The sequence below is a fragment of the Triplophysa rosa genome, linkage group LG21 (genome assembly GCF_024868665.1).
Source record: "Triplophysa rosa linkage group LG21, Trosa_1v2, whole genome shotgun sequence".
NCBI classification, from domain to species: Eukaryota; Metazoa; Chordata; class Actinopteri; order Cypriniformes; family Nemacheilidae; genus Triplophysa; species Triplophysa rosa.
In genome coordinates, this window is record NC_079910.1 from 12,002,169 (window position 1) to 12,140,417 (window position 138,249).

A 138,249-nucleotide genomic window follows, 5' to 3' on the forward strand; every position below is an offset into this window, starting at 1 on the left:
CATTTGCAAAATGAGGGGGTGTTCAAACCCTCTGTAGACGCATGAACCCTCTTAGCGTCCTAAAACATGTTTTTCTTTTTTATATGAACATACTAAGTTAAACATTTTAAATATTTGTGTGAGAAATGCAGACATATTTGAATGATTATATCCTACTTTTTCTCACAGTAGTTTTAAACCCTCAAATATAATGAACTCATTGTGGTATATTCCCCGCAGAAATTAAACTTGCCCACTGTGCTGCGTGTTCCATGAAAACGTACCTTCACTCAGTTTTTCTCAGAGATAAGCAAATGAAATAAAGCTGTACGCTATAATAATAATAACATCAACTTAATTTAATTTTTGCCTTGGAAATGCTGCACGTTTGTGGAGGTGAGTGTTAAAACATGTTAAAACATGAATTAATTATTGCGACGTAAATCATGACAGCTTGAGTCATTAAATCAACGCTTTAAAACGGCAGTGAATATTTCTCAATGTTTAAGAAGTACTGTTAATAACTATTAACTTTATATTATGGGGGCATTATTATTACTGGAGGATGATGCGGTAAAGGTGTTTGAAATGAATTTGCGGTCTTGTTAAAAGTGTCGCCCAAGGGCGAGGCCTCGTGTGAAGGTCTACAGCACTGCACACGTTCTCTATAGAGTGTAGTGTCCTTGACTACAGCTCTGCTCCCTGAAGTAACAAAATATCTAAACAAGTATGACGTGACAGGTGCTTCCTATCCATTTCACATTTGTGTGTCTTTTGCACTATTTTGTAAATATGGGACCGATGTGTGTGGGTAGAGCATGTTTTGTAAAGGTCACATGAACTTCCTTTATTAATATGCTTTGTGTTGTCTTTTTGACCTTTCATCTTGATTGCGGTCACTCTTCCATATTATGTTCTTTGATATTAGATTTTCATTATGTAATTTATGCGTATCAGTTTGTGTAGAAATGCTGAAACTCACTGAAGCATATTTTTGTCATGGCTTTCATCATTTGGAGAGTGTGTATGAATGCCTGCACATATGGTCTATCTCTAGTATGCCATGTGAAACAGATGTCACTCACACCTGATTGCAGCATTTGTAAAGGGATGCATTAGGGCTCAGAATATGTTTTTCAGTTTACTGATATTCAGGATGAGCATGTTTTGTGTGCTGTCTGGGAGAAAATTTTTTCATATTACATTAATATCTAGGATAAAGACTTTGGGTATTTCCAGAATTTAACCTTAACAGTGGTTTTATGTAACTTTTTCTTGAATGTTTTTTTGTTTTTACAACTCAGGTTTTACTTCAAGTGTCATGTTTGTAATTGTTTTAAAGTTAATATCTCCTTTTCCAGCCTAATAAGCAGAGACTATCAGTGAGCCCATAAGAGGTTGTTTCCCCCCCAAAACTATCAACACTCACTGTGTCCTTGTGACAGAATGAAATCATCAGGAGCTTTCTGACTTCTGACATACCATCATTCAAAACGCAGAATGTCGGTTATGTTGCTGTCTATGGGCTTAATTTGTGTTCCGAAGAAGAACTTATTTTACGACTTTAGGGTGAGTAATGCATGACAGAATTTTCATTATATGGCAGTGTATCCTTTTATTGTCCCTTTAGATTCTTGCTCAGTGGGCACGAGTACATAATGCACATAATACTTGTTCATAAGGGTTTACAAAAGTCTAAAAGTAACAGCATAGTAAAATAGCGGTCTAAAGCCCTATTCGCACGGGATTAGTATTACCTGGGGACCTCTAGTCATTTGTAATAATTGCAGAGGTCGTCTGTGATCTTGATCCCGTGCAAATCGGCCATTTCTGTAATTTGTAAAGTAAAAAGTCCACCACATATTACCTACCATATTTTGACTAACACAAAGGTCCTGTGATAATATTAGTCCCATGCAAATTGGCATCTGTGTGATTTGGCGGGCTCATATCCTTTTTCAAGGTTTTATCCACCGTTTGCAAATAATGGATGCTGTGTTGAAGTGTTTTGATATTATTTTGGGTGCTGGGTCATATCCATACCTGCCAACACTGCCTTTTGGCTGGGAGTCTCCCGTTTTGTTATTTTTCATGGAAACTCCCCTAATGCGATTGCGAAGCGGACAGAGGAAGATCCTCGAACGCGATCGCGGGTCTCAAATGCTGACAGGTATGGTCATATATCATTATACACCATAACTATATATACATATACAAACTATACACAAACCTTTGCCATCATATCCGGGAAATAAGTCCGTAAATTTGAGTAAAATCACAGGCTTCACTTAATCACTTGTCCCGTGCGAATGCGTCACATGCATACAGATGTGGGGAGGTAATTTCTAAATCACACAAGGTCCCCAGATAATACTAATCCCGTGCGAATAGGGCTTAAACTAATGTTTTAGGGCGGAGTAATAGAAATGACCATTATTTCGTTCTGCATATGTGACCCTGGACAACAAAACCAGTCTTATGGGTAAATTTTTCGAATCTGAAAGCTGAATAAATAAACTTTCTATAGATATATGAGTTGTTAAAATAGGACAATATCTGGCTTGAGATACAACCGTTTAAAACTCAGGAATCTGAGAGCGCAAAAAAATCAAAATATTGAGAAAATTGCCTTTGAAGTTGTTAATCAGGGGCACTGTGGCAGACCATCTACTCACAAAAATAAAGTTTTTTTATATTTAAGTTAGGAAATTTACAAAATATCTTCATGGAACATGATCTTTACTTAATATCCTAATGATTTTTGGCATAAAAGAAAAATCGATAATTTTGACCCACACAATGTATTTTTGTCTTTTACTAAAAATGTTCCTGTGCTACTTAAGACTGGTTTTGTGATTGTGTCCAGGGTCACATATGGTGGATATTACTTGTCCACTCTGTTGTTCTTGAGTATTACTTCTGATGTCAGTGTTGTGGAAATCATCCTTACTCCCACAATGTTGTGAAATGTGGACTCTTTCTGGATGTCATAACAGAGTCTGATGCCATTACTAGTGGTCTCTCCTCATCAGCACATGGCTGTGTTTTGTGGATTTCCATGATGACTGTTTATCTTTGCTGCAGGCCAATTTTCCATTTGTAAGTGGAAATCTGTCAGTATGGGGGGATTGTAAGATTAGTAAATAGTCTGCTGTGTTCTCCTATTTTTCTCAAACTAACCATGCACTGCTGGTAAAAGCAAACACTTTAGGACTAGCCATGTGAAGCCCTAAATGCCATAATCTTTCTCATTGATAGTTGACGGTTGACTGCCTAAAGGCTCCGGGAGTGTTTTCTTAAACTTGCCTAAGGCAGGTGTCATCATTTTTTTTGTTATTATATCATGATATTTATTAAATCAGCAACATTGTCAGTTGGTATCAATGTATATAAGGTCTAAGGCATAGTGGTTTGTTAATAGCCGAGGGGTTATTAACAGGATGTATATATATGCACACAGACCTCTCAGAATATGATGCTGGCTATTCCCTATGACCCACATAATGTTTTCATATAGTTTGCTCAATCTGTGGCCTAACTGAGGGCAGAAAGAATTTCACTATATTGCAATTCTGCATTATAAATGCTATACACTTATGCTTTATATAAGTACATCTACTGTAAGATAGTAACAATGTGACGATGTGAAATATATTCAATATAATTTAATATAAGCAGTGACATTTTAGTGTAGGCTGTTGTTTATTGCATGTACCGTGAAACCATTAAACCATTATTTTTTTTCCTTATGGAATTTTTTTTATCTGTAAAAAGCATGCCACATAAGCCACCCGTATGCAATATGACTAAATACAGATTCCTCCAGTGTAACTTCCAAACGTGACCAATCTTTTCCTTTCTCCTCGCATGCTCGTGTTGTGCTCTTATAAATCTCTAGATTTTTTTGTAAGGAATGTGAGTTGGCTCTTTCATGCCTCTCCCTTGAAATGCCCGCCCACAGCTCTAGTCCAGCCAGCCCTCCACCCTTCCCAGAGGTGCTTCCCTACTGCACATGAGTGAGAGCTGCTGGCTGCCACCTCTGTATGGCAGGCCCGCAGCCGCTCTGCTCTGACTATCTGTCCATTAACCTCTGATTGGTCTCTCTTTACATATGTGCTTTTATTTTTGTGTAACCTACCAAATTATGTGACTCGGTTGAAGCAAGTGTTTTGTTTTATAAAATCCTATTTTTGTAATGTATTACTGCACCCTTGAAGTGAGCAGGAATTGGACAGATAGCTGTCTCTATGTATTTCTCTGATGAGGACTGTAAACCTTATGCAAATGTGCACCGTTTATTCAAACACCAGTGTTAAATATGTAAACGACTTTCATTCTGATATGTGACCTCACAATAGTTTGTTATTGACTCTTTGACCCACTTTACCCCCTTTGCATTAACATGTGATTGGATTGCCCTCCATTCTGCTGTGTTTCCACTTTGATTGGCACTTACTGGCACAACATGGAAAATGCAGGAAAACGCAGTATAGTCACAATGCGTCTTGGGTGTGTAATGTGGTTGAGGGCTGTACAGTTCCATATATTGTACATATGCTAATGGAACATGTTAATGCGATCTTTGAATGGTCAATTGATCAAGTATGTGTATGGCTAATGATACAGTGCTGTGAAAGCCTGTTTGGGCATGTCTGCATGTAATGCGAGTTGTAAAAGGAGATGTCTGTATAGGAGCTTGGCTGTGTGTGTGAGTCTTTCTACAGAGCCTGCAGCGTGGTCTGTGATCTTCAGAATGAAAGATGGACTGCAGCCGTAATCCTGCACTCCTTCATAATCCTCTCTTTCAAAAGCACTGCCATTCTTCAGCAGCTCAGATGAGCGCCTTACAGATCCATGCTGACAGCTTTACCAATGTGCCAAACAGGGCAGTCAGGCTCTTTAACATTAGTGTTGCTCTTGCGTTGTAAGCAGCTCCACCGGACATATCAAGAACTTGTTCAGGGATGAAGTTACGACATGAAGGTGAGAGATCAGAGGTCTTTGAGAGGATCCAGCTTCATGTCTGCTTCATGCTATCGACAGAAATAGAAAAGAATGTGATGACAGACAAGAGTAGAACTTAAGCGCCACATTCAGGTCTGTTATTTTAACATGCAACACTAGCATGTAGTCTTTGTTGTCAATTCCGACATGTTTCATACTTCCAAACCAACTTGTTGAAAATTGACAGCACCTCCAAACAGGCAGAGCCTGTTACAGCCATTCCCATAGAGATCTGTTACTATAGCCACAGGCGCTGATTCTGTGGGTATTGTGGTGACGCTATGACGCAGGTATGCCCCCTTGGCATGAGGGTGTGCGTTTCAAAGGCAGCCAAGTGTATGGATAAGAATCCACACCTGGACCTGACAGAATGAATAGACCCGGTGCTGTGAGGAGGAGGAGGTGTTTGGGTTAAGACTTATTTGTTTGTTGTGCATCTGCTTGGCAGATGTTATCTGTTTTGAGAAGGACACTTGCCCTTACTTCTTCCTCTTTATACCGCACAAAGGTCCAGACTTCATCCTACCACTCCTTGAATAATCTGGTTGATCCTATTTTAATCCTGGTAAATGGAGAGGTGGAGTCTTGACAAGTTGCGTGCAGGGCACTGTGGTTTTAAGGTCTCCGATACTGTTGGGTCGGTAAAAATACAAGGTAGTTTTATGACTTGTATTCTTTTCCGCTTCTGTGAGCTGGATCCAGTCCAATCCATCCGGGAGTACTTTACGGGATGTCCATCTTGTGTCAGCGCCGTAAAACCCAGACTCATATTCTGAGAGCCGAGACATTACGAGTACTCAATGGGCTGCTTCCAAGAACAGAAACAGTCATACTGGATGATTCTTTTGCAGGTAATTCCTTGGAGATCTCCCTGAAATTGTCTAGCCTAATGACAGGATATCCTTATGACCACCATTGCTTGTCTTTTTGTTTTCTGCAGCACTGTTTATACTTTGATAAAGCCGACCGACGCTTCACAATCACATCCTCTACAGTAATACAGACTTCAGGTTGCATGTGGGAAAAGATTATTGAGATGTGTTTTGGGAAATGACTACCACAAATAGCTAGGAACTGAATCTGGAAGTCTTGGATTAGAAGCAATCGGATATCACTCATCGCCAAAAATAAGTAAAGGAATATAAAGCTGGTCGTGCAAATAAAACAAAAGCTGTGGCACTTGAATTAATCTGAATGAATGTTGATGTGTCTGTGGGGAAGTGTTGTTCTTCCTGCTTCTCCAGCACAGCACTTCCTGAAGGGGTGGTGTGGGAGGAGTTATGTAGGAAAGAGGGAGGAGGAGGAGTATTTGAGTACTGTCTCGCTCGCACACAGACACACAGACTCTCACACATTTACTGAAGCACCGATTTTCAGCTGAGCTCTGTCCTTCAAGAGGCTCCTCATCTTAAATCTGCTTTCACAAAACAAAGATTTCTTACATATCTGGTAAGTTAATCAAAGAGACGCTTCCATGTATCTGTAAAACTAGTTGCATTACCCCTACAGTTAGTTGACTGTGTGAGATAATGGTTAAGGCATGTAAGCTGTTCTAGCTTGTGTAGTTGTGTTCTGTATAACTCTTGTTAAGATGCTTTCTGGTAATGATAGTGTTTAAGTATTTTTCTGTCATTTCATCATTCATTTATAGGGGACGTGAGTCTCTAGTGAGTCTAATTTGAGCATGTTGAGGCTGGACTGATTATCTAGTTGAGCGTAATGAATGTTTATAAGAGATCGGTGTGATGGGAACTGTGTGAATGTATGATGCATTTGATTTTTGTAATTGTCAGGTTTTGCTCAGTTAAATACATCTAAATACCAGTTATTCCAATGTCCTTTATTCTTGTATTGTGTGTGTTGCTTTGCATTTACAAACACGTTCTTAGTTGTTATAGGCTGTGTTGTTAGATTTTGGCTCCTGTGTGCTGTTTTGTGGGTCAACAGTGTGTAAAAAAACAATGACTTAAAATTGAGGAACTGAGTCACAGTGTGTTTGTGTAAAAACTATCATGAGCTAACGTTTGTGATGGTAGGTCGGCATATTCATACGGGAAAAGATTACTCTTTCTCTCTCTTATCTCTCTGAGATCCATTAACTCATTCCAGCTTAGTTACTGGTCAAACTGGGTTAATAGGTGACCTCTGCTTGTGTGTGTTCGGATAATTGTTTGCGCTTTGCTCTTGTTTTTGTTCAACTTTGTTACTTTTTGTTTGTTGTCCTTTTGTTTTGGTGCGTGTGTTGTGTGTGCGTGGTTGTGGGAAAGTGGAATTGGTAGTAGCAGTGGAGTAGGGTAAAAACAACACGCTGGGCAGCAGAGGCCGCGCTGACGCTAAAACCACCTCATCTTTGTGATTATACGCTGTGTACACACGTATGCTTTTACATCAGTTAGCACTCCTGTTTGTGTAGCATGTACCACACATAATATAATAATGAAATTGTATGCTGGTGTGCATCTCTGTGAGACTTCAGTGTACAGGACTTGAGTGACCATCCTTATTGTTGCTGTGGAAGGCCAGCAGGGTCAGAATTCATTTAAAAGACCCAGGGGTCAGTGAGCGTCTTTTTTTTTACCAATGACAAAATGGTGTGGATGTTGCCAAGGCGATTGAACACTGATTGAAAGTGGGTGCCGTTTTAGGTTTAAATTGCCCTTTGCCCCAACAGTGCCCTTGCTCAAGTGTACAGCTGGTATTACATAGCTTCATTCAGGGGAAACGGTACATCAGTAATAATCGTGTAAGTGACAGATCGCCTCTAGGGTCAGATACATCTGTCTAAATGCTATTGTTCTGGAAGAGCGTCCTGATCTACTGTGACTGTGTCTATTTTAACCTGATCTGAAAACTCCAGGGATCTGATTTGGTCTAATCTGGAGAGCATAAGGGAGTAAAATGTAGAGAATCTGAGGTCATAGTGTGTGGCCTGCCTGTGAAAGACAGATGGACTGTTTTCTTTCATCTGATTAACTTATTTAAGTCAAAATGAGAGATGAAGAACAGACCAATCACATTCTCTCATCTTTTCATCTCTAACACACCTCTATGAGGCTACATTTTCGAACGCTTGTTTTTGAAATGTCTTTTTTTCTGAGGTAATCATTGCTTTTTAAAGATCCATACATCCCATGTTTTAGACAGACTGTTTGCTTAGATCATAGTGGCTTTGTTACTGTTAAAACAGATGACAAACAAACTGAGAAGTGAGAACAGAACATTGTTTTGTGTATGTGATAAATGCCAAAGATAGCTGTATTCACACCTCTTTAGCGATCCATTGTATTTACAAATGGCAGATGATAATATGTATAGCTGACAGTATCCTGAGGGTAAGCCAACCGTTCAGCGTTGTATTCAGATCTAGTCGTGTGGCATACAATACAATACCAACTCTGTCACACTAATGAAATTGTGTTGAGAGCTCATCCTGGCCTTCTGTGAAGGGAGGGGAAACAGCTGTGCTGTGCTTTGGCACACATTGAAAAGAGAAGGCTGTTTATAACCCATATTAACCAGATGTCTGTCACTGATAGAGCCGTGCAGGAGTTATGTATGGAGTTGGTGTAAGAGGTTATCAGGCTATAGGGTTAAATCCTCCAGGGCGTCTTTATTGCAGTGGCTGAGCTAGGTGGAGTGAGAGGTGTGACTCTGTCTGTCAATGCAATGAAAACCCTTGGGAATGATGTAGTTAGCTTCTTACACCTAACACCTTTTACGGTGTAGTGCAAGAGGTCAGATTCAGCTTGCGGTCAGGGAAATGAGATTCGCCAGTAGGGCACTGCTACTTTGATTTACTCTAAATATAGTTGAAGCAATCAATTATCAATGAATCAATTGAGAACCGTCACAAAAAGTTAGTAATATGGAGCTTCTTGTTGCGAGACAGTAGTTCATGGGATGCAGCTGTTGTGGTGTAAATTGTGTATCATCTTATCCTAAAATCCTTATCAGCTTTCCATATGTTGGCAGCTAAACTATCAGTGCAGGAAAGGGTGGACAAACTGAAAATTCCCTCACCATATCTCTACGAGAGGTCATAGTACCTTGGTCCTTTTGTTTTACTCATTTCTTTGCATAACTTCAGCTTTGTCAGCAGAATGGCTCATATTGGGCGAGATTCCTAGATTTCCTCTTTGCTCATGATGACGTGAGCCAGATCTTCTTTGCTATGCCCTTGCTTAATACCTAACAAAGTTTACACAAGCTTCCTGGATATAGACGTATGAGAAGATAAAATCATTTAGCCTGAGGATGATAACAGTAACTGTAACATGAGCAGACAGGTGACTCAGGGTTGATCTTTCTGGGCTGGTGGGAGCAGGAAGGGTGTTTTTTTACCTATGGAAAGAAGGGAAGCTTCTGTGTTTATTTTCCCATCTCACGTGTATCTCTCTTGTCTGCCCTGTAGTCCCAGCAGTTATTGATAGATGGTCTAAAAGCAGCAGACGGCTACTAGTCACACACAACTCCCCTTTAATTACATTGTGGGATTTCTTTTAGCCAAAATTAGTGAAGTCATTTTTTACTTTCTCTCTGCAGCTTCAGACCCGACTTGTCGTTTTCTGATGCATTAGCTCTGTGGTTTTTAAGACTGCGTCACATTTTCCACCTATCAAGCATTGCTCAAATCATTAAATGCTAATTAAACGAATACATCCACTTATAAAAGACACAAAAACATCACTGTTAGATGGCGTGCTCACGCTGTTAACAAATATTTTCCATTCACGTTTTTTATGGCTCGACCAACAGTCCAGTTTACCACTAAACACTGTGGAACATTACATCAGTAGCTCCCAGAAATCAAGACCAGATCTTTATTTTGTGCTCAACAAGGTTTACATTGGAGACGTCTGTGTGCTTCTGTGGTTGTGGCAGTCTAACGTGATGTGTGTGTATATTTCTGACTCGTTCTGGGTCCAGCTGGCTAAGCATTGAAAGCCTTCTGTTATCTCAGTCAGTTGACACTCGTGCCCAAAGCTCAGTCTGTTTATGCCATGTACATTACTGTGGCCTTTAATTCCATTTATGTGTGGTTTTGGGATCACTGTCTGTAAGGTGAGCATGATTTTGACTATTGCTTTAAAGTGAATCGGACCTTGTGTTGGACCTTTTTTATAATGCCAGATCAAGTTTTTTTGTAATGATGTCCACAGGCTTGTGTGAGGGTCTGGTTTAGGGGGTAGAAAGTATCATTTGCCTGGTATGAAAACGTGCTTATCTCACTGCTGCCCAAGGCAGTTAAATTCTTTTGATAGAGGACTGAAAAAATGTGTTGGATGTGGTCCTGTCCTGATGACTCAACAGGAACAGAATTTCTGCTATTTCTCTGCAGCCCGTATATGCTTGTAGCTTCGGTCCCTCTGGAAGATGTTTACTCTGTGTTGATGCTTGGTAAAGGCCAGTGGAGCGCTAGGGAATACAAAGATGTTGAGGGGAAGGAATGATCCATTTTGGATCTTGGACACTAGATCTGCCTCACCCCTAGCATCATGGCAGGATCCTGAACAACTGCGGCTTCTATTAAAAGAGTGGCCATTGAGAGACAGCTGTGTGCGTACGCGCATGCAACGCATCAAAGAATTTGACCTGGATATGCATTTATTGCATTACTCATCCATAAGCCTCTTAAAAGCCGACAGATCCATGACAAGCATGTTTAAATGGTTCTCTTTTCACAGTATTGACTCACTAAAAAAATATATTTTTAATGCCAGTCTTAACCTACTCTTAAATTACCTGTTTCTCTGCTTATTGAGTCTGCTGAGTCTGTCACATATTGTATATAGTTATATGTGAAAGATCTGGTTTTTCAGTCACTGCCAACATCATCAGCAAAACAGAATATCGAAATAATTATGCTTACAAAAACTCTCCTCATTTTTATGTTTAGTATAGTGTCTACATACTGTGTAAAAGGGATTGTTTACACGAGAATAAACTTATAAACGTATCATTTTGCCCTCGCCTTGTATCATTACAAACCTATGAATTTCTTCTGCAGAACACAAAAGAAGATATTTTGAAGAACGTTGGTAACCAAACAACACTGCCCCCCATTGTATGGACACAAAACCACAAAGACATTTCTCAAAATACCTTCTTTTGTGTTATACAGAAAAAAGACGTTCAGTTTTTGAACAACATGACAACATCTTAAATTATTGTAGCACAACAATCTATTTTTCAGTCTTTCACGTGATGTTATGAAATTTGTTTTGCAGGCAGTTCTTTCTTTTCTTTAATAAGAGTTTGAGGCTATATTTAGGTTTTTACATTGATTGTTGATTGATTAGAGAAAACTTCTTTCTTTTGAATCCCTTGCATCTTTGTGAAGTAAGAAAGGGAGGGTGTCATAACAGGGGGAAGGGCCCAGACACAGATTCTGACTGTGAATAAATGTAATTGGGTATTTGAATATATATGATTATAAGAGGCAAGGAATAAACCTTTCAGCACTTGATGATGTCATCCAAACTTGAATACCGTAACAGATGAAAATATAGATGGGAATGAAAGCCAAACTGCTCTCACTCCCCCGACACTGAGGATCAAAAGAATATGAAAGCATTAGAAGAGAATAAGAGAAGAGTCTAATTAAAGGCTGCACTGATTATTTGAGCGCAATGCTTTCTCTTTTTATAGAGGGTTTACGGCATTTCATAAAACCTGCTTTCAAGAGGAGTCAAGAGGAGTGAATGCTCATGAGTGTTTCAGAAGGATTTAAATGAGCTTTGGTTTAGATCTAGTCTGGGACCAGAATATAAAACATAATAATCTGCCCATATTGTACTCTGTAAAGACAGTGCACAAGGCGCTTTTGTGTTCATACAAACACAGAACAAGTGGAACGGGCGAGAGGATATTTAAATATTTTCATACAACGGCACTGTTTGATGCAACTGAATGTACAAGATTGCAGCTGTTCTCTAGCGCAGCCTTTTCTTTTTTGTGCCTTTTGAAAGAAACACATTTGAATGAAAATAAAGTAGGACTGTTTGTTGTGAGTGGGGGGGGAAGGGTGCAATTGGTCAAAATCCCAGCCGTCGGCCAATAAGACCCCAGCTGCCGGTTTACTCCTTTCTCCTCCCCTCTTGTTCAGAATTTGTTTCACCGTTCTGATTGGTTGCTCGCACATGCAGCATCTGGAGCCTCTAAGAGTGTAGTGGGAGGGGCCAGACGGCGTATTAAAACCAAACGTCTGTCCCCATTCGCTCTTGAGTGTTCCAGTATCTTTTATGTATGTGGAGCAGAGGGAGCTGGAGGAGGTTCTGTCTTTGCCTATCCATGTTTGACAGTATCTTTCTCTCTCCCTTCTTTCACCAGGAAACCTATCCAGGATTACAAGAACAAGATCCTCAGGTTTATAAGGAGTGTTTTACAAGTCTGAAACACCCAGAGAGTGAGAAGAAAAGACTGAGTCAACATTGCTCTTCAAACCCTCTCGGCATCAGCGCTTGCTTCAGGATCTGCCCTGTCCTGGTGGGTCACTCCGTCGGACTGAAGTGGAATGTGACCCTTTTTGACCCCTTCCCACAAGCCTCTATTCAATCAGCTGGACTGGGGAGAGAGCAGATAATAGAGGCAAGAGGCCGGCATACACAAAAAGAGTATAAGCAACAGCAGCAGAAGTGTACGGATTGGTAAGAAAGTTAAAGGAGCCCTTGACGGTGGGGTAAAAGAGCTTAAAACACAATGGATAAGGAATAAAGAAAGGTGTGAATACAAAAGACTTTCTTGGGATTCTTGAACGCAAGGAAAACTTCGACCCTTAGCCTTTATTTCATCTTTAATCTCGGCCTCACCCATCATGCCTGTGGAGACCCTTCGTCCCACAGATGGCCGCCTTGCTGGGGGGCCCTTCACCTCCGCCATGCCTTTCCGCATCCTCAACAAGGGACCTGACTACTTCCGCAGGGCTCCCGAGCCGGGAGCACGAAAGTTAAGTGCAGTAGAACGTCTGGAAGCAGACAAGGCCAAGTACGTGAAGAGTCAGCAAGTGGCTCTCAATAAACAAGAGCCCGTAAAACCGCCAATCATCCGCAAACCGCTGTTATCACAGAGCATGATTATGCAGTGCCGGATAAACACTCCACCAGCACGGAAAATAACTTGCCGGCTACCCGATGCAGAGAACGGAGGACCGGAACATGGCATGTGCAGAGGACCTCAACTCAATTTGGACATCCTAAATAACCTAATTAATGTTTGCGATGGGCAACTCTTTTCCTCCACAACTGCTTCCTCCCCGTCTCCCTCTGCTTCCTCGCCCTCCTCTGGAGGTCACAGTGTTGGAAGTGGACAGTCTGCGGAACCCCAGCAGTGCATCAACTTCAAAGCACACCTTACCTCCTCTCGCACCTCCTCTCCTCTTAACAACCAGACAATATCTGCAGAACCCAATCGAAGACCACCTCCAGTTCCTGCCAGGGCTCCCAGACTCGTGCCACAAGCAAGTTATGTACCCCCAAACTCTGTAACGGTGAGACGGGTGGATGTGCGACCCCAGGCGGAGATTAGAAAACCGCGGTTGCCTCTACAACCTAAACCCAGACAGACCCAAACAGCTCAACCACAGATAGCCCAGCCACAGGCACCCCCTCCTCCCACACATCCAGCTCAGCACCAGCCCGTGTCTGCTCACCCTCCATCCCCCGGCCTACCCCCCAGCCCACTGCTTCTGCGCTCTGGGGTTTTACCCCCAGCCTCCCCCGCCTTCACCCGTCTCTCAGCCAGCTCACGAGGATCACGCCCCGGATCGACCCGGAAACACCCCACCCTCCACCGCTCCAAGTCTGATTTGAGTGACCGCTATTCTCGGGCCACAGCCGACCTGGAGCGCTTCTTCAATTACTGTGGCTTGGACCCCGAGGAGGTAGAAGGTATGGGTGGTGTGGAACGTTTTGCACGAGCCAGCTCAGACATTGTTTCCGTCTCCAAGCTTCGAAGTGTTAGTACCCCAAGCTCAGAGTATGGAGATGGATGGAGAGTAGAGGAAGAGGAGGACGATGATGACAAAGATGACGGGGCTGTCAGGCCTGGTGAGCGTGTTCCTTATGGCATCTCTGTCATAGAGAGGAATGCCCGTGTTATTAAGTGGCTTTATGGAATCAGACAAGCACGGGATACCTCGCAAAACATCTCCAACGTCTAGCTTTATACATACAGTATGAGTACCAGACAGAGACCATTTAAATGAGACTTGCTGTAGCATTCTTGAAGTCGTTCACACACACAATATTTATTAAACTTTTAAGATGTTTGAAGGCTCTTAAAAATATTTGTTTTGGTTGTATTTAGATAATGTTCATGATGTTTTTTTTTTTACAAAGAATATACATCTTTTGGGGTGAACTGCAAGGATGATGTATCTCCATCAGAAAACAGACTTTTAGCACTGTGACTTGGATACGTTTGGATATAAGCAATAATATGCTAAAAGCATTATATGTGTGACTGAATGGATGATGATGATTATGGCGATAATGAAGGCAGCAGTCGATCTGTTGTGCTGGCTCTGTTCAGGTACAAAGTCTTTATTAAACAGCAGTGCTGTGGAACCCGTGGCCTAAGCTAATTTCTGTAGAAACCATAGTAATGGAACAAAGCAGGTACTTATAGAAATATTGAATTTGTTGAAGATTGATTGACAGCTACTTAGAATGCTTGAGTAATGAGGTCATAGTGTCTGTGATAGGCCTCAGGGATGTGTTTTATAAGCCACAACCAGACCACAGATACAGCTTGCAAATACCAATACACACTAACATAAAGCATGTGCACACACAAACCCCTGCACACACTTGTGCTCCATAGGTGTCAAATTCACAAGTTTGTCAGACGGTTGAGACGTTTTTGAAGGCGAGACTGAGATACTGTGAAGAATTCAGAGCTTCCTGGAGGCACTGCTCTAAAAACATGGCTGGTCGACTGTTAATATTGAAAATTTGTTTAAAGTTTAAAAACGGCAGCATGTGAGAGCCTCTTGTCAGCATGCACACATTTACAGCTGTATTACGTGGCACAAGCACAGTTGCACGATGTGCACTCTCAAACCATGCATTCCAAACATATGGGCATACATTCCATCCAGCATAATGCTTGTGTATGATTTGTGTGGGTTTGTTGTTTGTGACTGTTCCTTCTGCTTGTTTCTGTTGGTTAATATGTTTTAGAGAGGAGGTTATGTCATGGCTGGTAGGGAGTGACAGATCAGAAAGAATTGAGAGACTGAATTCTGAGAGTTTGCCTCCATACTCTCAGGGTAATCAAAGCCGTTAAATCTATTTGCTGTGGAGTTTTCACACTTGAAGTGAAAAGAATGGCCTTACAAAGAGACAGAAAGGTTATTTTAACAGAAGTTGATCGAGTCTTTGCACAAAGACAAGTCATGAGGCCGTAGGTCATGAGGCTTTGGCTTTTTTAAAGTTTTACATTGTTAAAGGCGCAATAATCAAAATGTTTTTTGACTGTGCAATCCATCTATAGCCATAAATGCATATTTGCTCTGCCAGCACAGAAAGAATGCATACAAAGGTACAGACCCTTAAACAGTTCAGTGCAGTAGTTTTCTTGAAGTATACCTGGATGTTCTGCTTGTTCTCTGAAGTTTACCATTGACACAATTGCAAAAGTAAAATGCAAAATTGTTAAAAATGCAAAAAATGTCAATAAAGATATGTTTTTGAAGGTAACTTTCTCATTCTCGTTATTATTAATATGAACAAACTTATTTTACATTACTACAAATTAGGGCTGCACAATGTACAGACATTTTTGAAATATCGCAAATGTGCATATTGCAATGGTTTGAAATAACTAAACATACAGTAACTCATTTTTAAAAATATGTAATCAAAATTTTCAAATTGATGCAAGTTGATTTCTTGATCCTGTGTCAGACTGGATACTTTCACTCTGTGAATATTGCATGAGACATAGCATATTAAATTTAAAAGTAACTGTTACATCCCAGCTTGAGACAAGACCCAAACTTTAATTGAACAGATCCAAGATATATTGACTTGTATTTTTATAAAGGGGTTGTTTAGTGTGAATGTTATTTTATAAGGCTTATGAGAGTCTAAAAGGATTTGTTTTCGTTTTGCTTACTGACACATCAGATTTTGTAGTCGTCACCTAGAATGTAGAGTAATTTAGAATTCATTTTATTATGAATTATTTGTTTTACTTCTGCAAATAGTTTTAATGCGTATGTTTTAGTGTCATGCATTATTAAACATGTACAACCAACACAGATTAAGAAAACAAATATTTTGCAATAAATGCTGTACTCTAAATAAGATATATATTATCAACAAATCTATGTCTTGGGTAACGCATCTTACAAACCTACATTTGAATACTGAATATTTACAATGCTATATCATCATGACCTTAAACAGTTTTTATTCAATGTGATACCCTGCTTGTGAATCTGTGCTATACCAGTGGCCTGTTGGCTTGTTTATATGTATTAGGACCGACTTCAAAGTGCTGTCTTTCCTGTGAGAGGTAATCAAGTAAATATGGTGCCCTGAGGACGAGGCTAAGACTTGGTGTCTCACCGGCAGCCTGTTGCCCCAATCACCAGTGAATTATGACCAACCTTCAGCAGACAAACAGAGAATTATGGCCAGAGTGAGGGAGGGGGATGGGGGAGAGCTGTGTGACAGTGAGGAGAGAAATGAGATAGAGATGCTGCAGCTGAGGGGGAAGTGATTGCTGACCATCAGAAGAGGAAGACGAAGAGAGGAGAGGTGTGATGAACTGCATGCCAATTAGCTTTGAAGCTCCTACTACAAGGAAAATGAAACCTGTGGATGAGTAAGAAAGGAGAGAGAGGTTATAATTAAAGTAATAGTTTAACTACACATGAAACTATTTCTGGTTGAACTGTATCTGTAATATATGTCCTGGTCTCCAGAGATCTCCAGTAGGGTGAATTGAGGTGAGGTGTGTTTATAGTTTTCTCCTGTGTGCAGTGAACTCATAAACAGAGAGAGGGGATGCTGTGGGAGAGACAAACGCTCATATTTGCTCGCACACCAGCTGCTTCATACAAAAGATACACAAAGTACAGTGCATACCTTATGCACCTCTGAGAATATATTTTAATATTCATTCCTGAACAATGAGAAATTGTTTGTTTTTACATTCAAAAAATGTATGGCGTAACTGCATTATGCACTAGTAATCTTCTCTAGTGTTTTGTTTTTAAAGTTCCTTCCTTTCCCCAGACTAGCTGTTTTTTTGGAAGACCCACCAGAGAGATACTGTGTAGAAATCAATTACATTTTATTAACCAATGAGGGCTTTTTAAATTGTACTTTAATTAACAAAAACTAAAAAGACTACAATGAAAATTCCCCAAATTTAATATTGAACAATGTTGCTGATTTGCAAACTCCCAGCATGCATTGCGACAAAATCAAATTGAAAGGTTAATAGTCTATGCTTATTGTTTTTGATGACATTATTTATGCTGCTGTCACCATTTATGTTTATCACTGTTTGTTATTTGCGTGGAGAAACGTATCTTTTTACCTAACGGTGTTTGTTAAAGGGATAGTTCACCCAAAAAATAAAAATTCATCATTTGTTCTCCCTCATGTCATTCAAAACCTGTATGTGACTCATATTTTGAAAAATGTATCTGTGGTTTTGTGTCGATAGTGATGTCAATGGGTTTCCGACTTGTTTGGTTACCAACATACAAAATATGTTTTTTGTGTTCTGCAGAAAAAAGTCATACATGTTTGGATTGACAAGGGAAAGTAAATGATAAAAGAATTTCATTTTTGGGTAAACTGTCCCTTTACTCACCCTTAAGTTGTTTCAAATCTGTATAAATTTCTTTGTTCTGATTTTGCATTTGCAGGTTTACATAAATTTTTTTTCGTTGTTCTTTTGAACACAAAATTTAGATATTTTGAAGAATTTAGGAAAGCAAACCGTTTTGGGGCACTTTTGACTACCATTGTATTTTTTTCTACTATGGTAGTCAATGATATCCCAGAAATCTCAGTTGCTAACTTTTTCAAAATATCTTTCTTAGTGTTCAACAGAACAATGAAATTTATACAGGTTTGAAACAACTTGGGTGGACCCAGCAGATCGATTTTATTCATTTTAAATGCAGTAAATTGTGTGTTTGTGTTTATATAAACCACAGAGCACAGCAGCTGCTAATGTATGTCACTCGTTGAGCCATCAGGGGATGTGTGAAGCTATAAGCTGATTAGATGCACAGGGCAGATGGGTCTGTGTATGTGTATCAGACTGAATGTGGTATCTTGCTGCATTGAGTGTTGGCTTGTCTGCTCTCACCAACCTCATTCTGAAATGGTCTGAAACCACTTAACCCACACCACTCATCTGCTTAAAGATCAGACGGCTGCTGAAGAGATGAGCTACACCAATCCATGACAGTTACTGTATGACCAATCGTAAGCATCAAAATGTTTTGGGAGATGGAATGTGAGCTTTATCCTATTAAGCATTTAGCCGTAGCAATATAAGGAGGGAGCAGTTCATTCACTTAAAATGAATGGGGTAATCTGTAATGCTCAACTGAGGATGCGAGGTCTTTCAATATTCAGCAATTGCCATTTCACTCACTGTTATTTTTACTTGAGAACATGCATGCTCATTAGTTGGATCAGTTCAATAACACTGGTGGTGTTAATGAAGAAGACACACACACTTACTGAGACCTGCTCAATATTTGATCACCCACAGAGATCTGAGCAAGACACAATGAACAGTCTCATCAATCATCAGCCATGCATTCTGGGCTAAAAATATTTAAACATTCTCAGTCAACACACGTTTAATATTCTCAATATAGAAGTTTTAAAGACAAACTTCAGACTACTTGGATGAGAAAAGTTGTTTATTTATTGTTAGAGATAAATGGCCTGTGTTTGAGACATTTGTACTGCAACTGATTCTGTCTTGGGAAAGTTTCTCAGGAAATTTAATGATGTCTGTCTGGTTTGGGCTTAAACTCATGAGATAAAGGAGTTTAGCCAATGAGATGAAGGCTCTGTTTATCTGGACTTTGGCTTAACTGCTATGCTATTCCCTTGTAAAAACGTGCCTTGAAATGTACATTTCCACATGCACTCGTTGTACTGCAAGAACCTTGACCCTACAGTTATTTACTCTCTCAGATTAACAAAATGAGAAGAGTGAGCTCATGCGGTCCTTAACCAGATAGATAAACCAACAGCACTTAACAATGTTTTAATGTCTCTTCTGTAAACAAAGCAGTGTTTTATCAAAGTCCCATAATGATGATTTACAGAAGCAAAACGGACAATCCTAGCGCTAAATCTTTGTTGAATTAATCCATTTTTGAGTCCTAGCTGTCACATACGGTACTAGCTGTCACATACTAGCTGTATGTTTAGCTTTAGGAAGGTCAGCTTTTTGTCAGTGAGTCCTTCAGCCATCTCTTTAACAACCAGACTCAACAGATCAATGTCTGATGGCCTTGATGGAAGAGTGGTGCTTGAGTAGGCATGAACTCTTACTATTAAACCAGACCATGTGTGTCATTCTCTTCAAGGCCAGCTGTTCAGTTAGATTTGTCAGTGTGGAGCATTTCAGAGGAAATTAAGCACTGATGTGTTTTGTAATTGAAAACATTATTTTATGTGTATTGCTAAAGCAATGGAAATATTTTTTGCAAAGCAGCAATTAACAGTTTCTGAAACAGATCATTGCTCTCTGATGGAAACCTCATATCGTATCTCCATTTCTCATGGTAATTTTTTTCATAAATCGTTAATGTTAGTCGCCCCTCGTGTTTGTCTGTGGGTTCTGCAAATATTTCACCAAAAGAAGTAATAAAAAAGAGCTTGTCGACTTTGACAACACAATGTATTTTGTGTTTTTTTAAAACACAGTGTTTGCGTTTCCGGTAAAGTGGCAGTTTCGGAGATACAAGGTTTTATTCCGACAGCTACGAAATCGCTCTGATTTGAATAATTTAGTAAAAAGGCTCACGATTCAACACAATAATTTTGTTCCTTGTTTTGCACAATCATCACTATCATGTTATTTTTTGTGGTTGGTTAATTTGTCTTTAGATATCAATTTCCAGATGTGTCTGCTTCATAAACCACACACACTTACTCAAACACAAATGTACAGACTCGGCCTTTCAGTCGTTTTCCTTTACCCAACTGACAGCAGGTGTTTTTTTAGATAAGGACCAGACTGTCTAGTTCCTGTTTGTCTTTGAGTCCCCATGTGTCTAAAATCTTTTATCACTTTGGATAGCAATCTTCTTTTATTTGTCTCTACATAAAGTCTCTACAGTGTAAAAAAATATTTTTTTTGAGTTTGCAAATAAAGCTAGCATTACTTGGGTATGTTTTACAAGCAAGTTGTATTTTGTCTTTCTACTTTAAAATGTCGCATTTTGAATGTGTTACTTGAGGTTCCTTTTTAATTATGTGTGCTCTAATACATAAGTAAATTTAAATGAAAATGCCAAGTAATATTTACTTGGTGTTTTGTCATTAAATTAAGAGATGTATAAAACTGATGAACGTAAGTAGAATATACTCCACAGAGCCATATAATAGCTGCGCATGCGCAATTCGGACATTACTACTGGCGCGCAGAGCCTAAGGAAAGCTTGCCAATCGGAACATTTTTTTCTGCGCCTGAGGGGTTTAAACTATGGAAAGTCATTAAATGTTTTCTTTTTAATTCATGTAGTAACGTTTGCAGCATAGGTTTTCGCTGGTTTGTTTGAGTTCGAGTTATTGAGTCTCGGTATTGCTAACATTTCTGGACAACGTTTGCAACGCGGTTGTTTTTTATTATGCACATGGATAATACAACGTGATGCTAAGTTAAGATATTAATATGTTGACACTGTTCAGTTTTCTAAACGTAGTGCCAAGTCTGGTATGTCTAACATTACGTAACTTAGACAAATAACTTAACCATGTAATGCATATTAATATTCATCAAGTTAAATCAAGTTTATGCTCCGTATATAACCAATATGATATTGATAAACTTGCAGTAGCCTGCTGTATGTGAGTGTTAACTTACCCTTAGCTAACTCTGCCTTAGCTGGCTCTGAACTGGCCTTGTTGTTACAGATAGAATGGTGGATCTTGAACTAATTTGTTCTAACATTTAAAAATTGGTATAACGTTAACCCATGTTCAATGCATTAAGGTCAATCAATTCATTTGAATTATTAATGACAAATAATCTAATTGTGGCATTAACAACCATGTTCATCTGTTCCACAGGTATTGGACTCACCATTCTCACCAATAAAACATTTTTAACTGATGCCAGAGGAAATGTGAAGGTGGTTTAATGGATCTGAATTGTTTTATATGATTACCTTTTTTATTTGTTTCTCTGTTTTTTAAATAAACTGTTAAATATTTGAATTCATTTCAAACATTGAATAAAAGTATTTGTGTGAAATGCCTGTCAGCGTTTTTGGTGTTCAGATACATTTTATTTAACACATATTAATACCTCATATATGATTTCAAGTAATATTTACAAAAAACAAACAAAGACTACTGAGGAAAAGATAACTAGGACTCTTGTAAAGAAATATTAAGTATATTTAGAAGCATTACTTAAAGTTTTACAGTTCACAAAGATGAGTAAAATTGACTTGACCCCGTACTTGGGAATTTCTAGTAAAAACTACTTATAGATGGGTTTAGCCTTTACTTGGACAGTTCTGATAAATTTACTAATATTTCCTGAGTGAAAAACGTGTCCTAGCTTTTTTCAAGTAAACTTCACTCCAAATTGTTTTCCGTGTACTTGGCATAAATAGTTAAAAGGAAGCAGCTTCCCCAGAGCAGGAAGTGCTGATACCTTTTTGGAGTAGAAGCCGTTTGGTGTGGGTTGGTCAAGTAGGGAACTTTTTTCAAGACCCTTTGATAAGGAAAGACCCCTAAACACATCTTTTCAAAGACACACTAATGTTATTGGGCCTGTGGTGCTCTTTGTTGCTTCATCTAAAATGTATTATACAGTTCAATACTGTGTCCTTTAAAACCATTATCCAACTCCGTCCTTCACAACTGCTTCTTGAATGGTTAGACTGAGTATACTTTTACTGATGTTCAGTCTTGTGTTTCTGTTTAGGACAATTTTGTGTTTTGTTCTTTTTCAACAGTGTAGCACTGGCTACAGTTCAGCTCGGTTGAAGTCTGACACCAACAGCTGTGTGGTTCAGTATGTCCTTCCATTTTAGAGTTTATCTGCTGTGTGGGAACCTTAGGAACGTGCCAAGGGCAGAACCATTAAGTCATGTACGGACTGTGAGATAAGTCAGCAGAAATGAGGAAACAGAGGAAGAAACATTTTGGGGAGACATCTAGAGATGCAGTATTCAGGGCACACAAACAACAGCATCATCAGCAAAACTTCTTTCTCTGGTTCTCTCATCTCCTGATCACTGGAGCGGGGGATTCTTACAGCTACAAGTAAATCCCTTCTCTAATTAAAAATGCAAAATCTAGCCCACTTTCCACTCTCGCTAATGTGCGTAAAGAGAGCTGTGATGCGCCTGCCACAGCAACTTTCAGAATCTGCTTCTCCCTCTCCATCCCTCTCTGTTTAGATCTCAGTAATGTAAACCTCTCTCGCCCTCTCTCACTCACTCACTCACACATTTGAGCCTGAGGTTTGGGTGAAGATATTCAGACAAAAAAATCCAAATCACTTCCTTCAAGTCAGCAAGCAGTGATTCATACGCAATGATTCAGCACGTGTATATGTACTGAAATATATATATGTTTAATTTATTACATATATACATATTTTCCATATGCAATGTTGCAGATGTTGAAACCATAACAGTTACATTAGAATAATCTCAGAATGTACAGGCAGATTAGGTTGTTTATTTACATTTTAAGCAACATCCCATACTGAACATTGAATTATCATTTTGTTTCTCTTTTTTATTATTTATCCGTCTCTTTCTCGCTCTAATGGGGATGTCATGCTGTGCAGCTCAAGCTGCCTTCAAAAGGAAACAGTAATGTCTCAAAGGCAATGTCTCCAAACTGGGTCGTTTGAGTAGGCATGAGATCTTACAGACGCAAGAAAACTGCAGCTGAGGCTGAGAACAACGGCTCAGGGAAAGGCTGTTTTATGCTTTACAGATTTCATCTGTGTGAACTGCAGGTGGGCTGCCCTCACTATTAATACCGCCTAATATTCTATTTTAATTTGAATTGTATAACATTTGTGCTTTAATTTGCAGCTGTGGCAGCCATGGAGGCATATTATTGTTCTATGCCCTTTAACATAAATGCCACAGTTATACGGCTGTATAAATATATGCCTAGTAACATTTGTTTCTTTGTTCCTTACCCATCATGCACCGAACGTTCATGTGCAATAGTGTCAGTAAAATTTGTTTTGGACATACTTTTTTAATGCGTGTGAGTTTGTCTGATGTTTTCAGTAGCCTTTGTAAAAGCTCAACACAGTTCTTTTGAAAACTTTGACCTGACAGTGGTTCCCCTGATAATTCTCCTCCGTCTCTCATTCATGTGCAGTACTTATGAAAAATAAAAAACTCCTCGCACGGTTACAAACTGACTACAACACACGCACACTGACTCCATTGGCAGTAGAGGAAGCATGTGAGCTGGACTAAAAGATGAAAACGTGATTAGGACTAGGAAAAATGATTTCATTCTCTGTAGAAAAACACACTGAGCTAAATAGCCAGCAGTAACGTAATACAGCCGTGGAAAAATTAAGAGACCATTCCAAATTCATGCAGCATTTCTAGACGTATTATGGTTATTCCAGTCCAGTGTCTGTTGAATTTTAACAAAATCATCAATAAATGATCATTTAAACTAAACACTAGAAATAGTAAATTCAGAAAAACGGAAAATAATTTTGAAATGGTCTCTTAATTTTTACGCAGATGTATATACATTTTTGAACAAATTTTTGTCAATATTGAATGACATTTTTTATATTAGTATTTATTGGTGACATTCAATGAAAACATTTCTCTTATCTCCTCCACCATCTTTCTATTTTTCCACTTTTGCAACGAGCCTGTGTTGGTTCTGGATGTGGATACATGTGATGATGCGTCATGCTAAAGCTTTGACTAATGTTGGGATTTAGCATAATTAAGATGACTTCTCTTTCCTAAGTGTTTCCTAAACTCAGATTTCAAACAAGAGAATTTAAAACTATTTGAAAACACATTCATAACGTATAGAGATATGAGTAAACTGAGTTGATCTGAGAGTGTATTTGGGTGAGATTTGAGGAAACCAAGACCTTTCCTACAGCTGCCTGTTTGCCCTACCAGTCAGACTAGCTTGACTTCCATATGGTTAAAAGCCTCTTATTTTACCTGAACGATACATACTCCTACAGCTGCCTTCTGCAGGTCGGGGGGAATCTCCTCCTGGTTCACAGAGGGCGGTAAGACTGACTGAGACTAAAGAGTTCTTAGGGATAGTTTACTCAAAAAATGAAAATTCTGTCATCATTTACTCACCTTCATGTTATTTCAAACCTGTATGGCTTTCTTTCTTCTGCAGAACACGAAAGAAGGTATTTTGAAGAAAATCGGTAACAAAATCAGTGAGACATTTCTCAAAATACAACATGAGGGTGAGTGATGATGAGTTTTATTTTGGGTGAACTATCCCTTTAAGAAAAGCATTATGGGATATCATGATGTCCAAAGCTGCACATTTCATTGGAGGCACTATGTCATCCGGGTATTTTTCCATTAAATATTACAAGAATACCGTATAGCAGGGAAGTGCGCAAATTTGGACACATTCTGTCACTAGACAGGTCGTAACGGGTCAGAGGTCATGTGAGCAGAGTAACAGGAAGGGTCTGAAATAATAATAATCGTGTGTTGTGGTTCAGGCCATCAGCTGTGCTAGTATCTGAATGTGTGTGTTAAAGGTCTTGTCTTTCATTTGCTTTACTCCCTCCACCCCGGTTACTGACGTATGATCATACATCATGTTGAGTCTGCAGTGTCTTAAGGTCACTTGCAGCTCCATACTATTTTTTATCACTTATTTCAGCGGAGAAGGTTGGAGGATCTTATGTTTGGGTTTTTCCTTGTTTCTTCAATACATCTCTGACGTCCTGTAGTGTATCTGTCAACAAGTATAATAATAGCGCTCAAAATAGTCTGACTCACGTCTGCTGAGAGATGGAGGCAGGTTTGAATTTTTGCCTGCTGCTCCTGCTGGTGTTGTTGTTGTTAGAAGTTTAACATGCAGAGAGCACATATTAGAAAGCCTTGTAACCTGAGGCAGAAACAGATGAGAGGTGTGGAATTTCACCAGAGCAAACCACTCTAATGTGTCCTTGCTTGTCGCATTACTCACCGTGTGCGTGCAGCGCTGGATAATATCACGTGGGGTCTTTTTATACCTTTTCTTTGCGGCATCAAATTAATTACTCACCTCTGGCAGCTGCGGGGCACCTTGCGCACATTCTGCCCAATCTCGACGAAGATGAACCAACCGTCCTCTGACTCACCTGAAGACCTGTGACGCAGGCTCCTTCAGTGAATGTCATCACCTCCAGATCAACTTACAGACCCAACTTTTGTTTTGGAGCAGCAAAGTTTGGCTCACGGCAGCCTCTGCCCTCTCCACATCCCTGCCGCCCATGCTGCGTTCACCCCACTGTGGGTGCTGTGTTTCTGGGGTCCTGATAATGAAGCTCCATCGCTCTTTCCTCTGACTGAACGAACGCAGTTTCAATCTTGCTGTGAGCTTATCTTAGCCACCAAACACATGCAATAATGGTGCAACTGTTGTAACAGGGCTGGTTTTGTTCAGTCAGCTCCTCAAGTTCAATCCTGTGGGGTTTTTTGCGTACAGTTATTCTGGTTCTGTCATGTCAGTGTGAAAGCATGCTATTGGAATGTTTGTTTTTATTTGTGTGGATGGATATCTCGAAGCTAGATTTCCCTGCATGTTTTTGTCAAACATAATGACTGCTAGGAATCGTACAAGGAATTTTGGTTTGGTAGAGCTTGTATGTATGTGGTCGGTCACAGCTGCATATCTGTCGTGCCTGTGACTGTCCCGCTCAGACAGTGATGTTTTGGAGGAAAGATTGTGGTGATACAGGGAATTTAAATGACAAGATGCAATTTCTTACACAAAGCAGCAGAGACAAGCTGAACGACGTTTCTGCTGAGACTCCACAGCAGCTTTTGTGGACCACTAGAAGTACACACAGACGTAAAGACCCATTAAACGTTATAAAAAATTTAAGGTGCGTTCTGTGGTGTGCTGGCCACATCTGCTGAATATTTCAAACGTTCTCTCCTTCTTTTCTTTCATTCTTGTATATAGGACAGGATGTCACTCACTGCAACTTCCTGTCTGATAACATTAACCAAAGGGGAGGGTTAGAGTGACAGCTAGTGATATTGTAAGGGTGACGCGTATAGAATGACATTAGGACAAGGACATTGAATAGTTTTAGGCTGTACTCGATTTAAATTAAATCATCCCAGAACACATGGAATTGTCATGGAAGTTTCCTTTCGGAATAGTTTTGATATGCCCTGTAAACAAAATAACCTCTTTATACACAACCAGAAGTTTCTCTGTTTTACTGCACTGTGATTTATCGAGCGAGGCTGATTTGATTCTGAGATGCAGACCTGCTTTTCCAATGGTCACTTGGATTGTGTTTGAGTTTCCCGTTACAGCAGCTGGCCAACAACAGCTGCATATGTGTGTGTGCGTGTGTGTGTTGTTTAAAATCTTAAAATGTATATTTCCATCTTTCTCTCTCTCTTGTTTTCCAAGAAATCCTGAGGTCTGCAATGGAGTGCTCACATTTCTTCCAGTTCTTGTGCACCTGTTGTTCCCTCGATGTTCCCAAGTCAAGTTAGTAGTGTGAGTATTACAGAGCTGTTCCTTAGCAGATGTGCAGCTATGTTTCTTTCTCTGTCTCTGAACTGAGTGATTTCATCAAGTTTCTAAAACACAGACACACATTTTTGACTCTTAAAATTGAATCCATTGTAATAAGTACAGTTGCATATCATGACATATCAGCTCATACAGCACTCTGAAATTATTGTAAGGAGTTTACAAAAAACATGAGACATAATTTGCACATCACACTTTGAGCGAGCTTTACACCAGTTTGGACATCAGCAAAATTTGAATTAATGGATTTTTTTGTGTGTCCTGATGTTACATTTTTGTGGACCATTTTTGTTACAGAGAAAGCAGCCTGGCATATGTGTATACATTTAAATAATTTTGTTTTCCACAGAAGAAAGAAGAATCATACTGGTTTGAAACAACCTTTTGAATGTCCCTTTCAAACAAAAATATATGTCAATATAATGCAATTTATTAAATAATACTTTTCCATATTTGGGAAGCAAGTGCTCATATTTTTCAATATATGAAAGCTGCAACTCCTGTTGTATTATTAAATATATTGTAATATATTAACTGTATTATTTTATATTTTTTCAAATATACAGTTATATATATATATATATATATATATATTAAATGATTTAATATATTGACAGGAATATATATTTTCTTTGCATAAGGGGAGCGTAAACATAAGGCTTTATTTAGTTTGGAGATGTAGTATCTCATTAATGCTTTATTTCAAAACAACAACACAGACACAGTACAGATTAATCCCATCAGGGCCATTAAATACTCTACCCCTCACCACACCTCACTTCCCCTAAATGCCCATGCATCCACAAGGGTCACAAAGCAGCCAAATGTTAGCTGACGCCCTCGCCGTTTATTTACTGGCCCAGTCCAGACATCTAACCACATGAGGTTCTTCTTGGTTGCCAAGGCGACTCCTCTCCTCTATATGTTACTGAGCAAAGGAGGCTATTGTCTGGATGTCTGCAGGAGGAACATTCTGGTCCAGGAGTCCTAGCGTCTGAGAGAAGAGCTGATGACGTGTAATAGGCAATACGGAGACGTAAAGACCTATAGGCTACCTGCATACGCTTTGGGTTTTTCAGTGTCTTGTGTTGTGTGATACCCAAACGCTTGCATTGTCTGACCACAAAGGTTCATTGCACTAATGATGTCATAAACAACATTCACAGACACTGACTAATTGTTGATTGCCCAATCCAAAAATACAGGTTGGACTGTTGTGTCACTTTTATACCCTAAAAGGGATGGGTGATGTCTGTTTGTCTTTTCCTTGATCTAAAATGAGACCCCTTAATAAAATATCAATTATTTTAGGCAACAATGAATGCATTGAATTGAATGCTTGCTTAAGTCTCCTGCTACTTAGATATTTCTCCAATCTCAAGAGTTTGATTTCATTTTTATTTCATTTATTTAAAATTGCAAAAAAAAAACTGAAATTTTCAGGCTGCTGGGGTAAAATTCTGCTAAATGAATTATAGTTTTTTACATTAGACATGGAAAATCTGTAAAGAAATAACAGTAAAATATTTTTAAATGACAGTTTTTTACAGTGAAATTCAGACCCAAGTGCTGTTACAATAACCATACAAGCACATTAAATGCGATTAAGCATACAATAAAATGCACCATCTATCACTTAAAAAACATACACACACTCACCCGACTCCTTAACAGCTAATAAAAACAAATGTTTTTCGATGATCCTCTAAAACTCTCTATACATATATATTTCAAATGAGATTTTAACAATAAAACTGTTATCTTTACAGATTTAAAGTATTTTAATTTTTTTGTCTATTATTTTAAGCATGTCAGGATACATATGTAATCTCGCCGTACTTTAATTTAGTTTAATTAAAATTTAGACAGTGGAAGGTTGTTAAAAGAAATGGCTTTGTGCAGTTTTGAGAGCACACTAAAGTAGACTCACACTGCTCCTGTGCTCACTGTTGTAAATTTACTAGTTACACTGTCAAGAAGGCCATCAATCTACTCTCTCTGTTTTATAGCCTGTGTGCCTTTCTGTTCTCTGGTGCTGTTAAACACTGCAGGTTTTCTGTAATAACTGTAGGTGCGGCTTATGTTGTGATGAGGTTTAAAAAGTGTTCTCGTAATGATATAATGTGATACTGGCAGATTTCCATACAGGTCTGAGAAATGTCACCATTTCATGACTCGACATTTAGGAGTAAAACCTGTTCTGGCTTTATTTCCTTGCAAACAAACAGGTTTGCCAGGTGACAGAGAGACGGAAGGTGATTAATAGAAGGAGGTGGGACATAGTAGGACAGATAGAAGAATTATGGAATAGACGGTGGGGTGGGGGGGAGATCAGGAGAGATGAACAGTGTGTAGTTCAACTCTCTGATTAAAGTGTCAAGAGTGAAAAACAACGGGTGATAGCGAGGGGCGTCAAAGACCGCACACACACACGCACGCACGCACGCACACACACACACAGACAGACAGACAGAAAGACGCAACATAGAAAAGCTGATAAGATGGAAGCATAGACAGACATTTTAGGCATATTGAGTTATGTTTAGTGTCTCTGAATACAGATCTTTTATTTACTGTATGCATTTTTTGTATGATATCTTGTTTAGAACATTGTATGATATCTTGTTTTAAACAACTTTTTTTGTTGCATTGAGGATTTTGTTTTTTTATTAATTAATTCACTTTAAGTATTGACAACACAAATTGTATTTGACATGGTTAGTGGAAAAAAAACAATAGGTCCAAATGCCCCTAGAAATCATAGAGGCCAATTTGATTTTACTTTAAAAAAACATAAGAAACCTTTTGAACTAATGTTTTAATTTTGAAATAGGTGGAAATGTTTTACAGTTTGGGTTAAAGGAGATCAGAGGAGTGACAAGCAGTGAGGATGTATAAGGAGACAGCCTAACCCTAAATATTTTATTACAATGATTATGTATAAATATGTCAGAAATGAACAATTCACAATAAAGAAGATAGTAAAAGGCTAAATGACATGGAATACGAAGCTAATCCCACAGCTCTCTGGTCTACGAGCAGCTCCCTTCCTGTTGAACCAAACTTTATCGCTACATCTAACCCCCATGAAGAGCCATAGAGCTCCACATAAACAGAGTTAATCCCATAAGAGGAAGAGAATGCACGGAAAAGTGGCTTTGCTAAACATCAACGTCCATAGATACAAATGACGATCATTGAAGGTACTTCTATTATTTGTATATCGGTATAATTTCTTATCTTTGCAATTATGGAACCATTTCCTCTTGTCTTTGGTGTCCAAACATTAAGTTGTGAAATTGAGACTGTACTCCAGGTTAATTCATGAAACAGATTGTGACTCTGGAAACTGATTAGTAAATGTGACCATCATTACAGAGGAAATGAAAGTGAGTTCTGATTGGAAGTGATAAGCCCTGATAGAGCCACGGGTCATAGGTCAATCATGTAGATTCATGTAAAGTGACAGTGGCCTGGATGCTAGGATGTTGCTATGGTTACACCATCAATCATCACAAATGCAGGAGTGACTCCTGTTACACACATGGAAAGATCATTTAGGAGATTCACTCCCACATTTAAGTTGTCATTCCTGAAACTGCTGTTATGCGTATGTGACTCAAGAGATGCTATCTGCACAACTGGTGCAATTATTCCTCAAAATACTTTTAGGAAATTGTATAGTATTAATCCAGGTTGCTTATTAAATGCCGCCCAAAAGAGAGATGTGTTATGGGCTTATCAGCAGAGAAATGGATGCAATTTCATTTAATGATGCCCATTTGCTATACTGCAGCCTTTTACCTCTTTCTTAACGAATAGTTCCACCTTAATAGGTCCTAGAAAATAAACAATCTATATGGGCACTCAAAGGATATACAAAACTGATATTTGTCTCTTAGAAGAATGAGTCTCAATAACTAAATAAGGTCACGGAGATAAAATTGCTCATTTTAAAAAATTGCTCAAATTTAATTTGATAAATTAAATTTTTGTTTGTCCTTTAGAGTCTGCATTCAGAACATGTATATTAATGTGTAAATGTCATTGGAGTATGTACAGTATGTTTATTTTGTAATAGAAGGGTTTGGTCATATTCTCTCACAGGTGCAGCCTGTAACCCAGGACTTCCTGTTCCACACCTCAGTCTTCCTCTCTGCTGTTCTTCCTGATCTGTGTCAATGTGAGAGTGTGTGTTAATTCGAGCACAAATAATTGCATGTTACACCTAAAGCTTTAAAGTGCTTGATCATGGTCATCTTTGTGCAGTTCAGGAAACTTCTGCAAAAGGTATGCAAAAACAAATCTGTATTACGGTCTTGTTTACCACTGAAGAACCCTGTAAAACAAGATACATTTACTTGAGGTTTCTCTCAAGTACCCAACAGGCAAAATCTTGAATCTAATCCAATTTAGTTCTGTTTATGCTTACAACAAGAATGGGAAAAACTCTAGTTCCCAAATCCCAATAGGGTGAAAATACATTTGAGTCCAGAATTAGTCTCTGAAAACAAATCTTGCACAATTTAGCTTCGATTTAGTTTTTGATATGTTTAGATATTTTTATTACGAAACAAGATGGAAATACTGATTAAGTATTTTTTTTTTTTTGCTGTATAATGTTGTATAATATTCTGTCTCTGAATGTCTATGTAGAAAATGCATGACAAAATGGTCCAAAAGCACTTGACTTCCTGTTTTTTTACATAGTTTAGTGATTAAGATGTTTTTTTTACATTTCGATTTAGCTCTAAATGTTCTGTTTGCTGTATTTTGCAAACAGAACATATATTTTTATATATATACAGACAACACGTTTCATATTATTTGATAGATTAATACGTTCTTGGATTCCCCTTTTTTAGACTAGAAAAATGACATCATTCAGTCTGATGCTCTTGATTGCAAATAGCAGTAGAAGCAGACAGTCCTTTGATGCTGCCAACTAATCTATAAATCCATGTAGCAAATATGCATATAAAAACTGAAATTTGGTTCAATTCCCCTAAGGACCAGAGAGATGATTAAAAGAGGATGGCTCTTACATTTGAGGACATGCTGCAATGAAAGAAAAAGTAACCTCAGGGGCAAACAATGACAGAAATGCTCGGGTGTTTAACCCATATGCAGTCTTCGTTAGGGGTGTACACTCATGGTCTTTGGGATAGAGACCCCAGGCAACAAAATGTAATTTTGAAGAAATTAATTGTTTTTTTAAACAAATGTAACTTTTCACAGTTTATTCATGTTTTTATATCAACTTTTGTGCCGTTTTTGGAAGATGATTTGTGATATTTTAAATTTGTATATAAAAAAATAAAAAAATTAATAAAAATGATATTAAATTCAATTTATAAAAGACCCACTTTTCTAACTTTCATTTTTGAGGATAACAAGCAATTACAAAATAAATCTGAGGAGCACAGCTAACACAGGACCCACCTCTGGAAAAAGGACATCCATAATAAACTTGATTGGTCATAAATTTGTTCCTGATTGTGGAGGTATACAGGCACAAGCATGGTCTTGGCAGAAGAATTGCAAAATATGTCAAGCCACTTTGATTTCTTTTGGCCACTGATGATGGACTGTGCAAAGAAAATTGAGAATGTCATTAATTCAATTCAATTCAAATTTATTTATATAGCGCTTTTCACAATGTGGATTACATTAAAACATTGCCACGTATGTCTCTGTAAGTCATTTATGTATTTATTAGACAAGCTATTGGTTTAAAGTGCAGTAAATATGTAAAATGCATTCTTCAACACATTTTTATTATTACAGATGAGATCAATAACTCACAACATAATATGCCTAATTAGCCAGCCAACAATTACTATTAAGAAAACAAGATACACGATTAATTGAGCACTAACAATCACAAATATGATAAAACCCATATTAGGTGCACATAATTTTGAATCAGGATCATTAAGCTATTTTAACAAAAATGTATATTATATGTACATGACATAATATGATCATTTCTTTTATTCCATATGGGAATAAAGTTTTCAATTTGAGTTTGATCATGTTTGTGATTGTTGCTGCTCAATTGTTGATCTTTTGTTTTCTTAATACACATTTAAGAAAATTGTTTGCTGGCTAATTATTATGTTGACTGTGATGTTCTCACCTGTTTTAATTAATTCTTAGTTCTGATTATGGCTCTCTCCATTTTGTAGGAAGTTGTACTATGAATAACGACTTAAAATAATAAAAAACTTAAGTACGTGTGCAGCTAAATTGAAATACCTACTATACCTAATATTGCCTACTGTAGTAACGTTATCTCTTACGTTGGTATATCTTACCAGAAAAGGCCATCACATAGGCTAGAGACAGACAACAAAAGAAAATGAAAAAGAAAATAATTATGAAAATGAGTAAGAGATATCGAGTAAGCATACACGTGGTTAGCTAAGGTTGATCCAGACAGAACATCGACCTGGTCAATAAGTATTAATTTTATTGTCTTTGAGTATAAATTACACATGCATATCTGTTAAGATGTTGAAATGAATTCATATCGATATCAATGAATCGTTTAAAAACTATACATGTTGGACGATTGCTTAATAACAAAAACGTGTATTTACCATAACTCGATGAAGTTATCTGTTCTTAGGTCTGTTCGGTGGTTCGTAATGTACAGCGTCCCCTACTGGACAAATTAGTAAAAACAGGGGCGTAAAACCGCCTGCTCCAGGTCTGCAGACTCCCCCTTCTCTTTATTTATGACGGCATTATTCCCATCACTGACAATTATAACAATAAAAAATAGTTTATTGTCAAAGTTTAGCATTTTATTACTGAAAAAAATCTGTTTTTCAATCATTTTACATTATGATTAGAATCAAAGCTGAACAAGATGTTACAAAGAGAAAAGTTGTATTTAAATTTAATCTAAATATTAGTTACTCTCTCTCTCCCTCTCTCTTTGTGTGTGCGCGTGTGAGCATGATGATTTTTTAAAGTGTGCCACTTCATTTCTCTCTATACGTGTTCTGCGTTGTTTCTAATTTTGAGGATTAATTTGGTCAATTTTCAAAGCGTGGTCTCCAGAGACCCAGAAGACCATGAGTGAGATTTTTTTCTCACTAACATAAAATCAAGATATCATTCCATTTTATTTTTTTATTAGTAGATCTAGAAAGTGTTGACCACCGTACAAAGTTTCATGCCATTTGGACAAAGATAACTTTTTTTATTTTAGCAAACGTCATTTGCGGGTCAAAAAGACCCCGAAGACCGCCTAAGGGTTAATCGTACCCCAACCTGATTAACTGTGAAGATCCAACCACCCAGAGTGCCTGAAAACAAACAAAAAATACTTACTCTGTTTTTATAATTGGATGCTCACAAACTAATTTAGCATATATTTGGACTCAGTACAGAAAGCTTTGAATCAGCAACTGCTAATGAATGGAAAAGGTAAAGCCACACAATAAACCCTTAGGAAAATTAGCCATACTTTTATTATATAGTAAAAGCGTAGCAACCATGTTTTTCTGACAGATTGATATAGCTTTTTTTACAAATACCACAGTAAAGCTAGGTGAGGCAATAGTTAAAGTGTAGTTACTACTGTTTTACTATAAATAAAATTAAAAGCTAAAAATATATATGGCTACCATAGTTAAATGTAGATTAGTTATTGTAAGGCAATCTATTATCTGCTAGTGTGTGACACTGTTTCAAAAAAGTTTGTCACATATACTGCAATACAGTATAGACATGCGTGTAATGCTGCATGATTCGTGCCAGATAAAATGGTTCGTCCTGCCATCTGCTGGCTAATGCAAATATTGTATAATTAAAAAAAGTTTATTTTAAACTTCAAAAATATATGCAAATCATTTTTATGAATAAGCAACGGTGTCACGTCCCAACGTCTGATTGAATATATAACTATATATAAAAATATTTATATTTGTTTATTTTTCTGAGTGGTTCTTTAATCTTTACATTAAAAGAAAATCAACAAAAACATTCCTCAAATATTAACAATTATGTAACAAAAACAAAAGAAAGAGATTTCTGAAAAGAAAAACAATCGAATTTGTCAACCGCTGGTTTGGAACTACTAGTAAACGTTGGCTTCGTCTGTTTCCTGTCGGAACTTTCCTCAGTGTAACACTTCAAAATGGCGGAGCGGGAAGAAGCGGTGAGGGATTTCGTTGCTGTTACTGATGTTGATGAAGAGAGGGCCCGTTTCTTTCTCGAGTCAGCCGGCTGGGACCTACAGGTCAGACATACTCTAAACATGTTATGACTTAAATATTCTGCCATAATACACAAACCACAGCTGCAATTTCAACATATATGATTGAGCCTCCACTGGCAGACAGAATGTATAACCGGCTAACGAAATATGCAAGTCACTCTTCATTAAAACCACCAGGAGTGTCTTAAACTGGTTAAGCTGGTTAATCAAACTCTCTTGATATGATTCGTACGGCTGGGTTTGCAATCTGCATTGCTTAGCAAGTGGATGCTCTTAACCTTTACTAGTATATTTTGTGTGATATGCAGTGTCGGTGCTAGTAGGTTTAGCTTGTTGGATTGATACTCATGAGTACATTGTTTATTTTTTTGTTATCTCATCTTAAAGCAGTTGATATAATTATTCCAATGCCTTTCTAATTGTATATGACATTTGTTTCAATAGATGAGACTGGTTGTCAGTTGCTTTTGTAGAAACTTCACGTGCCTTGTGTGCTTGTCTGTAATATAAAGTGACAGCTCTCTCTACTGTGTCCTCAGCTCGCTCTAGCTAATTTCTTTGAGGATGGAGGAGATGATGATATCGCCACTCTTCCTCAGCCAGAGTCTGTCTCTGTATCTCGATCCACAGGACCAAGGTAACACAAGTTGGTTTGTTTGGGATTCTTGCACACTTAATATGCGTTGTGGTTAATGTCATAACATTGTGCTTTATTCTTGTTTAATTTAAGTGAACACAGAGTAACGTCGTTTAGAGATCTGATGCATGAAGATGAAGATGAGAGCGGCGATGAGGAAGGACAGAGGTCAGTATATTGTATTTGTCATTAAATCAGTGTAATGTTTCGGTAGTTGAAACAGCCATGAAAAGGACATATCAAGTGGAACAACGTTAGGGTGATGAGAAAAGTATAATCTTATTTTTTTTACTAAAATGTATTTTAGTATACTGTGAAATGGCCATGCTATGTGACAAATAAACGGAAAAGGGAAATTTCAAGCTGCCTTTTAAATAAAAGGATGTCAGAGAACTGTATGTAGGCCAGTAAAACTACCAAAATTAGGGAAATCATATTTAAAATAATTATATGTTGTGTCATATTACTTTATAACTACAGATAAAAACTTGACATGACACTGTCGTTATTGTGTTACTGCAACAAAACTGATTAAAGGGCTATTTCACGGGCAATTCTAAATTTTCCCATGTTTTACTCACCCTCAAGGCATCCTAACTGAATATGGTTTTCTTCTTGAAGAATAATGCAGTTGATGTTATAAAACCATGTATTCTTTTACTTCCAAGCGGTAGAATGGGAGTGAATGTGCGCCGACTTTTTGAAGCTATGCCGGTGAAATAGCCCTTTAACTCTGAAACAGTACAGCCATGCAGTTAGTGATACCAAATTAACATCTGTCTTATCCTGCAGGTTCTTTGCTGGCGGGTCAGAACGCAGTGGGCAGCAAATCGTCGGACCTCCCAAAAAGAAGAGCTCAAATGAACTGGTTGAGGACCTCTTCAAAGGTGCTAAGGAGCATGGGGCAGTCCCTGTTGACAAACCAGGCAGAGGACCTGGAGAATCTAGCAGGTCTAAGGTAATATATTGCAGTTATGTTCATTCAAATTGATAGGTTCACATTCAGACGTTCTGGTCATATTTTTGCTCCCAGTGCATTCCGTCACCTACTGAATGTTATTTCTTCCAATATCGTAATTGCTTAATACTACTATCTCACTACAGCCTTTTGGGGGCGGTGGCTATCGATTGGGTGCAGCACCAGAAGAACAGTCTGCTTATGTGTCAGGAGAAAGAAGACAGTCGAGTGGTTCACAAGATGTAAGTCAAATCGCTTGTGACTGCTGAAGTCATTCTGACAGAATGAGATCTGTTATATCCATAACAAGTGATGTGCCCACAGGTACATGTGGTGCTGAAGCTGTGGAAGCATGGGTTTAGCCTTGATGATGGAGGGATTAGGAACTACACTGATCCTGCAAACGCCCTCTTCCTCGAGGCGATCCGCAGAGGGTGAGCTCTGAATTCTCACTGAGATTAATAGATCTCTATCAATATTGGTTGATAACCGCCTATTTTGCTCAGAGGTTATTGTTATAAATAAAAAAATGTTTTTTTTAAATTATTTCTTTGATTATTGGTATTGGTGAAAAAGTCGTATAAGTGGGCCAGTATTAGACATTTTGGATATTAAAGTTAACCTCAAAATAAACTAGCTGCACTACTAAACCTCTCATCCTTTCTCTGGCTTTTTCAGGGAGATTCCGCTGGAATTAAGACAACGTTCCCGAGGTGGTCAGGTAAACCTGGATATGGAGGATCATCGGGATGAAGACTTTTCCAAACCCAGACCTGCATTCAAAGCCTTTGCTGGAGAAGGACAGAAACTCGGCAGGTAGGAAAGCTTTTTCCTTCCTTATTTCTGAGATCCAGTTGTTTAGTCAGTGATTTCTAATGCTCACAAATTCTTGAGAAGTATCTTAGACAGCAAAGTGTATATCCGACTATAACCTTTATAATTTGACATCATCATCATGTTTATCTTATACATACCAAGCAAGCACAGTATACATGCTGTGTAATGCAGGTGCAGTATAATGTTAATATGCTATTGTAAAAATCTTACTAAACAGATACATTGACTCATTGATTCAGAGTAATATTACACATTTCATTACTCTTCTCTCCCTCAGTGCAACTCCAGAGTTGGTGTCACTCCAGAGAAGCCCGCTGAACCAGGCTGCCAGTGAAGCTGAGGCTAGTACTTCCATCAGTGTGGACAGCTCTCAACCTGTTACCAGTATCCAGATCAGACTGGCTGATGGAGGACGACTGGTGCAGAAATTCAACCACACCCACAGGTAGAAGCTTACATTAGCTACAGACCCATCCATCGATGAATCATAGCATTGGAGATCACACCCTTACATGTGTGAGCCTGCACCAAATAGATCGTCCTCTTGGCTTATTGATCCTTCTTTCACCTTCACAGGGTGTCTGATGTGCGTCAGTTTGTGGCAAGCGCTCGTCCGGCTTTAGCCGCCACAGAATTCGTTCTTATGACGACCTTCCCCAACAAGGAGCTAACAGATGAGAGCCAAACGCTGAAGGAAGCCAACCTGCTGAATGCCGTCATTGTGCAGCGACTGAAGTGATGCCGCCATCTGCTGGCTGAGCTTTATAAAAGCATGAGTTGGAGATTGGACTGAAAGGACTTCTAATTACTTAATTTTGTTTTCTTTAGTGATCTGTTGCTCCTCTGAGGCGGTTTTGCTGGGCGGTGGTTGTTTCTGGTTGAACAAAATGGAGATAAGATGGCAGCAGTCACATTGTGATGCATTTAACTGAAAGAAGAGAGGAATGAAGGGGAGATCTGACACATTTTACGATTTTAGAATAACTGATGCACATATTCTGATCGAAATAAAGAGCTTTCTGAAGAGTTTTGACATCCTTTTACCTCTGTGTCTATCTCGCAGCAATATGCTGCTTGTACTTTACCTCCTCGGTTTTTGATGTCCTCATTCCTTTCCTCTTTGGTCCTTCTCTCAACATTTTATGTCTCACCAAAACTAAAGTAGCCTTATAAATTTGAGCTCCAGGCAGTGACACTGATCTCCAAAATCAACTGTTAATGACAAACTTTATTATATTTTTTTTACAATTGCATATTTCTTTATAGGATTTAAAGATTTATTTTACTGTTTAGGCTGTCACACTTTTTTTTGCTTTGTTTAATTATACAGTGGTCAAATTATTACTTGGTTGGTTAGCAGCCATCTAACTTACTACTGCTGGTGAACATATCAGTGGCCATCTTGTATTCTATGCAGCAACTGATTATAAAACGATGTACGGTGTGATTGTGTAGAGCTTTGGTCAACCTAATATTAAACCCATTTGTCTGGCATTGGAGTATTTTTTTAAGCACTTTTAGTTGTGGCATATGGTCCCTGAGATGCAAGTGTTCAAGGGATAGTTCAACCTAAAATATAATTCTGACATTATTTAATCAACCTCATGTCATGTCAAAAGGTGTCTGCCTCATTCTTCTGTGAAACAAAAGACGATATTTTGAAAAATGTCTTTGTGGTTTAGTGTCAAACTGTGGAAGTCAATGAGAGCCATTGTTGGCATTCTTTCTAAATATCTTCTGTGTTCTGCAGAAGTCACAGAAGAAAAAATTCATACAAGTCTGACATGAGGATGAGTAAACTGTAAAACTACTCATTTTTAAGTTAACTATCCCTTTAAACTTTGTGAGTGCAAGACCATCGGGTATTTACTGGATGCTATCCTTTGGGCCGTTTTTTTTTTTCATTCTTTTGCGTGTCAGGCTGTTTGTTTTTGAAAGCTGAGAGTCATAAGATGGTGCTAGACAGCATTATGGGAGCTATTAGCATAGAAACAGAAGTCATGAGTTTGTCATGCACTCCCAGAATCTGTAGAGTGGCGGTCCTCCTCTATTCATACCGCTGTTTGTTGTGGTTTAGTCCTCTAGAGTGTTCCGAAGTTATGTATTTGCAGGCATTTGTCTGACTGGGGAGAACTTTGATTCAGTTCAACTTCATTTATAAAAATACAACATCTTTACAATTTTACATGAATGTCACTGTAATGTATTTGAGTGGGAGTTGAGTATAACAAGATTTTATATGGCCCCTTTTATTACATTAAATTTAATTCAGAGAATCCAATATATTAATTATGGTTGCCCTTTAAGTTAAACAAGTTTTCTTGATCAGCCGCGTGATCTGTGTTGAGTATATATTTCAGCTGCATGTGCGTATTTATAAACGGCTATTTACAGTCTAAATAAGTGAAAATTAAATATCTTATTTCTTACATGAGGCTATTACAAAGTTCATAATCACTCACTGGAGTATGTCAACAACAAGCATTCTTTTCATTACATGTTTTTCAGGGATTGGAAAGCAAGTCAATCTATTCCCTTTTGCGCAAATAGATGTACACAATTCCACTGCACAGAAGCAGAGGTACACAAACCCAGGCCAGAACAAAACAGAACCCAAAGTGTCCTGAGCTCAACTCCCTGGAGTCCTTTAGGATTTCTTTATAGTGCAGAGTGTAAATAAGTGAGGCAGTGAAGTCGTTGAGGCCTGGGAGAGAAAATGGAAAGTGTCTTGGGAGCAACTCAAATAAGCTTTTATGTATCTTGGCCTGGGCCGACAACATAAACAGACGTCACCTTTGTAAATCAAAATAAACTGAAACACACTGAAGAGCATTAACACGCTGAAGAGAGCGTTTACCTGCAAACACCTGGCAGACACCAGTGAGGTAGAAGAGTCCGCCTTTAGACATAGTGAAGAGTTGCCCGAGGAATACAAGGAATGAAATACCGGAGAAGACCACAGACAGGACCATTAGAACCTGGACAGCCTGAAGCCATTCTGAAGAAGAAAAACATTCACCCTGAAGCACTACTAGTGCATTAAATTCCCCGATTTCTTTTAGAGCAAACATTAATAGCAGGAGAAAAAGATGCTTGAAACCAAAAGGTATTGTTTTACCAGTCTCATCTGATGTTGCACAGAACCACCCCTCTGTTTCATTGTCAAATCTGCAGTTGTACCACAAGTCTGAACTCTCAGTATCATCCCAAACCCACCAAAACTGAATGAGAGAAGTGTAACCAGTCATTACACGTCATACAAAAAATGTGTCAATGTAACTCTTGGTATTAAGTTGTGTCTTTAAAACTGACCTTCTCCATGGTAGCGATAAAGAGAACCGCCAATATGACGAGATGAAGTAGAGTTACAAAAATCAGAAGGGATGCCATACTGCAGGACAGCACCTGTCAGCCCACAAGATAACACAACATCTGAAATATTCTGCTTTTGTAGCATTTTTTTATTGTCCAAACTGCCTACTTTTATCATATTAAAAAATCTGCAAAACCAAGAGGGAGGAAAATATGAACTGAACAAGATCAAGTCCAGAACCATATAAATGGACTCTTTCATACCATGGTCTTAAATGGTCTTAAGACAGATTTTGCATTTCCTCGGGTCAAAAACGGTGGAGAAGATTCTTATTACTCATGTCTTTTAGTTCTATTATTCTCATAATAGATGAAAACAACTCGAAACTGTATGATTCAATTTCATTTCAATCACACATATTTATTAAAGTTTCTGACTTTAGATCAAATGATCTAAAAACGTTAAAGCACAAATTAATTATCCAGTTACAACCATTTAATAATCACCAGTTTGCAATTTTATATGTTGCTGTATTGTATGAACTTTCGCTTCGTTTTATTTTATTTTTTTATTTTAATTGGTTGCTAAATATAAATAATAGAAGCAGAATAAATGAAAGGTAAACTCACCAAAACTACTCCAAGTTCAGAAGGCAAATGTTAACAACGATGCGCCTCTCCTCCTTTTTGTGGAGCCAACTCCAGAAACGCCCATTTCCTTAACATGCACTTAGTCGTCCTGCAGTTCTCCAGGCTGCAGAGATCACGACTTGCTCGTATCAGATTTTCCGTGTGTGTTCAGGAAACGCATGAGCATGTACACACGTCTCATTTTCCCTCGCCACTTCTTCGTCGTTTTAGAGGGTGTGCGCTGACTTCCTGTGCGACACTTATCAAAACTTTTAACTCCCTTTGAAGATGTAGATTATGTGAGAATGGCGTGTTTTATTTATTGTCGCCCAAGAGATGAAGTTATGGTAATTAATTAGGGAAAACCACATAAATGGGCGAAATGCAGGAACCTAGATGTTGATCGTAAGTGGACTCAGAAAAAAATATAGGCCTATATGTGAATTTATAGTATTGTAAAAACGATTTGACTGCAGTTAATTGTTTGCATTTACAGCACTTTTGTTTGTTTAGTTATATACTGTAGGTGTATTAATATTTGCTGTTTGTTGATTGTAGTTATACCTCTTTTATCCTCATTGAGCGTAATTATTACTCCGGTCCACTAGGGGTCAGTAATTACTCTATTTTGTCCGCAAGTATCGAGGAAGCCGCTGAACGTCACACGTCAGAGGAAAAGCAATGGCGACACGGGGCCCTGGGTTCGCACGGACCCAAACAAGCAAAAGAAATACACGCAAAAACATCCTTAGTAAAATCCGTCATGGTCAAATCACAGGTGTGGGATTGACTAGAGGGACTCAGGTAAGATTTCATAATAAAACGACGATTGATCTGACAATGAAGCGTTTATTAGCCAGTGTTTACATACGGAGGCCCGAATATCCCACAGTAAGAAGTTACTTAGAATGAAATATATGACTTAATTAACACGACCTCAAATAAACAAACCAATTTCCTAGAGTAGATGACAAATATATTCTTAGAGGGTTGTACTTTAAGTCAAACAGTGGGTGGGCGTTCACCTTTCTTCTCAACCAAGCAAACGTAAATACTTTGTTTTATAGGTCTGTATAACAGACTAGACATTAATGTCATTTTTGTCAGTTTGCTTGTTTGCATTTGTAGATTTGGCAGATTCTTTTATCCAAAGTGACTTACCGTACAGTGCATTCCAGCTGTACAATTTATGGATTCGATGTTATTCAGTGGTATTCATTGTAAAATGGTAATAAATCAACTAAAATAGATCAGTAACAGATTATCTACCAGGCCTGTCTTGTTTCAAATGTTTTTTAAATGATATGATTGTGTTGTCAGGTTCCTGTGGCTCTGCTGGAGGAGAGAGATAAAAGAGTTAAATGGCAGGGAATACCAGCGTTACTAAGGAGACTTCATGAGAGCAGCCACCCTAACAGTGATCTCTCTAACATCCACAGTATGGTCATGGTATGTACGATCCCTCTGTTAAGTTGAGATGACCCTCATATACCAATTTGTAAATTTTGTGAGCAGATGTCAAGTCATTCTGTGGTTGTGCAGGAGCTGTCGTCATTGCTGTCTATGGAGGCCATGTCATTTGTCACAGAGGAGCGCAAAACACCACTGCAGTCTATTTCACCTAATACATATACATTTGACCTCTTTGGAGGAGTTGATGTGAGTTTTCTTTAAATAAATTTAATGCCTGACTAATCTTAAGCGGAAAGATGAGGGGACTAATCCTGTTTAGATGTAGTTTTTTGGGTTATGAATGACTTTTAATAGTTTTTAAATTCTACTTTAGCAACGATATAGCAAGTAACTTAGAAGCCATTATATTCTTAATACAGAAATGTCAAATTGTCAAATGCTGAATAGCTGGATTCATACAGATTTGTAAAAATAGCACTGATCAAAATTTAGCTTATTTTGCCAAAAACATTCAATTGTTTTTTTATTTGCCCACAGTTGTTTGTAGAGATTCTAATACGACCAACACTCACGGTGCAGGGAGACCTACCCATACGTAAGCTCATTTCAATTTTTTATGTGAATTATTTTACTCCAAGACATTGTAATTTCCTTACTATTTGTAGTCATTTATTTATTTTTGTTTGTAGGTAATACTAAATGTTTTGCTGTCCCAGTGAATAAAAGTTTGCTTCAATTTTCAGTGAGTGATGATCTCATCAAGGACTGTCTGAGCGTTCTTTACAACTGCTGTATATGTGTAAGTATAATCATATGTGGATGACTCTGAAAGGACAGAGATGATGATACAAAATGATCTGTCTTGTCCTCATTTCTTCATAGTCTCTGCTTTTGTTTCGCAGACAGAAGGCGTTACAAAAAGCCTGGCAGCGAGGGATGATTTTGTCACGTTTCTTTTTACGCTTATGTCAAACAAAAAGGTTTTTCTACAAACTGCCACTCTGATCGAGGACATTCTAAGTGTCAGGAAGGTAATGAAAAGCATTTATCTTGAAAAGTGTATGATTTTAGTATGTTTTTTAGCTCGATATGAGTTCTATCTCTGTGGCCCTTTTAGCATCGGATCAGTTCTTATTTATATTCCATAGTGATAAAATTGCATACTATTTTACCTTTAGGAAATGGTGCAACTGGATGAAATTCCCAACCTCCCCAGTTTGGTCCAGAGCTTCAATCAGCAACAGCTGGCCAATTTCTGTCGTATCCTTTCAGTCACCATATCAGAGCCAGATGTGGGTGTGGATGACAAACACACCCTCCTCGCCCGCAGTACCCAGCAAAAGACCAGCACCTGCCCATCACGATCTGAGACCAACCAGGGTTAGAAAGCACTACTTGGGTCATAATGTGTTAGCCTGAATATCCATTTTGTAAAATAAATGCACATATAACAACAGATTAGATTGTATTTCATCCAGTCCAGTAATTGTCTCAACAATATCTTGTGACAAACACTCATATATGTATTTTTTATAGTAACTCTGCTGAATATCCCTGGCTTTATTGAGCGCCTTTGTAAACTTGCCACGCGGAAAGTGACGGAGGCAGCGGGAGCCTCTGCCCGCTTGGAACTTGAAGACTGGCACAGTTGGCTTGACAACGCTCTGGTGCTGGATGCTCTCATGCAGTTAGCAATTGAGGAAGCAGAGCAGAGCAGTACAGGTAAAACAAAGGAAACAAGGTTCCACTGTTGTGGAATCGGACTTAATCTGCTTTACCTATTATTTGTGATTTTATGTCTCACTGTCTGTCTTTCAGAGTCATCTGATGAGAGTTCCCTGTCCTCCAGTCCGCTTAGACACAGATTGCCTCAGTCCATGAAGATAGTACATGAGATCATGTATAAAGTGGAGGTTCTTTATGTGTTATGTGTGTTACTTATGGGCCGACAGAGAAATCAGGTAAAGTGACTCTCTTATAAAATCTCCTGTATTAGCTAATGTGCAATAATGCTTCACAGTTTAATATCTTGTGTCGGCTTTTCTGTGATTCATAGGTTCACCGAATGCTTGCTGAGTTCAAGTTAATCCCAGGACTCAATAACCTTTTTGATAAACTGATCTGGAGAAGACAGCCAGCTGTCCATGTCTTACATCGACAGAACCAGAGTTGTGACTGCAGTCCAGTAAGAACGATTTTTTTTATTACTCAGACCTAACCAGAATTGAATCATTCTTGACTTTTACAAACTACACATCTGATTCCGTAACATCAGGAGATCTCATTCAAGATTCAGTTTCTCAGACTGTTGCAGAGTTTCAGTGATCACCATGAGTGAGTATCAGACAAAGGTTAAAGGACCAACTAAATTAACTTTTGTACAAGTGTCTTAGTCTCATTTTTGTTCCGGCCGCAGGAATAAGTACCTCCTCCTAAGTGGACAAGAACTGAATGAACTGAGTGACATCTACCTGAATGCCAATATCTTTGAAATGGAGGCTCTGAATAACACAGACAGGTATCTTACTTATGTCACATTAATTGTTTTAATATAATTCTGTCATTTCTCATTGGTTAATATGTTTATGTGGTTTCAACAGGAACCTTGTGTGTGATGGTAAAAAAGGTCTTCTTACACGGTTAATCTCAGTCATGAAGAAAGAGCCGATTGATTCATCATTCAGGTGATACCTTCAATTATGTGTGTATATAGGTAATGTTCTCATATCATGAAATTATATGGTTCTTTTATATATTTTCCATTTATTGGCTCTTTAAAAAAATTTAAATATTGAATTGAACTTGAAAATCATTTTTTTCAGCCATAAATGAAAATTCTGTCATTATTTACTCGCCATCAGATTGTTCCAAACCTGTATAAATTTCTTTGTTCTGCTAAACACAAAGGAAGATAATTGGAAGAATGTCAGTAACCAAGCAAAATCTCATCTCCCATTGACTCCCATAGTATTTATTTTTCCTACTATGGCAGTAAATGGGGGATGAGATCTGTTTGGTTACAGACATTCTTACAAATATCTTTATCTGTGTTCATCAGAACAATTTATACAGGTTTGGAACAATCTGAGTGAATAAATGATGACAGAATTTTCATTTTTGGGTCGATTATCCCTTTAAATGAGGAAATCATTTTCACTAGGTCTCATGTATTTATCACAAATCATATCACTTCAGGTTCTGGCAGGCGAGAGCAGTTGAGAGTTTTCTTAGAGGAACACCATCATATGCCGACCAAGTGTTCCTGCTCAGAAGAGGTTTGTTAGAGGTGAGTGGACTCGACTGTGAGTGACTGGCAGTGTCGTGTGTGGACAACAACTGTGAAGTCTCATCCATTCTTTCCTCCTTTCATCTGGCAGCACATTCTCAATTGCATCATCGACAGCGGGTGCACGTCCCATGATGTCCTTCAGAGCTACTTTGACCTACTTGGTGAGCTTATGAAGTTCAACATCGACGCCTTCAAAAGATTCAACAAATATGTCAACACTGAGGAAAAGGTTTGGATTTGAGTCTGGCGTCCTTTGATCTCAATTCAGACATACTGATACACCAGTAGATATGAAATCTCACATCTGTTTCTCGCTTGTCTCAGTTTCAGAGGTTCCTGACCCAGATCAACAGCTCTCTGGTGGACTCTAACATGCTGGTGCGATGTATCGTCCTTTCTCTGGACCGCTTTGAGAGTCAGACTAAAGACATGAAAGGTGTGAACGAGTACAGTTTTCAAATATACTCGTATGCAGACGAGACAAGAAAAAAAAAATGTTTTGCTTCTCTGTTGCTCAGTGGTTGAAGTGTTTTCAGAGTGCCGTCTCCTGTCCTACATGGCTCAAGTGGAGAACAGGTTGTCTTTCCTGTTTAGACTGATCAACATCATCAATGTGCAGACTCTCACACAGGCAAGATATATACATTTTTGTTCTGGTGTTGACTGAATTAGATGGATCATGTAAAACTGACACTGTTTTCGACCAATCACAGGAGAATGTGAGCTGTCTGAACACCAGTCTGGTGATTCTGATGCTGGCGAGGAGGCGGGTAAAACTGCCTTCCTATCTGAGCGCTCTGAGAGAGAAAGAGTATGCCGAGAAATATCCCGGCTGCCTGCTCAACAACTTCCACAACCTGCTGCGCTTCTGGCAGCACCACTACCTCAACAAGGACAAGGACAGCACCTGCCTTGAGAATGTGAGCTCATTGCGATTGGCCAATCTCAGACGTTTCATTACAATGGTTAAGTTGAGTAGCTAACGTCTGCGTGTCTCCTGCTTTTGTACAGAGTTCATGTGTTCCCTTCGCCTACTGGAAGGAGACTGTGTCGGTACTGCTGGGTAATGCAGATTCTGGAAGAAGCTCACGGTGTGCCATTTCCACCTACATTGATGAAGCTTACAGGGACCTGAACAGAGATTTCATGGAGTTGTGACTCTAGAGAATGTGTGTGATGTTTCGAGCTACTGAAAGGACTTGCTTCACATCAAAACTGAATCACAGTGTGTAAACTCACGGGATTCAGTTGCATTACAGAATTAGTGTTTGTGTGACCGGAGAGCTGAGCGTGTGTTTCGTGGATGATGATCTGCTTGTGTTTAATAGTGTGATTGTGTATTGGCTGTAGTGATATGATGGCTGTGCGTTGAATGTGTGCTCGGGAATATAAAAAAGTGGAGGGGTTTGTGTGTTTGGAATGGTTCTAGTGCAAGGAATGAAACTTCACTGCCCACCGTCCCTCACTGCAAAAAAAGACTGTGGTATAGGACATCCTACTGTCTTGTTGGTGGTTCACTTAGTTTACATACTGCCTGTATATTTATGTATGTTATGTATGTAGTTTTCACTTGATCTCAAAATTTTACTTTTGTGAACTCACAGAGTGACAACACAAAGTCAACAAAAGAAAATAAATTGTTTTATCACAATCATGACTTTTGCTTGTCTGTTTGGTCACAATATTCTAAATGGATAGTTCACCCAAAATGAAAAGTTATTTCATTAATTTACACCCATGTCATTCCATACCTGAATGGCTTTCTTCTGCAGAACACAAAAGAAGATATTTTGAAGAATGTTGGTAATCTATTTACTTCCATTTTATTAGACAGATTCTGAAAAGATCCTCTTTTGTGTTCCACAGAATAGAATCATACAGGTTTTGAATTACAGGAGGGTGAATAGAATAGATGAACTATCCCTTGAAAAACCTACAGGCATTACAAACACTGGTGATGACCTAGAAAGGTCTTTTTAAACATTTAACCCTAACTTTTAACCCCTGAAGTGAACATCTGGGTTAGGTCATGTGACAGTATGTGAGTTTTGTATTGGAAGACAACATTTCTAAAATTTTAATCTGCCCGATTGGCTTATTATTTTAAATCTGTTTTTTTGTTACTGAATTGTTACAATTCAATGTTAATATCATGTCCTGTATTACAATTAACCAGTTTTGACTGCGTTTCTCGAGAAAATGTACGTAAAACAAGTTATGAAACTTTTGTCACATTGAGCTGAAAACTTTAAAACAGTAGGCATTGTATTTCAAAAACACAAGTCTGTGTGGTCCATTTTGTGTTTTATATCCCTCGTTTAAGTTCCCCTTTAAGGAAGAATGGGTCTGGGTTCTTACGATTTGATCTGTTATAACATTAAAAATTCTGTTGGCAAAATACACTTGAGGGGATTATGATGAAAATCGGCATCTTTTGTTGAAATTCATTTGCATATAAACAAATGTATAAACAAAGCCCACACAGTATTGGCATTTTTAGTTTAAATGAACTTATGTGCAACATGACATGATCATGCGAACATTTGAATCATTGAAGATGATTTTTAGAGATAATAGAACAACTTAAGAAAAGCTCAGTCCAAAGACTCACAAAACAGAAGAGGGGCGCAGACAGGGAAATATATCCCTTTGAAATGTCCTTGTTCTTCACCCATACTGTAATAACACTGAAATGATTTCCAAAACACTCCAAAGCTGTAGCCTAAAACCCTTCAAAGTCACAGAGGGCCCTTGACAGAAAGCTGGACATAAAATTAAACATTTCTAAATATATATTTGACCTTTAAAACTTGTCATTTATTTTTCATTTATCGATCACAACAAGTTAATTTGCATTAACCCTCAGTAGGCATCAGTCAGACTTGTGCCTTGCTTCATTTTCTGAAGACTAATAAAGGTTTTCACACGTTACATCACTCTAATACGCTTGCTTATTCGGTCTTCACTCCGTGATCTGTGAACACAAAAGGTAAATGTATGATTTGTTCATATTCAAGCGTGTTGTATCTAAAGTTCACAGAAAGGTGTTTATTGGTATCTTTTACCTTAACAACGTGCGTCTCTCGGGTACGAACCCGTAGCTTGTTGACCTGAGATTCGGCAATATCCGCTCTCTCTTCAGCTTCATCCAGGTCGTGCTGGACCTTCTTGAAGCGGGTCAGATTGCTGTTGGCTTCCTCCTCCTGTCACACACCAACCAAATGCGTATCTTACAACATACCTACATCACAACTAAAACATTTCAGCCTTATTATAAGCTGAATGGATAAATGATTGAGTTTGAACACTAGAAAAAACTTTATGTGAAATAATACATACTACATCCTCGGCATGCCTCTTGTAGCTCTTCACTTTAGCCTGTAGTTTTTCAATCATAACTTGCATCCTCAAAAGAGTTTTTTTGTCCTCCTCTGTCTACAAAGAGAACACAAAGTCTTCTGTAATCTATAACAGAACAATTTTTATAACAGATCACCCTGTGTAATACCTGGTACGTGAGCTCTTTAATTCTTCTCTCATATTTGCGTATTCCCTTCTGGAACTCTCCACTTTTCTTCAGTTCACACTCCAGCTCTCCCTCGAGTTCCCTCACCTGAGGTACAGATAAATCACACAATACCTCATGCTCATATCTGAGGCAAAACTGGAAGAAATTTATTTTTTGCTGAGTTGCTCTGTTAGACTGACCCGATTTTCCATTTTCTGAATCTGTTTCTTTCCTCCTTTCAGAGCGATCTGTTCGGCTTCATCCAAGCGCATCTGCAGATCTTTAATGGTTTGCTCCATGTTTCTCTTCATCCTCTCTAGGTGACTGCTAGTGTCCTGTTCTTTCTTCAGTTCTTCTGCCATCATGGCTGCCTATGGATAGATTTGGTTTTAAAGGTTACCCTTTACAAAAACAAAGTTTCGGTTTGGGTGACCATCAGTGCCATTTTTCCCGGACACGTCCTGGACAGGTTTTCGGGTACCTCCGCATTTCACTGCATCGAGGTTTATTATTTCAGGTTTCAATTAAAAAAAGCAACCGTTATATTTCAAGCTCATAATGAAACTACAATTATTATACGTCTTAAGAGAAATGAATGTTAATTTTATAATGTTTTTTTTTTTTAAACGGAAATATTAAACCTTGATGGCATAGGCCTATGCGGTGGACAAATGCAGCCTCTGGAGTACGCACCCGAAATCCTGGCCAGGACATGTCTGGGAAAAATATTTTCCCGTATGTATGGTCACCCTATTTAAGTGTGCTATTAGTATACTTATTTTCAACAAAAATAAAAAAGTATACTTTCAGTCTACTTTTGTACTTCTTAGGAAATATACTTAAAATGGCACCTTAGTATATTGACAGAAAAATCTAAGTATATTTGGCCTTTACTTGTAATCAATCTTTTGACTGAGATATATTTTAAAGTATAATTATGTATTCCAATTATACTTAGTTGTGTTTACTCTGAGAGTACACTTCAAAGTGTACTTTCACAAAAAAATGTGCTACAAGTATTGAACTTGTAAACTATCAGTAAGTTCACTTATAGTTATAGTTGTAGTTCAAACCAAAACGTACTTGTAAACTAGCTGTGTATTCCAAGTTTACTACTAAAAGTACACTTAAAAACGAATAAATAATACACTTATAACTAAGCTAAAAAGTGCCAATTTAGTCCCAAGCAGTATTGAAATAGTACACTTACTACTAAAGTACTACATTCTCATAATAGTATACATACTAGATGAAGTATGCTTACTTGAATTTTACTTAAGTATACTTAATCAAATGAACTTGAAGTATACTTATTGTTTGGGGGTAGTTGTAACGGCTGGGTGAACATTGTGTCAATCCTTTATCAGTTTTACCAAACATGCTTAACTGTTGTGACAAGAATTTTACAATTCCTTGCTGAGATTTTCTAAGTGGTTGGTTTCTTACTGGACCAAATAAAAACAACCCATCCCTATGAATAGTGACATTCTGGTCCCTAAATACAGTATGGCTTAGGTCCTTCATTCAAAAGCCCTGCTGTTTGGAAAGGTAATAGCAGATCTCCTCAATCAGCAAAATGATTTGAAAGAATTGTTACTTTTCATAGCACAATCAGTACAGCAGAAATTACATTCGAGGTGTTTGTTTACTTTACTTGAACGCTTCATTGTTTGCTATGAATGGTAAAGTAGTCCTTATTGCATTTTTGCCATGGCAACTCACATCAGTTATGGCCTTCTTCGCCTTCTCCTCAGCATTGCGGCAGTCCTGAAGAGCATCATCGACCTCCCCAGACAACACGGACAGATCGCTCTCTAACTTCTTTTTGTGGTTCAACACTACTGTGTTCTGTTAGGATTATTGGAGGTTCATGAAATCTGACTATCAATATGTTATCAAAGATCATTATATTAATCCAAACACACGCAGATCTGACTCTAACCTGAGTATGCAGCAGATTCAGTCTCTCACTGGATTCCAGAAGCTCATGCTCAGCGACTTTACGCATGCGCTCTGTCTGCTCCGCCACTTCACGCAGCTCCTCCACCTCTGCTGTGAGCAGATTGTTCCTGCGTTCTGTGACCACCACCTGCTCCTTCAGATCTCCACACTGATGCCTAGACTCGTCAAGCTCCACTTGCAGATCCTGAGAAGACCAAGGATATATGAGAAGACCAACAAACAGAGATGACAAAAGTGCAGAGAAGAAATGGTATTTTCCGGCTCACCTTCATTTGAAGCTGTAGGTTGCGAACTAGTCTCTGAGACTCCACAGCTTGTCTGTTCGCATGGTTCAACTGGATCTCCATCTCATTCAGATCTCCCTCCATCTTTTTCTTAACCCTGTTGGCCTCATTTCGGGCCCTGGTCTCAGCCTCCAGCGTGGTCTGCATGCTGTCCAAGGCCCGCTGGTGGTTTCGACTGTATTGATAAAAAATGGATTTTTGAAAGGTCTTTGGAGGAGGTGTCTGGAGGTTAAACATGTTCTTATGTTAGAAAAATATATATTTTACCGGAGATTGTCAATCTCTTCATCCCTTTCTGCAAGCTTCCTTTCAACTTCAGTTCTGACCTGGCTGAGCTCCAGCTGGATACGTAAGGTCTTACTCTCCTCGTGCTCCAGAGTGCCCTGCATCGAGTGCATAGTAGTTAACAGCACATTCGCTTCAAAGCATTATTTTTATTATGTATGTTTTCCTTTAGCACATAGGCAGCATTTCAATGTTTTTGTTTTGCACACAGACAGTATTATATTATATTACCTCCGCCTCCTCCAGTGCTGCGTGAATGTCACTCTTCTCATGGTCCAGTGTCTTCTTTACCTTCTCAAGCTCATGTATAGCCTTATTACCTTCACCAATCTGTTCTGTCAAGTCAGTGATTTCCTCTGCAAAAACAAACATGCTGGTTTGTCTCATTTTCAATTACATTTCGGTCTCCAAAATACAACTTAAGACCACCAAGCATTGTCCTATCCTTAATAGTTTGTACCTTGAAGGTTTTTGTTCTCTCTTTTGATCGTTTCCAGCTGATCAAGAGCTTCTTCATAAGAGTTTTTCAGCTTGAAGAGTTCTGTGCTAAGACTGCGGGACTCTTTTTGAGAGCTGTCCAGCTCTGACTGTGTCTCCTCAAACTTCTGCCTCCATTCAGAAAGGACCTGGACATAAAACAACAATCAGTGTTGGAGAATAAATATCAAAGACACGTAAGCACATTTTTACTTTCTACCTGTGGTTTAAAAGAATATATTGGAGTTATTCAATTGAAATTTGTCCTGACCTTATCAAAATTGCGTTGCTTTTTGTCCAGAGCAGCAGCCACGGCATTAGATCTCTCCAGGTCAACCATCAAGTCCTCAATCTCCGTCTGCAGTCGGTGTTTGGTCTTCTCCAGGGAGGCACACTTGGCATTAGAAGCTTCTATAGTTTCCTCTGATGTCTGAAGACGAGCAGCCAGCTTCTTCCTGAAAACCAAAAATGCAATTTTCATATCTGCTGTTCTGTTTATTCAGAAGCCAAATTTTTGAATCTTATTTTGAATCTTATGAAGACTATTTCACCCCAAAAAAAGAGAAATTGTTTAAATATCAGGTTGTATTTTCATCACAACATTGCTTGTAAAATGATCACCATGTTGAAAAAAACAGCATATGCTGGTTAGGTTGGTTAGGTAGGTTTTGAAGCATGCTAGCTGGTTTGTGCTGGTCCTTAGCTGGTCATGTGCTGGTTTAAGTTGGTCCTGAGCTGTTTAGGCTGGTCCTAAACCAGCCCAGGACCAGTTTAGGACCAGCTCATGACCATCTTAAACCAGCTAATGACCAGGTTAAACCATGCAGCACAAACCAGCTACCATGCTTCAAAACCTACCTAACAAGCATATGCTGGTTTTTCAACAGGGCAGTGAGCCACACACTCTTTTTATGGGGCTGCCTGGGCGCTCATGGGGCCATTGAAACAACCAGATATTTATTTAATCTCCTTGTATGTTTTGCAGAAGAAATAAGGCCATACAGGTTAAAAGACAAGAGGGTGAGTAAAGCATGACAGAATTTTCATTTTTGGGTGAATTATTCCTTTAAAAAAATGTGGCACAATAGACCATCCCCTTACTTGGCCTCCTCTAGCTCCTCGGTTCTCTGAACGGCATCAGTCTCATACTTTGTCCTCCACTGAGCAATCTCCGCATTTGCTTTAGATAAAGCACGCTGTAACTCGGATTTGGCCTCCTGCTCTTCCTCAAACTGCTCTCTCAAGAGGTCACAGTCATGCCTGGAGGACTGTACAGCATGAGCTAAACTGCCCTTTGCCTGGCAAAGACACAAAGTCAAACAAATACAATATTGAATAGGGTGCATACAGTATGAGATTTCTTTTTCCATAATTATTCATTGATACTTCTGGGTGAGGTCAAGTACATTAGTATACGTGCAACAATACATCCAGTGTATTCAAACACAGGCTCACTTTGCATTCCTCTTCCAGGTGTTTCTTGAGCTCTTCCAAAGTCTGACTGAGAGAAGTCTTTGTTCGCTGCAGCTGCATGACCAGAACTTCTCTCTCTTCCAGTCTGCGACCAACCTCGCCTGTTAGCAGAAAGAGAGCTTGCATTTACATTTATACATTTGGCAGATGTTTTTTCCAAGCTTACTTAGTTACAATGCACTCAAGTTCATTTCAAGTACATTTTTTCAGTATGTATGTATGTATGACGTTATAAAGCAATGCTCTAGCAAAAGAGCTACAGGAAAAGAGGTAGAAAACTGACCACTCTCTGTCTGGGCTCGTGCTTTTTGAGAGGTGACATCCATTAGCTGCCTCTGGAGTTCCTCCACTTTGGTTTTAGACTCGTTTAATTGGTCCTCGTACATCCTGGACAGTTTCTCAGTTGTGGCCTGCAAACAAAAGTTCTCTTTGTTAAGATAAAATGTCTTACAGGTTTTGGCCACAGATGATGTGATAACTAACATAAGCCTGTTTAAAGGATAGTTCACCCAAAAATTCTTTCATTCTTTATTCACCCTCTTTGTCAATTCAAACTTACATAACTTTCTTTCTTGTGCAGAACACAAAATAAGTTATTTTGAAGAATGCTGCTAATCAAACAATATTGGACTCAATATTGGACAAAAAACCACTGAGACGTTTCTCAAAATATCTTATTTTGTCTTTCACAGAAGAAAGAGTCAGGTTTTGAATGACATGGGGGTAAATAAATGATGACATCGTTTTAATTTCTGGGTGAACTATGCCCTTAAGAGCTAAAACCAGATTTTTTTCAGCAGGCAATCACAAAACGCACTGAGCACGTCGAGACGTTTCACCTTGGCTCTAGAGAGATGCTCAAGGTTAGACGCCAGATCCTCAGACTCCATTCTGGCTTCTGCCTTTTCCTTCTCCAGCTTTTGTTTGACCCTCTGCAGGTTATCAAGCTGTTCGCCCATCTCAGCCACAGCATCTGCATGTTTTCTCCTCAGCATTGCCATGGTGGTTTCATGATGCAGCGAGACCTCTTCTAAATCCCTCCGCAGCTTCAGAAAGTCTGACTCCCGCTTCTTATTCATCTCAATCTGGACCGCAGTGGCACCTCCTGCTTCCTCCAGACATTCGCTCAGTTCCTCCAGTTCCCGCGACACATCGGTACGTTGCTTGTCTGCCTTCGATCGAGCTGCTCTTTCAGCCTCTAGTTCCTCCTCCAGCTCTTCAATACGGGTCTGTCAAGAGTTTACCATAATATTAACTCAATACACTGTAGAAAATGCTATGATGTACCCAACCATTGGGTTGTAAATTAACCAATGCTGGGTTGTTTCAATTTAAAATGCTGGGCTGTTTAAACCCATTACTAAATATAAATACTGTATTTCCTTGGTTTGTCCCTTTTTGACCCAATGCTGGGTCAGTGCATTTTTTGCTGCCAAATATCTATTTACATAAACACTTTTATGGTGATATTTTTATTAGTCAGCCAATGTTCGCAAGTCTAGTGGACCACAGCATTATTTCATTTTTACTACAATACAGCCATAAAAATGTATGTAAAAATATTTTACAGATGTTTATTTTATCTCAGTTACAAGCAACATACTGTAGATAAATCCCTTTACCGATAAAAAGTGCTATTTGTTTTCTGTAAAATAAAAAAGTACCATTAAGAAAAAACTGATACGGGTGAAAGAAACACGTTTATCTTAAAGGAACAGTGTGGAGACTTTAGCATGAGGTTGCGAATTGCAACAAACAGCTCACTCCACCCCTCCCTTTCGAAGCACCATGGTTGCTGACACAGAACTAAGATGTCATAGCACCTTTCAAATAAATATAAGTCCCACAGATCCAAACACATTAGCCAAGTAAATACAGTATATTCACCTGTAATTCTTTTATTCTCTTTTGCAGTTGAATCACCAAAGCTTGCTCTTCATCAATCTTTGCACCAATCTGAGCCATTTCATGGTCCTTCCTACACAAAATACCAAGTACATTAGAACCTGAACTGCAATAATAAAGCAAATTTGTAGCACAGTATTCCCATGTGTCACATTACAGATACTAAGACTTATTTAGACAAAATCTCACTTTTTCAATCCGTCCTCCAGATGCTGTTTGCTATTCTCCAAATCCATGGCTGACTCAACAGAGAGCTTCAGGTCTCCTTCCAGTTTCCGCTTCACTCGCTCCAGATCCATACGTAATTTCTTCTCCTGCTCCAGAGAGCCCTCCAACTGTTCCAGTAAATACAAAAAAAAAAATATAAGAATTAGACTATCACAATTCTTTGCACTTTCTTTTAAGACCCTTAGGCCTGTCCTATAGAATTTAACTTGGCTCGCTCCATACTCACGTCATCCACCTGCTGCTCCAGTTTGATTTTCGCCTTTGACAGCATGTTCACTTTGTTTTCCTCAGCCTGCAGGTCTTCCAGGGCTTGCTGATGTGCATCCTGGAGGGCTTTCTTCTCTTTAGTCAGCTTGGAGATGCTCTCATCCAATGTGGCCATTTCCTCCACCAAGTTTTTAACCTTAGAGGACAAAAGAATGAGGTGAGTGCTTGAACAGAAAACAAGAAGATAAAGTAAGGAGCTAAAGTAAATACCTTGTTCTCAGTGGCATGTTTTTCCTTCTCCACCTTGGCCAGAGTGATTTCCAGATCATCTAGATCTTTCTTTAGCTCAATGCACTCATCTTCTAGTTTTCGTTTCTTGGCTGTGAGGGTGGCATTGAGCTCCTCCTCATCCTCCAGACGCTCCATCAGCTCCTTAATCTTTCCCTCCATTTGGATCTTAGCTTTGATCAACAGGTTACAGCGCTCCTCAGCGTCTGCCAGGTTATCTTGCTCCTGGAGATAAAATGTTCAAGGGATGAGGGCACCTTCCTTGCATTTTACACAGACATTACCGCCATTAATAAATAAATGACATCTAATATAATAATTCACTCACAGCTTGAAGCTGAAGAGAGAGATCATTTTTCTCCTGTACCAAAGAGACCTGTCGCTCCTCAAACTCCTTCCTCTTCACCTCCGACCTCTCTAGAGCCTCCTTTATCTTCTGGAACTCCTCCTTCAGCGCCACCAGTTCCTTCTCCGTGGCTGCACTCCTCAACAGGGGTTTGATCTTGAAGAACAGACACATCCACGGCCAGTTCTTTACAGCGTAAAAGGCACGGATGTTCCACTGTATCACCATCAAAGCTTCCCTGTGTGAAGATATTCACATGAGGCAACATTGCTAAATGAACATTTTAGGGAACTGGAACTTTAAGACTCTATTGCAAAACGTTATGTCCATGTTGGAAATAAGCGGGAGCCATTTTGATGACTCATAATATCTACCTTTGTTTGTTCAAAATTAGCTCAGTATGTTTAGCACCAAATAGGGCCAGGCTGCCACACACCATTGTGTCGCGGTTTCTATATCAGTAATCCCACCGTGACACTGAACATACCCAAAGGGTAAATCAATTCCCCATCGCTGAATCTGGGACAGTCAAAAGTTGAGCAGTAGTCGTTGACTATCTGAACCCATTTGCAGAAACAAGAGGACTTAATCCCCTGTCACCTGGACTGGCATCTAAACAATTTGCCTGCTCCCAGACAAAAGAGGGTTATTTATAATAAAGAAGAGAAGGAGACACTGGTTAGGAACCGGGACACATGACCCTCCTCTGCACCTGCTATTGCGAATGCCATTTGTGGTGGAGGGGCTTTAACTGTCTTTTTATGTAGCGTGCACACGCACAAAACACGCAGACACACGCCACACCATAGTTCACATACACTCTAGACATTCCCACCATATATTTGGAAGCTTACACACTCTCAACGGTTTATCACCATGCTTAGAACCGACTCAAGAAAGCCAGATCTGCAACAGTCAGTGAGTAATAGCAAAACTATTTGCCATCGGTTATTTAGACACTTTACGTCTAACGTCAAGGTTTAAAAACAGGGTCCGAGTGGTATCTTCTCCTTACGTACTTTTCTATCATCATCTTCTTTCGCTCCATCCTCATCAGTTTACCCCTGCAGAAAGCCTGCAGCAAGGTAAGGATCTCAGACAGTCGTTCATCTCTCATGTCCTCCAGCTGACCAAGAAGTCCTGCCTTGAAGAATACCTGATGGAGGACACATTCAGTGTTTGTCAGGAGGACCAGTTTTGGGTCACTGAAAATAGGCAATATAAAAGGAAAGAAAGGTTTTTGAACCTTGCTGTGGCCAAACTTGTACTGCGTGTGGTCGATGTCCAACGAACCCAGAAGCTTTTCAACAGCTTTCCTGCTGTCCACATACGTGTCCTCCGGGATGGCCACAGGATTGAGGATCCGGTATCTGGAAAATCCCGAAGGCCTACTTTAATCTATTCTTCTCCATAGTTTTGTATAATCTAGAGTCTCCTAAGAGATTACGAATGTGACCTATGAGGGAGAACTCACCGTTGTTTGAACTCTGCATAGAGAATGCGATTGGGGAATCCCTTTCTGCAAATGCGAATCCCTTCCAGAACGCCGTTGCACCGAAGCTGGTGCAATACAAGGAACGAATCCATCATTCCTATCAGATACAAGAAAACATTTGAAATTTTTGGTATAAAATCTTGCAGTAGGTAACAAAATTCCTTCTGTACGAAAAGAAAGCAAATCCAAATATGACTGGTGTACCTGAAGTCTTGGTCTCATTGGGGATAATGCATCTCACAAAATGAGGCTGAGTGCTTCTCAGATTTTTCATCAATTTGTTTAGGTTCTCCTAGAAGAGAAAGGCAAGACGAACGATCAATCAGCATGCTGTCCTTCAACTGAGTCAAGATATTGACTGAGTCTAACAGTAGCATTCCTGTAGCTCAACTGGTGACACGCAACTCTTACCTGTGTCGTGTTTGGCATCTGTAGCTGGTGAAAGCAGAGCCAGCACAGACTTAAAGTGATGTTCATGGGTCAATAAACCTAAACATCACTGCAAGTCTTAACTGGCTCACTCTCCATTTCCAAAACCTATAATTCATTTCTACATTTTATTTTTATTTCATTTAAAGTAATAAAATGTGTGTGGCATTTCTGGGGCATTTAAGGATTTGGTATAGTAACAAATTAATGACAAATTAATACAGTTTTCTCTTTATCTCATGTTCTCTCCTCATTCACCAACCTTGTGCAGCTGTGACACGGTTTGGAATGATGCACCTTTCTTTCTCTTCTCTTTGCTTCCTGGCTTTCCTTCTGTACCTGTAACATGCAGTACGTGTGCACTTTAATACACTTTAAACCTGGTCCACATTAGTACCAACTGTAAAGCAGTTGCTTAAAAATGCACCTGAATTAATGCAGATGAAGTTCTCGAAGAGGCTTGCCATTAACTTGTTGGAGGACCTTTGGAAGATTCCAACTACTGTCTCATTCAGAGGATCCCTGTTTTTATCAAGCCATCCACTGATGTTGTACGGCACCTGGAAACATACATGCACACATTGAAATTACAATTCACATGAAATTACAATTCACAATTCACATGATCCAAGCTTTTGTCCCAAAGCTTGTGAATTGAAACCCTTAAGCTATCACCATTGTGCCTTTAAGCAGGACACTTAACCTCAGATTCCTCCAGATTATCCCTATTACTTATATATTGCCATTCGATGGAGACGCTGCATACTGTAAATCGGTCCCTAATTCCATCGGTCCCAGCTGTGTGGCTAATAAAGCCTCTATTGTATTCTCTGATAAAAATAGCCATATGAAATATCTGTGTAAATGTGACAGTATTTCCACTCACCACACCAGCATAGTGCACCAGCTCAAAATGGGTGTCATATTTGCGTTTTTTGTCAGGCCTCGGTCTCTGGAAGTTGGGAGACTTGCCAAGGTGATTATCATAGAGTTTAGCTTTAAAGCTGCTCTCTGTGGCTTTAGGAAACATGCACTCCTCCTCTAGAATAGACAGGATGCCCATAGGCTGCAAGAAAATGCAAGAGGGATGCAATAGCATTAGTCTGGTATACTTGTACTATTTTGTGCATGATTTCATGTTTAAATATCAACCTTTTCTATTAGGTCAATGCAGGCCTGTAGGTCTAATCCAAAGTCTATGAAGGTCCACTCGATGCCCTCCGTTTTATACTCCTCCTGCTCCAAGATGAACATGTGATGGTTGAAAAACTGTTGCAGTTTTTCATTTGTGAAGTTGATGCAAAGCTGCTCAAAGTTGTTGAACTGTTAGGAGCACAAAAGGTACAATAGGTTAAATAAATAAATAAATAAATAGGTACAGTGAGTAATGAATAATGTCTCGCTCCTTTAAGAGGACCCACGTGTGATGTTTAAGGACTTGCCTCAAAGATCTCAAAGCCTGCAATGTCGAGTACTCCTATAAAGAACTGACGTGGGAGGGCCGTGTACAGGGTTCTATTGATTCTGCTAACCAGCCACTTAAACATACGGTCATAGGTGGCTTTGGCCAGAGCACCAACTGCATAGGCCACCTATGATTACAGAAAAAAACAAAAAATCATCAGATATTTTTGTGTATTTATATCTCTCTAACATCCACAGAATGAAGAACATGCACAGTATTGTGCTGACCTGTTCGACCGTCTGTCCCTTGACTATGTACTCATTGCCCACTTTAACCCTCGGGTGGAGCAGCCCCTTTATGAGGTCAGCTGAACTGATCCCCATAAGATAGGAGGCTTTGTCTGCACCTGTGGACAAAATCACAGAGCATAATCCAACCCAGACGCTGACCAAACCTACTCAATTTAGACATCTGTTTACACAAAAATCCCTCTTACTTTCAGTGCCATCCGCCTCCGCTTGCTCCTCTCTCTGCCGCACTTTGAACTTCATGTTTCCAAAGTGCATGATGGCACCAACTATCTTGTAGCAGCCATATTTCTCTTCAGGAGTGAAACCAAGGGTGTCCATTGCATGCTAGAAAGGACAAAGGGACATGTGCTCCATGGGTGGTCATCAAGATTTAATGTAAAAGGATTGGTGGAGGAAAACTGCAGGAATTTCCATCATACAAGCAACACTTACATCGGTTGCAAGCAGCTCATCTCCATCATCCATGTGGTCCACAGTTGTAACACCCTGCGAGCAGAAGTGGTAGTCAAAGGGATTTGATGAAACCAGCAGCATGTCTGTTAAACAGATGAAAGATGTTTGGTTTTTAGGAGCATAGCAGAAATACAGATGTCAATACTCCAGTCTTGGTTCTTTGATGTAAATATTGGCTTTGCCCGAATACCTTGAAGTTCTGGTTTTTTATGCGAGAGGATCTGGTAGTAGATGTGATAACTTCTTTCTCCACCTTGCTGAAATATCACTCTGGATTTTTCCAGAAGATCTAAACAATGAAATAAAGAACATGAAACAACAAATATATTTCATCTATTAACACAAAAGTAAATTTTTCGAATCAACGTACAGATGTCAAAATCAGCAGATGCTAGTTTCCCTGTAGGACCAAAATGGATTCTTATAAATTTTCCCTGTGTTGATGAGAGACAAAACAGTGAAACAGAGTAGAATATTAAAAGAACATGAGATGTTATGCACTTATAATATTCACTCACAAAGCGGGATGAGTTGTCATTCCTCAAGGTTTTAGCATTGCCAAAAGCTTCCATAGCTGGGTTTGCTTCAATGACCTGATCCTCTAATGTACCCTGTGTGTTGAAAACAAAGGGATGTGTGAGTTTACCTGACACAACTCATGAACTCAACACACAAAATGAAATCTATGAGTAGACAGAACAAACTAATGGATATGAAAAATGAAAAATATTATCTTTGATGATTGGGAGGGAATAAATGACATCTGGGTTGATTTTCGAAAAGAGAAGATCAAAATGTTAAAAAACAAGAGACAATATGAAAGACTTGCAAAAAAGGGGGAAAAGGGAATAGGCAATGTAGAATGGTATAAAAAGGGTTTATAAAACATACTGGAATGGGAATAAGACAACAAAACTCTTAGGGTCACTCCTTATCTGTTAAAAGGAAGTCTGTGAATCCAGATATAAAATTAAAGTATTATCATAATCCCCAAAAACAAGATGTAGAGGGAAAAAGACTCGCAGGGATACAAAAACGAGGGTAATAAGGGTGGGTGATGACAAAAAAAGCACAGATATGAAGTTTCTGCCCTTACTCCTTTTTTGACTGCTGCTTCGCCAAGAGCAGCTATAATGGCAAAATACTGAATTACACGTTTCGTGTTGACGGTTTTGCCAGCACCGGATTCTCCGCTAAGCATGAGGAAAATTCATGTGAAATATGCATGAAACATGATTAAACCCAAGATGATGTAAAAAATGAAAAAAACCTGGCAAAACCCAATCTTTTATACCATGTCAAGATTAAGTAATGCAAAAAATGCAAAAATTGATTCCACATCATTCTGGCTAGTTGTAGAAAAGATGTGTAATGAGGTGGTAAAGCAGTACTTACGTGATAAGCATTGACTGGTTTTCACGATCTATAGGAAAAATAGAGCAGAACACTTAATGAGAACTTAATGTTAAATAACACCAAAAATAAAACTGTAATTGTGTAATGATCAAGTAGGTGCTATTTAGTATTTTAAAAAATAGAGGGCAAAACTGAAATATGTTGACGACTTTTTGAAGACAGTACTTTTTAGCATGTCATTGTAGGCATTGTCTGCTATGGAAAAGATGTGAGGCGGAACATCTGAGCGACGCTTCCCCTTATATGCAGCAACCACTTCTGCAGAGTACACGGGAAGCCTTTTGTACGGGTTAACTGTCACACAAAAAAGCCCTGAATATGTCTGCGGAGGGACAGAGAACAATAAAGTTGATCAGACAAACGTGAAATTCAGGTGACAGATGCCTTGATGCATGAATTATTCTTAAACCACCGTGAGATACAGACTACAAAATGGGTTCTTACATAGATCATCCAGAAACTGTAACGACGGCTGAGGTTGAAGAGAACAGAGGCCTCATTGAGGTGTGTGAGCATGGCCATGTCTTCAATCATGTCAAACTTAGGGGGGTTCATCTGCTGAATATCATCCTCTCTCACCGTTAACATCTGTTTGAATGAAATGATTTATTCACCATATTTTCTATTTCCAACGCCGAATAAAATGTTGTTGCTTGACAACTGAAGCAATAAAAGTTTATGTTTTTTTTCAGTCAATCACATATCCTAAACATATATCATTCAGAAAAACATTCTCATGAATACATCAAACATCAACATTGTTGTTTGGGTAAACTTAAAACAGTTACGTTGCTCAAAAGAACAATGGAGATTATTTAAGATTCACTGACCTGTCCATCTTTGGTCTCCACCATTACTTTGTCTGCATCTGTATCTTTAACCTCCACCTCAATGTAGGCTTCTTTCTCATCTGGAATCCAAACACGTTTCTTCCCTACACAGAAACATAAACCCAGTACATGTCTTGTAACACATTGTAATTCATCTTTTTTATATTAATATTTATTGTATAATAATTATTATAATTATTAAAGCCATCAAAATATCAAAATGTTAATGGAATATATATTGTACTGGTCATAAGAAAGCAAAAATTGAGAATAGTAAGTATTAGGGCATGTTTTGCCAATGTGTCCAAGCAATATACAATACATGCTCAATATACTGTGACACATTCAGCAAATGGGCATGATTTAAATCTTTTAATATGATTTAAAATTAATAGTTTCAAAACCTAAAAATAAAACACAGCTTGGAGACAGTACCATCAAACGCATGGGCTTGCGCAGCGAGCTGCTCCAGGTTGGTTTTACGCAGGAACGTCGCCGCGTTGCCAAACTCCCTCAATTCCATAAAGCGTGACATGATAAACGCGTCGGGTCCCCAGTTTGCACTCAAACACCTGGAATTCAGAAAATTGGTTAGGGTAAAAAAACTCCAGATTGTATTGCTACTCGTAGGAATTGAATACATTGCAATTTAAGCGTAAAAAGAGTATTTGGGTTCGTTTTGAATTTTTAAAAACTTAAAAATGCAAAATCATCAAAATACAGCGCTTCATTCAAACGCATGCATATGAGTACTAACCCCAGGAAAGTCTAAACGGGTTGGCCTCTCAACAAGTGGCACGCTCTCCTTTTATTGTCACTCTCAAGGTCAGAGTTGGGGAGATATGTCAGATATCCCCATGTGTCCGTGTGTATTCAGTTGCTCATTGGTCGCGTGGCCGTGCTGTCCGTCTCTGCGCGATCACAAAAGGCAACCAGGTGACCGAACCCTACTGTAAGCGGGTTATTTTTAAAACGACATTGTTGTTGATCGTGATTTAACCACTGATGTCCGAAGGTTAAATGCCTGACCTCTTTCTGCGCATATTTTAAGGACTAAACATTACAGTGCATAAAAATATAAACTGCAGATCTCAGATAATCTACATTAGTTACAACACAAAGTTTACCACAACCACAAAATTCTGATCTGAAGGGTTTTGTAAATTGTTATGAATTATCTGTAATTTAAAATTATTTCATTGGATTAGATCTGTACTATTCTTGCTATGCCCCATAATCTGTAAAAGTTATTCACCTCTGTGATCCAGAAAGTGGATGGTTTTGTTGTTTTAAAGTCTTTCTGTGTAAGAAAAGACAACCTTTGTTAGTGCACGGCAAATGTACTGCATTGCAGATTGTTCTCTAGCTAAAACAGTTTAGAGAACTAGCCTATTTGTGGGTTACATTGTATTATGACAGGTGGAAATCATGATTTTGTAACTGAGGCCTTATAAAAAACTTAAAAAATAAAAAAAGTCTGAGAATTTTTTAATGAACGCTTTACAACATGGAGCTGTCCATTTTAATGTGACCGAATTGTAATTCGTATTAAAAAAGAAAACTTCCAACTGTGTCTGCCTCCTGTGACAGACTACTTGAGAAAACCAGTGATATGTTTTATTTAACACATGATCTGGATAACGTTCATGCTTGGTTACTGATACAGGCCGATCCTCCGCAGCAAATTGGCGCCTCAGAAGCTGTCGACCTTGAGAGGTAAAGCTGAGATAAGTGTCCTTTAGCAGAATCCAGAGCCCACTCTGTAGTCCGAAAATAGAAGAGAATACTCCTGTTCCCAATAGCCTGCATTCCATGCACAGATAGCCATGTTGTCTGTCATGAGTTTGTGGTTAAAGAGGCGGTCCTCTGTTTGTTTCCCTTAGAAATTACTGAGAGTGATCAGCCAGTGATCAAACACTAAACGAGTTTTCAATCTGTCTGACCTATAAATACTGTTAAAGATGCACAGGTGTCACCAGTGCCCTAAACCAAAGTAAACGTATGCTTTCTTTTTTTTATACTGAAAGTGCTATTAAAGCTTCTTAACAGTAAATCAGTTAAACAAACAGTAATGTAAATTCTTCTATCATTTCAGTTGTATAGACATCTTTTTTGATACTTGAGGTTTTTTCTTTTAACAGCTTAAGCCCTAATATTTCTTTTATTCTATTTAACAGCGTAGACAATACGTTTTAAACACAGAAAACAACTTTTTGTGTTCCACAGAACAAAAGCTGTGATACAGACATTTGTTTAGAAGTAAATCATTTAATAATTTACTGCATTTTGTTGTTAGGGCATTATCAATTAATTTTATAAACATTTCTGTTAATCTTTAAACACAACGCAATGCAGTGCCAAACTCAAAATTCAGGTTAAATAGCTATAAAATATTAATTTAATTTCAGTCTTTCCATTTTAGATTTATTATTACTATCAAGGACTGAACTCCTTTAACAGAGGCTATATGTTCTGCTGTTCAATACCATCAGAAATTAAGGGTTTGTGTGTGAAGTATATATATATATATATATATATATATAATAAGAATATGTAGGCCTATAAATATAAACAATATGTATTATTATAAACAATATGTATAAAGGTCATATTTACATTTATACATTTGGCAGACGCTTTTATCCAAAGCGACTTACAAGTAGACCATATAAACATTTTGTCAACACGCTAAACAGTGCCGTTAGTTCACAAGGCCATGCTACTACGAGGATTAAAGCTGGGGTAAGCAAGGGAGAGAATGAACAACAATTTTGTTTTAGACACAAGACATAGATAGTTATTGGTTAGTCAAATAAATGCAGAACAGGTATGTTTTGAGCAGTTTTTTGAAAGTTGTGAAGGATGCTGCAGTTCGGATCGAGGCTGGCAGTTCATTCCACCACTGGGGAACTGAATGAGTTAAGGTTTTAGCAAGCGATTTGGTGCCTCGCTGTGATGGAACAACCAGGCATCGCTCATTTTCAGACCGAATATGACGGGAGGGGATGTAGACCTGGAGCATTGAGTTAAGGTAAAGGGGCAGATTTGCCGTTATCGTTCTGAAGGCCAGTGTCAGCGATTTAAATTTGATGCGAGCGGGAACTGGCAGCCAGTGAAGTGAAATCATGAGGGGCGTTACATGGGTTCTTTTGGGCTGATTGAAAACTAGACGTGCAGCTGCATTACGGATCATTTGCAAGGGCTTGACTGCATTGGTTGGAAGGCCGGCCAGTAGAGAATTGCAGTAGTCCAGTCTTGATGTGACCAGAGCTTGGACTAGCAGCTGAGAGGCATGCTCCGACAGGAACGGCCTGATTTTCCTGATGTTGTAGAGCACATACCTGCAAGTTCGAGTGGTTGCTGCGATGTGAGAGGTGAATTTCAGCTGGTCGTCGAACATCACCCCCAGGTAGTTTGCAGACTTGGTATGTGTTATAGTTGAGGATCCGAGCTGAATGGTAAGATGGTGTTCAATTGATGGGTGGGCCGGTATAACCAGCAGTTCTGTCTTGGAGAGGTTGAGTTGTAGGAGATGCTCTTTCATCCAAGAAGAGATGTCCAGAAGGCAGCCAGAGACACGGGCAGAGATGGTGGGGTCATCTGGCTGAAAAGAGAAATAAAGCTGCATATCATCTGCATAAAAATGGTATGAGAACCCATGTGCCTTAATAATTGGACCCAGGGAGGTGGTATGTATAGAAAAGAGGAGAGGAGCGAGAACTGATCCCTGAGGAACTCCAGTTGTCAGCTGGCGAGATCTGGATGTCTCACCTCTCCAGGATACCTTAAAGGATCTGCCTGTGAGATAAGAGTCAAACCAGTTGAGTGCAGTTCCAGAGATGCCCAGTTTGGAGAGAGTGGCCAGCAGGATCTGGTGGTTCACAGTGTCAAATGCAGCAGAGCGATCAAGCAGAATAAGGACAGATGACAAGGATTTAGCCCTTGTCTGCCGTAGGTTTTTGACGACAGATGACGAGAGAGCAACGACAGACAGGAGAGAGTTCATATGAAATGAACATACAGTATATACATTATATATTTCTAATATATATATATATATACACTGAGAAAAGCACTAAATTTCATTGTACAGCTGTGCAATGACAATAAAGTATTCTATTCTATTAGATTCGATTTGATTCTACTTTATGGTGTATACTTTCAACTTTTTTCATGGCTTCAGGAAATACTTTGTACATAGTAATGAATTACACTAAATCATATGGCTATTAATTAGAATATCATGTGCCACAAAGGAGGGTTTGAGATGGCACACTTGAATTAAAGCTTCCTGGAACCTGTCTGAGGTTTGAAGCCTTACACATGGTGAGCAGTTGTCATAGATTATCACACTCTCATCCAGTGGCACAATGTTCTGCCACACAGGCTAAAAGGTCAGGAGTGGAAGAGGTAGCATTGCATTCTGTATACCCACACTTAATATTGTCTGGGAAAATATACCTAAACTGCATGCTAATAAATGTTTTCCTACTGCCAACCAAAACACATACCTCCTGGCCTTCTTAACCCTGTGTGATCTACCCTCCAGTCATCCATTCCAGATCCTAGGTGAGCAGTGTGAGCTACAACACCTGTCTATGTAAATTCATCATCCTACATTATTTTTTTCTATACTGATCTTCCTCTGACAGTTGGGTTAGATCCTTGCACTTCAGTGACCCTGCACCTGTGTGTGCACGAAAGGGAATGAGAGTGAAGGAAACACTGGTAAACCCTAGATATTCTAATCCCAGGATCACTAGCCAACCCAGAAATAATGCGATCTAATCAGTCTTTTAGCAAGTGACACAAGTTTCATTTTCTCCTGTCCATCTCCAACACAACACCTGCATTGTGTCTGCATTGTGTTGCCACTCTATCAGTCTTGCACACATACACACTCAAAACACAACCTAGATATGAGCACCCACAGCTGTCTGTTTATTTTAGTCTGGATTTTGACAGCAGTATATCTCCCCCACCCCAGATCCCCTATAACAATCCCTGACGCCTTCACCAGAACAATAGCCAGCAGCTCACATAAACCTTTTAAACTTAGAAAGCGCCCAGGCTTAAGAATAGCCCAGCCACTTTGGAGGCGCAATCCATTGGCTTGCACATACTAAAGCTCAGAGTGGATGGACAGAGTTAAAATGCATTTACTCAAAACTCTTAAATGCCTGATTTCTCAAAGTGGAGGCTCAATTCCAGTTTGTAAAGTGGATAGTTTGTAAAGTAGATAGTTCAGACTCATAATTTTGATGGAGCTGTGTTCAACGTTGTACAACAGCTGATGTAATGCACACCTGTGACTGCACATCAATAGAATTCTATATTAATGCGCTAGGTTCTTTGTTGCTTGACAAACGCAAACAGATTACAGTTAACTGTTGAGCAAATAAACGCTATTACTTTAATTATTATTTACATACAGTTAACTATAAATGTCACATATTTCTTCAAACTTTTAATACAAATGAGTAAAACAAAAACTAGTGACATGCATGTCCCTCATAACATCTCCATCTGTCTCATTCTCTCTTAACATTCTCAACACACACATCTATTATATTTCCAATTTAAATAGTACATATAACTTACAACTCAAATTTTAACCCTTGACAAGCTAATACAATTGAACAAATATACTCATTTACTGTCCGTTTTGAATTGTGTTAGATCATGGGAACATGACAGCTACACTTCGGCATGGGAAGTCTACATGGGTTAATTTGGTCTCTGGCACTCTCCCATATATTTCGCTTTATAAAATGCCTCTTAACAATGAGCCACATTTCACGAAGGCATGGCTTCAAAGACCCGTGGATTGATGGAAACCTCTACATGAGTCACTCAGAAAGCCCAGAGTAGACACAGCCAACACATTGACAACTGCTGGAGAAAACACACAAATGCACACAGAAACACACGCACACTAGGACGTTGTGCATATTGTTTGTAATCTGTAGCTAATTTTAGGTTATTGACTATTGACTATGACCAGTGATGCTGATCAGGCACAGATAATGTTTACACAAATGATGAAACTATTTCTCCATGGATGAACTTCACTGTTATCCGATATATTAGTTAACTTTGTCACACTTGTTGAGAACACATCACTAATCTCAAAATCACATCTCTAAAAACAAAAACTTTAATTCAGTTAAATGTATTATCTATATTATTCACACATAATGTCAGATCTTTTAAAATATAAACGTTGCATACATCATGTGGTAGCAAATAATTATTTATTTTCCACTACGTGAGCTGAGAGGACAAATGTTGTAGCCTATTTATTACATTTTTTTAAAGGGAGTGGTTGTGAAACAGTATATTTCCTCCAGTCAACACTTGAGCTGAAATCTTCATAGTTTAATTTGTGAGGCTCCTGTAAGACTGTAGATAATCCTGTCAAGTGCTATGTGGCATGAGACCAGACCACTGAAATGGCAAACAAACACTCCACACACATTATTTTGGTAACTTGATTATAGAATAAGAACTAATGACTAATAAACACAGCCCTGTCAGGATCTGCCTGATATTAAAGTACTAACGTCAATGTTTACAGTAATTCACTACTCCTTTGCAAACTAATCTTGCAATATGTGACAACAGTCAGTGCATGTGTGAGGAATTGACAGCTATGGCTTCGCTTTTGAATCCATAATGGTTATGGATAAAAGCAGTTATTTTCAGTGATACACACAGGTGACATAGATTCAGAGAGCAAGACACCTTTTATTTAACTTGTTTGCAATTGCTCTCTGTATTCTTACCCAGCCGTGTGCATATGCAGTTTATCACATATTGCAACATTATTCTCAAAGCAATATTTTCATGGGACGACAGACTCATCAAATTTAAATGCTACTGCCATCTATAGGACGATCAGTGTTACAAAAAACAATGTCCTTAACTATTCAATAATATAAAATTGAATTGAAGAGTTAATTTTGTAATTAAATATATAAGTATCGAAAATAAACAAAAAATCATAAAAAATATGCAATTATTACGGTAACTATTTATACAACGTTATTATTTTGTAAGAGCATGAACTTTATGGACTATTATTTTGAAAAATTGGTCACACGTACGTAGACACGCTGGTAGAGACCACGCCCATATTATATTTGGTCCCCACAGTTTATTAATTTGTTCACAATTTAATTAGTTTACATCGCTCGTCGTGTAATGGAGGGTCAGATAACGAGAGAAGATGCCTTGTCACGGGAAGGATATAGACATGCATGTCACATTATGCTGTACGGTGACTGTAGCGCCAAACTCTTCGGGAAAATTCCTATCAAACACATAGTGCTGGTAAGAAAGAGTTGTCATACCGGAAGCATCATACCTTAACAGTTTTATTTAAAGAGTGCGACTAACACAGGTGCTCTGGTTAACGTGGCATGAAGTTAAAAATAAACTATGCCCAATGAATGCCCGGGCAACATAAACCTGAATTCGAGAATCCTGTCATTCAGATGCAGATGCGCTTTGATGGGTTGCTGGGTTTCCCAGGGGGGTGAGTTCATTCTTCTGGACCAACAAACAAAACCAAATTTTAAATAATGGTTCTGTAGTTGTAGCTGCCATTGCTAAGCAAGCACATGTGTGAAGTCTGTAATTATGACGTCACCTGTAGATTGGTGAACCCCTCGAAAGAGACTTTGGAGGCAGGGCTAAGCAGAGAGCTTCTTGAAGAGGTGGGCGTGGCTATACCAGTGGGCGTCGAAAATCATGTATCCTCCTGCCTTGCTACATCCTGCCCTCGGCTCATCACACACTTCTACATCAAGAAAAGGACAGAGGCAGAGCTAAGAGAAATAGAGAGAGCAGCTGTAGCTACGGCCACAGATCATGGTTTGGAGGTAGAACCATGTGCTGCTCGGTTTTTCTCTCTTTACATACATACACACCTAACATATATGCACCCTGATTTTCTTGCTTCGTGTTTGTCTCAGGTGTTGGGTATGGTCAGAGTACCGCTCTACTTCCTGAAAAACGGAGGTGGTCTTCCTTTTTTCCTGTCTCATTCATTCATCAGTAACTCCCGGGCCCAGCTGCTCTCTGCCCTGCAGCGCTGTGGTCTGCTGTCCCAGGGGGAGCTGGAGAAGGCGGTGAGACAGGCTGAGCAGATGAGACGCACACACAGTGCTGATCCGCACTGACACGAGTTTACACAGCAGTGCCTTTTCACCTCAGGCCCATGATGCTCTCACAGTAGCCCAGCCCCCAATGCCTGTAGGACTACCCCATATATTTACCTTAACCTGGTGAACATTATATCTTAAATAAATAGCTGAAACATAGCCATTAAAAACAAATACTTATATCTTATATGACTTGATGTAATTTAACCATGTAAAATGTATTATTACTTATGCATTATATGTTGCATGAATTTTTGTTTTCATGCCAATGCCACTATTCAGTTCTGTTAATATTATAGCAGTATTTACAAGAGTTCATCAAGTTACACAAATAAACAGCTGACGGTTTATAGAAATTGTTCATGCCTTTGCATTTTACTGAATTTGTGTTCATTTATATTACTGAGAAGAGCCACAGGGGTGTGCTATCATCCTGCACTACTTGACTTGTGCAAGCAAGTCTATCGTTGGCTGGTAAAACTGCAGTGTTTAATTTAAATGAAATTAAATTAGCCTACTTTGGAACTTGTTACCCCAAGACGTTCGGGAAAGTGAAAATCTTTCCACTTTTAGATCTCGTCTTAAAACTTACCTGTTTAGGCAGGCTTTTCGATGATTACACCACTTGATTAGGGTTATTTATGGTTTTAACAATTGTTTTGTTTTACTTGTTTTATTGTTTGCTTTTGTATGCTTGTCTATGATTACTTTGATTTTTTGTCGGTTAGATCATATGTTGTATTAATGGTTACTTGTATTGTTGTTTTATTCATTGTACGGTGTCCTTGAGTGTCTAGTAAGGCGCCTTGAAATAAAATAATACAATATATATATAATAATAATAATACAAGTGGCTTACTTATAGTTGTCGGTGTGTATTAAGCAGGGATAGGAGAAAGAAAATGAAATGACAAAAGTCTATATTCTCTGAAATAGTGTAATTATCCAGAATGCTTTGTAGATGAATCCTTTAGTTTACTGGAATGAGAGTTCATTTTAACCCTCATTTTAGCTTCCGCATTTTTGATATAGAACAGTTACACAGAATTTAAGACTTTCAGAATTTGCATTACTCATTTTATTATGAAACTTAAGGAGCACTGACTGTGAGCTAAGCCACATGACTCAACATCATTGCCTGACCTCACTGATACTCTTATGTCTCACAGGGAGCAAATCCTGTCTGCCATTTTCCAGCACCTATTAGAAAGTTTCTCTATACAACTGCCAATGGTTTTAAGTTATTATACAAGCACAAAAGGGTGAGGAGTTCTGGTATCTTACAATTTACAGTATATGGATTAATTCTGCAAACCATCAGCATGGCTCAACAGAAGCTATGTTGATGCGTTTACAGCAAGAGACAACACCTTTGTTTTAAACATTTGCATTGCTGTGCAGTTGTAAGTGTGAGTGCACGTGTATGTTTTGGGGCCACAGAGATGAAGTAGGTCAGAGCTGTGAGGATTGACTGACCAAGTGGAAGCTGAACTGTCCCTAGGGATGCTCGGATAGAAAGGGTTGATGCAGGCGTTGGGCAAGCAGAGAACCAATGATAGAGTTGGCGTATTGGATTCAGCGCCATCGATGTTAAACTGTGTTTGTGGTTGCTACCGCCGGGTCTTACACATCAATCGTATTTCATAAATCTGACAACCTGTTATGGTGTAAGTCACATTGATCTCAAAATCACATCATGGGTTCCCCCAGCCACCTTCACAGTGGAGTCGCCTTTACAAGAACTCATGGGTGGGGTGATGGTTCCCGTAGACCATTTAATTTAGGGAATTGAAGCATGTGCAATGATCATTGTTTTCTAAGTTATTAAATCTATCACTTTTTAAGTCCTTAGTGACCAACTGTCTTCTATCAATTGTTAAATTGTTTAACCTTACTGTATACACATACAGCTACATGTGCATCTTTGGTTGTGTTGCTTCTGCACTGAATATCTCTTTAGGGATCAATAATAATCAACCACGTTATCTATGAAGATTGGTACGGTGTATGCGTGTCTCTGGTTTTGTGTGTAAATAAAGTGCATGACCATGTGCCGCACATTATAGGATTTTTGAAAGCCAGTGATTTAATTTCCCTTTATTTGTCATCACATCCTGAGAATGTTGAAAAAACAGGAAGGAACCAGAAAAATGGGGGAGGTTAAGGGCTTGAACTTCTTGCTACACCTTATTAAACTCCAGGGAGACGTAACCAAGTTACAATCCACCATAAATATTAAAACACATAATGAAAATGAATATTTGCCCGTCCCACCGCGCGCTTCTCATCTCGGTTGTTAATGTTATTAATTTTCATTTAGGAATCCAAATTTATTCTCCTTCATAAATGTGCAAATGGAGCGGCTTTCAAGCTTATTTTTACCGAAAGATGAGAACTGCTTCAGAATTAATTAGTCAGTCGTATTTGTGTTTCCAAAACAAACAAGAAACTCACACTCAGAAGAAACAAACGCCGTTTACGACCAACACCCGAACACTTTCAACACACGTCTGTTGCTGTTATGCGAGTAAATCGGCGGTTGTGTGGGCATCTTAAGCCTCATTTCCTGTGAGGTGCGAGTTCATCCGTTTCACAACGCCATAAAGAGGACAGTGCTTCTGTCATGCCTTGCTCTTTGCGTGCGTAATAATGAATCTAATGGGCTACATAACTAGAGTTTAGATAAATGCGACAGTTCAGTCACCAGCACGTGACGACGCGCGTTGCGGTTACAATTCTGCGCAATATCGCTACAGTCAGTTTCAGCGGCAGCAGGTGCCTCGTGCAGCCATTGTTGTTGCACTGTTTTCTCACCCGCTTTTGTTATTGCTGCTTCCTTAATCACTTTTGAATGGCCAGTGTCGGGTTTACAGCCTATCAAATGCCAGGGCTATTGCATTTAATAGACCCATGACGGTACAATAGTCCTGTGGATAGAGGGGGTTGTGGGGGGCAGTCTGTGAACACAAAGCAAGGTCATAAGAGAGGCATTTCATGGCCAGAGAGAGAGAATATTAGGAATGAGAGCTCTGGAGGGGGAAAGTCTAAGAGAACAAGACAGCATATTCATATCCATCCCTGTATTTATAGTAGCCTAAGCCTGGGGAGAGGGGTGAGCCGGCGAGGGGGTGTGGTTTGGTTTATGACATTCTCTCTGATTGCCTGAGAGCAGCCCAGACAGACACACACACACACACACACACACACACACACACACAGAGAGGGAGGTGCTGTTTTTCAGCATGCGCGTGTGCTGTGTATGCATGTGTGTGTGAAGAGAAGAGGAGCTGTTTTGTAGCATGCGTGTGTGAGCTTGTGCGCGTGTGCGTAAGGAAGAGACGCACTGGTTTATTTTGAATGCATGCCTGAGAGAGAAAGAGAGAGAGAGAGAGAGAGAGAGAGAGAGAGAGAGAGAGAGAGACAGAGACAGTCATTTGTGCAGAATGTGTCAGAGGAAGGGAAATCAAACTGGCTGCATGAAATCTATGTGACTTAAACACAGCCTTCTCTGTGTCCGAGAGTGAGAGGAGGTGAAGACACGACAGAGAGAAAGACATAACTACGGAGCATGAGGTAAGATTGAGCTTCTTAATTGAAAATGTAATTTCACCTATTTTCTTTTACTGTTTCTCACAGCATGATTGGTTGTATAATCATGTTTAGAGCATTACTGCCTCCCCCACCTCTTCAAACATGCAGTGGACACTCACTGCCATGTTTGTGTGTGTATGACAGAGAGCCATTTTCAGCATGCATTATCACTTCAATGTTCATGTCAAAGAGTGCATGTTTGTGTGCGTGTGTGTGTGTGTGTGTGTGTGTGCGTGCGTGCGTGCGTGCGTGCGTGCGTGCGTGTGTGTGTGTGCATGCATACCGTTGGCTTATGCATCTCTCATTTCCATGCACAGGCTGCATTCTCAAGCATACGTGACAGATTTGTCCGTGTTACATGTGAGTGGCACACGCACACAGAGAAAACCACTAACAACTGCACACAGACTGGTTTCTTCCTCTTTCACTGTGTCTTAGCATTGATCCTTATCACTCAGTCCGGCCCACATCAGTGGTTCGATCTCCCATCTCATCACCTCCTGTACATCTGTGGCGCTGTCATTTCACTCAGGGTTTTCTTGCCTATGTCTCTGATTCATTTTCTCATGCATCTCTTTCCCTTTATTATTATTGTCTAATGCCTTTTTTCTTTTTTTTACCCTTATCACGCTCTTGTATCTGTACCCTTTGAACTGCAACTTAAAAAAAATGAATATACATGGCTTTCGATTAAAGGAACTGGCTTTTGTTAATATAAGACTAACAGGATGTGATATTGTGGACAAAAGCAAAATCCTGGTTAGCACATGGGGACATAACAGAAATGGCAATATTAAAGAAAACCATCTAAAAGGATTTCCTTGTAAACAAACTGAGAGTCCAATATATTAAGACATACTATATATGACGAGGACATGAAATTGTACTGCATAGCATGTGCATGTGCCCTTAATTGCACTTTGTGCACTGGCCACAAAGATGTGGCAAGAAGAGGTATATAAGCATCCTTAAAAAAAAAGATTTAAAACGTGGTTCAGAGGCAAAACTGGACAGACAAGGTAAGACGAAACGCAGTGGTGGAACAAACTAAAGGCTCAGAGCAGGGAGTAAAGATCTGTTCCCTGTACCCACAGAGAGCATCACAATATCAGACTTCAGGGGACATGTAGGAAACACTGGGGGCATTCAAGCTGCTTAATATGGGATTAGAGTGTGTGTTCTCATCGTGTAAACGCTACGAAACGGGCAGACAGTGCAGTAAAATGCATCGTGTTTGTCAGATTAGCAGCCTCATCTCAGCATGACCTCAACTCATTTCTCACATTTACCTCTCTGAGCCGCCACTCACATCTCAGTGGCTCCATTACAAATGCCTCTTTATCCCATCTCAGTCATGAGAACAAGCTCTTTATGTATCTCAATTAGTCGAAGTCAGGCAATCCTCAAGAACTCTTTTTGCTGTGAGTTAAATATGGCCAGAGAGTAGCTGTTTTATTTATTCTCTGAATTGTGCTTATATCATTAGTGTCTATCTGTCACACAAAGACTAAAGAAGTTAGCCTTTTTAGAACATTTTCATAATTTTAAGTGAGTCCATTTAGGAGCTAGCAACACCAGAAAGAACTAACGGCTGGTCTTATGCATGTTATACGCAGAATATGGCTATTTTGTCACCAATCATTGCATTCAGATTTTCTTTCTGGCTGACAATTTACAGGTAGATGGAAGTGAAAATAGGTTTGTTTATTGAACAAACGTTCATTGAAGTGAAAGCTACATTTGGCAGTTGGGCATATGTTATTGCCCATGCATAAGTTTGGAGGGGGTAGAATCCTAGCTGTTGGGCAAAACGGATCCTGCCCCAATTTTACCCCATGCATAAGTTTGGAGGGGGAAGAATCCTAGGGGCTGGGCAAAACAGATCTTGTCCCAATATTACCCCAAGCATAAGTTTGGAAAACTTGAAATAGTATCCTGTCATGTTTAACATTAAGTGTGTGTGTGCCCTTGAGATTTTAGCATGTCTATGTAAATATGAAGAAATGCTTCATGAGACATACAGTGTTGCTTGTGTGCATGCATAAAACGAATTGTGCATTCATGCATAAGTTTAAAGGGGGTAGAATGTTGGCAGTTGAGCAAAACAGTTCCTGCCCCAATGTTACCCCCCTAGAAATATTATCCTGTCATGTGTAACCATTGTAACAGCTGTAATTATGTTTCACTGTTGTGTGAATGGATGTTAATGGAAGAAGCAGCCAAACTTAGGTGTATACCTTAAAACATGTTTAACAGATTACCAAAATATTCTTCAATTCACTTTTTTCTAGGTTTGCCTAGTTTATTGATACGTTGTGCATTGTGATGTCATTTACTAATTGTTGATCTGAACTGTAATATTGAACAGACACACTCATCTGAAAGCCTCATGGCAATAGGGGAAAGTGTGAGGGGCCTGTTTGCGTCACGGATGTGGTGTGAGAGTAGTAATGCATTATCACATTACATGGTTTGTGTGCTGTTGTGCAGTGGGAAGATAACTGTTGTGGGTTAAAATGTTATATTAGCAAGAGTGTTGCTCGGTGTATGATTTAGAGTATAAAAGATTTTCACAACCTAGTTAGCTCTTTTCTTTGTGTTTTGTATTTTTGTGTGAAAATATATTTGGTGGAAAAAGTAGGGCGGGGCATGATTTTATTAGTTGAGAATAGATTGGATAAGGAAAAATGATCTCTATATGGAAAAGAAAGGGTATTTTAAAGTATTTTAAAGTAATTTTCAAATTATTGCAATTATATGTACTTTTATGTGGAATAAAGTGCACAAGTAATTCATTCAAGACCAGGAACACGCAAAGAAACTAAGTAAGATAAATTCTCCTTTCATGTTGACTTTAAAGTGTGACATAGGTAGTGCCTGGCATTCTAGCAGAAAAGAGTACGCAGGAGTTAGTAAACATGATTTTCTGTTTGTCTGCACAGAATGTGCTATGCCAAAGCTTTCCATAGTGGGTTTATGTTAGGGGGACCTTTAATGTTTAACGTTGTGGTTCTGTATGGTCGAATCACTGTATTTCACTGAGACTGTACAGCAGAGGTCTCAGCAGTGGATGCTTTAAGTATGTGTGTGAGGAGGTCCTGTGGTCTTCTGCTTTGAGAGAGATAAGACCAGAGCTCAGCCTCTTTCCAGCTTCCACTGGGAGCGTAAAACAGGATTGATCTCATGGATCTCCAATTCCCCTCGGTTTCTTTAACTCAATACAGCAGCCAGATCAAGTTTAAACAAGCACATTCACTCGCTCAGGACACTGGACTGGCCTCTCACACAGGCATTCCATTGCTGGATCAATATGTGCCTGCCTGCTTATATGTCTGTGTAACATAAAAAATTAACCCCCTCCCCTCAATATGCGGATTTGTGAATTCTGTATACTGTACATGATGCTGTCAAATGGGTCGACATCACTGATTTTATTAGATGTAGAATGCAAAGTTGCATTTTTTTCATCTGAAAATAAAATCATATTAGAGTTTACTATTTAAAAGGCGGTCTTACACAGTGACTTTACTGCCAAGAGTGTAAATAACATTGACTTCCAGCAGCACTGGCATACACTAATGCAATATAATTCAACCCCATTGTACACAAATCTGATTCACGCTTGTGAATGAATAATAGCATTATCATAATGAAGTCTCATCTGGGTTTTGATTGGCTGACTGAGGCTCCTGACCCCTAAACACTCAGATGGAGAAAGAGAGCTGCAGTCTCCTATGACCACTCAATAAAGTGGACAGTGTGCTTTTTATACATGAAGAATAGAATAATAAAAAAAGTCCATTCCCTAATTTTTTTTATATTGGTAATAAAAATGTGTATTAGTAGTACCTTTTTATCATTGTTGTGCTTTAATTGAAATGATAAATTTTCAATGCAAGCTGATTTTGGTTAAACCACAGATTGGCCTAATTTCAGCAAACATATTGTGTTACGTTCCTTATGGCTTGGTTTTTAATAAAAAATGTGTTTATTAACATAAATGAGCTAAGGCACATACAAACCTACTTATAAGAAAATGCATCCCTAGCACATATGCACACTATACATACAATACTCAAAATTCTGCCATAATTTATTCTCCCTCATGCTGTTCAAAAGAAGTTATTTTTGTGGGTAGGTTTTGTGTCCATATGATGGAAGTCAATAGGGTTCAATGTTGTTTGGTTACCAACATTCTTCAAAATATCTTCTTTTGTGTTCGGCAGAACAAAGTCATACAGGTTTGGAATGACATGAGAGTGAGTAATCGATCAAAGAATTTTCATTTCATTTTTGGATGTACTAGTCCTTAGATTCTTGCAGTGTGCTAGAGCAGCACTCTTGACTACAGAGAATAATGATGAGTCAGATCCCTCCACTCTCTCATAAGACCAACGGCCATTACTGACGCAACTCACATCAACTCTTGATGCACTTCAGACAGCCATCTCTCAACAGTCACATACTTCTTTAATAAACCATTTTTTTGTCTGTAAAGTTATTGAAGCGTGTTACTTGAAATAATATCCTTCCCTCTACAGCAGACCTAATCCTTTTGACACTGAGTGCTTCCCCAAAAACTTGTGACCTCTAGCGCTTAAAGCAAGAACTATAAGCCACATTGGCTCAACAAGCACCTCTAACAATAAAATCCTAGAATCACCCGTAATTGACATGATGTCTTCTTGTGAGAATCTTTCTGAATCACTCGCAAGAGAAGACAAAACAGGATGTGGGCAGGTGTGCTCTGTTCACTTAACCGTTTTTTCCTTTCATCTGGAAGTGCCCATAACACATCACGCTGAAGTGGCTTTTTTATCTATATCTTGTATTTACTTCAACGTTTAATGTGCCTGTCTTCATCGTTTGTCACATTGATAACACATATTGTGTTTCTCTTCTTCAGGCGAAGACAATCACAGATACGTTCTCAGGAAACGTCAAAAGACAATTATCAAGCTCCAAAGCTCCCATATTCTCTGCTGTGAACATACTTTTAAATGCACGCATGCACAGGACTTCAAGAAGTGTTTCGATTGGAACTCGCTCTGTGTCCACACACACACACACACACACACACACACACACATGCTCAAAGAGACTTCCCTGTTCTGCTTTTGCTGAGGGCTCAGATCGAAAGACGCTTTTCCTCTAAGTGCCCGGTATGAAATCCTGGCTGAACATGTCACATCATTTCTGCAAAATAATGGAAATATAATTAATTTAGCTAAACACGCACAACAGGAACAGGAATTAGAAAAGTTCCTTTGAGAAGAGGACGAAATCTGTGTGTTATAGAGTATAGACATTTTGGGCCTGAGCACACTGAGGAAAGCGCTACTACGCCGAAAGGCATTATGACATCACATGGAAAACTGAGAAAGGAGAAAGGGTGTCTGGCGGAGTATGAGACACAAATCAAAGGTAAAGGCAATTCAATGTAACTCAATCTCTCTCTCTCGCTCTCTGTAAGGCTATACTTCTCCACATTTAAAGTAATGTTTCACTAAAAGAATATCGTCATTTACTCACCCTCATGACTTTTGAAAGCCCTTTGACTTTCTTCTGCAACACAGAAAACGTTATTTAGAACAGAATGTGTAATCGTCTCTTTTGCAATGAAATTGAATGGACACTGTGGTTGTCAAGCCACAAAACAGCTGATACAGAATTGCAGTTCTTTTCCATACAGTGAAAGTCAATAGTGACCACAATAAGATTATTTTACTAATGCTAATTTTCTGTGTTTACCCTGTGCATATAATGTGCAATGTGAGGATATACAGTATAGCCAGTGTTAGGGATGCTGTCACATCCACTTTGGCCCGAGACACTAGTGCAGAACACAGTTCACACTGCTTTTGTGCTGAAATCCATCCACCCGGACATGATCCCTTTCTCTCTTTTGCTCAGAGGTTCGTGGTCAGCTGTCAGAGCAGCTAAAAATCCTGGATGCGCAGCTGGAGGTGAAGACGCAGCAGCTGCAGGATCTCAGCGAGTACCTGCGCAGACGGGGTGAGATTGAGGCGGAGTATGCCCGCTCTTTGGAGAAACTCAGTGAAAAGTTCACCGTCAAGACCAAGAGGTAACCACCATGATAGTTTTTATATCTGATATAAAACTGACCCTATGATGTAGATGTGTGGTGCTGTGGTTCTTAAAGGGATAGTTCACCCTGAAATGAAAATTCTGTCATCATTTACTCACCCAAACCTGTATGACTTTCTTTCTTCTGCAGAACGCAAAAGAAGATATTTTGAAGAATGTTGGTAAACAAAAACCGTTGGTCCCCATTAACTTCTATTGTATGGACACAAAACCAATGCAAGTCAATGGGGACCAACGGTTTTCTGTTACCAGCATTCTTCAAAACATCTACTTAAAAAAGTCACACATTTCATTTTGGGGTGAACTATCACTTTAAGCAGGAAACAGGTTCAATTCTGGCATATTCATGGTGTATATAGATGTATTTGTGTATGTTATGTTTATGTAATCTCCCTGCCTACGTCTTTCTTTAGGAAGGAGCAGCTGGACCTGTCGGTGGCTCAGTGCTGGTCAGTTCTGCTGACCCAGACCAGGCAGGAGAGCCGAGATCACAGCTCACTGAGTGAACTCTGTAGCAACACCCTCACACAGAGACTCTCACACTGCATTGAAGACACACACCGCCTGGCAAAGCGGGTAAAGATATCTCTCTTGCTTTCTGTTATGAGCTCCGACTTCCACCCCCCTTTTTTTCCTCTCTTATTTACTGACATAACATACTCCCACACACAACAGCACCATCTTCCTCATTTCACAATGAGTCTACTCTCTGTGTTTCAGAGCAAGGAGGTGGGGCTACAAATGCAGGACGAGCTCTTGAAAGTCACCACAGAGCTGCAGACGGTGGGTTTGAGATGAAATTTGTGTGTTTGTGTTCTAAAGACAGTTCTATAGACACACGTCTCGTTGCATTTTAGCACATCCTGTACCATTTTTAGCTCCCTTGCCCTCTGGGGTTTTGTACAGACAAACAGTTTTTCAGTTCCTAGCTTTGCCTGGGTCAGAACTGCATAATCAGGCTCAGTGACCCTGGCTGGCAGCAGCTGTGTGTTCTCTCTTCAGTAAGCACAAAATAGCCTCCATAACACAAGTATCCAGACTCAAAGCTCAAGGCTCAGTGCTTTTTTGTGCTTGTGTGTGTAAGTCTGTGGTATTAGATACATTTAGCTGGAGCATAAACAATGAATTGTATTTGAGCACACTATAATACAGTGCAAAAAATATTTCTTTAACAGTTTGTTGTCCAATAAAAGATCACTGAATTAAGGAAATGAGGAGGAGATGTATTACAAAATGCATTTTTTACCCCATTCATTGGCAATTCGCAAAAACAATCTATTTTTAGCATAGTTTTTTTAAAAGGTTACACTGATAGGATACTTGAGTATTTTTACAAACAATACAAATTTTTTGCAGTATACATTTTTTTTTCTCAGGAATTTCAATTTAAGCGTAGATTTCTGAGGTTACTGGATACTGTTGTTTTTTTACTATAAAACAATTTGAAGACAATTTGTTTGCAGTACGTGTTGTAAAAGTCTAAATAAGGGCTTTTACGATCTTAGATTTTCACTATCGTGTCAAAAAAATTCCCAGTAATAATATTGTCACACAATATAATAACTGTTGCTATCATTCAAATTCATCTTAAATTTTGTTTAATGTTTTCACTATTTTGGACAATGAATCACACATAAATGTAGGGCGTGAGAGAGAGAGTTTGGAACCATTGTGTCTCTAAAAAAGCAAAACTATGAAATAATTATTTACGATACGTGTAGAACTTACACATAACCCGTTGTTTTTAATATCATGATTATTGTCAATGCCGATATATATGGTTACACCCCTAACTCCATCAGCTCATGTGACTTTGGTTTCTGGTCTTTCACAGGCTTTAAAAACGTATCATCAGTACCACACCGACTGTTTGGCTGCTGAAGGGAAGCTCAAAGAGGCCACGCGACTGGAAGAGAAACAAACGGGCAAGACAGCTGATCTTGGGCTCAGCCAATCAGGAGGGCAGAGACGCAGTTCAGTGAAAAAAATTGAGCGACTGATGGAGAAGGTAGTGATGGTGGTTTGCGAGATGGAACGTGGTAACATCCGGTGCTTTGCTCTGTGAAGATGGCACAGGAAGAGCAAGATCTCACTTTATCTCTAAACCCAGCGTATGTGTGTGTGTGTTTCAGAGACAAGGGAAAGTACAGGAAACTCTGCTGAAGTGCACTAAAGCTCGCAATGACTACTTGCTCAACCTGTCAGCAGCTAATGTCACCATGAATAAGTACTATCTGGAGGATATTTGCACTCTGATTGATGTGAGTCTAATTCAGTTCTGCCCCAGCACATTTTGTCTAGAGACTTATCAGGATGTGGTTGTTTTTAAGTTCCTTTTTTTGTTTTGAAATGAGCCATAACCAAAAAATAGCATGGACCTATGTAATGTTTTTACTTTATAATGAGTTTAATTAAGGAAAGTCTAGGCTAAATTGTAGCAGATACATGTTTAAATTGTATCAAAACTGGAGACACATAGTGCAAAAAGCACTAAGTTACAGTCTTTGAAACGGCAGTAAATGTCTTACAGCACCCCCTGCTCTCACCTACATCTTCTAAATCATTGATCTCAACTCCCAGGTGTGGGCCTGTTTGTAATTCATAATGCCTCCTGGCACATTGTAAAACATGTCAAGTCATGAACAATACAGCAAAACATTCATATCTGCTCCAGCGATGACTTTATCTCAGTTGTTCTGTTTCTTTCATTCTTTTGTATGTCTCTGTCATCTGGTTGATTTTGAATGTAGTGCACAGATCTGGGGTACCACCTGTCTGTGTCTCGGGTTGTACGTGGATACGTCTCCAACAAAAACCGACTGGTCCAGAACACGAAGAATGGCCTTCAGCAGCTGGACACTGCTGTGACTGCACTGAACCAGGGCCAGGACAGAGATGCTCTTCTGCAGGCTCACAACACAGCGTTCTGCCTGCCCTTCCGTTTCCAGTACCAGCCCCATGAGGGAGACCAGGTAACAAATCAGACTCACACTATAGCTGTTCAATAATTCAATTCAATTTTATTTACAGTATATAGCACTTTTATACTAACACAGTTTTGCATTATTGCAAAGCAGCTTTACATACATTTGGGCAGTAGTTACTGTAGAAAAAATATGTAATTATGAAACATAAAGGAGACATAGAATTATGTCTATGGTATTATAGCAGTTTTTCTCAATACAATGTACATTGATGACAATTGAAGTTTCATAATTTTATAGTCTGACATTTCTATAGTACTAGTAAGTGCAGTCTAGTTGATCAAAAATGGTGAAGGGCCACCAAGATAAAATAAGAAGGATTCAGCTTGGCATGTGATTTTAAGTATACTTTATTTAGTATGTGTACTAATATCACTTGTACTTGTAGTATACTTGTAAGTGTATTTAGGTATTACTTGGAACTGGCTCACTTTTAGTTCATGAATTTATACTTTAAGTGTAACAACTACTGCAACTATACTACAAGTGAACTAATAGTTATACTGATAGTTTACTAGTTTAATACTTGTAGCACATTTTTTAGTTTAAAGTACACTTTTAAGTATACTGTCAGTAAGCTACTTGTTTTTTATATTTATTAGGTATTTAAAAAGCCACTCAGAGTAAACTCAACTACAAGCCAAGTATACTTCATACTTCATTATACTTTTATAGAGTATGTTGAATACAAGGCCATAGGCCAAATATACTTTTGACTTTTCTGTCAGAATAAGTGTACTTAGGTATAAAAGGACATACAAATTAGACTGGAAGTATACTTTCTTGTTTTTTAGTTAGAAGTAAACAAATAGTACACTTATTCCTCTTTTTTTTGTAAAGGAACATACAACTGGTACATGCATGTGTGTGTTTTGTGTGTGGTACAGGTATGTGAAGTGAGCGCAGAAGGTCAGGTGAGGTATGAGCTTGAGACCAGATTCCAGCAGCTTCAGTCCAGACTCTCCTCTGTTACCCTGGAAACAGAAGAGGTAAAATCCTACGACATGCTCCTTATTGACCACATCACAGTCACTCTATGCATCTATGTGATACACTTATATAGATTTCTGTCAGATTTGTGAATGACCCTTTGTGCTACATCTCACTTGTGAACTTCCTTTAGATCAGTAAGACACTTAAGGCAACGCACTCTAACCTACTGGAAAGCATCTGCGATGATGACTGCAACCCCTCCCCTGACACCTCCACCACCCAATCTGCAGAGAGCACAGGTGACGGCACAGGAGTTAAACCCAGCCTTGCAAAACGCAGAGCCAATCTACAGGACACGGAGAGTTTCTACTTTACAGTAAGCTCTAAGCCTACACATAGACACTCACAGCAAAGTTCTTCTGCTGTAACAGAAAGTAACAATCTTAATAATCATTTATTTGATATGTGGTTTTTTTTAGAAAGTAAAGGAGCATATAAGTGGCAGTTCTCTGATCTCAAAACTCCAGGCCAAGCATGACCTACTTAAAGAAGGCATACAGAAAGGTAACTAACCACAACTATTTAGCTCTTCGAACTAAAAGAAGAAAAATTTGGGGTGGTTTTCAAGTTAATAAGAGCAACTGAAGCAAAAAAGTGCATGTGCAAAAGATGTATGAATAATCATTCATAAGCATTTTTTGTTTCATTTCTACAGACTACATCAATATTAGAGCAATATTTTACCCCTAAAAATACAAATTCTGTCATTTATTTATACTCGCATGATTCAAAATCCTTTATATGACTCTTTCTTTTGTGGAACACAAAATATATTTTTAAAAATGTGTCAGTGGTTTTGTGTCCATACAATGAAAGTCGATGGCGTCCAATGCTGTTTGGTTACCAGCCATTCTTCAAAATATCTTCTTTTGTGTTCTGCAGAAGAAAGAAAGTCATACAGGTTTGGAATGACATGAGGGTGTGTAAATGATGAAATATTTTTTTATTTTTAGGTGAACTATCCCTTTAAAAGATCAATATTAAATATGAAGTTAAAGGGATACTTCACCCAAAAATGCAAATTCTGTCATTTACTCACGTTCGAGTTGTTCCAAATCTGTATAAATGTCTTTGTTCTGATGAACACAGAGAAAGATATTTGGAAGAATGCTTATAACCAGACAGATCTTGCCCCCCATTGACTCCCATAGTAGGAAAAATTACTTTATCATTGTTCTGTTGAACACAAAAGAAGATTTTGAAGAATGTAGGACAGCAAACAGTTCTGGGGCACTTTTGACTACCATTGTATTTTTTCCTACTATGGTAGCCAATGGGGGGCAAAATCTGTCTGGTTAAAATATCTGTCTGGATGAAGTATCCCTTTAAAAATATTGTTTTTCCGTATATGGCTTTATTGCCAACTCCATGTAATTATCTGTCTGTTCTCATTTTCCTTGCACGTTCTCTCCTGCAGCTGAGGCCTTCGACAGCGACTCCTCCAGGTGCGTCTCAAATCCCATCTGTGTCTCTGTCACTATATTCTGTTCACACTGTAATGTGCTGACGACGCTGGCCACGACCCAGCAAACATGTGGTGACAGTCTTTGCGTGTTCAGCAAAAATGAAGACAGATCCAATATGACACAGCTTAACAAGATGTTCAGTTTGCTAATGAGGCTTAAATATCTGTGAATTTTTCCATTGTGCAATATTGACCCAAAAATGTGTGCACGCTAAAGAGTATGTTTATGTAGTGAGTGTTGTTATCTGTTGTGCGTGAGTACTGATGTGTTAGCATGTTTGCATGAGTACACTGATACCATAGTGTCACAGTGGAGTGCTGGTGTATATATTTCCCAGAATGCAGCCTGGTAGGGCAGTGCGTGTGCGGAAAGCCAGGCCCTTCTCCCAGTACAACCACAAACTCTTCTCTGGAGACATGCTCTCCTTCATCCAGGTATAGCCCTGTGGCTGACAGCCCTCTGCTCTAAGACAGATTTCCGTAATGTTCCTGCTGTGTACCTCTAACATCTCTGCGTGGCTTTCATAACACTGGTGCTACATTTTCATTGTGTTTCTTTAACTAGTCACATGTGTTGCTTTCTTGCATTTGTACGGTTCTGGTTTGGCATTGAGCATGAGCACACCCCTGTGTCTGATGATCATTGCACATTTAATGCGATAATGCATCGGCAATGAATATTTGTGAACCTTTTGGTTTGACCACTCGGTGTATTCAAAGCGATGTCGGATAATGAGAACATATGCGAAGATAATGCGGTCACTTGGTAAAATTTCTGTTCATTAAGTGAGCGAGGTTTGCATAATTGTGCTATTGCGTACTGATACATATTTCATTTGACATGCTACATTATTTCCATAAATGACATGGCTGCTTATTAAATCAGGTGACAGACGCTTCCATCTGCAGGCTTCTAAAAACCTGTGCCGGCCAAGAAAAATGTGTCACCTGTGGGTTTGTGGGTTTACTTAGCTATACTTTGAGGACAGTTTAATAGTCAAGAAGAAAACACTTTACTTAAAGCATGTATAATGCATTATAAAAGTAGTTTTAATGTATTAATTATGCCTTGTAATGCACCTTATAAAGAATTGTAATGTCTTATGAATAATTGTAACTAGTTAATACATTATAACACTAATCAATTCATTGTTACACTTAGCATTTTAATATGGTTATAATTCTTTACAACAACAACATTTAATGTATTACAAGACACATTATGAACAATTATAATGCATCATACCCTTTAATAACCCTTTATAATGCATTTTACATAAAAGCTTTAAGTAAAGTGTTACCTTGAAGATGTTCGCATTTGGAAATATGGCACCTAAACCTTTATACCTCATTTAGAAAGCTAAAGTGTGTGCAGGTGTCTGTGCATGCATGTGCTATTAAAAGTGGAGATCTTTTCTAACTGACAAGCCCTGTCTATGTTGTTTTCCAAATATAGTCATCATTTCAATAATTCTGCAAGTGCCTTGCGACACTCATGCTCAATGTCTCTTCTATGTTACTAGTGAAATGTTGCATCCTGCTCATCCAGCTTTTACACGTAAACAATAGCATCGTACAATGCTTTGGTAGCTTTCATTCACTTTGCTAGTATTTTGCAAATTCAGATGAAATCAAGAGTGGCTGCAGGATGTGGCCCTCAGATAGCATTGGGGAACTCCAAGCTTCAAAATTTCAGTTTTTGCATAGAGCTCATGACATCTACTGTGCATTAACCACAAAGTCTGGCTTCATCTACAAACTGTCACTCTGTGTCTGTATGTGCATGACCTGTTGAAAAGACTGGCTTGGACCAGCATAAAAGTTGGTTTAGACTGGTTTATATAATGGTAGACCAGCAAAGCCAATGTGTTAACCAGCTAATCTTAACTGGGGAGCTGGTTAACCAGCATAGTTGTTCTGCTGATGCTGGTTGACCTTGATGGTGAAGTTAGTTAATAAAATTGATGGGGACAAGGGCATAATAGCATCCAGCGCAGATGGGGCAATTCCAGCGTTATGGATGTGACATGTTCAGTCAAAACTTGAAATATAAATTCTCAGAGACTGTATCTATTCCCAATATATTGAACCATCTGTTTATACTTCACGAAACCCCTGATGACGGTCAGGGAAAAACAGTCTATGCACGGGTTTTCTATTTTAAAAGAAGGAAAAATCTGTGTTATGGATGTGACAAAAAAGGACAAACGTTTTTGATGGAACAACATACTTTTTTTTCATATGCTCATTTATGAGAAATATGGACTGTTATGGATGTGACAGTTCTGTTATAGATGTGACAATTCACTTACCTGACTATAGAAAACTATACTTTAAAAACACATGAAATGCATTAAGAACTTTAAGAGAGGCTTTACACGGGTATTTAAACCACCAAATATTGACATCTGACCTCTCAGTACAGTGAAAACAGTTGGTAAAAACTTGACTTTTGATTGTTAAGGTTTAAGGTTTTAAGATCTTAAGGTTGACATTTGGAATTGCCCTCTTTGGAATTGTTGATATGCTGGTTAGTTCTGGTCTGGTTTTAGCTTCACCAGAATGACAACAGTGAATGACAATCTTTATCATCTATGGTTTAAAATCCCCTTTGGGCACAAACACCCAACATATGCCGGTGGTCTATCCAGGTTGTTTCAGCAGGGTGCACAATATTTTCTCAGAGATTACCTCTGTGTTCTCCTCTATTCCTGGGAGCTCAGGCCTGCAGAGCACTGCTCCGCCATCTGGCTCTCACCCTTTTGTTGTGTTGTGAGTTGTATAGTGTCTTAACAGTCTGCTACACCCTGCATTAGTATTGGCTGGTGTATCTCTTCATCTAAAGTGGACAGTAAATCTATGAGAAATGCACTCTCGCTACGCCGCTAATAATTGGATAATGCAGCCAGGGCCACAGAACTGCTTTGCCAACAACAGTTTTCTGACTTAAATGTTTGATCAGTGGGCGCAGCTCCTCACGATTGTAAAACTGACATTTTTCTGACAAAGTGCATGCAAATCAGATTCAGAAAAAGGAACAAAGCCCCTAGCTTTGATAATATGCAGTTTCTGACACTTAAGCGCATTATCCCTGTCTATAGAAATCTAAATGAAAACAGGAATGCTGTTCTGGCGTGTTGCTTGTCATCTAAACTCCTTGTTCTCTACTTTTGTCTCTCTCCTTTGCCCCCAATCTTTTTAATCTCTCCTGCTTTTGCATTTGCTTTCCTGTCATTTCTCCTTGTTTTCCATGTGTCGTATTCCTCCTGGTCATGCCACACAATCTACACCACCTTTTTACTTTCCTCCTGTTCTTCTCTGTGTCTGCTTGGCCGCCTGTGACTGTAGAAGAAGGAGGCGGATGTCGAGGACTCAGGTACAGCTGTTTGCCCGTCATGCATCTGTGTGCATCTGTTTGTTCTCTGCAGTTGCTTTCTATGCATTTATGTTGTTTACTGTACTTTATATGAACTCCCAAAAAAGGACACTTAAGCCAGCATGGATATAGACATTGTAAAATGTCAAAGTGGCATTCATTTTGAAACAAACACAGGACAAACACTTTTTTCAGCAACACGTTTCATAAAAAGAAATGTAGTCTTAAACTTTAAAACATTAGACTGCTTTAAATTAGGAAGTATACAGACACATTCTAGTATTACAAATGTTGAAATATCGTCTAAAAGTCACTAAAAAAGTGAAGCCATTTGACTTAAGTGTCCAAAAATATCCAAATATTTTTTAATTAATTTCCTATAATGAATTTGCAAATGCGTAATTTTGTCAATTCAAAGTTCATTTCTATCTCTCAGAGCTCTGGGCAACAGATCCCCCTGGTGGTGGAGAGCTGCATTCGCTTCATCAACCTGCACGGTAAACCTGTCCATCACAAAACACTCATTTAGTATTATAGACAATACTAAAGTAAGTCCGTGTAAATGTCAGTGTGATGTGTTTTGTTCAGGTCTGCATCATGAAGGCATTTTTAGAGTCCCTGGATCACAGACTGAGGTTAATAATATCAGAGATGACTTTGAACGAGGTAAGAGTGTTTAAATTGAGAAACACACGCCAAAACATTTACACCGTGTCTACACTGGACGCCACAGGTGCGACGTGCCGCATCCGGTGTGGACAAATTTTAAATTTATAATGGGTTCAAGTGCGTTTCTAATGTCTTTTGTCCGGTTGTTGACATGGTGTTATTTGATATAACAGGATTACTTATTTCATGGTAACAAATAACTTTTAGAAATAATTATTTCTCACAGTCTCTTCTGTGTTGTTCTGGTTTGTCAGGAGAAGATCCCCTCACTGATAGTGAGAGTGACATTGATTCAGTGGCAGGAGTTCTGAAGCTTTATTTCAGAGGTCTGGAAAAGCCTCTGTTTCCTGAGGAGAGCTTTAGCCAGCTCATGGAGTGTGTCCGTAAGTTTGCTTGTGTGTACAGAGGTCATAAAACTCAACATAGTTCAACAACAACAAAATATGACTCACCCTCTCATGTTGTTCTGAACCTGTATGGCTTTTTTATGTGGAACACAAAAGAAAATATTTAGCAGAACGACAGTCTCAGTTACCATTTACTTAAAATGTATGAAAAACTAGGCCAGTGCAAACATTTGTTCAAAATAACTTATCTTGTGTTCCATTAAATGCTTGTCATATGTGATCCTTTCTGTGAAATCCAGGCTGAAGTCTCATAATCAAATTATTTGATTTGATTTGAGATTTTGAGCATTAGTTAAAGCCCAAAAATAGGTTAAGTGTGTTTATCACTATAAATAATAGGATAGATTGTATGATAGATTTCGAGATGCACTACTCAAATTTTCATTTATAAAACAAAATGATAAACTGAATATTTTAAATACTGAAATGAATGATTTTATTGACATTATGTTTTATTATTTTGCACACACAAAAAAAAAACACTGGAGGTAAGCTTCCTAAACATTTATTTTAGTCTTTGACATGGCCTTATTGATTTCATTTTTTGGCATTACTCAGTCAATAATAACATTTTCAAAAATATTGCTACTGTCCTTCTGAAACCTTGTAAACCTTGTTTTGGCCATAAATCATTATTATTAGTCACTCTTTATGTTTGTCACTGGGTTTTGCAAATATCTAACCAAAAAAAAAGTATTAAAAAGTGCTTGTCAATTTTGACAACACTGTATTTAATCATTTAAAAGTACAGTGGGTTTTTTTCCATTTCCCGAAAAACTGTGAATTTGGACATTCAAGGTTTCGTAAGGATGGCAACACTACATATTCACAGAAGTGTAGATTTAATTTATGAAAGAAACAAAAAACGACTAGCTGGATTTTACAAGCAATGTCACATTAGAAGTGTCTCTAATCGATTCACACTTTTTCTTGACTAAATTCCAGTATCTCTTTTCATTTGTGGCGTTTTGTTACAGAGATTGAGAATACGACAGAGAGAGTAGCTCAGGTAAAGACAGTGGTCTCATCCTTCCCCAGACCGGTCGTCATAGTGATGCGTTATCTATTCGCCTTCCTTCATCAGTGAGTCCTGCTCTCTTTACCTTGAAGACCCTTGTGATCATTCCAAACCTGATTATGATGTGCGGTGATAACTTGTGTTTGGTTTGTGCATTTAGTGTCACTCAGTACAGTGATGAAAACATGATGCAGCCCTATAACCTGGCCGTGTGCTTCGGACCCAGTCTGCTCAGAGGGGGTGATGAAGTGACCCTGGCACCTCAGATCAATGACCTTGTCAAGACCATGATTCTCCATTGTGAAAACATCTTCCCCGGGACATCCGAACTCCCAGGCCCGGTATATGAGAAATGCATGACTCTGGAGCAGGAATATTGGTGAGTCTAAAAGCTTATGTCTTATGTTAAATTTAGTCTTTTTGCAGCCTATTGAATATTTTTTTCTGTAACATTTATTTTTAGTGAACCAATCACAGAGGAGAGCGAAGGAGATGCTGATCATCTTCCCAGCGAAGATGGTAAGAAAATAAAACATACATCATACTTTTATTCTAAAGCTTTTCAAGGTTCTGAATAATTCTTTATTATCTCAATGTGTCCATGTGTGTTATGTGTTGGGTTCTTGTGTCCTCACGTTGCATTGTGGGCATTTCACATTGGGTGTGCTATATTTTGCCATATGTGCTATTTGTGTGTTGCCATGCTGTGTGCTGTGTTTGCTCTTTGTGTGGCGTATGTTCAGAATGGGAGGCAGTGGCTTTGTTTGATTATGTTGCACGCTCCGCAGCCGAGCTGTCATTCAAGCAGGGTGACCACCTCCTACTACACAGCAAAGCCTCTGCTGATTGGTGGAGAGGGGAAATAGGAGGAGTGAGAGGCCTGATTCCACATAAGTACATCAGTGTGGTGGAGGGGTGAGACCATATTCTCCATAAATATCAAAGATTAAATTTCTGTCATTTGTAGAGCTTCATGACAATAGATTGAATAAATAAATGCATATTAATAAATAAAAAAGCAATTTCAGAGGCGTTATAAATGACGTTCAGTGACGTTTTCTTAAGTTGTTTACCCACTGGTGTTGGTAACTCATCCAGTCCTCTGATCCTCAGGGCGGAGCGTAAGGAACGAGGGAAGAAAGAAGAGAGTCGAGGGGGCAGCACTGGAAATCTAACAGAAGATCCACAGCTGGCTGAACACAGCTCCCGGTACATTCATTCACTCCTCTGATAATAATACACAATGAATACTCTACATAGGCCAACTGAGATTTTACATGTACTGTGTGTTTGCTGTCACTGCCCAGCATGAGGGTGAACAGTGACAGCGCATCTCTGCCCGGCCGGCAGAGGACAGGCAGTGGAGGCAACAGTGTAGGCGGGGGTAGCAGTGGCAGCGGAAGCGGAAGCCCCATACGGAAGCTCACCCTGCAGGTGCCCGAGGGACGACTTGTTCTTCCTCCACAGTCAGCTGCAGTTGCACGCCAATTCTCAGGGTGAGACCACTTAAACTAACCACGTGTGCAAACTGATGTTTAACAAAATGATTATGTGACCTCTGTGAAAACGGTTTGTTTTTAAGGTACACTGGAAGTTTACCTTATTTTCAGAAGGAAAAAAGGCAAAATAGAGATAATTGCGACAATGCGGGAATAAAAAAAACATTGCATGCAGCTGCCAGCAGCATAAGCCACGCGAGATAAAAAGATTGTATCTTATTGCAGCTGCCACTTGCTTTTGACCAATGAGAAATTATTTTATTCACAAGCACCTAAATGGCATTTACTGCCACTTCGTACACTAAAAAATTTGTTCCCTCCAGAATCTCTGTGCACCATTTACAATTCTATTTGTAGTAAGCCTGTTTTATCTACATTTCTAAAATACATTTTGTTACATTTACTGTATACCGGTCAGAAGTTTAGGATAACTCGACAAAATAGTTCTCATGATCTTTAAGATCTTTTAATCTAAAGGTGTATGTTTTTATAGACAAAATATAATTGTGCTAACATAATCATTTCTTTTATTAGAAAACTATTTTTAAAAAATGGACCAAATCAGGAAGAAAATGCATACATTGACAATAAGATCCCAACATAGATGGAAATTCCTTCAATATTGTTTAAAAAGCTTCCCAGGAGGTTGAGACCTTAAGAAGCTGGATGAAAAAATGCCAAGTGTATGATTTTTTGCAAATTCTAGTCAAAGGCTAACTACTTTGAAGATGCTAAAATATAACTGAGTTCATTTCTTTAAGATGCTTTTAGTCACAACATACATATCCCACAGTTACGATTGTGTTATTCCATTGTTTTGACGGGTTTACTATTATTCTAAATCTTGAAAAATCTAAATATAGTAAGTGATCCTGAACTTTCGAGTGCTGATCAGGGACACACAACCGATCAAAGAACTTCAGAGATTAAGTGTACATGTGAGTGCCCCCTGCTGGCCTTACTAACACCCTGCAGCAGTCTCTCATAACCATGTTCAACCCTGTTTAGCATTCGGGTTACTAAGATGAAGCATTTCAAAAAGTTATATTCATTACTAATATCGCTTTCTTTTTTAGTCATCAGGAGCGCAGGCACACTTTAGACACTCTGAGGCCAATAGGAGGAGCCACAGACAGACAGACAGTACATATCGACAAGGTATAATTCTGTCCAATGACATTTCACTTAATTCTGGGAATTATTTCGCTCACCAATGCGAACGTTCAAATTACTTGCTTGTTTCAAACATACTGATCAACCCTTGCTGTCATATTCCTTTTTTCCTCATTCACTTCTTTACACTTTTTCCTTCGTTCTTCCTCTCTCTCGCTCTCTCAGGAGGTCAGTCGCCAGATGAACTCTGTCTTCAAGGAGCTGTTGTCTCGTCATCCTCCTCTAGAAGCCTTGAGTGCTCCTCCCTCCTCTCCCCCCGCATCCACTCCTGCAGTATCTTCCATTGCTTCTCGGCCTTCAGTGAAGAAAGGTTTCGGTCTCCGCAGCAGAGGTCTCTTCAAACCCCAAGACCAACAGGACTGACAGAGAATGATATACGAGTGATTTTGAGTATTGAGTGTGTCTGAGTGATAGGGCAACAGTGAATTCATCACAAATATGAATATATTTTTCCAGACGTACAGTATGGTAGTCTTTATGCCTTATTAACTCAAGTGTATTAGAAAATATTTCCGGTTAAGCCTAAATCACTTAACCAGTGACTGATTATGATTTTATTTTTGTGTGAGTCATTGCTCCTGTTAATGGTTGTATTTGTGTTTTAGCTTTGACGGCAGTTAATCATAATCATCTGTCGCGGTGTTGTTCAATGTGTCTGGGATTTTTTATTGTAGTGTTAGGCTGTGTCGTTATGGATAAATGTTCATATCTGCTGATGATGTTTTCATGGAGTACCAGACAGCAGACCTATTGGTTTCAAAAGTCTCACAAGCCACATAGATACTGATAGGCAAGTAAGTGTGTTGTGGGATTGACATCCATAACAGACAGAGCCCACATTGTTTATTTTAGATAAGGACGTGCCGCAAATGTTTAAAAAGAGATTATGGCCAGCGTTAAAGTTAGTTGTTTACTTTGGAGAGAAATGTCATTTGTTTTCATTTTTGAGTTTTGTTGATTTTCTTTTTTATAGGCTCCAAGTACAAAATGATGATATTAAAATGTTTTTGCATTTAAAAAGAAATGTTGTTTAGGTTAAATAACCATTGCTGATTTTTTTTTCAAGATTTCTTAGTCATTTGCTGTTTAAAATGCATTTGAGCCTTTTGTTCATTTCGTTGTACAATGCATTAATATCATTTTCAACATAATTATATTAAAAGGTGGCCAACACACACACACTTGCACTCGCGTAAAAACAGGTGAAGCGGCCAAAATAAGCGCAGCTGTGCAGCCACCCTTTACCCTCTGACTCCATTTTCTCTCTGTCACATATGAAAACTAAAAGACAACTGTGAAGACGAGTGCCATCAAACACTCAGAACAGCTCAGGAAATGTCAAACATCAAACACGTCAGAAAAAGAGAGAGGAGACCTGACTTCTGAGATCAAACTGTGAAAGAGCAAGTGCAGTCACAGGAAGTACAATGGCACTCACTTCCTGTCCTCTGCACTGGTGCACTGCCCCGGGTCACTGTCTCCCTCACAGTTGCATTCCCCTTAGCAGTGTGTTTCTCTGTTAGATAATGTCTTCATTGATGTATGAGATACAATATTATCAGAATAAATTATATAGATTGGGAAATACTGTCAGTTTGTCATTAGTGTGTGATTTTATCGTTTTGCGATCTGTTTGCATTCTGGAGACAAATGATTTTGCTGGATATATAAAGTTCCTTTATTTAAAGTATCCCATAAACTTTAAATAACTCAATATTTCAAACATAAGATGATATGTGAGAAAGCTGGCTGTGTGCAGAGATGGTTAGGCAGTCCAGTAACATGATCAGTGGTGCGGTGCCCCTCTCCATTCCTCTCCCCAAAATAACTCTACACTAACCCAACTAATTCTTCATCGAATACAGACGCATTCAAAAGCCAGACTAAGGTACAGAAGACGGGCCAGAAAGAGTGAGGTCACATCTCCATACTGAGACTGCTATGCTTTCCCAGTGATAGTCCACTATAGGCCACACTGGGTAACATCCTATTCATAAGTTGGATGCGGAGCGAGGCACGATTCATGCAGGAAAGTACAAAGTTTTAAGCCTGCCTGGCTGATAGATCATAACATTTTGCTTAAGCTACAGTATACTTTGCTTACTAGCACAGGAATATTGTTTTTTTTGGACCAGGACTATTGAAGAGGGGTAAGTGAGAATATTCATAGTTGCCAAAAAAATATTCATTACACTCATGAGTATACTTAAGGATACTGTATACTTCATATTGTTGATGAAATGTGTTTATTCTAATTAATCATCATTTGTATATTTAGTTGTTTGTAAATATTAGATTTCTTCGATTTATAAAATGTAATGAAAATCTACATCCACACAGTACTGATGGGTTCATCTTTTTTAACTTAAATCTAGTCAATCAAGCAAGCATGCAGTACTCCTGTAGCAAGAGTAAATATAGTCGCAAGAATACAGTTGTCAGTGTGTGTCTTGTCTGCCTCTGACACAAAGCCTGTAATTGCCAATTAATAATAATAATAATAATAATAATATGAGCAATTTAACTTCAAGATATGTTTTCATAACCTATAAAGACTCCTTTAACCTCACTGCTGATGATTTACTGATTAAAAGTTCAGTGTGTGGCTTTGCAGCCAATATGATGTCAGATGAGTATTTGGTGGAGTGTAAGATTGATGACGATGATGATGACGATGACTACGAGGTGCAGAAAATCCAGCCCTCTCCACCTCCACCACCACAGTTTAGCTCCAGCCCCTCCATCACTCCCCAGCCCTGGCTCATTCACGTCGACATCAGAGACCCATGTGGTGTCAACAAACATTTGAAGGTGAGTGCACTTTATTGGTGTTCTGTACTGTATGCAATAGAAAGTTCACATGAGAATGGACCTGTGACTAATGGGTGTTTTATGAATTAAAATGACAAGCACAACCAGAAATGAAAGTGTATAGCTCAACTGGTATAGAGAATGGTGCTAGCTGTAACAAGACCAACAACAAGACCATTCTCCTTTTTATGGTCTCAAGACCAAGACTTCATCTCTGATACTAACTAAATATAAGTTTTCTATACTGTATCATTGTCCCTTCTTTGTGACACCAGGTAGAGTTCAGCGATGTTTTAGCAGAGCCTGCCTCCACGCACAGCTACGATCGTGTGTGGATTTACAGCGGGATAGCCTTCGAGGCAATGCGGCTGTGGGGCTACCGCTGTCTGACGGCCCTGTGTGCTGTGCCTGTCTCTTGTCTCTGTGGCTGTCTCTTTGCCCTTCTGGCGTGCATGCATATCTGGTAAGTTTATTTTGTTGCCATATAAAATCGGTTATAGAAAATAATATAGCAAGTAATAAAACAAATTATCAAACTTATTCTTACTGGTCCCTGCCCACCAGGTGTGTGATGCCATGTATCCAGGTGTGCCACACATGCTTGCCCTGTGTAAGGTCACTGTGGATGAGTGTGGTGAATATCTTCATCGCTCCATTCTGCACGTCTGCGGCTCGCTGTTGTAGTGGCATACATGTGCTGTTCTCAAAGGAGTGATGAAAGAGTCTGAGGAAGCTGGTCAAACTGCTTTTCAAAGTTCACACTGAAAAACAAAAACAACAAGAACAAAAACATGAACCTCTGTAGTCTCTGAATGGAATCTCGTCATGCCACCATGAGACTTTCAAAGAAAAATATGATATGTTATTCTCTTTGTATTTAAATCTTTATGCAGGACATAAACAACGCTGGTTCAATGCTGGTCCAGAAGAACTTCCTGTTTCAGTTTCACTAAACAAACGTTTTAACAAAATGCAACAAACAGAACATTTATAACCTCATCAAAATGTTAAAGGAATATATTTAAGATTTAATTATGTGTGATTTAAGATTAAAAAATAAAATAAATAAAAAATAACCGTAAGTGCCTCTGGACCAGTGTTTACATCTTGCAAAGTGGTCTATATTATTTCAAATAACAACAGTAATATTACATTTTTGGTTTTCTATGTTTATATTGTTGTCTTTTTGCTTATAACAAGCAAGTGTCATGTATTATATAATAATAACAATTGGTTACCATTTCATTATGTGATTTACACTGCGATCTGTATTTGAATAAACCAATTAATAAAAAACACACATCTTTGTAAGAAGTTATAAATGCAACAACAGCCACGCCCCCCGCATCAGCGCCTTCCCCCAGTTTCACCCGCTCCCTTTCACCGATGTTGGTGCTCAGGAACCTGAATGACTCCACTGCTGCCACAGTGCTGTTCATGATGGTGAGAGGGGGGAGTGCAGGGGGGTTTCTCCTGAAGTCCACAATCGTCTCCACTGTTTTAAGCGTGTTCAGCTCCAAGTTGTTATGACTGCACCAGACAGCCAGCTGCTCAACCTCCTGTCTGTACGCAGACTCATCACCATCCTGGATGAGGCCAACGAGTGTGGTGTCGTCTGCGAACTTCAGAAGTGTGACAGAAGGGTCCTGGGCAGTGCAGTCATTGGTGTACAGGGAGAAGAGCAGTGGGTCAGTGCTGATTGTGCGGGTGCTGGATGTGAGTTTCCCCATTCTCACTAACTGCTGCCTGTCTGTCAGAAAGCTAGTGATCCACTGACAGATAGAGCCAGGAACAGATAGCTGGATTAACTTTGTCTGGAGCAGTGATGGGATGACGGTGTTGAAAGCAGAGATGAAGTCCACTAACAGGATCCTCACATAGGTCCCTGGTCTATCCAGATGTTTCAGGACAAAACCCATGTAACCCTTGTGTTTTGTCTTGGTGGTCAGGTCTAGATGTATTATGTTCTGTGCACTAGTTGGACCTGTTAACCCTGCAATAAACCCAATTCAACTTCAGTTCTCCATGTGGCATCGTCCCTCAGCCTGTAATTGTTACAATAAGCACTTTTATTATTTTTACTTTTAGTAATGTCGTGAGTATATGTATTATGTAGTTATTTTAATACAACTGGATATTTATAAATTGACCGATCAAAAAAAAAAAAGAAATCATTTCTATAACCTCTTACAACTGTATGTACACTGCAGCCAAATAATGAACTCAAAAACTATTTTTTTCATTTCTTTGTAATTTCTTTCTTTGTAATTTCTTTATTAGTTGTATGATTATTTTAATTTAAAAGACACCGTTTGTAAAAGAAACAAAAGCACCTCTTTTCAAGAAGTTCTCTGACACTTTGCAGTCGTATGTGTTCCCATAATTCCACTATACCGGAAGAAGCAGCTCGCAGTGTGATGAAGCGCGGAAGTAGCGCGGGGGAATTCCTCGACAATCTGCACCTGTCTGATCTTCTGTGGACACTTTTTTACCTGATTTACATTGTCAACATCGTTTGTGTATTTCCATGCCGTTGAGGCTGAAGATGTTGCCTGAGCTGAGCGCCTGCGGTTGACTCTAAACGGGGCCGTGTTTGCTTATACAAGTCAATCGGCTCACAGCGGATCTGTTTAGCCAGAGACGTGTAACGTTACGTGTTAACGTCTTAAAAAAGGTAATATTCACGTTACATTACATCCTAAGATTTGTTTATCACATCGTTAGTGTGTATGTGAACAATTTGAAGCGTGTTATTACGTGATTTTTTATGTTATGCGGTTTTAAAAACACTGATGCTAGTTGTGTCGTTAGCTGAACCCTGTTAGTAACCTGTAAACAAAACACGGAGCGATTTACTTAAATCTCCCGTGATCAGAGGACGTAAGTTTTTTTAAAGAAATGAGATAATTAAGACTAAAATCACATTTTAAACCTTAAATGCTAACCTGTTATTCATCCTGACACTTTGTTAAAGTGTAACCTATTTGCCTGGAGCGTTAACGCCGCATAAAAACGTAATCGTAAATTTGAAAGCAAACGGGTTATTTAAGTGTATAAACGTGTTTTTTTTAACACGAATAAGGGACAGGAGTGTCCGCGAATAGCCCCCTTCAGCTCGTGTACACTTAAAGTGAAACCGGAATTCATCCATCAGACTGTATTCTGTAAACGTGTTGTCGCGTTAACATTACCACCGCAAAACTGATCTGTATTGAAAAAGAGCTCCATATGTTTATGGCCAGAATCATGGTCCAGCCGCAGCCGTCCGGGGGTTGCACTCTGCAGTGGGAGTTGACTGGAGAGGAGGCTGTGGGGGCTGGAGGTCAAGGGTCACTGATGGCCAGTTCCCAGGGGTCTCTGAAGGTCCCTCCTGAATTAGCGGGAAATGAAGTGGTCCTTCGACTCCTGACAGACAATCACCAGCTACGAGGTGAGACAAGAGAGTGATATTAATTATAAGGGAAATCTAGACACCTGTTCCTTTAACTTGTAAACCGATGCGACTGATGGTCACACTCTTAAACTTTTGAATCAATAAACAATTTGAATTGTTCCACAGAGGCACTGAAGCGAAGCAACGATGCCCTCAAAGAAAGATGTGAAGAGATGGAGGGATGGCAGAGGAGGTCAAGAGAAGAACGAGAGTTTCTGAGCTGTAGGTTTCGTGAGGCCAGAGCCTTAGTGCAGCGACTGGCGGAGGAAAACCAGAGCTTGTTGGGCCAGCTCAACCACAGCATCACTCACACGGGAAGTCCGAACGTTGACCATCCTAAGGAGACTGGAAATCAAGGTCAGGACCAAGGCCAAAAGTACATCAATACAGAGAAGAATGTCCTCATGGACACACCTGAAGTAGGTTCCCTCTTGTGACCATTAATTTAGATTTTTCATAGTTTGTGGAAAGTTATTATTCAATTATTCAATATTATTGAATGTTAATGGCCCTGTTTGCTGTTATAACACAGGTATTACATGAAGCTGCTGTGATAGATCAAGCTGAAGGAGACACTGACAGACACCCAATGCCTCAAAGTTTGGTAAAGTATCATCATTCTTAACTTTTATAATGCAACAATGTGTGCCAGATACTTTGGTAAAAAAAATAACTCATTTATACAATATACTGTGCATTTTATCCATTTCATCCATTGTGTTTTGAGTAAAATCCAAGATCATAGTTCCCTAAACTAATATTTAGTTTTCTTCCATCATTCTACCTTTCAGCCTGCTGAGGGCTCTAATGACTTTCTGAAACTGCTGAAAAGCCACAAAGAGAAACTGGAGGAAGGGATGAGAGTGTTGAGAAGAAGAAACGAAGAGCTGGAGAAGGAGAAAGCAGCCGATGCGAAAGAGAGAGAAAACCTCCTTGCAACTGTGGAGCAGTTACGCTCCAAACTCACTCAGGTAAAACATTGTTTCTATTTGTTTACTGCAGTAAAGGCATGGCGCATACACATTTACTGTACATATAAGTAGGGCTGAAATGATTCCTCGAGTAACTCAAGTTATTCGAATACAAAAAATCAAGCTTTGTTTAATCCATTTAACTACAGTACACACGGAGCTCTGCGTTTCCCCACGGACTGTTATTACTGACGCACAGCCCGCTAAACTCTGTTCATGTTACAGGGCTCTCAAGTCTTACGCATTTACTGTGAGACACACGCATTTTAGTCTGTTCACACGCTCACACATATATCTCATGCTGATAAATAAGTGATAACTTATTGAAATGGTGAACTGCTATTTTACTTAGTTTTAGTCTATTTTGCGAGTGAAACTTGTTTTCCGGCTGCATTGAACTAGATGCGGACTTGTGGACGCCGAATCCTGTTATTTACACGTCATCGGTCTGTTCTGCATGTCTGCGTGAATGAACTGCACAGTTTAACGTGCTACACGCGTGATGCTCATAAATTTGTCTGCATCTGCGCTGAATGAGGACATGAACTTCACCTCCAGAGTTGCTCTTGAGAGTTTATTTCACAAACATGTTATTGTTTGAGTGAAGAAACAGACATGCTAAAAAATAAGCGTCTTCTGACAACCTTCCAAATTAAAAGTCATAGGCTATTTATTACTATTTAATAGTAAAAAAAAGAAACTAAAACTAATTTATATAAACTAAATGCATCATGCATAAGCTGAAGTTAGTTGTTTACCTTTGAAATTATTCTTTCTATTTTTATTCATGTTTCTTATTTATATATTTGTATTATATTTCATTTTGAATTTAATATGGCAATGGAATGTACTAAATGGGTTTAGTTTTCACAGATGTTAATGTATGCAATTTCAGCAATAAAAACTCTAATTGTTCTAAAAAGGAAACAAATTAGTTGTTTTACTCATTTTAAGAGACCTGTCTTATTTTCTCTTGTATATTTAGTATTGCTTTTTAATAAAGAAAAAGTACTTATTATCCAAATACCCGATTAATCGATGGAAAAATCAGTAGAATACTCGATTAGTAAAAGAATCGATAGCTGCAGCCCTACATATACAGTAAGAATGAAAGGGTTCATCGTCTTCCACTGAACTTATTGAACAAAAATATTGCAAAATGTTCAGAGTGCTCTTACTTTGTTATGGGGACTGGGCAACAAAAAATCAGCACAAAAAGTGATGTCAAGCCATGCAATAATTTACAATTGTCAAAATGTGATGCAACATAAACAATTATCTACATTGTATCGTTTATAGTTCAGTTCAGCTCAGTTTAGTTAATTGTTTTATCTTTTTTCTTTCTCAGAATGGTGGTGTTACTGAAGTATCAGTCCAGCAGACATGTTCTCTCACTGTTCCTGCAGAACGGTACTTAACATATTAACATATTTACTCTCTGGTCTTCCTCGGTTTTAAATGGCGTGATAATGCAGTGCATAACCTAGTTACATGCACTCAACTCTGCTGGCTTGGATTGTACTGGGTTGTAAGGGTTGTGGTGCTTTGCTTCGATTTAATGTGAATAGTTTGCTCTTTTTCTGTCTTAATACCTTAACCCATGTGTCTGGTTAGCTCTCACTTGGCTAAACTAACTGAGCAGCTTCAAGCTACGCAAGGCAGGTGAGGGGAACCGTGTATGTGTGCATGAACGTCCATCCCCTCATTGGTGTTGAAAAGGCATGATCGAAAAGAATATTTCTATGTAAAGTAAGATTGGGCTGTGCGGTTAATAGTGTTTGTGTTTTTGGTGCGGCGTAGATACAGGGAGCTTCAGGAGAAACTGGACTGTCTTCAGAAGAACTCCATGCAGAGAGACAGAACTGAGGCTCTTCTTAAACAGAAAGAGAAGGACTTTGCTCAGGTGAGCAAGCACGGAGACAGCCTTTTTTAAAACTGAGCCGTCAAGTGTCTACACATGTTCAACAGCAGCTTCCTAAAAATAATACTGACTTTTCGTTTGTAGCTGACAAAGGACAGTGAAGCTCTTAGAGCTCAAGTCACATCCCTACTCGGGGAGCTGAATGAACGAAAAAACTGGCTGGAGAAGAGCTAAGCAGAAAAACGACTTTTAGAGGATAAGTGAGTGAATCTGTTCATCCCTGCATGTGTTGATGTGTGTTGATGTAAGTGTTTTGTATGGTCTGTGTGCTCAAGGGCTGTTTGCTGTGCTCTTCCAGGCTGAGTAAGAAGACCGAACGGTTGCAGGTCGTAGAGAGAGAAATGGAACAGCAGAAGAAACAGCACAGTGTGACCGTAGACAATCTTTTACTGAAGACTCAGAATCTTGAAGCTGCATTAAAGACTGAGAGGCTGGTCATAGTAGAGGAGAGGTTAGTCTCATTGTACAGACACATCCGGATTAAACACAACTTCCTTTTTTTTATTGTTACAATTGCCATAGTGACCAGCAATTCCTGTAATCTTCCTCATGCAGGAGGAAGTTGGCACAGCTCCAGCACGCGTACACCTGTCTGTTCCAAGACTATGACAACAAACTGAAAAGTGAAAAGCAGGCCAATCACCGGGTAGGTAGCTGTTATTTTTTCAGTGCCTGTTAATGAAGAATTACCTTTTAATTCTCATTTATATGCATCAAAAACGAAATTACTTGAAAACTATCATGGTTTCATGTTTGTGGTAAGCTTGTTTCTGTATACATCAAAGATTGGTTTGTGAATATACAAATGTAAACGGAAAGTGTGCGTGTGTGGTGTTTCCATTGCAGAGCGGAGAGGCGGATACACTTGCTAACAGGTTAGCAGAAGCTGAGAAAGCTCTGGCCCTGAAACAGGATCTCATCGATAAACTCAAGGAAGATACTGAGCAGTTGAGAGCTACTTTAGAGACTATACCAGTACTGACTGCTCAGGTGAACACACACATACATACTCACCTTTATTTATGTTACCATTATAGCTTTTTAGTCAATCTGCTAATAATGTAAATGAGCGCTTTTCACAAATAGGGCATGCACAAAATAGGACTTGCTGCTCTTTAATATTTACTAAGTCAGATGTCAGTTGTAAAGTTCAATGGAAGTTCGTGGTTAACCTTAAAAAAAATGTCTTGGTTTTTAGTTTATATGAGGTTTGCAGCCCTGTTTACAAACTTTGACATAGTTTAAAATCCTGAGCTATGCGAGGAATAAATAAATGAAATCAATAAATAAAATCTGGAAACAGGGTTTCAGAACTAGCTCTTAATTTGGTTAAAGGTACAGTTTGTAACAATTTTGCAGTAAAATATCCTAAAAACCACTAGGCCATTGTTATATATTTTGTTCAGCCGAGCACTTACAATATCTCAAATGTTTCCAACTACTTGTAAATCGTGAGAAAATCGCCACAGTGAAAATCTAAACAGTGACACGGGGCTGTGCAGTCGCCTGTCAATGGCGTCATATCCGCGTTACTTCTTTACTGACGTAGAAACCGCATGACAACAGTGTCATGGACATGTGCAGAAGTAGTGTCTAGCAAGCCACTAGCTTGTTTCGAGCAATCACTTATTTATGGACCACAATTATATGCAACATTTATAAAACTTTATTACTACAAGATTTCTCGTTCCCGTCTGATTGATGGCCATCATTCCACGCTCCTTCACAGCGTCATCAAGCTACACCATTGTTGTTGTTTTGATCGTGCGTCCTCTAGCGGTGGTTTTTACAAACTGTAGCTGTAAGATTTATGTGCTCAGTAATAAAAGGGACATTCACCCAAAATAAAAATTCTGTCATCATTTACTCACCCTCGAGTTGTTCCAAATCTGTATTTAAATTTCTTTGTTTTGATGAACACAGAGAAAGATATTTGAAAGAATGCCTGTAACCAAACAGTACTTAGGACAAATTACAATTGTAGTCAAAAGTGCCCCAGAACTGTTTGCTTTCCTACATTCTTCAAATATCTTCTTTTGTGTTCAACATAACAAAGAAATTTAGCATTTTTCCCTACTGGGGTAGTCAATCCTGACTCTTCATTTTTGGGTGAACTGTTCCTTTAAGGGTTATTTTACTTAAGTGGTCAATGATAATGTGCAACAGCAAGGAAATAGGTTTGATTCCTGGGAAATACATGAATTGCTCAAATGTTGACTGTTGTATCTCAAATGTGCTTTAAATGCATAATGGCCAAATGTGAATGTTGTATCCTCCTCATACAAAGTGTCAATCACTTATCATTTATCTCATTCAGAATACATGATGATGTTATACACACAAACACTATCCTGTTGGGATGTAACAATATCAAAATCTCACTGTACGATAATACCTCGGTATAACGTCCACAGTGCTATATTTATTGCGTTATTTACAATGGCAAATGATGACTTAGAAACGTGCCATAAGCAGTCTCTTTTCTTTATCCTCTAATCAAAACTGTTGCTTAGAGGTATGAGTTATAGTATGAGATGGGTCAAATGACCTAAAAATCCCTTTTATAAAATAAAATATTTTCACCAGATGGACCTTGCCAAAGGTAACATCTATTATTTTTTCTAACATTCTCTATGGTAGGCCTGGAAGACCTATCATTTCATATAGTCATGTGACCACGATAATATGTTTTTTTATGCAGGCAGATATCTATAAGATGGACTTCCTGGCTGAGAGGGAGGCCAGAGAGAAACTGAATCAGAGGAAAGAGGAGCTGCAGGAGGAACTGAATAAAGCACTGGCTGAGATAGATAGACTCAAGCAAGAGGGAACCTCACGGTATGACAACATAATTGTATCAGTCATGTCATGCCAGTGTGAAACCACATCCCCTGTAAACTGCTCATAACCTTACAAGACATATGACAGAAATGATTTAAGAGCAATTTTTACAGCTTTGTAGGTATTTCCACTCATTCAGAGGATCTGGTAGTAATTTTTGTCTGATGTCTTTCAACATTCATGAGTGGTTAACATCATCTGCTTGTGGTTTACTCACAGAGCACGTATAGAGGAGATGCAACAGAGACACTTGGAGGTCTACAGGCCTCGACCACTCCTACCACCTTCAGCTGGTAAAAATGCTTTTTCAAAGTCTATGATTTTAAACCACCAGATCAAATTGTTCAATAAAGAAATTATTGTTTATTAATAATGCATTATAATATCTCTATAATTTACCATGTTTGGTTTAAAAATCTGTTTCTCTTCTATAGCACCATTCCCAGGAGCAGCCATGTTCAATCCTGCCCAGCCTCCATCTGCACGCAGGCGAGAAGATGCTCAAGATGAGCTGCCTGATTATCGCTGCCCCAAATGTATGTACAAGGCACCAGACATGGACACCCTGCAGATTCACGTCATGGACTGTATCCAGTGAAGTGTTCACGTGCTCTCTTAACATCTGAACTCTAACAACAATAGAAACGAGAAGAAAAAATCTAGAACTTGGTAAATATACCATGACATGAACCATCCGAGGACTTTGGACATTTAGTCTTGCTGCGGATCGACTTGTTAATGTAGACAGATGTTTAGCAAATATTTTTATCTTGTGGTTCTGGAGTTACCACTTTGTTCCAGTACACTTAGTGTATGTATCTCTTTAAAGAAAAATCTCATCTGTGCTTTAAAGAAATCTCATCTGTACTGCCTTTCTGTGACAGCATAGTGTAATGTAATGCACGTGTGAATGTTTGCTTTACGTCTGCACACATCTGACAGTGACTGTTTCCTTTATATCTGTGGTAATTGTTTCTCTGGATATATGCACTCTTGAGGAGTCATGCCAGCCTGTATTAATATTGTGTATTATCAGCCAAAGTGATGATAAAAAAACAATTTGTACATACTATTGTTATGGAGAGATTTAAAACAATAAAAGTGTGAATATTATATTATTTTGTTTTTATTTCAAAACACACATAGTATTTCAAAAAGGTTTCTCATTTTCAATTTTAATTTGTCAGTGTAATGAACTGGAATGTTTAGAATTGAAAAAAAAAATCACAGTAAGATGATAAATGTACAGTTTTACTGCTTTTAGAAGTATATACTGCTGTTATATTTTCTAGTTGTCAAAATATGTCAGTGGCTACTGTTATGAACGACACAAGATGTAATACATTCATTCACATTTACTTTGCCTCAGAAAGAAAGGGTCCAGTATATATTTTTTTATTTGCAGATGGCTTGGTTTATTATTTTATATTTGTCCTAATTATTACTGTATTGTTTTGTAATGGAACGGTGTTCAAATAATTACCACGGAGGGTTGAACGTGTCCACAGGAATCATAAGCAGTTTGAAAATCTACTATGCCAAAAACACCATAATATGTTCCACCCAATTTTCTTTTGTTACTATTCGTGGGCCGTGCCGTGGCCATAGGTCTGCAGTACCGGAGGCTTTCAACAGAGGGCGCCTCCACAAAATACACGTCATTCTTCAGTAGAGGTGACGTGTCTGTCTGTCTTTCATTGGGTGGACGCTCGTGTTTGGTCTTTTTCTCTCAGGTTTGAGTAAGCTGTGGATTTCAGTGTCAAGGGATCAACATGGTGCGAGTTATTACAGCTATTTTGGCTCTATGTCTGGGTCTTTGTGCAGGTAATTTCATTTATTTAATAATATTTAAATTAATGTATCATATAACGTTACAATACTGTTCGTTGATCGTTCAGAGAGGCTAACAGGGAAGTGTCTCAGACCACTGTAACTTAACTTACTGGTTAAGATTTTGTCACACGTTTATACATCGTTCATCTTTATGCTTGTATTCAAGCACTTTTTGCTTTAGTTTATTCATTCAGTTTATAACCAACATCTCGGGTGATTCATTTTAAGGATGGCGATGGCTAACTTAACGTTACATTTAAGGATGGCGATGGCTAACTTAACGTTACGGAATTGTAGTGTAACTAACTTACTGTGTTCTTTCTCCAGCTGATACTTGCACAGATCCCGTTATTTCTCCATCTTCATACACGACGACAGACGCGCTCATCTCTTCTGAGACCGTGTTCATAGTTGAGTTGAGTCTTGCGTGTGCAAACGGAGCACAGGTGAGTAGATTATCAACCCATTTACGAAGTACATATGTGTTCAGTTATTAGTACAGAAGTGTGGTCTGAAAGAAACTTCTCTTTGTCTTTTAGAGTGTTGCCTTGTATGCAGATGTCAACGGGAAACAGTTTCCTGTGACAAGAGGCCAAGATGTTGGTAAATACCAGGTCTCCTGGAGTGTTCCCCACAAGCAGGCCAGTTCAGGCACATATCAGGTTAAATTCTTCGACGAGGAGTCTTACAGTACTCTACGAAAGGTATGCAGAAATTGTTTGGTTCTATATTTTCTTGATCAAAGCTGCAAATCCATCCAAATGTTCAATCAGCAGTGCTAATAATAAACAATGGTTTCAGGCTCAAAGAAATAATGAAGATGTTGATGCCATCAAGCCATTGTTCTCTGTCAATGTGGATCACAGGGTGAGTAGACATACTGATCTGCATTGTAAACAAAGTCTTTATCTGTGGATTTAAGTGCTTTGATTATAACCCAAAAAATCTTTCAAAAGTATATAACCACAAAGCATTGTATTGTTACTTAGTCCCATGAAATGAAAATGGAAGTTATTTGGTTTTTAGTATGAATATGTTGCTTTAAGGATATCTATAAACTAGTGTGATTCAAAAATTGACAATTCAAAAAGTTACAAAAAGGATATAGAAATAAGCATTCAAAACTTACAGTCGCTCAGTTCCACCAAAACTAATCAACATTTTTTGACATCATTCTGCACTTCAGCTTTTCATCGAATTTTTTGACCAATCAAAAGCTCTACAATATACTATCTGTCCCCGCTATTGGCTATTTTAAAAGGATTCAATATGTCCCGCCCTAATTTCCTGTTTCCAGAGAAAATTACCTCAATGCATTGAACAAAGATTTAAAAGGTTTAAAGGCACTTCAGTGTGTCTTCAAGCAAAGCATTTCGTATTTTCTGTTTACCTTCTGTGCTTTTGTTCTTTTTATTAATGAATTTGTAAATTGCAGGGTGCATGGAATGGTCCCTGGGTGTCTACAGATGTCTTGGCTGCACTGATTGGTATTTTGGTGTACTACCTGGCCTACAGCACCAAAAGTGCCATCCAGGCTTGAAGTCCACTAATACAGCAGTGAAGAAGACATGAGTCCATAATCCACCATTGCTGTTTTTGTTACGTTCACATTCAGGCATTATTCCATTCTGTTCTGATATGCAAATAAATCGCAGAACTGTTTCAATGTAGGATTAAAGGATCAGATGATGACAATAATCAAAACAGTAAAAGTTGGTGGTGTTTTTTATTTTCTAACAAAGTGTCAAGAATTTGAAATTGTATGTCTGCTGTTAATATTAAACCTCAAAAGAACAAAGACTGGGATGAATAATGTGTGACATCATCATGGTCCAGTTCTGTATTTTGAAATGTCCCAAATATCAATGAAATTCATTGAATATGGGAATAAATCCATTTTTTGAAAGCCTTCCTGACTCATTTTTTAAGTTTTTGGTTTTAGGTTAGTTGTATTGATGTTGTTATTATTGTGCTAGTATCATCACTCTTCTGTGTGTTTTAGTCCAAGCGTGGGTCATACAAACAAGAACATATTTTCTGAAATTTCACAGCTGGGTTAGTCTGTTAGCATTTTTGCATTAAATCCATAGTGTGGTTTATATGGCAAATCATTGATGGTCGGATCTCACTATGGCGGACGAGGTTAGGTTCACATTCAAGGTGGTTGTTAATATAATCGGCCGACGCAAAATGTATATATATATATATATATATCATTTAATTAACTAACTAACTATGAGATTCTTTTTAATTTTCATATGCATGTATAAAAGCAGTATTTCAATAAGGTGTACATGCGCGATAAACATCTGCAAATCGTGTCCTAAAGTGAAACCTGGCTCCCCCCTACGCTAGGTGAAATGGTTCAGTCCGTCAGCCCGCCTCGTCCACATTCGTCTCTTTGACCGAGTGTCTAACACGTTTTCAGCCAAATTAGCGCTCTTTGACTTCTATCCCAATAAGTCGCTCGTCTTTTCACCCACATCCCATTCTTTCTCATTCTGAATGAGGAATAAATAAAGATCGAATTATTCATGTCTGAACCACCTTCAGGGGATTCTGCCGGAGCGGGAGGTTATGGAGCCTTTTACCCGGCGGGATACCAGACGTTTCACCCGGAGGAGCACGGCCTAGACCGCGGCTTCCGACTGACGGCCTTCTCTGATCTGAAAGGATGAGGGTGCAAAGTCCCGCAGGAGGCTCTGCTCAAACTCCTGCAGGGACTGGAGCCTGACCGCCCGCCCGGAAAGGAGGGCGGTTCGGGCTCGGGGGCTGGAGACGAGACCGCTGAATTCGGCCAACTTGTTTCAGCATCACAGGGTCCCAGACTAGGTAAAGTATGCACGTGACATGTCACCGTGTAACGTTACTCACACCATTACTGTCAAACTGGTCTAATAAAGCGTGCATGCAGACACGTCTAGTAGCTGTTTGATAGTTATCCAACCGGTTTTATAAATTGGGAAATGCTTTTTGTTTGCACAGTTCAGATCAAAAAGTGAATCAGTAACCCAAAATGTATTACATGTTTAAATAAAGTCTATAGCCTTCTGATGGAGTAATATGATAAGTAATATATTAAGTATGTGCATTCACACGCATTTCTACATGTGGAACAACACGTACAGCATTTTATCATAAAGCGACATAGTATTAAACAACACAATTTCCCTCAATTTCTGTAGATGTATGATTTTATGTATTTTTATAGCCGTGTTTTATGTGATAGGGTTCCAAAACAGCTACGTCAGCAATGCCCTTTCCCATTGGCTTAGATAGTGTTGCTAAACTCCTGGCAAGTATAATACAGTCATCTGAACTATGGACCCACCCAGTTATTGCTTGACACTTTAAAACAGGCCATAAGTAATCCATCAAAAATGCCCCCTACCATTGAAAGCTTGGCGAGTTAATAAATATATGAAGCAGGGCCTTCATCATAACTAAATGTGGATGAATACATAAAGCATCTTTGAAATTGTGAGAAATATTATGATTTAACTATTCCTTGACTGCAGGTATAGGAATGGACTCGTGTGTCATCCCTCTGAGACATGGAGGTTTGTCCCTGGTTCAAACCACAGATTTCTTCTATCCTTTAGTGGAGGATCCCTACATGATGGTGGGTGGCTGACTTTGGAAAAGTTCATTATGTAAAGTACAAGAAATGCTAAACACAAGCATGGTGTCTTAACAGGGCCGAATTGCCTGTGCGAATGTGCTGAGTGATCTTTATGCCATGGGCATCACGGAGTGCGATAACATGCTTATGCTTCTTAGCATCAGTCAGAAGATGAATGAGAAGGTGAGATTTGCTTTTCTCTGTGTCTGATCCATTCCTTTCATGGTTTTCCTTATTCTTGGATTTGACATTTTTTAAAAGAAAAGGGAGTTTTAATTTGGGGATCTGCTCGTGTTTCGCTGCACGTTTATGTGAGGTTTTTTCTGGTTTGGGAAGCTGTGCACGACATGGTTAATTACTGTGTTATGTACCAATGCACTCTCAGGAGAGAGAGCAGGTGATGCCTTTGATGATGAAGGGCTTCCGGGATGCGGCCGAGGAGGGCGGGACTTCAGTAACTGGAGGACAAACAGTCATCAATCCCTGGATCATAATCGGAGGGGTGGCCTCAGTTGTGTGCCAGCCCAGTGACTTCATCATGTGAGTTTCTTCCCGTTCATCCACCAGAAAGCAGTCATCTAATATTAGATTACCACTTACCTGCATTAAACGGGAAAGAGATGAACTATATGGGCATTGTGTAACCCATCTAAATGTTTATTTTGTGCATTGATTTGTGATCAGGCCTGACAGTGCTGTACCAGGAGATGTGTTGGTTCTTACAAAGCCTCTAGGAACTCAAGTAGCAGTGAATGCACATCAGTGGATGGATATAGTGAGTCCTGCCTTATCTCACTCACTGATATCATTAGAACGATTGTTTATGATTCCTTGCATTACATCTTTTGATCTTTCACCCCGTCTTTCTCCAGCCAGAGAAATGGAACAAGATAAAGCTGGTGATCACCAAAGAAGAGGTGGAGCATGCTTACCAGGAGGCCATGCTCAACATGGCCACCCTCAATCACACTGGTACCACATTGCACGAGCATTCTTTGCATGGATTGATTTTAACAATGGGCTCAATATTTAGCACATGCCACCTAGTTTTACAACCTTGTAATAATTCAAATGCCCTATATCTGTCCATTGAAATGACAAGAGTAGATAAAGATTTATTAACTTTATATGCCAACATAAAATCCCTGTGTATTGGTTACAAATAGTTCTCATTCTGTCTCTCTCTAGCTGCTGCCTTAATGCACAAATTTAATGCACACGCTGCCACAGACATCACAGGCTTTGGGATCATTGGACATGCCTGTAATCTCGCCCAGCAGCAGCGAAATGATGTCGCCTTTGTCATTCACAACCTTCCTATTATTGCTAAAATGGCCGCAGTGAGCAAAGCTTGCGGCAACTTGTTTGGACTTTTGCAAGGAACCTCATCTGAAACATCAGGTAAGATCCACAGCGCGGCTCGATCGATAAACACAGTCTCTTTAAGATGAACTAATGATCATCTTAACATTTGCTTTTACACTTTTTTTCAATTCATGTACAATTAAGAACATCGATGTAATAACATGAAATAACAAATTACAGTTGTTACTTGTCTATTTAACTGACCAACTGAAAACCTCTCTTCCCCATGTTGGAAGAAATATGGGAATATTTTTAGGTGTACGATTTTCTGTTAAACAGAAACCATAAAGATGTATACACACTTAACAATAAATCATCCTCATGTCTTTCCTGCAGGTGGTTTGTTGATCTGCTTGCCACGGGAGCAAGCGGCTCGATTCTGCGCCGAGATGAAGTCTAGTCGTTTGGGTTTTTCAGGAGCACTGGGGCAGGATGGCGGGCCAGGCGATGGGCAACAGGCGTGGATCATCGGCATAGTGGAGAAGGGTAATCGCTGCGCCCGCATTATTGACAAACCTCGAATCATAGAGGTGCCGTACCGCGGGTCTGTGATTGGCACACAGGAGAGCAGCAACAACAATGCGAGTCCTCATGAGGTGCAGTTGACATAACTCTGCACAACTGTGAAGGGACTATAATCATAAATCATCATTCTGTTCTTTAATTTTCTCCTGTCTCATTGGTGGGCTTGATAGATTTTTGTGTTTGTATGCTCATGTCATAGACATAGTGTTTGTGAGTCAATGATAGGACATACAAAAGACAAAAAGAATGGTGAATAGGTCATTCTGCTGTCCATTTCCTCCCCCTGTTCAACCGAAGGGTTGAGAGCGACAGACCAAAAATGTTTTAATTTACCTGGTGGGAGATGGAATGGACAACAAACTTGAGATGAATAAATGCTGTAAAAAGCATTAACTAATGTAAACAAATAGGACTTTATTGTAAATTGTTAAAGGAGTAGTTCACCTTCAAAATGAAAATGCTGTCATCATTTACTCACCCTCTGGTCATTTCAAACCTGTATGACTTTCTTTCTTCTGCAGAACACAAAAGAAGATATTTTGAAAAAGTGTTGGTAACAGAATAGCACAGCCCCCCATTCACTTCTATTGTAACCAATGCAAGTGAATGGGGGATTGCTAACAACATTCTTCTAAATATCTTCTGTGTTCTGCGGAAAAAAGAAAGTCATACAGGTTTGAAATGACCAGAGGGTGAGTAAATGATGACAGAATTTTCATTTTGAAGGTGAACTACTCCTTTAACAAACTTTCCCAACAAGTCAGAAAGAAAAAACTTGTAAAATGACAATCAAATCTGAAGTGTTTTCTATTTAGCTGTCTGACAAATTGAGGCCTGAATGATCAGAAATATTGATTTCATTGTGTTATTTAATGGTACAATCAATTATTCATTTTTTTGTGAAAGATTCAGATATCTAAATTGTGATGGTTTTTCAGGTGTTTATTTTGTATTGTCCACTTAAATTTAATTCGTAACGTTGTAATAAGTTTACTGCAGATAATCTGTGTTGCATAGTCACATGCCTAGTGAAATAAGATAAATGTTCATTCTTTGGTCATTTTCCTATCTAGAATAATCTTATAATGAGGTGCTGGTTAGATTGGGGTAAAGCAGTAGCTTAATCATTCGATTCACTATAGATAACATTTGTCATGGTTTTAGGAAGGTTTTCCGAGAAGTCATTTTGAACAATTTGCCGAGTGTGTTAAGATATTATGAATGATGTGCATTACTCATTTGATCCATATCTAAAAAAAAGGTACTCTGGTTTTGCACCACGTAACTGATAAAGGATTGAGCAGCTTTCATCAGTCAGTGGGTTATCCCAGAATGCCTGTTCTTGCATTTGAATGGCTGCGGCAGAGCACAAGTGTCTGATGTCCTTTTTTATGATGCCTCTCTCTTTAATCCCAGCTAATGGGACAGGTGAGGTTGATGTAAGCAGAAAGGAAAGGATAAGCTGATCTACCAAGTCCATTCACCTGCAGTGATTGTCATTGCAATTTCATTCATGAAATGTTCAATAAAACTGTAATTTTCTCTAAGACTATTTGTGTTGAATTTTGAATAATTGTTCCTAATGGAATAGTTTACCCAAGTTTACTGTTAATTTAGTCAATTCCAATCCAACCAAGATGTAGGTGACTTTCTTTAGTAGAAATAACTTTGTTGAAACCATAGTACTCGTTGGTTCATAAAGGTTAAGAGTAATTTATAACATGATACATTTTTATTGTTTACACACTACGAGTTCCACTGTACACTGAACATGCAAAACACACAAGAGTGTTTTTCATTTAATATCCGCTCTTAAGAATAAAGGTGCTTAAAAGGTTCTGCAGCGATGCCATAGAAAAACCATTTTTGGTTCCACAAAGAACCATTCAGTCAAAAGTTCTTTAAAGAACAATCTCTTTCTTACTTTTTTATAATCTTAAGAACACTTTTTCGCCACAAAGAACCTTTTGTAAAACAGAAAGGTTCTTTATGGAACCAAAAGGTTCTTCTATGGCATCGAAGAACCTTTTGAAGCACCTTTTTTTAAAGTGTATCTGTTCTTTGGCTAATCTTTGCATGGTTGTGTGTAGAGTTACTACAAAATTTTAAATTAAACTAGTTTTAAATGAAATGTTTGCTTTTGCAAATGATGTGTGATGTTTTGGGTTTTTGTGTGTATAGTTTAGATAAAATGAGCTGCAAGTAAAAAAATTGTATGTTGGCAATAAAAAAAACCCCGAAGAAGTAGTCAATAAATTCAGGAAAACGGCTTTGCTACAATTTTGCTTGACTATCATAAACTATATTTAATAAATCCATGGAATGTTCATTTAAATTTTGCAACTTAAAAAGCATTAAAATGTCTGTTTAAATTAGGCTGCATATTAAAACTATGGGATCTGACCAATGTAAATTATTTTATTGAATTATCATTTTTATTTTGCACCTCATGTTGCACGTATGTTATTAAAATGTATATTTAAATACATAAATGCATTGTCATTTTACATATTGCTTTCTAAATTGAATATTGTTACAATATGCTTCCATACGCCACAAGGTGTCAGTAGAGTCATCTCAGTGCTCCCTTTCCCTTACTGAAGACGTTGAACACTGCATTACAAATATCATATTTAAACAAAGTTTACCTCTAAAATCTAGTAACTGACAGCTAAATTGAAAGCTTTTTAAGCAATGTTCTTTTGAGCATGTGGAAGTTGGTTAGTTGTTCCTGGGGGAGTTGATACCAACAAAGAATGACTCTATTGGTGAGAAATGTCAAGACGATCAGAAACAGATTTTTCAATAAAGCTTCTGCCAACAGATAGATTTAAGTTGATAGGGGACCTAAATTTTGTGATTTTCAAAAGCCTTAACCACGAAGTTGCTTAAAAGGTTACAATTATGATAATGAATGAATGTTATATGATCTTGAATGATTTGGACAAAAAAGTCAAAGTTAAAGTGAAAATTAAAAATATATATTCACATGACATGGACATTTTTGTCCACTACAGTTACAAGTACATAAGAGTTAGGCTATTTTAAAAACCTGACACTGCTCAAAAAGTAATAATGCATCAAAATAGGTGTTGTCAAAAATATATTTACATATCTGCTTCACATTTAGTGTATGGAAAATAATTTGCCCTCTAGATCCCTGCGATCTGCTAACGAACAGCGTCTTGCGGTGCCATCCCAGAAAGGTAAAAAATCACTTTCACGTACCTTCTGGATCTGTTCCACAATTATGGAATGATCTGCATGTTGCTACAAGATCAGCAGATTCTGTAGCCATCTTCAAGAATCGGCTAAAAACACATCTCTTCCGCCAACACCTGACCCATTAATACAGACATCTATTTCTGTTCTACTTTTTTCTTTTTTATACAGTAGAAGTGTATTGTTTTCATTAAATTTTTAGTTCCTGCTCTATGTAAAATGCCTATTTTGTCTGGGGTCATCTGTGGGTAATTACTGCTTATCACTACTGGTGTTGATATTTATTTTAATGTTTAATGTGGTTTTGGTGGCTACTTGTTTAAAAAGTTAAAATGATATTTCACCCAAAAATGAAAATGATGTCATCTACTCATTTACTCACCCTCTTGTCATTTCAAACACAAAACAAGATATTTTGAAGAATGTTAGTAACTGGCCCCTTTCACTTGCATTGGTTTTGTGCCCATACAATAGAAGTGAACGGGGGGCCATCACCAACTTTCTTCAAAATATCTTCTTTTGTGTTCTGCGGAAGTAAGAAAGCCATAAAGGTTTGAAATGACAAGAGGGTGAGTAAACGATGACAGAATTTTCATTTTTGGGTGAACAATCGCTTTAAGAAGGTCATCAACATGCCAAGAAAAATGACACATTTGAAATGTCGCTTGTCATGCACATGACAAGCATATCTTAAGCATATCAGGCATATCTAAATCTCTGAAATCTATCCAAATATTTGGCCAGCTGAAAATTTCCAAAGCGAGAAGATAAAAGTTTTGGTTTTCCATTTGTCATGTTTCCCTAGACTAAAAGAAGCCTGTTCTGATGGTATCTGTACTTCAGCTCAGTATGAGAGATTTCTGAGAGAGCCGTTCCATCCCCCCTTTACCTCATCCTTGTTTTTACCTCTTGCTGTTCTTTCATACAGAAACTGCAACTAGATCATAATGGATCATCTCCTGTCTTTTTATAACCGAAAACATTCTGATCGCCACCTGGCCTGCACTCTTCAAATTTAATCTGCTGTGTTTTCCATTAGCACAGGATGGGATTTATAATTCACTGTGTGTTGCTTTTCTTTCTACAGCCCTTCCCTGTTGTCTTACATAATGTACTTTTTGGTGAAAGGTCTGATCTCAGTGGAGAAACAGTTTAACAGCTCACGTTTGTTCTCTTTCTCTGTTCATTGACCCTGACATCATGTCCAACGTAACCTGATCTTTTAGTGGATCGATTTTCGCACTATGACCGCTGTCACAGAGCACAGTGACATCATTGATTAGAACATCTTTGTGATATAATGTTTGCATTGACATTTTTAAAGCTAACCATTTTCTTATTTCTTACGGCCCAGAGGACAACTAAACTAAAAAGTGGCACAGTTTACCCCGCTTTCCTTTTCTTTGAACTTGCTCTTCTTAATTCCTGTTAACCTTGTGACTTGTTGTGTTTTGTTTTGCTGGTAGTAAACATGGCATGTGATATGACTGCAAGCACAGTTGGCTGACAGATGTTCGTTAATGAGTTTCATATGAAGGGCATGAGCCCCAAAGGGTCTGCATGGGCATGATGAGTATCTTTGGTATAAATGCATTTTTACCCAGTCTCCAAAAATACTTGTTGTAGCTGTTCTCAGGTCATTCATTTGAGACACTGCAAGCGGTGTAGCAGTCATGAAGAGTTTTCTTTTAAATGGGGCTTTTCATCTTTCAGAGGTGCATGGAGTGTGTGAGAGAGAAGCCAGGCTCTTTGCAGTCTCTGGCTATGTTTAGAATAACAAACTGTGATACTCTTTATACTTTTGCCGCATAGACGGTTTCATCTGACGCACACGCTGGCCCAGAGTTAACTTCCGGTCTGTTTGGTTATAATAACAATTTATTTTAGATTTAATTCATATTCATATTTTATTGTATATTATTGTATAAAGTTAAATTAAAACTACTCAACAGTTAGTAATTCTTTGCGGAGGTCTACCGGAAATTAAGCTTTGTTTATGTTGTTGAAACCGTCTGTCCGCTGAAACCGTTTATAACATGATCTGCTGCTGCACAGAATGTTGTATCCCACAATGCATTGTGCTATACTAAGTTGGCCTTTTATTTTCAGCATAACAAATTAAGGGTGAAATGTATTGAATCTCTTTTACATTATTTGATTAGACAAATGGTACAACATTTTTAATAACTTCAATATTCAAGATGATTTTTAAGATGATATCTAGACAATATTCATATACATCATGATATGGCGAGGTCATGGTTACTACATTTTAACTATTTCGATTTAAACTGAAACTTTAACAAATTCCAATAAAGTACACGGCAAAGCATCCAGTAGGTAGTGAATGCTTTACAGTGTTTTTTTCCCCTAAAAGTGTAAACAAAATGATCCTTTCAGCATTACATTCCTTTAAAGATTTGAAGAATTTAAGGATGTGGCTGTGTAATCATGAGTCATTTCCTTATAAACTCTTAAGTTATTTAAATTACATTATAGTGTAAGAATCTCCTTATGCTCGGTGGAAAAAGCTGGTGAATTTTTTCAATAAAACACAGCAGGATTTATATATCTCCTTTTACAGTCATGTGTGTTTTTTCACCTGGAGTGCAGTGAGGCAAACATAGACTGTCATGTTTTTTTTTACTTGATTTAAAAAAGATGGGAGGTTTCATCGCATAAGAAATGATAGGTACACAGTGCCACCTTTTTACCCCAGATGTGGCACCAGTCTTTCTGAGATAAAATGTGCTAGTCAACAGTGCGGACACTTCCTTCAGTCCTTTAGACTCTTCCTTTTGTGCACTGGAAATGAATATCTAATGCATTTCATTGAGCGCAATATGATCTGTTTCTTTTTTTGGCCATTGAGATAAATGCATGTGACCCACAATTCCTTACTGGAGTGCTCATGTTACTCAGGAAAGAACAACAAAATGAGCTACAAATAAAATATAATTTATTATAAATTGTATTTTAGAGCTAAATAATCAGATTTGTTCATATGTTTGGATGAAAGTTGCCAAAAGGATAAATAGCAGGTAAGCGCTCTCAGCATTTTCCCATTGTTTAATCTATATATTTACTAGTATCTACTATACTTCGTAGTTTACAGTTAAATGAACAGATCATACGGCAGACAATCAATAAATAAATGTTACTAAGTAAAACATTACAGGTGACCAAATTGTACAGGACAGACACCGTGCATTGTCACATTTCTAATAATAATTTAAAGAGGTGGATTAGAAAATAAACGTAAAATTGAAATGAACCTTTGATGAGCTTCAGCATACACAAATGCTGAATTCATATATGCACTGACCCAAGTTATGAACATAAATGTATGTTATACTTAATTTAATAAGGCACTTAAAAGTTGAAGTTTTCTGTACATATAAGTTATTGAAGTGTGTAAAAGGTCCTGAAATGCAAAGCAATAAAATCTGTTTTAACACAAATCAAACAAATATCGGAGGTAGAGATAAAAGAGTGACACGCCTGTGGTTTCGAGTAAAGTGAATTTGGTTAGTGTATACAGAGATATATTCAAGCACACTTTCTTCATCATGTTTTTGAAATGGATATATACACAATGTACAAATAACGTCTCTCTTGGAATGTTGCCACCTTTACTATTTTTATATGTACATGTTTTAATCCATCTGTAGTAAATTATTCTCCCCCAAACATACAAAAAGAAAAAATCTGTTCATCTGGTTTTTCAAGAGATTTTTTTACAAGACTGTCAATATTGGCTTCTATTCACACAGTACACTGTAGAAAAATCACAAATTTGACCTGCCTTAAATGTTAAAGTTAAATCAAATTAGCTTTATAAATCAATTAAACTTAAAGGTCCAGTGGGTCATTTTTGGGATGATCTATTGATAGAAATGCAATATAATATACATAGCTTTCCTTCAGAGGTGTTTAAAGAGCTTACACAGTGAAGCGTCATGTTTTTATTACCTTAGAACGAGCTATTTCTATCTACATACACCGCGGGTCCCCTTGCATGTAATTCACCATGTTCTGTCAGCCGTTGCAGTGTTTTGAAAGGGAGGGGTGGAGTGAGCGGTTGGTTGCAATTCGCAACCTTGCCGCTAGATTTCACTGACTGGACCTTTAAATGATACTGAACTGACTTCAGCTGTAAAATACAAAGCCAGTTCAATATAATTTATGTTCAACTGACTCATAAAGCTAATTTGATTTAACTTAAACATTTAATGAAGCTTTTTAACTTACGTTTTTAAGTTGATTTTTTACAGTGTAGTGTATGCTTTGGAATATTAAACCAGTTTAAAGTGACATGTTTAATAAAAACAGACGATGGGATTTATTGACAACTGTGCAATGTGGTTGTTACACGTACAGTAGATTTACTCCCGGTGTACCACCTTCCTTTTGAAACTGTCAGCACTTCTAATGTTTTACGTAATATCCTGTATTCAAATAATCTGGAGTCTAAACTAATCCAATTCACCATCTCCTGCAATCTATTTATACCTCATCTATGCGTACCAGGAAAACAGAAAGCATTGTATCATAAATCACAGCATCTTAAGATGCCGCTCCTCATAATGTATGACAGTCTGCTTTGCAGCACCTTGCCACTGGTCTTCTGCAGATGTTCGAAGTACAGCAAGATAACCTTTTGTCCATTCATTGATCGCATTTTGTTTTCTGTCCCATCCCCAGCATTTTGCACTTTTCCTTTGTGCTGTAACGTCTGATAACGCCTTGACCCAAATCTTTGAGACCATTCAGCTGAGATATTTAAGGAATGTCGGGATGAATCTCGGATCCTTCACTTCCATCCTCTTCCTCAGTCTCGATAAGTTGGGCTTCACAAGGTGTTCATCAGCATTCACAGATCACTCCAGTCTGATAACATGTGAAATGTGGATGAATGTCACTGTGTCTACAAGCCACACAATTTAGTCTCAGTACCTGATTGCTATCTTTACGATGTAGCAGTCGAAGTTCAGATTGTGTTTTCGCCAGGTACCTGAATCTGATAAATTTTTGAGTTCGCTGTATTTGAACCAGCCCAGCAGGTCAGTTGCTCTCATGGACCTCAGTTGTGTGTCGGCATGCATGCATGTGTTCCAGAGTAGGTGGAGGTCAGTAGATGGAGTCCTTTGTGGTGGTGGACGTGTGCGTGGTGGTGGAGTCGTCCGGCAGTGAACCTCGGCGTGGAGATAGCGTGGTGTTGCAGCGCAGCAGGCCAAGCAGCTCACGTGATACGCTGCTGGAGAAGGCTGTGTAGATCCACGGGTTAGTGCAGGAATTCAGACTGGCCAGCAGCATCAGGATAGTGAAGACAGCACCTGCATGAGAAATGAAGGTAAATCTAAACCTTGAGACCCCAGTACATTTGCATTCAATACTGTATTTTGTGTAACTTACTTTCTGTGTGTGCAAAATTTGATTTTTTAACAGTATGAACTACTTTTGACACTTTTGATGAAATGTGCTTCCAAAATCCATTGCAAAAGTGCAATATGATAACAATGATGACTGTTTTGACAGCTCAGTGGCTAGAGCATGGCGCTAGCAACGCCAAGGTCATGGGTTCGATCCCAGGGATTACACAGGGATTACGCGTCTGCCAAATGCATGAATGTAATGTTTTTCTTTGTGAAGAAGGCTGATATTTGGAAAACCACAGCAAAATTTAGGTTTTAAAATTGTTTGCTATTCACAACAAGGATGTGTTCAATAAATCTCTTACAACAAGACGTTTTTGAGTGTGATATAAGTATAGTTTTTTTAAACAAAAAATTAGAAGGCATATTTTTTACTTAAAGTCACCGTGAACCGGAAGTTGTGATCGTTTTTACTTCCGTATTCTGACACATTTCCGAGTGAAAAGAAATTTGAAAGGAGAAAATTAGTAGCCGTGGCTCGCGTTTTTCACTCCGAATTGATTGGATGTGTAAAAACAGCTGTTGCATTGATTTTGAAATGAAGCTGGCAGCGGCCAAGCCGTATAATTTACATCACTTGAGATGGATAGTCACTTCAGGGCGGAAGTGCATTTTCAGATTTTAACTGATGATTATGAGGGTACTTGAATTTTAAAAAGAAAATGAGCCACATTGATAAGCTATTTACTATAAACGCAGCGATATTTCATGAAAAAATAAGAATTGTCATTTTTTATTTCACTGGGACTTTAATATGTACTTGCAAACTCTGAAGTTTACTACACTTAAACTACACTTAAAACTACACTTTTAGAAACTAAAAAGTTGGTCAATTTAGTCCCAAGGATTAAAATAGTACAAGTATATACTACTCTGCATTGTTACATAAATGCAACAATGCAGAGGTGTTTATGTGAATGATAAAATTGACAATATTGTTCATCTACCAAAAAATTATCAAATGATTTTATGAAGTTCGATTGCATCTGGAAGAAAGATTCACTTTAACACTGATTCGCATCTTTAGAGGTTTTTGAGTATAATTTCCCCACACAGAGCACTGTGCTGGTTTCTGTCATGCTGCTCTACTCAATAACCGGTCCTGGCTAATATAGAGGTGTAAATACCAATGAGATTACCCAACAGTCAGGTGTAAAAAAGAAAGAACACATGAGCTCTAACACAACAGCCTGCAATCTTTAAACACACCAGAAGAACTTAAACTGCTTCATGTGTTCTTCATTACAGTTGGACTTGCTGAATGTTTGAATTCTGAGAACAGGCACCTCTGTTTGGAGAATATTCCTGAGGAATGTATTGCTTGTTTGGTTTTTACCAGTAGCATGTTAGAAAGTGATGGTGTGAGTGATTGAAAATGAAGTGCTGCCTTTTTATGAAGAACTTGGACTAAAACAAACAGCTGGAATCTACCGTACAGTGACTGACTGCTTATATTTAATGCTATTTCCGGCATTTGAGAACGCAACAGAGATGACTGTACCATAAAAACCATATAAGCTATAGTCATTCAAAAATATTTATAAAACATAAAAGGTATATTCCTATATAGACAAATATACATATCAAGTCATATGAGAATATGTTGTAGGATGTTTAAATGTTATCAACTATCAAATTCTCTATAGAGAAAAAAACTTTTTTCCATTTTTCTTCCCAAACAAACTGCTGTGCTCTATTTGAAGAGGTTTAAAACTTCAAATTTATTCTTGCTTTAGCTCTCGGCTAAACAGAATACAAAGTAAACACTGAACCACAAGTGCGCAACATAATAAGGATTGTGTGTACTTAGAGGATTTTAATAAATGTCACATCACGGCAAGTTGTCACGAAAGTTGTCACGACAGCTTCTAGCTGTGTTCTTAGCAAATAGCGCACATTTTCTCTGGTAATCAACACCTAAAAAAGCTACCCAGAGATATTCACTAGAGCAGTGGTTCTCAAACTGTGGTACGTGTACCACTAGTGGTAGCCTACTTGAAGAGACCCCGATGGTACGTGACACGACAGGAAATTAAAAACTATATTAATTTACATTTCGTGCTTTAAATACAATTTCAAATGTTTAATACATGATCGATAAATACGCAATATATCTCAGCCTATGTGCAGTTTTAATATAGTTGTATGAATTATTGTTTATTTGTCATTGGTCGATGTAACTCAGATGCGTGACGGGCAGCTCAGACACAGAGTGGAAGGAGACAGGTGCTTGTGGATCTCTCTTCTGACAAGCTGCGTGCAAATTAAGCTTCTTATGTATTTCTGCACTTGAACCGCTGTTTAAAGCTGTTGTTATTGCTGTAAACCGCTAATAAAGCGCTAACTACTCGAGGTTAAATCAATGAAGCTAGCATTGCGATTAGTTTTGACGTGGCGCTTTGACAAAAGCCGCTGCAGTAAAGTATATTTATTTATTTATCTTCTGTGTTAAATAGGCCTATTCTTTCCACATTGTTTGTCATTAATATAGTTTTGTAGTCTTTCTGCAAGTCCGATCAAAGTTAATAACTCCCCCATTATAGTCATTTACAGAGTGCTGTTTACAGTACAGAAAAGTGTTTTGTGTCCCCTATTACTGCTGACTAACTTGAAAAACGTGGAAAAAACATGTTCTTTAGTTTGAAAACAGCTAGTAAATAAAAAAGTGTTTGTATTATTAATAATACATTCGAATTGGAGGACAAGGTGTAAAGATAAAGAGTCACAGTTCTACTATTAATTTGAGTCTTTATCTGTGTTTTCTATGGGGGTCATTAGGTGGTACTTGGAACAGCTAATTTTATTAAAGGTGGTTTTTGATCTGAAAAGTTTGATAACCACTGCACTAGAGTAAACCATGTGACAACTGGCGCCTATATAAAATATGATGTTTGTTTTCAATCTGACCTTGATCAGGTGGGTTGGGGTCCCAGGCTGCCCATAACTGAACAATAAAGAAAGGAGACCAGCAGATGGTGTAGACCAGTACGATGACAAGAGTCATCCTGACCGTCTTGGACATGGCCTTAGTCACACCCGGTAGAGGTGGCGGATGTGAGTACTCAGCATGAAGAGGAATAGCCGGAGCATCTGGAAGCACATCCGGAAACGTCATCTCAGAAGCCCCAGACATGTTTAATTGTCCAGCCAATGAAAAAGGAGCACTAGATATTGTGCCCACGCTATTGGCTGCCAACGATTGAGAATGGACGGTTGCAGGGATGTGGTTGGCATTGTGGGCGGGAGAGATTTGCAGGTGAGGTGGGATGGAAGGGGAGGGGCTATCTGAAGAGGGGAGTGGCCCAAAGCAGGGCTCACAGATAGAGTTCCTGCAGGCTGGGGTCTGAGTGTAGTTACTGTGCAAGTTTTGGAGTTCGGGAGGGGAAGGGGACTGAGATGGGCTGCAGTATGCTTGGCTGACACCGCTGTCTATATGATGGCTGTGTCTGCTTTGTCTGTTTCTTTCTCTGACCCTTCCCCTGCAACCCTCCAGATGAGCAAAGCTGAAGAATACGGAGCTCCTCTTAAATTCCGCTGTCACCAACCGCTCCGACTTCAGGTAGATATTGTCATGGATCTCCCTGAAAATGCGCACCTAGAATATAAAACAGATGAGAAGTCTTCAAAGAATGCCAAAATCCAATCATGGTCATCCTTTATGAAAACTAAAAATTGCTTGTAGACACTGACCGTCGTCTATCCATCTGGCAAAATTAGTGTGGCTTTTTAAGTGCTGTTTTTGACAATATGCTGTCAAAGAGCTTTGGGCCTGTTTAAATCCACAAAGAAAGATGCTGAGTCACAGAAATGTAAAAGAAAGCCTGTGGTAAAAGGCTGTTCTGGTAATTGCTGAAGCCGGAAGCATCAGCCGGAAAGGTCTTGGTTAAATATTTGTAAAGCAGACAAAGTGGTTTTGATGTTCTGCTGTAGGGAAGCCAAGGTTTTAGCAAATGGGGTGAGTCACTGAAATTGTTGAAGAATGTGTTGGTGAACATTTTTTGTTCAAGTGTGAAAGATTGTACGTTCAAATCTTTAAGTTAATTTACCTCCATTTAGAGAAATGGCACCACAATCTCCCAGCAAAAAAGTGTAACTATTTTACAATGTGGCTAATTTGGACTAATTTGTACAAATTATGATCTCATACATACATTTCAGTACGATTTGCTTTCGCGCCAGTGACGTTAGGATTATGGGTGGGGCTTCAGAATTGTTTCTTCTTTTTTCTACTAATTCTAATCATTTCTATACGGTTTACGGCGTACGAATTCATATGAATAAGGCACTTCGTAAAACAGTTACGAATTCCTGTGAGCTCAGGCTGAAAACGGAGGATGGAATTTTTTTAAGGAATTACAGTACACTGTAAAAATGCTTTGTTGTTTTACCTTTAAAAATCAAGTTACCCAGCTGCCTTAAAATTTGTACTTAATTCAACTTCAAAACATTTGTTAACAATTTTGCATTAAATTCATGTAATAACTCATATTTTTATGTTGACTTAACTAAAAAGTTTAAGGCAGCCGGGTAACTTAATGTTTTAAGTTGAAACAACAAATACATTTTTACAAACGGCTAGTTCACCCAAAAATGAAAATGCTATCATTTAATCAGTCTCTTTTCATTTTAAACCTGTATGACTTTCGTTCTTCTGCAGAACACAAAAGATGATATTTTGAAGAATGTTGGTAAACAAACAATGGCGGTACTCATTCATTTGCATTGGTTTTGTATCCATACAGTAGCAGTGAATGAGTACCGCCATTGTTCAGATACTAAAATGACAAGAGAGTGAGTAATTTAGGACAGCATTTTTACGTTTGGCTGAACTATCCCTTTAAATCTACAGTACATATTTAATAAGAAAAGTGTGTTGGGAGTGAGAGAATGCACTAGATATACCTGACAGACAGTGATGATTAATGCTGGTAATATGAACACAGATACAGTCATCCAGGTAACGTATGCTTTAAGTCCCCATGGCTCAGCAAAATGACCCCAGCATTCAAACTCCCCAGGGGCCACCTCTGACCGTGAGAAGATGAAAACCTTGGAGTGGAGTTGAGAGTTAAAATGTGAAAACCCTTGAAATAAAAATACAAGCTGAGAACCGGTTAGCTGTTTACATGTGAAACAAAAGCAAACCAGTCAGGGCTGTTCTAAAACAATTTGTTGCTCACCTGTGGTAAACTTAGCACCAGAGCCAAGCCCCATGCGACCACAATGGAGGTGTTCCAGCGAGAGGGCACGCCTCCCCGATATGCCTGCAAGGGGCAGCAGATGGCATAGTGCCGATCCACAGTCATAGCAACAATCATGTAGGAGGACGCAAACATCCCGACAATCTGTAAGTACTTCACAGAGCGACACAGAGCGTCGGGGCCCTGAAAGCGTTCGGTAATGTCCCACACCAACTGTGGCAAAACCTGCGGGCAAAATAAAGAGGTTGTATTTCACTCTCACGTGCAATTTTGGTAGTTTCGGGAAATTTATGACTCGATGATCTAAATTGCTGATTGGATTCAAGCACATACGTGCACGCCCTGCTGACACACCAGTTTCCCACGTCTAAGGCTTAAATCACATTTAAAGGTGCAGTGAACTGGCCATTTTTATTGTTTTATTATTGTCTGACGTCTACTTATGACGTTCGCGTGGTTTTTACATTCGAAAACATCAAAATCAATAAGTAATAGCTATTTTCTAATCTGGTTTTGAGGCTGGCTGGAGAAACGCTCGGTTTTTAAGGACGGGCCGCACAGATGACTTGGAAGTAAACGCCCACTGCTGTGATTGGATAGCAGCTTGCGTCGTTGACTTAGTTTGGAGCCTTCTGTGAATTTGGTTAGACACGTAACGTGATTTTACTCAAATTTACGGACTTATTTCCCGGATGTGTTTGTATAGCCCATAGTTGTATGGTGTTTAGTGATATATGACCGTACATGTCAGCATTTAAGACCCGCGAACCGGACAGAAGATCACCACGATCGCGGGTCTCAAATGTTATAGTTTTCATGATAAATAAACAAACGGTAGACCGGCCAGCGAACAAAGCGAACAAACGCTCACTGTTTTCCCCACGTGAGCTGGAACGTCTTTAAAAATGAACTTGAACCACGCATTCCTGCTGTCGGAATCCGAAGGAAGGTTATGCAGCGACTGTGTTCTTCCTCAACCAGGCACTGCACAATATTTTGCGATCTTTAACGGCATGACGCTTACACTCGCTCTGTCTGGTTCCGTGCAGCTTGTGTTCAGTACTGTCATGTGCGAACCAGTGGGCGGGGCTAGAGAAGTAGGCGTTGATATTCTTCTGTGGAGGCGGTGTTCAACCTATCTATGACAGGTGCATTCCAGGACCTGGCATTCGCTGGGCCTGGTGTCAATAACAGTTGTTATTTCAGTAACAAGTGCGTTTTCAGATCTGACACTTACAGGATGTTCGCTTGAATACGATTCGCTCTTATATAACAAAAGCTCGAGTTAAAATTGTGGTCCTAGTTCACTGCACCTTTAATAAATGTATAGTCATATAATGAACAAAGGTCCATGCAGGTCAACTATCACTTAACCGGCCTCATTTTTTGCAGCACACATCATTTTGTAATTGGGTTAGGAAGAAATTACCTGAAATAAAGCCACCACGAGGTCGGCCACACACAGATTGATCATGAAAAGGTGCATGGGTGCATGATGTTTCTTCCTGTGCAGCAGTACCCACAACACAAACCCGTTACCCAGAGCTGTGAGGGCCAGCACCAGTCCCAGCACTCTAATCTCCGCTTGGGCCAAGGCCTGGTCCCGCACTCGTGGAGGGGCCACAGGCTGCATCGTCGGCCTTGTCGTGGTCCATGTCACGTTCTCTGATGGAAAGAGCCAGAGAAAAGCCTCTGTACCCCCATAACTGCTGCTGAGATTGAAGAGGGAACTGGATATGTCTGATGGCCCTTCAAGCCCCAACACGGAACGATTCGACTGACCCAAATTCTCTTCCCAGGAGCCCATGATCATGCCTGTGACCTATAAAAAAAAGGACAGACGGAATGAGATGTGAACAGAATAACACTGATCGCTCACTGATTCGAACTGGTATGACAAACAGTCCTAAATCAATTTAATTAAATTGATTGAAGATTCAGATTGAATCTATTTTGTTTTGTTGGCTATTTTTATAGTTCATTTACAAGAGTGCTTCAGTAAAGGACGGTCTAAAATTGATTTGATCAAATAAGGTTGTTAGAAGTGTGTCTCCAATATAATTTCCAATGAAATTGCAGTCTCGGTTTAAAGGGATGGTCCATCCAAATCTGGCAATTCTATTAATCTTAAAACGTTCTTCTATTTGTAATGCAAAGAAACAATGTCATCATACAGGTTTTAAATGACAAGGAGGCGAGTTAATACTTACAAAATGTTTATTTATTTGGAATAACTATCCCTTTACACATTATTTTGTGAATATCCACATTTTTCAAGTTTTGCAAATAAGAATTGTGATTTGAGGACAGTTAAAACAGTTGCTTTAAATCTTTGCCTTTCAAATGTTGTTGTTTTTTGTAATAAAAACAAAAAAGTCCCTTTAGCTTGCCCTCACCAAAACCATAATGTTTCTTTCCTCTCATCATCTAAGTCTCTTTTCATCCCCACATATCTAATTTTTCCATAATCAAAAGCACATCTGTCGCCTCCCTAAAATAATGCACTGCAATCTCCATGTAAAACATTTTACAATCCCCCAAACTGTCCCATCTCCTTGTATCACCAGTTATTTTCCTCATCAAAATGGTGTTTAGATTATTATCCCCAGCTGCTACAACAGATTTAAGTGTAATGAAAGATAATTTATTTGAACAAATATCTAAAGGGCAAAATTGAGATTCAGTCTCCTGGGATTGAGTCATCATTTGTCTTCAGAAACAGAAAAACTTAACAAGATTTTGGAACAATTATGGTGCTTAAATTTTGACTGAGGCAAGGGTGACTGCTTTCAAAGGCCAAATGCAGAATACAAAGAAAGCACTTTAAAGTAGGTGTCCATAATTATTTGTACCGAATTTTATAACTGAATGCAAGCTTTTACTTATTATACATGGCAACACATCATTTTTGTGTATTTTACTGGCTGTGCTCATGCAGAAACTTTCAACTTGAAATGTACCTTGCACGAATATTATTTGTAATGAAATGAAAATCAAATTTTAGCGTGTATTAAAACAGCACATAGGATAACAAAGATAAGAGCAATGCTGGTTGCTGCAAAGTGTGTCGCCATTATACAGCAAATATACTGAGAGCGTCTGTCACATTCCACATTAATACAGATTCATATTTCATATTGACTAGACCTTATTAAATCTGAATAATGTGAATATGAAACAGGTCAGCTTTAAAGGTTTAAGAGCATCTGAATCATATTGTAGATTATATTTTTGTGGCTGCCTTTTCTTTTTATATTTTCCATGACTTTTAGTGTTTATGAATAGAAGCGGATCTTTCAATTGCAACTCCTGAGGCATGTCCAAGTCTGTGAGGAAAGAAACACCACAAATAATATGTCTTTACTCAATTTCTTAGACAGCAGTGAGATTAAACAGAGAGCAAATGGAGACTTTTGCTTAAGTGTTGTGTTTGCCAAATTTGCTAATGTACAAAATTTTTTATAGCTGTTTTCTTTTACTACACAACAACCGACAATTGTCTCATTTATGTTTATACTTAAAGGAGCAATGTGGAGAATTTACCGGCATCTAGTGGTAAGGTTGCAGATTGCAACCAACAGATCAATTCACCCCTCCCTTTCGAAGCACTACGGTGACTGACACAGGACTAAGATGTTGTAACATTTTCGCTCCTTTGCCGAAAGACATAACGTATTTACGAAACGCGCAGAGCAGTTTGTTCGTTTAGGGCTACTGTAGAAACATCATGGCGAATTCCATGCAGTGTATGTTGATAGACATTAGCTCATTCTAAGTTAATAAAACCTAACGCTTCATTAAGTAAGGTCTTTATACACCTCTGAAGACAGTTGTGTATATGATATTGCATTTCTGTCAGTGGATCCTCCTAAATATGACAAACTGGACCTTTAAATTATACGTAAAACTCAAAGTCTCTTGAGGTTTAAATGAGAAATGTCTGAGCAATATCATTTTTTCTTTCGGGATGTTGTATTCACTCATTCATGTTCATCTGTTCTGCTCACTCACTCACTCTTCCTCCTTTGGAGCCTCATAATAAGTGTGCGGTGTTCATCTTATATTTACATAATTAAATCACAAAAGAAATTAGACGTGCTGTTTACAGAGTCATAACTAATTAAATCCTGACATTGTAACACAAAGCCAGCCAGTGTCTTTCCTTTGACGTTCCTCCTGGAAAACAAGTCAAGCACTCTTGCCGTCCTGCCTGTGGTCTGTTCTTACTCTGTGCATGTCCCAACTGCTTTCTATTACCTACTTTGTTACCTCCTGGGAAATTACCGAAAGAGCCTCCTCTTATATTCTCTGCCTTTAGATCTGCTGGTGCCCATACGGCCAACGCTGGCTATTCATCAGAAGGCTGTGATGTGTGCCCCTGCTGGGCATGTGTGCCCACTTTAACTGATATGATGTGGCATGAATAAATTTGTTCCTCCAAAAACGACCCCAGCAGTCTCACATGTATCTCCTCTAGAGCTTCATATGAGATCTCACTAATGCCACATCAGGCTGTGCTCACATTTTCCAAAAACATCTGTTATCTAAAGTCATATCATGTGTCCATGGATCCCTGGTAGAAAAACCCTGTGAATAAATTAGCATTTATTTTAGTTGTCTTATGATCCAAATCTCACTAAAGCTAATAGAGATGTGTTCTCAATCGCTCAAAGCTCCATCTGCTGATGATCAGGCAGACACTAAAAATATTTCACGTTTCCCGTCGTGCTTTGCTTGGAGGTCAAGGGGGCAGATGGACATAGGAGGAGACTGGAGTGAAGCATCTGAGAACCTACTGCGGAGAGCAGCAGTGCTCTCATCTGCCGCTCATCTGTTCTTTCTCGGTTTCTCCTCTCTCGGTTTGTACCTCAGCCCGCTGCCTGCATTTCTGACTTTCACCTAAATCTTTGTAGCCGAGACTTTTGTGTTGGTATTCTTGAATCTGGATTGGGATTTCAAAAGCACCTTTCAGAACTCAACAGCTGAATGACTCTCATGGATAAATACAAATGATCTGTGCCAACCAGCGGTCAAGCCGTAGGAGAGAAGGCAAAGACAGTCAGGTAACAGCGGTGCTGTGTGCAGAGGAGGTTCAGTCAATGCCCCTTTCATTTCACAGTCTGAAAATGCACATCGATAAATAAATAAACAAGAGGTGAACGAAAGCGAGATGAGAAAGTAAATACAAGAAGTCAAGAGACAAGAAAGAGGTATGAACAGTGTTGCCAGATTGGGCGGGTTCCCGCCTTGATGGGTTAGACCGGAGAAAAATGCATTGGGCATGCTTATGAAATTAAAAACCCGCCCAAGCAGCTTGCCTTTTCTTTGCTTTTGATTAGTCAAGTTATTTCAAAACGTTCGAAAATAATGTGTAGTGCAGTCATAAACACATTATTCCTTAACACAGCCTTTATTGGTTCAGTTTAACCAATCAGGTCTGGGATAGTGAGACCTCACCTGTCAATCAATCTACAGTTGAGATCATGTGATGGCTCGTGAGTGACGGGGTTTTGGTATGATAAAGGACCAGATTTTCTATATTGATGCGATCGCAATGCCAAAGTGGCCCAAATATATGTTGCACTGTAGGTAGAGTAACTCAAATCTCACAACGTGGATTACACATGTGGTGACAGACGACTCGCAGACTTTGTACATATAACTGTAACTGAATTCACAGCAGTTGAATGATTTAATAAAAATCAAACTGAATGTGGGATTCTACTAACGTTACTTCTGTTCATCATACTCGGCCTTGACAGCTGCTGGACTTGCAAAATTTTGCATTATATGTTCTGCAATATATACTTCACGAAATACATACTGTAGTTCTGTCAGATGTTAAGGCAACTCTCAAAGTTAAGCGCATTATTGTTGCTTATTCATCATATGTATCAATGAATTGCGCATTGTTGTTCTTTTGTTGCACAAATTGCTTCTATTGTTTTACCCTACTTTGTAAGTCGCTTTGGATAAAAGTGTCTGCTAAATGACTAAATGTAAATGACTAAATGAATTGCACATTTTTGGCTGCTGTGGTGTGTGAATGAAGTTCATGAACGAGTGGAAAATGCCTACTCAGCTTTCCGAATCCGATTAATTATAGTGGGCACTTTTTGCACAAAATGTGTTTTTTGAGGGTTAAAGTCATTGGTTCATTTTTTGATTGTTGCTTTGAAGTGGTTTCTGGACATATTAGTCATATTTTATTTTAACTCTCTTTAATGCTATGTTTGATCCATTTGATCTGTTTTCTTTGTTTAATTATATTTTTCATCTTGTCATAGTTTGTTTTAAGGAGATAAAATGGTCATTATCATCGTTGATTGACATTGCAATACATTTCTATCAAATTATTTTGGCAGTTAAAATTTGGGCTGGTTTTTGTTGGGGTGGGCGGGTTTTATTGAGCCTTTGGGCTGGAAATTGTCCACCCAATCTGGCAACACTGGGCATGAATGTGACTACAAAGAGGAGTATTGGTGATGATGGTGAAAATGGGACAATGAAGATGTTATTACAAAATGTTTGCAGGGTCCTTATGTTTATATAATATAAAAAGAATACATGCTTGAGTAATACCACACTGTAAAATAGTAGTAATAAATATAGTAATGATAAATATAAACAAAATATAATTGCATGTGATAGGTAATGTGCACTTTTTTAAATATATATGATACAAACTTTCACATTTTAAATATGCATATTTATATTTATTTTTAATAATTAGTTATTCATATATACAATATATATACAGTATATATATATGTATTAGTTTTTAATAAATATATGAATAATAGTTTTAATAATATATATATTTAAATAAAATATATTTAAAGTCCTGTGCACAGATGGATTGCCTTGTTAAATATGTACAATTATTTCACAATGATATTCTTTTTACTTTAAAATAACAAAAGTGTACTTGTATAACTCTTTTGAGTGCTCTCTTGTATGCGTCTGATACAGGGTACATGTACTGACCAGTTTCAAGAGGACTTAGTGAGCAGTGATGAAGTGCTGATGAAGGATTTATTGATATACGTCAGTATATCAGAAGTACACTGCATTACTCTGTGGCTACAGTCTGTGTGTGTGTGTGTGGTGGACTAGGTGCAGAAGTGTACGGAAAGTAATCCCTATCTTTAGAACCGCTTATAGGAATGAAACAGCAGGAAGAAGCTACTGTACAGCGCAACGGCCCTGACAGGAAATGATAAGTGCAATAGATAGAAAAGATGAGAGGTTTATGTGAAGAAAGAGCCGCTGTTAAGCACAGTGTCTCACTTGTGTGTCTCCTTTTTAATATACGTACACTCAAAAAAAATTTTAATCATTGTTTGTTTTACTTAATCAATATAGTTTGATAGAACGCATTTGTATTGGTTTTTTGTTTAAGTACAATTTCAATGTGTAATAGTGACATAAATAGGCAACTCTTTGACATAACTTAGTCCATTTGTGTTGGGACAACATGAATCATTTTCATTGACTAACTGAAACGACACAGCGGATTGACTTCCCAGCATGCTTTGCTCTTATGACTGGATTTAGATTTTAAAATGGTTAAAGTGCTATTGTATTTGTGTTTTTTTGCAGATAAGGAGACTTGTTAGTGTTTACTGTTCTGTAATGTTAAAACTCACAAGATGTTCTGTTGTCTGTGATTTTTGGGGGGTTACCATAGTGGTTAAGAGTAAAGGTTATACTTAGGTTGGGGACGAGCACATTTATGCCTTTGTTGCATGTGTTCATCTTTACTCAGTGAGTAAATACTCTGCAAATGCGTTAAACCCTCTGGTGCTCCTTGTTAGCACCATACCTTTTTTTTGTTAAAATTTTTTTTTTTTTTTAAAGGTTTCACACTGAAGCGCTCACATTTATATGGCTTAACACAAAAAAATACATTCTTATGAAATTAAATAAAATAAGTAGATGAATTTAAGATTTACATGTCTGTACAATTCACCCAGTTTAAATTCAGATAAATCAATTAAATTGTGTGGAAATGGGTGTCATAATAAAATTAAGTTAATCCAACAATTTATTTTTTTGAGTGTAACTGTCCACCAGTCATAAACAGTGGGGTCAAATGTCTGAGGCCACATTGAAAATCTGGAATTTACTTAATTGAAACCGGGAAATAATAAGAAAAACCTGTTTCCAAATAAAAGGAACACTTCAGTGCTGGGCTGTGGCCAACCACACAATAGTTACTTCCTTTGCGTCTGAAGGATCACTGAGTGATCCACCTATTTTCATTTGCTGGCTCTTTTGTCTGGCATGGCGTTTTTTTTATCTTTTAATGTTCAGTATCCTGCACTCACCTCAGAGCCTCTTCTTCTACCCTAAATACTGTTTTATAGTATGTTATAGTTTAGTATAGAGTAGTAAAGTGTGTAGAATGAAATGGTGTGGTACAGTACAGTACAGTAAAGTATAGTTCTATACTTAAGGTTGAATTCATCGGTCCCTATAGATATTGAATTATGCAATGAACTGATAAAATGTGTAAGTGGATTCTTCCAAAGAATACACTGCAAGATACTTAAATGTAAAGGTGTAAGTGAGTATAGGCTTGTGAAAATAAGGACTTCACAAAAAGCACAAATACGTACTGACTGCTTTACTCATTAAAGGTGCAGTGAACTGACCATTTTTATTGTTTTATACTATTGTCTGATATCTACTTATGACGTTTGCGTGGTTTTTACATTCGAAAACATCAAAATTAGGGGTGTAACGATACACTCAGCTCACGATTCGATACATATCTCGATGCTGGGTTCACGATACCATACACATCTTGATATTTTGAACAAAATCAAAAAATTCAAATAACATTTATTTTCAAATTATTAATAATTTCAGTAACTTATTTTGTTGCACATACAACTTAATAAAGAATTTTAACATTTTAAGGTTTAACTGAAATTAGAATTAAGATCAGTGTCAATTTTGACAGCAAATTTTGATTTAGTTTTAGTCATAGTCTTTTGACTAAAATGCAATTTAGTTTTAGTCATCCCAATCTATCATAGTTTTAGTCTATTTTTAGTCTACGAAATCTACATTATATTAGTCTACTAAAATCTATCTGGATTAACTCATTTAATTGGTGTAATTAAATGTTCCATACAAAGATTTAACTGTTTCGACATAATTTACTTTACCTTGGTTGGAATTAAATTAAACCAGGTCATTACCTTTATTTTTCAGAAAAGTTGAGCAACTACTGGATGTGCATTGTTGTAACACAGAGAATACGCGATCGCGGGTCTCAAATGTTGTAGTTTTCATGATAAATAAACAAACGGTAGACTCCTCCCGGCCAAAATGACCCAGCACCAGAAATAATATCAAAACACTTCAAAACAGCCTCCATTATTCGCAAACGGTGAATAAAACTTTGAAAAATGATATATGAGCCCGCCAAATCACAGAGATGCCGATTACAATTATTACAAATGACTAGAGGTCCCCAGGTAATACTATCAGGGTATGTCAAGCGATCTCTAACAAAGCAATAGTGACGCATAGTACAAATATGTTGTACTCACATAAGATTGCTGCGCCATTCCTATCGGATCCAATATTGACGGCACAGCACTGCTTTTTAATTTTAGTCTCTCCGCAAAGACTTGTTCAAGGAATCCGCGTTGAAATGAAGCGAACAAACGCTCACTGTTTTCCCCACGTGAGCTGGAACGTCTTTAAAAATGAACTTGAACCACGCATTCCTGCTGTCGGAATCCGAAGGAAGGTTATGCAGCGACTGTGTTCTTCCGCAACCAGGCACTGCACAATATTTTGCGATCTTTAACGGCATGATGCTTACACTCGCTCTGTCTGGTTCCATGCAGCTTGTGTTCAGTACTGTCATGCGCGAACCAGTGGGCGGGGCTAGAGAAGTAGGCGTTGATATTCTTCTGTGGAGGCGGTGTTCAACCTATCTATGACAGGTGCATTCCAGGACCTGGCGTTCGCTGAGCCTCGTGTCAATAACAGTTGTTATTTCAGTAACAAGGGCGTTTTCAGATCTGACACTTACAGGATGTT

General features: G+C 38.6%; 12 protein-coding genes across 20 annotated transcripts in view; 9 read left to right on the forward strand and 3 right to left on the reverse strand.

Annotated features, from left to right (window-relative positions):
- Positions 1-258: 258 nt before the first annotated feature.
- Positions 259-27,091, forward strand: wu:fa11c10 (protein FAM110A). Of its 4 annotated transcripts, none has more exons than XM_057319679.1 (2): positions 259-375; positions 12,313-15,673. In XM_057319679.1, exon 2 carries the CDS (start codon positions 12,797-12,799, stop codon positions 14,138-14,140), a length of 1,344 nt encoding a protein of 447 aa, XP_057175662.1. In that variant the 5' UTR covers positions 259-375; positions 12,313-12,796; the 3' UTR covers positions 14,141-15,673. The 4 variants fall into 4 exon arrangements, 3 of the variants coding, with proteins under 3 accessions (XP_057175662.1, XP_057175661.1, XP_057175663.1); XR_008961626.1 differs by lacking the exons at positions 259-375; positions 12,313-15,673 and adding exons at positions 6,321-6,432; positions 26,826-27,091; XM_057319678.1 differs by lacking the exon at positions 259-375 and adding an exon at positions 6,321-6,432.
- A 7,939-nt stretch (positions 27,092-35,030) lies between these two features.
- On the forward strand, positions 35,031-38,646 carry nsfl1c (NSFL1 (p97) cofactor (p47)). Its single transcript, XM_057319681.1, has 9 exons — positions 35,031-35,202; positions 35,721-35,818; positions 35,912-35,986; positions 36,611-36,776; positions 36,923-37,018; positions 37,101-37,210; positions 37,455-37,592; positions 37,891-38,058; positions 38,190-38,646. Exons 1-9 carry the CDS (start codon positions 35,101-35,103, stop codon positions 38,350-38,352), a joined length of 1,116 nt encoding a protein of 371 aa, XP_057175664.1. The 5' UTR covers positions 35,031-35,100; the 3' UTR covers positions 38,353-38,646.
- A 573-nt stretch (positions 38,647-39,219) lies between these two features.
- emp3b (epithelial membrane protein 3b) lies at positions 39,220-41,710 on the reverse strand. Its single transcript, XM_057319682.1, has 5 exons — positions 41,556-41,710; positions 40,926-41,018; positions 40,732-40,834; positions 40,471-40,611; positions 39,220-40,317 (listed from the first exon to the last, which is right to left on the reverse strand). The coding sequence occupies exons 2-5, from the start codon at positions 41,001-41,003 to the stop codon at positions 40,142-40,144; spliced, it is 498 nt and encodes a 165-aa protein (XP_057175665.1). The 5' UTR covers positions 41,004-41,018; positions 41,556-41,710; the 3' UTR covers positions 39,220-40,141.
- An 83-nt stretch (positions 41,711-41,793) lies between these two features.
- Positions 41,794-47,907, forward strand: trpc4apb (transient receptor potential cation channel, subfamily C, member 4 associated protein b). Of its 2 annotated transcripts, none has more exons than XM_057319676.1 (20): positions 41,794-41,960; positions 42,195-42,359; positions 42,876-43,004; positions 43,098-43,214; positions 43,506-43,563; positions 43,712-43,767; positions 43,871-43,999; positions 44,147-44,348; positions 44,505-44,690; positions 44,787-44,929; positions 45,025-45,153; positions 45,244-45,302; positions 45,385-45,486; positions 45,569-45,652; positions 46,164-46,254; positions 46,346-46,486; positions 46,582-46,693; positions 46,776-46,888; positions 46,971-47,177; positions 47,269-47,907. In XM_057319676.1, the coding sequence occupies exons 2-20, from the start codon at positions 42,237-42,239 to the stop codon at positions 47,413-47,415; spliced, it is 2,328 nt and encodes a 775-aa protein (XP_057175659.1). In that variant the 5' UTR covers positions 41,794-41,960; positions 42,195-42,236; the 3' UTR covers positions 47,416-47,907. The 2 variants fall into 2 exon arrangements, with proteins under 2 accessions (XP_057175659.1, XP_057175660.1); XM_057319677.1 differs by having other exon boundaries at positions 46,794-46,888.
- Positions 47,908-47,981: 74 nt separating this feature from the next.
- On the reverse strand, positions 47,982-64,362 carry myh7bb (myosin, heavy chain 7B, cardiac muscle, beta b). 2 transcript variants are annotated; one of them, XM_057319674.1, is made up of 43 exons: positions 64,317-64,362; positions 63,995-64,131; positions 63,560-63,663; positions 63,174-63,317; positions 62,895-63,051; positions 62,709-62,736; positions 62,410-62,506; positions 61,832-61,924; positions 61,684-61,747; positions 61,504-61,602; positions 61,293-61,396; positions 61,046-61,184; positions 60,837-60,955; positions 60,587-60,736; positions 60,297-60,467; positions 60,031-60,210; positions 59,572-59,704; positions 59,407-59,483; positions 58,920-59,007; positions 58,695-58,812; positions 58,467-58,590; positions 58,240-58,376; positions 57,203-57,458; positions 56,857-57,099; positions 56,606-56,782; positions 56,341-56,486; positions 56,134-56,224; positions 55,086-55,475; positions 54,530-54,656; positions 54,229-54,347; positions 53,875-54,071; positions 53,045-53,228; positions 52,757-52,922; positions 52,528-52,652; positions 52,279-52,394; positions 51,994-52,186; positions 51,708-51,911; positions 51,488-51,613; positions 49,966-50,136; positions 49,766-49,870; positions 49,597-49,692; positions 49,323-49,460; positions 47,982-49,231 (listed from the first exon to the last, which is right to left on the reverse strand). In XM_057319674.1, exons 2-43 carry the CDS (start codon positions 64,092-64,094, stop codon positions 49,220-49,222), a joined length of 5,808 nt encoding a protein of 1,935 aa, XP_057175657.1. In that variant the 5' UTR covers positions 64,095-64,131; positions 64,317-64,362; the 3' UTR covers positions 47,982-49,219. The 2 variants fall into 2 exon arrangements, with proteins under 2 accessions (XP_057175657.1, XP_057175658.1); XM_057319675.1 differs by lacking the exons at positions 62,410-62,506; positions 63,174-63,317; positions 63,560-63,663; positions 63,995-64,131; positions 64,317-64,362 and having other exon boundaries at positions 62,895-62,979.
- Positions 64,363-70,673: 6,311 nt separating this feature from the next.
- Positions 70,674-72,563, forward strand: zgc:103759 (U8 snoRNA-decapping enzyme). The gene is made up of 4 exons (XM_057319559.1): positions 70,674-70,891; positions 71,056-71,096; positions 71,217-71,442; positions 71,536-72,563. Exons 1-4 carry the CDS (start codon positions 70,763-70,765, stop codon positions 71,740-71,742), a joined length of 603 nt encoding a protein of 200 aa, XP_057175542.1. The 5' UTR covers positions 70,674-70,762; the 3' UTR covers positions 71,743-72,563.
- A 2,395-nt stretch (positions 72,564-74,958) lies between these two features.
- arhgap4b (Rho GTPase activating protein 4b) lies at positions 74,959-96,591 on the forward strand. Of its 3 annotated transcripts, none has more exons than XM_057319058.1 (24): positions 74,959-75,297; positions 80,222-80,739; positions 81,229-81,400; positions 81,837-81,999; positions 82,144-82,206; positions 83,258-83,431; positions 83,556-83,684; positions 84,174-84,395; positions 85,295-85,396; positions 85,531-85,716; positions 85,820-85,904; positions 86,818-86,845; positions 87,204-87,300; positions 90,678-90,738; positions 90,830-90,907; positions 91,165-91,293; positions 92,295-92,400; positions 92,496-92,714; positions 92,799-92,854; positions 93,124-93,250; positions 93,449-93,544; positions 93,643-93,831; positions 94,911-94,992; positions 95,173-96,591. In XM_057319058.1, exons 2-24 carry the CDS (start codon positions 80,673-80,675, stop codon positions 95,368-95,370), a joined length of 2,829 nt encoding a protein of 942 aa, XP_057175041.1. In that variant the 5' UTR covers positions 74,959-75,297; positions 80,222-80,672; the 3' UTR covers positions 95,371-96,591. The 3 variants fall into 3 exon arrangements, with proteins under 3 accessions (XP_057175041.1, XP_057219533.1, XP_057175042.1); XM_057363550.1 differs by having other exon boundaries at positions 74,960-75,297; positions 93,079-93,250; XM_057319059.1 differs by lacking the exon at positions 87,204-87,300 and adding an exon at positions 90,214-90,241 and having other exon boundaries at positions 74,960-75,297; positions 93,079-93,250.
- A 399-nt stretch (positions 96,592-96,990) lies between these two features.
- cav4b (caveolin 4b) lies at positions 96,991-98,819 on the forward strand. The gene is made up of 4 exons (XM_057319984.1): positions 96,991-97,157; positions 97,622-97,818; positions 98,094-98,281; positions 98,383-98,819. Exons 2-4 carry the CDS (start codon positions 97,627-97,629, stop codon positions 98,531-98,533), a joined length of 531 nt encoding a protein of 176 aa, XP_057175967.1. The 5' UTR covers positions 96,991-97,157; positions 97,622-97,626; the 3' UTR covers positions 98,534-98,819.
- A 1,398-nt stretch (positions 98,820-100,217) lies between these two features.
- Positions 100,218-108,091, forward strand: ikbkg (inhibitor of nuclear factor kappa B kinase regulatory subunit gamma). Its single transcript, XM_057320002.1, is given in 15 exon segments — positions 100,218-100,492; positions 101,061-101,248; positions 101,378-101,670; positions 101,784-101,855; positions 102,043-102,222; positions 103,571-103,632; positions 103,837-103,884; positions 104,023-104,125; positions 104,228-104,343; positions 104,442-104,594; positions 104,699-104,789; positions 104,990-105,133; positions 106,845-106,981; positions 107,204-107,277; positions 107,419-108,091. Coding segments are annotated over 14 exon segments (1,821 nt in total). The 5' UTR covers positions 100,218-100,492; positions 101,061-101,064; the 3' UTR covers positions 107,583-108,091.
- Positions 108,092-108,667: 576 nt separating this feature from the next.
- ssr4 (signal sequence receptor, delta) lies at positions 108,668-110,726 on the forward strand. The gene is made up of 5 exons (XM_057319524.1): positions 108,668-108,808; positions 109,145-109,263; positions 109,357-109,521; positions 109,619-109,684; positions 110,253-110,726. Exons 1-5 carry the CDS (start codon positions 108,757-108,759, stop codon positions 110,355-110,357), a joined length of 507 nt encoding a protein of 168 aa, XP_057175507.1. The 5' UTR covers positions 108,668-108,756; the 3' UTR covers positions 110,358-110,726.
- Positions 110,727-111,199: 473 nt separating this feature from the next.
- sephs3 (selenophosphate synthetase 3) lies at positions 111,200-115,878 on the forward strand. The gene is made up of 8 exons (XM_057320085.1): positions 111,200-111,649; positions 112,336-112,439; positions 112,515-112,622; positions 112,825-112,979; positions 113,124-113,214; positions 113,312-113,411; positions 113,628-113,840; positions 114,141-115,878. The coding sequence occupies exons 1-8, from the start codon at positions 111,352-111,354 to the stop codon at positions 114,413-114,415; spliced, it is 1,344 nt and encodes a 447-aa protein (XP_057176068.1). The 5' UTR covers positions 111,200-111,351; the 3' UTR covers positions 114,416-115,878.
- A 5,991-nt stretch (positions 115,879-121,869) lies between these two features.
- Positions 121,870-138,249, reverse strand: part of avpr2ab (arginine vasopressin receptor 2a, duplicate b) — a 17,759-nt gene continuing 1,379 nt past the window's right edge. The window contains exons 2-7 of one of the 2 annotated variants that reach the window (XR_008961654.1): positions 129,617-130,009; positions 128,167-128,412; positions 127,889-128,035; positions 125,894-126,581; positions 122,566-122,887; positions 121,870-122,441 (exon numbers count right to left, since the gene is read on the reverse strand). Coding sequence is in view for 1 of the 2 variants with exons in the window: in XM_057320003.1 (XP_057175986.1) it covers positions 122,682-122,887; positions 125,894-126,581; positions 127,889-128,035; positions 128,167-128,412; positions 129,617-130,000 (1,671 nt within the window). In the remaining variant the exon portion in view is untranslated. Of the gene's footprint in view, positions 122,888-125,893; positions 126,582-127,888; positions 128,036-128,166; positions 128,413-129,616; positions 130,010-138,249 lie in introns of both variants that reach the window. The other variant, XM_057320003.1, reaches the window with a different exon arrangement.

Bases quoted from the DNA above. Each gene is read 5' to 3' on its own strand.
- ssr4 (XM_057319524.1), top strand. From the start codon at position 108,757: ATGGTGCGAGTTATTACAGCTATTTTGGCTCTATGTCTGGGTCTTTGT. The intron at 109,264-109,356 runs GTGAGTAGATTA...TTTGTCTTTTAG, and splicing joins CGTGTGCAAACGGAGCACAG to AGTGTTGCCTTGTATGCAGA. The intron at 109,522-109,618 runs GTATGCAGAAAT...CAATGGTTTCAG, and splicing joins CTTACAGTACTCTACGAAAG to GCTCAAAGAAATAATGAAGA.
- myh7bb (XM_057319674.1), bottom strand. From the start codon at position 64,094: ATGTCACGCTTTATGGAATTGAGGGAGTTTGGCAACGCGGCGACGTTC. The intron at 56,783-56,856 runs GTATTTACTTTA...TTGTCCTCTAAG, and splicing joins AACATGCCACTGAGAACAAG to GTTAAAAACTTGGTGGAGGA. The intron at 52,653-52,756 runs GTACAAACTATT...TTGTTTTTGCAG, and splicing joins AGAGAACAAAAACCTTCAAG to AGGAAATCACTGACTTGACA.
- emp3b (XM_057319682.1), bottom strand. From the start codon at position 41,003: ATGGCATCCCTTCTGATTTTTGTAACTCTACTTCATCTCGTCATATTG. The intron at 40,835-40,925 runs GTCAGTTTTAAA...TCTCTCATTCAG, and splicing joins TTATCGCTACCATGGAGAAG to TTTTGGTGGGTTTGGGATGA. The intron at 40,318-40,470 runs GTAAACGCTCTC...TTTCTCTCCCAG, and splicing joins TGTCTGCCAGGTGTTTGCAG to GCCTCAACGACTTCACTGCC.
- wu:fa11c10 (XM_057319679.1), top strand. From the start codon at position 12,797: ATGCCTGTGGAGACCCTTCGTCCCACAGATGGCCGCCTTGCTGGGGGG.
- trpc4apb (XM_057319676.1), top strand. From the start codon at position 42,237: ATGGCGACACGGGGCCCTGGGTTCGCACGGACCCAAACAAGCAAAAGA. The intron at 46,255-46,345 runs GTGAGTGGACTC...TTCATCTGGCAG, and splicing joins TCAGAAGAGGTTTGTTAGAG to CACATTCTCAATTGCATCAT. The intron at 46,694-46,775 runs GTGTGAACGAGT...TCTGTTGCTCAG, and splicing joins TCAGACTAAAGACATGAAAG to TGGTTGAAGTGTTTTCAGAG.
- nsfl1c (XM_057319681.1), top strand. From the start codon at position 35,101: ATGGCGGAGCGGGAAGAAGCGGTGAGGGATTTCGTTGCTGTTACTGAT. The intron at 35,819-35,911 runs GTAACACAAGTT...GTTTAATTTAAG, and splicing joins TCTCGATCCACAGGACCAAG to TGAACACAGAGTAACGTCGT. The intron at 38,059-38,189 runs GTAGAAGCTTAC...TCACCTTCACAG, and splicing joins AAATTCAACCACACCCACAG to GGTGTCTGATGTGCGTCAGT.
- zgc:103759 (XM_057319559.1), top strand. From the start codon at position 70,763: ATGGAGGGTCAGATAACGAGAGAAGATGCCTTGTCACGGGAAGGATAT. The intron at 70,892-71,055 runs GTAAGAAAGAGT...CCTGTCATTCAG, and splicing joins CTATCAAACACATAGTGCTG to ATGCAGATGCGCTTTGATGG. The intron at 71,443-71,535 runs GTAGAACCATGT...TGTTTGTCTCAG, and splicing joins CCACAGATCATGGTTTGGAG to GTGTTGGGTATGGTCAGAGT.
- cav4b (XM_057319984.1), top strand. From the start codon at position 97,627: ATGATGTCAGATGAGTATTTGGTGGAGTGTAAGATTGATGACGATGAT. The intron at 97,819-98,093 runs GTGAGTGCACTT...TTGTGACACCAG, and splicing joins GTGTCAACAAACATTTGAAG to GTAGAGTTCAGCGATGTTTT. The intron at 98,282-98,382 runs GTAAGTTTATTT...CCTGCCCACCAG, and splicing joins CTGGCGTGCATGCATATCTG to GTGTGTGATGCCATGTATCC.
- arhgap4b (XM_057363550.1), top strand. From the start codon at position 80,673: ATGACATCACATGGAAAACTGAGAAAGGAGAAAGGGTGTCTGGCGGAG. The intron at 85,397-85,530 runs GTAAAATCCTAC...AACTTCCTTTAG, and splicing joins TTACCCTGGAAACAGAAGAG to ATCAGTAAGACACTTAAGGC. The intron at 92,401-92,495 runs GTGAGTCCTGCT...TTGTGCATTTAG, and splicing joins CTATTCGCCTTCCTTCATCA to TGTCACTCAGTACAGTGATG.